We start from the raw sequence: 116,276 nt of genomic DNA on the forward strand, positions 1-116,276 counted from the left end.
CACTTAACTTCAGACGGTTTTATTACAAAGTCAATTATTTTTCACTTGTTATTTTGCATTATGTATTTAAATATTTATAACTATTTACACTCAATATTAACACGCTCGTAATGACACAAATATGATATACAAATAGCATTAATTATATATCTATATAAAATCGATATAAGTATATACTTCATGCATCGCACTCAACGCTTATAGTCAACGAACGCAAAATACATATAATTTAAAAAAAGTTTCCTATTGAAAAATTGTATAGATCCGGAAGTGATTTTGATCTATTTAAGCTTATAATTTTGTACAATCTGGAATTAATTAAACCAATTATAATTTCCATCATAAATAAAATATTATTACCAAATTCTCTAACCCATATTACAACATATGACTAAAAGACAAAGTTATTTCAAAAGTATTATTTCCTACGGTGTACCTACCTAAGATTTATTTTGATGAAGAAAATATCAATGGAGCCTTTTAAGTTTAAGAAAGAAGTACGTAAGATACACAGAAAACTACAGGCACAAAGGACATAGGTAACATCCGTTCTTAGTTCCGAAAATCGGTAATGCATTTACGATGTAAAAACCGTTTAAATATTCCTACGGCGCAAATGTGACAGTGGTCACTTACCAACGGTATAATAGAAAATAACATTGTATCCTGTGTCTTGAATAATATCGGAACCCTAGAACTGGTGCGATCTTCCGAGAAATAAGAAAAACTTAATAATTTTGCATTTAACGAAATAATTATTCCTGATACAAATTATGCGGGTAATACATATCCACTATATTAATTTCTTGTGTATTTAAATTAAAAAATATCAATTGAAAAATACTCAATGCATTTTTCTAATATAAAAGCCATTTTAATAATATAAAAAAATAACTCTTAACATTGCAATTTAAAGACTTAATTAATCAAAGATGAAATTGGAAGTAATAAAAAAGTGTATTATAATGCTCGTGTCCATTGTATTGTAATATTTTTGATAAATTTTATGAAATCAATGTATTTAAATATAAGAAAATTTTGGTGTTGCAAATAAGATTGAACAAAAAAATGCTTGTAATTCGAATAGTATAAACCTAGACTAAATTGATACGTCATCCATGTTAAAAAACGAAACTGGCATGACTCATTCAACGCTATTTATTTTCTACAAATTATCTAACTTCCTATATACTTACTTACCTAATATCAATAATGATTGCATTTTTTATCTTATTTGTAGACGGATACTGTGTCGTGCACATATAGTTTTTTATATAAAACACATGTTCGTAATTCCTTTGTTTTTGCTTGTAACAAAAATTAACAAAGTTAAATAAAATGTTGAACTTGTTTGAATATTTAATGTGTTATGGATAATTAAATTTAAATAATGTTAATAATGATATTAATATTTAAAAAAAAAAGCTATTCCTTATACTTCTAGAACTGGTAAATATTTTGAATTTGGAATAAGAAACACGCCTATGTCTTATCCGTACCAGTATACTTACACTCACAATTTAAAGATTACCTTCAATATAGAATCTCAATATAAAGTGTTGTAAGAAATGTATAGTCAAATTATAAACAGGACATATAAAATAAAATATTTATTAAACAAAAAAAATAATTAGTTGCATTTGCTTGTGTATTTATTTCACTCGATGTATAATTACAATTTTTATTTTTAGTTTAATTAATGAAATTTTTAGTCTGTGATAGTGAATTGAAGCTTTTAGAAAGCATAACAGTATTCTAAAAAATGCACTAATGTTATATTAATAAAATAAATATGTGTTTCATAAATGAGTTTTATATTTATTTTACGTCCCTATATATTATAGCGATTTAAAATATTTTAAGGTCGTCCCATTTTAACTTAAAGCATACTCTGCTAGTAAAGTAAATTACTATCATGAAGAAAGCGAATCAGAGTCAGTGACAAAAATATTTATAATATTAAATGTAGATACAAGCTATTTACATTTAATACTATTAATATTTTTGAAACATATAAGGTCGTTTCGAAGGGAACGGGTTAAATGCTCGTTTTGCATGAAATTGGTCCAAATATCACATGAGTGAAACTTCGTAATAGTGTAAGTTAGGCCGTAATTTCTGGACGCAATTGTAAGGGTTTTTCGGTTTTAACTTTTAAGTAATGTCAAGGTTTTTTAAAACTAAATCATCAGCCAATTTGTTTGTTGGACTTCAAAAATACACATCTGGATAGGAAGATGTTTTGCTATTGATAGAGATTTTGCTACTTCGGTGCTATAATATAGCCTCTAAATAAATTATTATTAAAGGAATGGTGGCAAAGGGTATCAAAACAGATAAAAAATGTTAATCATGTTTATTGTACTAATTCTAAAAGTTTTAGAGAAACATGATAATCAACAAATTCATTTGATTATTTTGACAGCAGACAAATTGACTTTTGGTAACACCTATTGATTATAGTGGGAAGAGTATATTTAACATATATTTTTTGTAAACACAGACAATTTTGAAATATTTTTAACAATTCTTTCTTAGGAGATAAAATAAAAATATAGTTATAATAAAAACAACAACAACTGTCACACGGAAATATAAAAAATTGCTAAAGTAATGAACATGTCGAGGTATCTACAAAAAAAATGAAACAATTGCGAGGTGACATCTTTAAAAGATATTTACGGATAATTCGAGATAAAAAAGAAAGTTACATCAGAGTGATCTGCACTTATAGTAAAACTTACATTATTACACCGTAAAAATGGACACAAAATTTTGCATTCCATCAAGTTTAATTAAAACACTGCCTAGAGCTAATTACATGTTACTTTACATATTATCCAAATTGAGAAGAATTAATTTACAAATACTAAGCTATTACAAAAATTCATCAGTAGTTCCATTCCTGTAAAGGATCAAGATTGTAGGCTCATATTGAGAAAATGCAAATTGGATTATTTTGGTCAATAACATGCAAGTACTTAATATATGTACAGTACAAGGTTTGACATTGATATTACAATGAAATCAGTCATATTATACCTATCATTATGGCCTCAGAAGTCCACAACCACAACCCTACATATTATTCCATCCATTACAATTATCATTTTATCCATTTGTGAATATATAAGTGACTTGATTATGATTCTTATGTTATTTATCACTTGCTCCTTTTTGCAATAACAACTGAGTTGAGACAGTAGGGATCTAAGCTTTTCAATCATGACCGTTGGTTTTCGCATGGGGGACAGTTCCATTCAGCATTGGGGGTGATTGAGGTTGTCTTATTGTTTTTTGCAAAACATGTGCATCAGCTGGCTCTATTCTTTTGTAGTAATGCTCTTTCGTCTCGACAATTTCAAAGCCAAATTTCTTGTAAAAATCTATTGCACCTTCATTGTTAACTTGTACATGCCTGTAAAATAATTATTTAGTAAATTTTCTGCAACTAGATTACCACAAGTCTCAAGTGTATCAAGAATTTACAAGAAAAGGTAAATATTTTCAATTATATAGGTTATTATTTAAGGTTTCATTAAAACAGACTATCAAATCGATCTCTCTATGGTAAACCCAACCGACAAAAGTTAGATCTAGAAGTATGGATAATCTTTGCCTTGTGCCCATAACGACACAGGACATAAGTAAGAATATTATTAAAATTTGGCCTTCTAAATATTAAATACTTTGTGTTTGCATTTTTTCAAACATATTTCACTGTTATCATAGAGATCAATGTGTCATTATCTAAATTTTTATTTTTACAATGATGGAAAAATATTCGATAAATGATAATAATGAACAGTTTCATTATTATAACTTATCAAGTGGTAAAAATCCAGCAGTTTATGTGAAATCAACAAATCATTTATCAATATAAATGAATCTATTTTGGTATTCCATTCATATAGATTTGCTCAAATTAATCTATTAAATGTTACTTCATTACATATTTTTAAATATTGATTTATACATATATAATTAACAAGGAACACTTACAAAGTAAATAGCAAATATAACAAAGCTTTTAAACATTGTTGCAAATTCTGCTTTTACTTAATAGCATTACAAATATTAATGCGTTGTATGGTGGGTCAGTATGTTACTAAAAGCAGTAACAACTAGTAATGTTGTTAGCAATATTATTGTATCGTTAGATAGTTTATTTTAGTTTCTAAAAATACCATTATTATAATGATTTCTACAAATGCAAAGCGAAACCTATAATCATCTGTTACTATAACTAACTAAACATTAAAAATATAATGCATTTATGTAGATATTACACTCCAATTCATATTTTAACTATGATTCTATAAAAATTTTAACCTTCATTAGTCCAAATAGCCTCGCAGACTAGTTTTTTTTTTTTTTGTTATTTTATATTGAGAAATGTTTTGTTGTTTATGCCATTGTTTAGTAGACAAAATTAAACAAAGCTATCTGGCATCCCACAGAAATAAAGAAATATGAAGATTAGTTGCATCTAATTGTAGACGTTAATTATAGAAGCTATAGATATCCATGAAGTGAGCTGCAGTGAAATATAAAGTGCTTAAATATTGTTGATAATTCATTCCCTGGGATCTAAATTGTATAAAGAAACCGGCACATGATACATTCTGTGACATACAAATCATCTGTCAAGGATTGCATCAGTGAGATGATAGATATGATAGACAATCAGCAGTAATATAAATGACCCATAATTACATTAAAAAGAAATTTAATTATTACAACATTGTTAATGAATGTAATTTTCGAAAACTATAAGAAAAGGCAGATGTTACTAAAGCATTTTCCTACAAGAATCTCTTGTTTAAACTGAAGTAAATTTATTTTTGAAAATATTTGTAACATTCTAATGTCCAGTACTATTTCAACGCAATTAAATTTTTGAAAAATTTAAACACATTAAATTTATGGCTTTATTATTAATAGGTTACTTTTGTTTCATCTAATGTAACAGACTTAACCTTTACATACCTATGACAATAATTGCGTAAAATTATAATAATTCAATTGAATAATATATTTCCGAGTACTCACAAGAAAATGCTGTCAAAATTGCCATCCTGTTCAACATACTTGAGCACATGTTCCACCATTAGAGTGCCTATTCCAAGTCTTCTGTAAGGGTAAAGGCAACCCAGTGTCATTATGTACAATCGTCGGGAATTATCCGACGTATCTATTCTACAACAGACCGCTCCAACCACGATATCATTGTAATAAGCAAGTTTTGCTAGTTCGCCAGCCTCTAAAACATCTTTGTAAAATTTGTCGTTGTAGGAAACTGGAAACACGACTGTGTTCAACTTCTTTAATTGTTTAATATTATGCGGTGTCACATCGCCAAGTTCTATTTTAGCTCTGAAATAGCAAAGTGTTCTTTTAACAAACGAATTTGAGTGATATTGAGCAGACGTACTTATCGCTCTCCTTAGGACTTAAACGAATATCGACGTAAACGGTAGCACACAAAACATTATATGGAACAAAGAGATGTAGATTTACCTTGTCATTTTAATAACTATTTTTTTATTTTATACTAAAATTTAAAAACTAATCTAACACAGTTATATCACACGAGATCACTCCCGCCATCTACCACATTAGCTAACTCGCTCACTCTTCACCATCACAGGGTTGACAGTTTTCTTGGAACGCACTTTTGACAAATATAATGCAGTGTTTCCGTTATAAAGGTTAATATAAGGACTCAATTCATATAAAATTTATTTATTAAACATAAATAGGAATGTCTTAATTATTCTTTTTTAGTAATTTTATTATTCAATAAAATAAATTTTGGTCATTTAATATATTTTTATTTAAATGTTGTAAAAGCATAACAGATAAATCATAAAAAAAATATAAATTATGAGGCGCGAATTTTAAAAACCGACTATAAGTACATTCTTTTGTTTTATCCTATGTCAAGCGCGAAAAAACCTACAAGAGTTTAATATCCTTTTTAAAAGTTGTTATTAAGTAAAAGATGGCATTAAATAATTTATTATACCTTAAGCCCCATCTTACCAAATATTTTAGGTATACTGGAAGAAACTTGCACATTTGTCAAATAAAAATGCAGACGGTAAAACCGTTAGAAATGGACAACGATACTGTAAAGTCTGAAACTAAAAACGAGACACTAGACGAACAAACTCCAGTAAACAGTGGATTAAGCAATGTTTCGTCTGATTTGCCTCGTATAGTGCCAATGGTATTAAATACTAAAGAACCTATAGTATTGCCCTTTGATGAAGTTCCAGGACCAAGGTCGTTGAAATATTTGTCTATATTTCGTAATTATATAACAGAAATTGGGACTCAAGTTACTGCTGGTTTATTAACTTTTGGTCTCAATGTTGGTTAGTATTATTACATTTTTTTAGATTATATCCACACAAAAGGAACACAAAATGATCTTAATATTCAATCAATTTAAATACTATAAAAGTAATGTAATTAATACAATACAAATTAATGTTTTACCCAATAAAATTGATATTATATTCTTATGTTATCAATATCTTCTCTGTAAAAATGTTCTTTATTCAGATAAGCAAGCTATTGTTTGTTTGTCGAATTTTAATTATAAGTAAGTATATTTAAAAATATGTACCTGTAATTTAAAATATAATTCCTGTAAAATAAATAACCATATATTTACATTTTGTGTCTCCAAATCTGAATATGGTAAAAAAATTTCAGCCAATTGAAAATTATACATAGTAAATGACGTAACAATTACATCACCAATTGAATATAAGCTTTTTCATCCAATGACTAAGACTATTTATCATAATATGATTTTGAAAGAGCGCGATGAGTGAGTGTATACTAATAGCTCGTATACGCTTGCACACTATACACGAAACGCAGTTTTTAGTTTGAATTGGTCTATGCGCGTTTCGGACTCCGATGGTCACATTTAATTACTATGTGCATCCCAATGTAATACTAGTAAATTACTCTGTATATAAAAAAAAAGTAGTATGGTGACAATAATGAGACTCTGTATATGCGATACACAAAATCAATATATTTGTTATAGGAACGATCCTATCTAATAGAAAGACTACACGTAGTTTTTCCAATCTTTTTGATAAATATGGGCCTGTGGTAAGATTCGTTAGCCCCGTCGGTAGCGATATCGTGCTCATCAACCACCCTGACCATATCCAGAAAGTGTTTAGCATGGAAGGCGAATATCCTGTTAGATCTACGTTGCAATCTCTGGAGAAATATCGGGTTGAACACAAAAATCACATATTCGGTGGACTTTATACTGTGTTAGTATATAATGTATTTATAACCAATTATTTTAATTTATTTAGAATTGAAATCGACTGGACAGATTCAGGCAGTTTATCTGATGAGATCATATTTCATGATCATGATGAAATATATCTAGATACCCCGAATATTGTCGAAAATAGTCCTAATAATAATATATTAAAATTATACAGAGAAATTGAGTTAATATACTTAAATATTTTGCTATTGATAATTGCGTTAAATTATAAGGAATTTTAGATAATGTGCGGTAGAATTTTTCTAATCTTGTGGCCAACAATGTTTCGTCTAATAAAGAAAAATCCCCTATAGAAGACATCCATACATATAAATATTCTTATTATTTATTATATTAGAGAATATAAAAAATATTATTTACTGATCTAATTTGTCTTAAGTATTAAATCTACTTACAAATAAAATATTATTTCAATAAAACTTTCAGACAAGGTCAGGATTGGTTACGACAAAGATCGGTTATGCACAACCCCACACACAATGCCTTCGTCCCACACGCCCAGAGCCTTAACGGTGTATGCGAAAAATTCACGGAAAAGATTTACAACATTAGAAATTATCAGGATGAATTATCTAAGGATCTACATAAGGAAATACATAAGTGGGCATTTGATTGCATGGGTGAGTACAAAAATATCTGAATTGCCATTGGCACAAATAGGTAGGTATTTCCTAATGAAAGGCTAAATAGGTATTGCAAATCCTTGCAGAACATTGCACTTTATTTTAGTCGCAGAATTGAAACTTTCAGAATTTTCTTGTTCTTCAAATTTCTCGTTCGCGAAATTGGATCATAAGGTCCACTGTAAGAAAAATATTGGGTTTATCTTTCAAGGTTTTCTAAAATCGAAGCCTGGGGTATCAGTACTAGATTTTAATTTTCGAACCACTTCAATTTTATTTCAAAGCATTCAACTGACGTTTTAAATAACTAATTGTAGGACTAATATTGTTCTCAAAGAACTTTCAACTGTTGGAAACGGAATTGGTGTATAGCCAATGTGACGAATCGTGGATGTACCACAGCCTGGAGAAGGCAACTGATGCAATCATTAAATGTGAATCGGGTATCCATTTTTGGAAGTTTTTTACCACGCCAGCTTGGTATTCCCTGGTCAAGCACTGTGACAATCTGGACAAGTAACTAAATTTATCTATGTATTATCTTTAGTTTATGTCTAACATTTTTAATTTAAGATATTTTTTCAAGATATCAAAAAGGCAGTTTAAATTTTCAAAGTTTTCCTTATTTAATAAAGCTATACCCAATGAATAGAATTTCTAATATACTTAAAATTTATTATTTTTCCTGTCAGTGGTTATTAGGAATATTAGATATTATATTATGCATCAGGAGATTTTTCCAAATCTCTCCGACGAGGGTCGGAAATTCGTGAATTTGGAGAGTCTCCCATTCAAAAAGCAAAGAACAGAGGATGATCAGAGGATAAATTGTTCATATAATACATTATATCAATAAAATATTTTAGACAGGGTCATGATTAAGTACAACAAAGATCATTAATGCACAATCAGATACAATGCTATTTTTCCACAATCTTATAATCTAAACGATGTTTGCCATTTTTATTAACTTTCCTTCGTCAATCTTGGATCATTTTACATTTAATTATTTTATCTTTTGTATTGATGTTAATCATCAACTTCTTGTGTTTGTCCCTAATGCGTCATAACATACAATGGCAAACGAGGCTTTTGTATAAATTGATAGGTGCTTTACATAACCTGTTTTTGCGACAATTATTTGAAGTGTTATTGGTATTATAAGTTAAAATCTTTATGGCTCCGCAGTTGCTTTGATGGTTTTAATAGTCATATATTTTATGTAATCTTAAATTTTTTTGCAGCCTTATTGGAAAATATGTTTTGGACATAGAGCAAGAAATGTCGAAGATCCAGGACAATCCTATTAGTATGTAATCAATTCATTCTATATCAACCAAAATAGGATTTTACCTTATATCGGCATGTTTAGTATAATCTTTGGTAAAACTTTGGTTTAAGTAGAAATTAAAACATTATATTTCTATTTCCCACATTAGGCCCTAATTCTCTAACGAGTGCAATGTTGCTAAGCGAGGATAAGTTTAATGCAGAAGATATTGCAACAATTTTGATGGATGTGATGCTCATTGGTATTAACACGGTTAATATATTTTAATGCTTTAATTACTTTAAGCTATGCATTAGTGTACCTGAGTTCCTGAGGTTAAACCAATAAAAAAGTAAACCAATAGTAGCAGTAGCATCCCTTAATTTGGGAGTTGGCATTGTCATCTGATGCACAGTTGACTGGTCATCAACGGATAAGGGTTGCAGTCGCAGTGGAATCGGTCAGATCACATCATAGGATTTACAACATTCTTGGGATGGGGTGTGCCTTTACTTCAGAGATGATATTTGCTCTCGCCGCCTCAGCAGCCTTTACGACGGGGTCTTTCCAATATTTAGCAGCACGTACGAGAGTCTACGAGCGTCTCTTATGGGTCCCACGGTGGAAATGCTGAAACCGACCGAAACTCGTTCACATCTAACTAGCTTTAACTTCCGGGCTACAGCAAATCCCATACGCAAAGATCGTGATAACGCCAACCACGCCGAATGACTTTACATATAAGACACGTAAAACCGATCAACCAATTTCAATAAATTTTGTTTTGTTTACAACTATAGTACATATTAGTCGCACTGCTCAATTAATATATCCAGTTGCGGATTTACCAATAGGCTAAGTAGGCTGGAGCATAGGGCGGCAGATTTAGAAGGGCGGCAAAATAGCCCATTTTTTTAAATTACAGAAATAAAATAAAAAAACATAAATACATGTATACACATTACGTCCGTAATCCGTATATTCGTCACTACATAGGGTTGCAAAATAATCTAGTACTAATAGAAATATCACCTAGTTCATAATCATACTAGTAACGGGAAAAAGCCGATGTAATGAGGACGATAGAACACAAATTAAAAAAGTTGCAATTTTAGAATAAATGTAATTAATATGATTGTGAACTAAACTCACGTATTGAATTTAAAAGTTAGTGGCGGCAAAAATTTAATACCCTACTAGCCTACTATAGGCAAATTTGTAAATTCGCCACTGAATATATCTATAATTGGATTTTTCTCTAATTGGGGGAAAATTTTCTATTTAGTTTGTGTATTGTTTCATGAACATTTAGGCCCAGCACACACGGCGCAACGCAACTGCAACGTAACTGCAACGAAACCCTTCTGAAATTATTAGTTTGAAACTCGTTTCAATCGATTTTCACGCAGCAACCTCACGGCTCACAATCAGTTCGGTTTTCTGAGAGAATAGAAGTCTGCAGAATGTCTAGTTCAAGTGATGAAGAAGTTGTGGTTATGTATTTATATCTTCGACAAAGGAGAAGGCGTAAAAGAAGAACTATGTGGGTACATCCCTACATTGACATTAATATCAACTGTCGTATGTTTGTGGCTGCCAAAGCATTATTATATAAACAAGGATATTTCTCTACTTCTAACACAAATTCAATGCTTTGATTATCATCGTCAGCCATTTTGTTGATGAAAAAGGCGCGAAATCCGAAGAAACGCAAACACGAGTTTCCTGCACGCCGGTTTCAATGCAACTGGTTTGAAACTCGTTTCCAACCAGTTTCATACAGGTTGCGTCGTGTGCGGTCTCTCAAAGGAGTCTATGGCTGAAACTCAAAAGTAACTAGAAGTCGCAGTTTCGTTGCAAATGCGTTGCGCCGTGTGTGCTGGGCCTTAGGGTGTATGGACTTTTTTAAACTTATTGAACGTCAACGTTTTGTGTTACAGATTTCATCTTCAATGTCTTTCTTACTATACTACATTGCGAAACACCAAATGAACCAAAGGTTACTCTACCAGGAAGTAGGGAATTTATATCAAGACGTTAACGACATCGAAAAGTTTAAAGACAACACTCCGTACTTACAAGCGTGTATTAAAGAGACAATGAGGTAATTCGCAGAAAAATAACAAACGTGCTATTCTATTAGAAATTATTGCTCTATTTCTAATTAGTTTTATTGAATATAGGACTAATCACGTTTTTGCTAGTAAATGGACACAACCACGAAGTTGAATAATTTTCATAGCGAAAAGAGATTCTATCAATTATTTAATTTGTATAATGTACTCGTATAGTGGTTGTTAGTAATACAAAAATAAAAAAAAGTCCAAGTAAAGATTTACATACAGAAGTAATTTTGTAATTCATTTTGTTATAATGAAATGTTCCATAAGTATGAAAACGTATTAGTAAAGTATCTCTAAAAGATATTTAATTTCACTTTTTTTTTTTTAACTTATATATAATTTATAACAAGTTTTCGAGATATTCCGCAATAAAGCCGCCGCATGTAAATCTAAAATGACGCCATGTGCATTATACAAATTTCGGTAAAACCCTCAATAGTTGAAGCTTAAGCGTTGAACATACAAGTTCATTTGTTATTCTCTCGTATACATTTTATTTGAAATCTTCTAGATTGGTTCCCCCAATTCCCTTGCTGACAAGAATTCTCTCTAGGAATGTAACATTGGATAATTACAAGTAAGTTTGTCATGTTATATCTTTACACCACTTTAAATTGAAAATTAATTGCAAGGCATACAACAAAAATGATATGATTCACGTAATCAACTCATATTGTGATTATAGTATACCACGAGGAACTATGATCATTATGTCCACTCAAGATACTTCGCTCAAAGAGGGAAACTTTGATGATGCTACAAGGTTCTGCCCCGAGAGATGGCTGAAACCCGAGGCTAAGAACTACCACGCATTTGCCTCAATTCCATTTGGATATGGAGCTAGGAAATGTATTGGGCAAAATGTTGCCGAGACTATGATGTCGCTTTTAACAATTAAGGTATTGTAGATAGTACACAGAAGTTTAAATAGCCACTTATTTTCATCCACCAAGAAAGATAATAAGTATATGTAAATAGTGTAACTGAGTAATTTTAAATAAGATGGATTTTATTTGTGACCTTAAATGTCTATAAAAACTTGTATTAAATAATTTAATTAACAAGAAAAATCTTCCCTTTCAGGTATTACAGAAATACAGACTTGAATATCATTATGGTGATGTGCAGCCTTCACAAGGTTTTATTGCAAGGCCAAATAAACCATTAAAAATAAGATTTATTGATAGAATGTAATTCAAAGTTTTATTCTTAGAAAAACTAGATTCAAACTAGATGTTGCATTTATGTAAGTTATGGAATAAATATACAAAATGATTACAATAATGTTTAATTGTTCAACACAATTAGTTTAAAAATAATTAGGCTAATATTTACATTAAATATTACATGTTTAATAATGTAATAAATTACAATTCATACATGACATATTCTTTATTTTAACACAATCATGTTTACAAAACAATCCTTAGTGTATGAAAGTCGTAACTAATTGAGACACCTACTTCAAAGACAATTTTATGAATGAACCCTATTGCTATTCATTAAAAGGTTCAAGTTTTGCTGCATTAAAAATAAAATATCTTTTTATTCATTTTTATTATTAATTATGTCTAATATGTAATCTATTGAACAAAGTATTTAATAGATTTAAATTCATCATTGTTGTTGAATAAAAGTAATATTTCATAAATATTTTATACATTTTTAATTATAGCTAATGACTATTTCATAATATACCAAAGCAATTTATATTTTTTTATAAATAAATCTTTAATATTCATACCCAAAATGTCACAATCATGATTTATTTGTTTGATGATGGCACTTTACTAAGATCATTGTTCAAAATAAATATTAACCATCAGTGGATAGTGTAGTATAAATAACTAAACATTGCACAGCCCTTTTACAAATGAGCAAAGATTGTGACATAGTTCAGTTATTGGTAGTAGAAAAGTGATAATGCAAAATTAAGTGCAATCCCTATGCCAATTGAAATACTCACCGACTGTAAAATATTAACATTCAAATGCACCAAAACAGCTTAAATTGAGCATTCTTAACAACAAAAATAAAATCAAGTGAACATTTAACTTTTAAAACTTCAAATTTAGTAGAAGAACCTTATGTTACTACGAAATGGAATATAAATTTTATAATGTGTAAGTATATATATTTTTAACATTACATTAATTAAAGGTATCATTATCTTTGCCGTCGAGATGAGAATATATTTAAGTACTTCCCCCTTGTCATCTCTTTGGCCTCTTCCAATCCAAGTTGATAAGCAAGATCATGAAGTTTCTTTACCTCCATGATGAGACTACTCGTTGTTAGTGACCCCAGCTCTGAAATATTAAAATGATATTGTCTGAAATATTCAGATGATTGAAATAACAATAGTGAAATCAGTAATAATATAAAACAAAGGGTAGGCAACTGTGAGCATGTTATAGTGTGTGGATGTTAGAGTATAAAAAAAATATTATAATTTATTTCACCCTATTTATCCAGAATTGACGTGGGAAAAATTAAGAGGTTTATAAATTTGATTTATATAAATTTACCATTTGATTGTCATTATTGAAAATGAGAGAAATAGAAATTTACTACATTTTTCATTCATTTCAATTCATTCAAAAAGAGTAGGATTTTTTTATGTCTACTGACAAATTTATGTAATTTGTCAGTAGACATAAAAAAATCCTACTCTTTTTCTTATCAGATTGAGGTGTTTATTTCCTGGAAATTGCTTATAAACAGAGGAAAAATGTGTTAAGCTGTTTTGTCTTTAATATCAAAGTTTATCATCCATAATATGCTAATATATCTTAACAGCACAACCCACACTATTTATTCAGATTTTCAGTACAATATCTTGTGATATCTTTAGGTAAAATATATTACTATTAATTTTTAGATTTTTATTTACAATTGAAAAAAATCTGTTTTTATCTATTTTACCATAATAAATAAATCTATTAGTGGTTATATTATGTAAAATGTATGTGTAATTTTTTTAAAGTTTTACTATTATTTAAAAAACTTCTGTGAGAGTGAGAGTATGATCAAAATAGGAGTAGATAGTAATTTTTCTTACATAATTTAAAACAACTACAATATAATGTTTATGCATGAAAAGCTAGAATCAATTACTAGCTAAATCCAAATGTATTCCTTATCACAATTTCCTTTTGAAACATTTAGTAATTTTATTACATACATATATGTAAAAAAAGTATTTACTGTGTAAATACATATAAATTCTGTAAATGATATTAATAAGCTTTGAGTCTGTATAATCTCAGTGAGCCAGTTCTATCAAATAAGTTGGCTGTTCTGGTAGTCCTGGGTAAACCATGGAACAATTTAAATATTAAAATAAAAAAATAGCATACAGTAACAAAATACATCATTCTAACAATATAAAAATGCTGAAGTAAAGATTTGAATAATGCTATATTTAAAATAAGCTTTTCATACATCATAAATATGTTATGTTATAGCATATTTAAGCAGTAATGAGTAGAAATTCCTATTTAAAACACTAACAAAACGCAACAGAAAACTGGGTCGAATACAACATATATAATTATATAAAATAGACACCGAATATTAAATTATTTATGTATAATTAAATATTTTTCCAATAAGAATAATCAATGGAATCTTGTACTCACGTTGCATATAATTGTAGTCTTCTTTGGTAAGCCCTTTATTCCATGAGGGTGGCGATTGGTTAGGGTTTTGTAAAGGTGCGAACTCTGACACGCCAGGTACTACAAAAGAATCATTAGAACACCGTGAACCCTCATCATTAGAAAAATTGCTATTCCCATCTCCCATTTCAAATTCAGTGTTTAAAAACCAGTCGTTATAACCGAAATGCCAAAAATGAACAAACGTAATGGTGGACGGAATGACAACATTAGAAAAGTAACGTAATCGCGGCACTTTTGAAAAATATTACTTTCACATTAAATATTATCAAATAGACTAAATGACATAAAGCACACACACATAATCTTACTTTGTTCTGGCCATAGTTCAGGGGAAGCTCGATCCAGCTTCTCTAAGCTTAGTAAGCTTTCTTCTAACGACGTCAAGGGAATATCTTCAGATGTAGTTTGAGCTGAAATAATGGTACTTTATCAGAGGTTAAGAAACTCAGAAACCAACGAAATACTACTGTATAAAACAAAGATGCTAAAACAGTATAGTGATCTAAAATAAGGCAAGGAAAACATGAAACTGTTTGAAACAAACAATTTTACCTTCATTTATTAAAGAATTTTGTTTCGCGGCCATTTTCTTGAATTTGACAACAAAATAACCATAAACAATAGACACATGTGATAAATTAAGCTTTTGATCATAGATAAGATGCGTTCATTACTTGACATAGTAATTAACCATCTTATGAATTTTAAGTATTAAGAAGTATATCTACTGAAAATTAAGTTAAAATGGGTTTTTAAAATAATTAAAATACAATACAATCAAACGTTAAAATATTTTAATACCAAGAAAAAGTAAATATAACTAATAGTACCAATGTTTAACTTTCATTTTGTCAAACAATGTAAAATGCTTTCATTGCTTTCTATTATTTACTTAAATTTAGTATATTTCAATATGGATTTAAATATTTCATTCAACAATAATTAGAATATTATTCAAAAGAAATATATTATTCTCGATTTTCACAATCGTAATGTTACCATACTTAATATATAATTTAGTAGAGCGACAACATTGAATTAGTTTATCTGTCTCTTTCTTTCTTTTGGATCGGCCCTAGGCAAGGTGAGTGTCGTGGTTCTACCGCATGGTTTTTAGTGAAAATTAAAAGTGAATATTTGATTAAACTAAAAAAAGTGCCACATTTTAGATTAAGGTAAAAATTTAATTATAATTAACAAAACTCTTCCGAACTCCAATGGCTTTAATGATCAATGTACATATGACATGTTGAGACCGTGAAGCCACAACACCAATGCACATTACACATTTAAACTACCGTATACCTAGAATCTGTATTTTGTACAATTTGTATCACATACCATTTTAATAACCATAATTATAAGTTTGCTGAAAAATTTGGCTAGCCGAAAGTGTTTAATTAGGTACTACATTGAACATAACCTCTTTCATGTCTCGATGACGAATATCTCTACGATGCTTATATTATTTGAATTAAGTTGATGAACTAAAGCCCTTAAAAAAATAAGTGTAATTATTGTTCTATAACTTGCGAAAATGTTATTTTTTTGCTACTAACCGTAATACTACGCTTTCATTCTGATTTGTGTTAAATCATTATATTTAAAGCTTAATAAAATATAATTTCATATCAGACAAAACTACAATAGTAATCAAATCAATGAGTTAAGACAATTGTTTTCGTAAATTTAATTGATTTAGTTTGAATTATAAAAGTTCTTGTAGGTAGTAATGACACTGCTGTGAACCCTTGAGGTTTTAATTTACACATAAAACTATAATGATTATTAATAGTTTTGTGAATTGGTAACTTGGATGATTGTTTTGTTGTTTTTGTTTGTTTACTTTACCTGACCTTACATGGATTAGATTAAAACCAATGTATCTGACTTAAAATTTTTCAATTATTTTATAGTTCTCTGTACAAAATTGTTATTTAACTATTTCCTCTTTTAACATTTGATTGCTTAATTTCAGATGCGTTCCGTCACATTAAAGGATGTTGAACAAGACAAGGTCGTCAAGACCGTAGCTGCCCACTTGAAAAAGTAAGTATATAAATAATAATACTAAAACAAATTTTCATTAACGTTAAACGAATAACAGTGTCAGTTCTGTACAATGCCTATTCAAAAGTATATATTAAAGCCAACTTTAACAAAGTATATCTTGATATTTGACTCTTAAGGACTTCCAAATGTAAGTCAGATATTGTAAATATTTATGTAATGTTTCAGGATGGGCAAGGTCAAAGTTCCAGAACATATGGATCTGGTTAAAACTGCCCGTTTTAAGGAATTGGCACCCTACGATCCTGACTGGTTTTATGTACGCTGTGCTGCAATCTTACGTCACATCTACATGCGCTCTCCAGTTGGTGTTAAGACTGTAACAAAGATCTTTGGTGGTCGCAAACGTAATGGTGTCACTCCTTCACACTTCTGCAGGTAATTTTTATCATAGTGTGATTTCAATTAAACTTAAAACAATTTTTTCTTCATCAAAGGATGAGGAAACTTTGTATCATGAGTAGTATTGTGGCCAAAGGAATATTGAAAATATAGTTATGATTAATGTGATTTAATATTTATAGATTAGATTTTTAATAGTTCTTATTCCTGTTTATTTATATAATAAACATTATTTTCAGATCATCAGGCAGTATTGCTCGTAAAGCACTTCAGGCCCTTGAGGCTTTGAAGTTAGTTGAGAAAATTCCTGATGGTGGCCGGATCCTTACTGTTCACGGAAGACGTGATTTGGACAGAATTGCTGCACAAGTTCGTCTAAAGGCTAAACAAGCGGCTAAACAGAGTGTTATTGTTCTGTAATTTTAATATAATAAAAAATACAAAATAATTGAATTATATTACTTTTAGCTTGTACTGAAACACCTATGCACCACATTTAAATTACATTTTACTCTAGAAGGGCAATAAATGAAATTGTTTTATGAAATGTAATTGTGATATAACAACACCTATGGCTTTTCAAATATTTGAAAACAAAGAGAGTTCTTATTGAAATTGTATGTATTGGATTGGGCTGAGTTGCATTATTATGGTATGGGATTACATTCCCTACTTTATATGATAAATAACACAAAGTCAACACGGTTTTGGAGTCTGAGTTCTGTGGTGCTGATTTTGTTTAATTATGTCTAACCAAACAAGGAAAAAATAATTTTATCTAATAAAGTTTGCTTTTGTGGCAACTAGAACGAATTTTAAAATTTTTAGAAATTCGAAATTTTTTATTTCAGTTAAATTAAGAAAAAGAACTTTAATTTATTTCTTAATAATATTTATTTACAAGGAAAAATAAAGGTAAATCTCTAAAAACATAAAAAAAACAGAAACTATTTTAAAAATAAAAAATTTTTTGGTTTTTTTTTCAATGTAAGTAGGAACTTTCTCGTATTAAGCTCCATGCGTAGTCACCAATCCTTCTTGAGCAAATTTCACTGTTTAAGCCGACAAACTACTATTTCTGCTTTAAGTTTATGTACAGTTCAGAAGATTCAGAAGATGATTTATCATTAAACTCTTCTGAATTAATAAGATGTGGCTCAACTGACACTGATTCGGGTAAGAACTCGCGGCATCCGCTACGACTAGACATTTGTGATAGCGGCAGCTGTCCCTTTGGTTTTAAACGAGAAGGCACAGGAATATGTTCTCTGTAGGGTACTGGAGCAGTTGTTGATGGTAGTTGTGGGTACTGAATTTTCTTGGCATATTTGCCAGCCCGACGCTGGCACAAAACTAGCAATCATTTATGTGATTAGTGGGCTCTCTCCATATTTTTGGTTCTGCGAACTTCATACATTATTTATCTCCTCAATACCAAGCTGGAAAAAATAACACACACATATATGAATATATATTTTGATACACACGTTGTTCATAACATATCGTAATTATTTTGAAATTAGTATACTTGAAAGTTATTATTAACTCTCTTACCTTCTAATGTGTTTTTGCAGTTACAACACGGGAATTTAGGTGCCCATATTTAATCTTGACTTCGAATAGGTAGATAAAAATAAGCTTTATAAGCTTCACAAAGTCTTATATTTGACGAAAAACTATTTTTTTAACCCTTACTTTAATGAATTTGCCACAAATATAACAAAAATAATTTATGTTATTTTCACACTTTTTGGAAGCAATTTTGGACTTCGCGCAAAACGAATGACGTCATTTCTCGGTAATGCTCATGCGCATACTGCTGAGACTACCCGCTGCTCCCCGTTTCATACGCGTAAACCCCTTCTAGCCCCGTTACTGGTGTGTTAAATTCGTTGTTCCTTAAGAATTCAGACAAAATATTAAAATATTTATTTTTCATTGTAAAATGTACAAAAGCAAACTTTATTTGTTATGATTTATGCCTGTGATTACTTTTACTTGTAGACAATCAGAAAATATCAATTTAATAACAAGAACAAAAAAAAAAATTTTTTGTTGACTTGTGTAATATATACATACAATATATTATATAGCATAATTATATTAAGTGTGCAACAATGGACTAAACAGAAAAATCATCAAACTATCAATACTGCTTTTACCCTGCTCAAGAAGTCCACGGTAGTAGCCATTTTTAGAACATTTTCGGCCTCGTACGACCGTTGTACGGTACCGGCTTTAAACTGCTGTTTTTCTGAATCGACTTATGAACCTTAAAAAAAACTATTTTTTACGATCGGAATAGCCCCTACAAGTCATAGCAAAGATAATCACATTCCATCCATTGAGTCTCCCGTCCATTCGCCCTCTACCTATATCATAAAAGAAAGACAATATTGACAGATCAAGAGGCTTTCGGGTGGAACATATAGAAGGGTAAAGGATGATTGTGGCTAAAGTTGACCAGGCACTGGTAGATAATTATTGCGGCATTGAGAATTACCGGCACGGTCTGTTTCCATTTGCTATATTTTGTAGCCACTCAAACCATTAACGACTACTATAACTGACTAATAACTATAACCAATTTTATGAATACTTGAAATTAAGTCTTCAATAAAACAAGACATACCCCGAGATAAATACCATATTTTAAAAGTAGTCCCACGCTGTATATCTCCTGGCTAGATAGATCTGTTCTTGATTTTGCTTTCGCAAATTATAGGATACAACTGGTCTCCTCGACAACGCAAATACCGGATGTGAAGCATCATACACCTCTTTTAAACAACAGACGAACAGCTTACAAATATAGAAACGGATACCTTGCCCCAAGAAGGATTTATTGACTTTGCGGCGTCGGAAGCTTGGCGTTATAAGCTTATCCTTACTCCTAGTGCACATACAATGATTATCACTGATTTTATTAAAGTGATCAATGTTACTGTGAATATAAATAATATTGTTGTAAATATATTGCGACGCAACAGTGAGTATTCCCATTTTGTTAAAAACATCCCGAAGAGAGTTCTCCGAGAGAGAGAGAGCTCCAAGATTATAAATAAATCAGATTGCTCTCTTTTGTAAAATAAAGACAGATTCAATATCTGCAGCGTTACCCCAAAGTAATATGCCATATGGCATAATACTGTGAAATAACCAAAATAAACTAAACGAGCGGTATCAATATCAGTTAGTTGTCTAACTTTTCTAACCGCGTATGTTGCGGAGCTGAGTCTTCCTGTTAGGGATGATAAATGAGGACTCCACTGAAGTTTGGAATCTAATTCTATTCCTAAAAACGCCGTAGTATCAGCTACTTCAAGACGGTCACCATTTAAATATATATTATAATTTTGCTTGCTAACATTGGGTAGGGTAAAAACTACACATTTTGTTTTTTGAGCATTCAAAACTAAATTATTTGCTGTAAACCAATTGTGTATCTGTGATAATGCACCGTTTACATCGTCATAGTCACTTTTTTTCCTGTCAACCTTAAAAATTGCCGATCAGGACCACTGTCTCGTCGGGACTACCGTTCCAGTTGCGCGCTCCTCATAGCCTCGTTTTGTGGGCTGCCGCCGAGTGTAGCACTACCGTTCCAGTTGCGCTCTCCTCATAGCCTCGTTTTGTGGGCTGCCACCGAGTGTAGCACTACCGGTCAGCGAATTGTGATACCATGCGTTCTTTCTTTATATCTTACCCATGTAGAAGATTTTTTTCCAACCGAATGATTCAAATGTATTTGCTAACTCCGTCACCGACGTGTTAGTTCAGGGTATAGAACTCTTCATGCTGTATTCTGCAGTGCCCATCTGTGGATAGTCCCAGCATTGGTTTGGTTGCCTCTGCAAAACTGCGTCACGCAAAGTGGGACCTACGTCACGCAGTCTACAAAGCCATAAAGAGGTAAACTGGTACGCTTTTGTACGGTTTTGTTCCGATGAAACGTTCCTTTCTCTCGCTTAGACAACCTGTCTTAGGGAATTTTTGTCAGCCTTCTTTTCATCTCTGCATAAGTCATTAGCTCACACCGCGAAGAATGAGGCTGATCTTTTACGGTCGGATAAGATAATAATATAAGATCGGCGGCGCGAACGGCGAACCGACAATTCGCGCGGCATCGTTTGCCGGCCACGGGCAGTGGCGTTCGCCGGCGCGACTAGTAGGGACTTCCGACGGCAAAATGTCTTTATTGAAATTATCTCGATATTGTAAGCGATATCGAGATAATTTCGATAAAGACATTTTGCCTTCTAAGGAAAGAAGTCGTTTTTGGTACAAGAATATATTTATAATCATATTTGGAAGAGATTGTGGAGTGCATGATTTGAATAAAAACCGGGCTATAGACGGAGAATTACTTATTCTTTCTTCCTACAATCTCTTTACTACATTCTTAAATTTATGCCCTGGTGTGTGGTCATACACTAGTATTTCAACAATAAAAGTCTGTGTTCATTTTTTGCAGCGAAAACAACTAAACTTGTTTGATCAGGCACAAATTCGCCGCGACTACCGACTTCGCCGGTCGCCGTCGCATGTTTGGTACATTGCTATACGTTTGTTTCAGTCACAGGACGCTTCGCAGTTTGCATTGCGCGAATATTCGCGTCGGCGAATGTCCCGTGGCCAGGCTGTAAGGCTCTCACTCGCGTCCAACTCAACGCTGAATGTTCGATAAAAGTTCCCAACAACAATCCTACAGTGTGCTAACGCTAAAGTACCGTACACTCCGTAAAGCAGTTTATTCCTGGAATATTCGTAAGTCAAATGGATCCCTCCGATCGTAGGGACCGACATGTGCTCCCAATTTGGGATCGGCCTTAGCGTATCTTTTCTAGCAATCATAGGCATTAGCGTCGTCCTGAATTCCTAGGTGCACTTGATCATTTAAAAAAGGTAACCGCTAGAACCCATCAAAATGTAGGCCTTTCGCCATCACCTCCTTGTCCTCCAAGATATAGGAATCTATTACTACCAGCTCCAGCGCCACCTGGAGGAGGGTGCTCTGTAGCGACTGCTAGCACGGTACCCGTCTGGTTTACTCATACATGAGCGGAATCAATCGAGTCCAAATGAAAGGTATTAACAGCTAGTTTTGACAGTACCGAAAGCATTCGATGGCGTACGGTTGAAAACTTTTCTTTTGGAGATTTCTAATGTTATTCGGAGATTTTTTATTTAATGGTATTATTATAATTAGTTCAAAATTCGAATTATTAAAACCTGAAATTATAATGGCGAGCACTCTATAATTGATACCGGCTTATTTACACTATTTTTTTTAATTATATGGTTATAAAAAACCAGAGAACTCATTCGGTCTTACACTTTTATTCCGGGAACAGCGTCGGGGGCGACGCCTCTTCTAAGGTCTTTTTCCGCGGAGCTAAGAGTAATCTTCACGCATTACTTCATCGAATAATAGAGTTAATATGACTTTAAAGTGAGGATAGACATTGATAATTTAATCTTATTGACATAACCCTTACTGCATAAATAACATACGATTCAACAGTATAGCAATTTAAAAAAAACAGATGTTTATTATGTGTGAAGTTATATTAGTTTCCAATTTTAAATCAGCTATAAGCTAATCGAAAATTAATTATTGGTTCATATTCGATCTTAATTTACTATTCTTACGGTATAGTAGTTTATACTCTGTTGTATTTTAAAATTTATTGTCAGTTTTTTGTCATTTGACTATTTGACGTTATTTCTTGTTTGACAGTAGCTTGACATTTGAACTTTTAAAAATTTTGTTGTCATTATTCAATTGTCATTTCATTGTGTTTTTGTTAATCAGTCAGTCAGTGGTCCAGCCATAGATTAAACACTTTATATTTGTGAATTGTGAGGTCCAGCGCAGTTTTGTACGATTTACAGTCGATGTCGGATGAGTTTGGATTTGCAGTGATGACAAAATGTTAGCGGCATTAGGATTTAAAATTAGTATTATTGCAGTTGTGAATATAATATCGTGTGTACTAGGTGTACAGCATTATGATCACCCGGCAGTTAATCTTTACGTGGCAGAGCCACATAATAATCATAATCAAAAAATAACTGTAATAAATAGACATATAGAAGAAAGTACTAGTGCAGCTTTGGAGAGAAAAAAACGCGATGCATCGACAACACTGCCGCCACCTTTGGAAACGCATAAAAATATAAGCTCATGGGTAACAATCATTTCCTTATTAATTCAATAACTCCCCTTTGTTTTGATTTTTTAATTGTTCGCTACCCGTATGATTCGTCAGTTATTTATAGTTATTTATATTTTGTTGCTTGTCATTTAGATACGGCGAGTACACGCACTATATATTTACATTACATACTTTCTTCTATATTTATCACGTCACAACGACGTATATTGTCGCACCAAGGGTGACTACTTTTAGTATATTTATTGAAGGGCGTTTACTGTGAAGAAATTATTTAGTAAGAATCATTACTTGCACAATTATTTCTTATAGTAAACAAACACAACAATCCTCGTATTTAATTAGTGAGCTACATTTTATGACAAGATTTATATAAGTTAATATATATTAATGAAATTATTACTGTTTTGTTTCTTTGAATATATTTTTAAATAATAAATTAAATATAATTTGTATCTGTTTCAAATATTTTTAGTACACAGTTTGTTTTCGAATTTTACCGTTCAAATTGGATTCTATTTCTTATCAAAGATAAGATTTTGGTACATTATAGTCAAGACAAAGGAAATATGTACATAATTATTTTATCAAAGGCACAGATTATCTTTTGGTTGATAGCATACTATTTTTTTGTTATGGAATAGTAAAGACCTATAATACCATTATTTTTCAATAACATTATCACTACACAGTGTAAAACAACATTGTTAGTATGAAAATATATTATTCCAATAAGAATTTAATCCATAATTTTACTTTATTGAATAATTTAATTTTTGTTTCCATGATAGTTTTCCCCATTTTATTACTTATATATATATATTTTAAATTACAAGACCTGCTGTATTAAAAATATTATTGTAACAATAAATATGTAATAAGTATATAACTTATTTTATCGACACACTATTGTATACCTATCGTATTATCCTAGCAGTTAGTCTTGATTAATATATCACACTATATATACTTACGATGGGAATCTCAATTCATGCTTTTAAGATAAATAGTTCACAATATTTTTACTATTTAGAGGTGTAGGACATAATGAATATTATCTTTGAAGAATTTAAATAATGGTCTTTAATTAGTCAATAACAAAGGAAAAATTATAAATAGAAAACAACAATTACATTTATTTATTAAAGATATAAATTGCATTCTATTGTTTCATATATTTCTTGTAGACCACACATCTCAACGATGGTCATCAGCAACTAATGGTCCATTGGGTTGGGGAAGGATCTGACGTTATCATTTGCCTGGCTAGAGATTCAACTTCAAGGAACAAAGGAGTTGCATCATCATCAGCACTGTATATATCTTATGATTATGGAAAGAACTTCACTAACAAGACAGAAGTCTTTCGACTAGGAGATGAAGCTGACAGTGGTTATGCGCAACTGGACAAGTTCTTCAATCATCCTAAATATCCGGAGTTTGTGAGTAGCATTTACAATTTTTTTTTAAATATTATGACCCTATTATATGTAAGTTATTATTAATAAATAAATGAAAATGAAATGAAATGAAAATGAAAAATGAAATGAAAAAATGTTTATTAACAAGAAACAACATTTATAATAACATATGAGTTATGAAAATAGAAGCAAAAATTTTTTTTCTAATATTAAAAATGAGTATTTTATTTTTATGAATAATATCAGTATATGAAGTTAGTGCAATTAAGCCGATATGGCAGGATAGTTAGATCTCGTCCATCTTAACTGATGACTGCGACCTTAATTATTACCACTGGATTTCATTGTGCTTGATTGCAAAAGAAAATTTTGTTTGTCTATTTTCAATTAAGTTCTGAGAAATGTAAAATCTTAGATCCTAAATAGTTTCTTTTAAAGTACATTTAAAAAAAACGAAATGCTTCATAAAAAGATCTGCAATATTTTTAGCCGCTTACATTGTGGTGAAAAATAAATTGGCAAACATCAATATCATAGCAAACTAAATGACTTTACCAAGGGCATGTATGTCTTTGTCGAAAAGAAACATAATACAAAGTAATCTGATCTTAATATTTATCTAAATGACAAATCGGCGATAGTCGCTGTCTAATAATAATCGCATTGAACTGAGCTACGCACTGACTACCACTTGTGTCAAATTACCGTATGCGGTTATATTCGATACTGTAACAAAATGTTATTGTATGCATAAGATGTAAATTGAAAATAATTATCATGTATTTTTTGGGGTTCGGTAATCAAAATAATAGTCTTTATAGTTTTTTAGTTAATAAAAATATTTTATATACTTAATTTAAATATGGATTTTTGGTGATATCAAGCTTAAAAGTTATTATAATTCAAGTCTATTCCTTTATCATTTTGAATGTAAGGGGCGAAGGTAACAAAAGAAATCCTTTACCTAGGATCAAGTCCAAACATGGTCGAATTAAAATGATTGTTTTTATCTACACATTGTCACTTTGGTAGGTAAAATACATACCTACAAAAGATTGATAAAATACATAAACAGCTTACAATAAACAATCAAAATGATAATGTTCTCATACCTTGTTATATTATCAGTTTATATTTTTTACTAATTAGTAATTGAATGAATTACTTATAAAAATTATATTCTAACATAATTTTGCTTCTGTTTCGTCCTGCTTTTTTTTCGTATTTCATTAGAACAGTATTTAAAAATTCATTTTACATATATTTTGAATTGTTTATTATTAGTATAAGTCGTTAGAAATACTTATTATTTATCAAAGCATATAATATCAATTCAACAGTTCAATGCACGAAAAATCAACACACATAAATGCTATGATTCATTTACTTATTCAACTGTCTGGAGAGATAATGACTACAATTATACGGCTAATTAATATCGGTTTTATTCCTTCGTGAATATAGACTATTACTATTATTTCATTTTTACCGGTGTCTTTATAAAGATTATCACTATAGTTACCACCCACGTGTTAGCTGTTCTATCTAAAAGCTTTACTTTTTAATGCTATGTTATGGAAGTCGGTATATAAATTAAAGGTAAACATAATTTAATTCTCGTATTTGAAGTGTATTGATGGTATAAGGAGTAGTGAATATTTCTTATAGCTCTAGCGCCTATAAGCGGTGATTAACTAATTCATTAGCTCGTCTACCTTTTCATAATAAATAAAAATCTCTCTTATTAAAGAATGACTGCGTATTTAAAATTATTGTAATTTGTTTTGTTTAAGGTATTTATCCGATAAGCAGTATTAGTCTTTATGTAAATGTAACTATTTGTATGCCAATTAATTCGTGTTCTACTTCCTGTTATCAAGAAAGTCAATAAATACTTTTAAAAGTACTTTATAACAGTTTTGTAATATAATTATTTTGCTTTTTAGTGTGTCTTCGTGGATTCTACAAATAAAAAACTATATTACACCCAAGACAATGGAAGGACTATACACAGGTCGGACCTCAGTTTTCATCCTAGTGAACTTGCTTTTGATGAGGAAATTCCAAACAGATACGTTATCTTGGATAAGGTTAATTCAACACGTAACGTAAGTATTTTAAACTTTTCATACTGAACTATTCATGATACATTAATTATTATTTTTACATTTAAAAGAAAGGCAGGCACTCAGCACGAATTAACTGTTTTTTATAATATGTATTTTCTATGTAACAACATTACTGTAGCGTGATACCGTTATTTTAAGCAACGTTAAAACAGTTTGTAGGTACTTATTTCGCGGTCAAGGTTAACACACACTAATGATTAAAAAACAAATAACGGAACTTTTATTGCACATGATAAATTAAACTTACGCAATCGTTCGCTTATCTTTCTATAGTTAAGTATATGTTTTGATTCGGTCAAGAATTTCGATTTATTTCATGATGATTCAGCATGGTATGGTAGATCACATGTGTCTTATTATCGTAATCGTCGCCGTCATTTGTGTATCTTTTATTAGACGATGTATTAATATTTTTAAATTTCCTAGATATCATGTATTCGTTTTTCTGGATTTCATCGAAAAATTGCCGAAAAATTACCTAAAATAAAGTCTTGATCGTTAATTCATAGCAAAAAATTGTTATATATATATTGAATTCTACCTAGGTAGGTTAATATTACAGAATAACCACAGTGAAATATATTTGCTTTTTGGGTAGTCAGTCGGGCGTCCGCAGAACAAATGACAAAGTTTCATTGATATGATATGAGTGACTCAGGAACACATTATGCATACTATATAACATACAATTGTTGAAATCGCTGTTCGTTTCCGTCTATGAGATCGGCTTGTGATCACTTGAATGATGTCCAGTGTTGTGTCCAGTTACTGGCACAAGGGACGTAATGGTTTAGATCCGGCATGAATGCCGGCGCATTGAGGCGGGCGGCGTAAATAACCGTTGTAAACTTCTTACAGTGCTGGTCTGCTTGTGTCTATGGACGATGGTGATCACTTACCCATTAAGTGGCCCATTTGCTCGAGTGCCCGTATCTGTTGAAAAAATGTATACATTATTTATTATTTCAGTTAATCCAGTTTTAAACTGAAATGGTTTATAATATTGAATTAATCATTTTGATAGTGAGATAGTAACGATGAATGTACTACTATTATTTGGACACGGCTTCTCTCGAATGTCTGTGTCTGACGTACCCTAAGTCCTTTTTGTAGCCGTGACAATTGTATGCTAAAGTTCATAATATCCGTTAGAGTTGTTGAGACGTAATAAACAAATAAGGGAACTATCTTTCTCAAACAAGTTCAAAATTCAGAACACAGATTGATAACAGATTAAAAACATTTGTATTCAATTGTAAATTATTATTATTTCAAAAATACGTACAGTTTTTGAAAACTAATCGAGCGATTAATTATTTTGCATATAACATAGCGTTTATTTCAACATTTTATGATACAGCGACTTTCGATTATTATAAATTGTTAAATGAGTAGAAAAAAAATGCAAATAGGTTTCGTAACAGACGACCTTGTGCGCGCTAATTCCAAAAGTCATTATGCATCGAACTTGTTTTAGCTCTACATGACCTTGGATGGAGGAAAGACTTTCAAGATGATTCAGAGCTACGTTAAGATGTTCTTCTGGCCGTCGGGACCTGGTTTCTCTAAGATATTCTACGTCGAGAGATGGAAGCCGGGCGGTAACAGTACCGTGCTCAGTGTCAACGATCCGACTAACATGGCCAACGCTCATGAGCTGTTCACAGACGCAAAGGACTTCCAGATCAAAGGGGATTTTATGTTCGCAACCAAACAATCAAAAGAGGTAAGTTTGTATATTATAATAATATAATTTCGCCTGACCTGATTAGAAAATAAATAATTGCGCAAAACTAGAGTAATTAATAAAAAATATAAAGTCATACATAATGCATAGTTCTTAGCTAGTCAATATGTGGCCTCAGGAAATTTGTCCCAGGTATCATGAAGCCTTGAAAAAGGACAAATTCAGTTCCAAGACCATTCCAACGATAGGTACTAAATTTAACATCTAAGTTTTCCTTATTCTCTTCATCGTATTATAATTTATCTGCGATCACAAATACCTACATTTATTGGTACAAAAGGTTTTTTTTTTATATTTTTTTCTCTCTTGTTAGTGAAACTAACCTTGTCTAGATAGTTGATATAAATGTCGCTTCCTTATGCTATTAAGATAGGACCTTTTGAAACTGCTTTACACAACATTGCTTTACATATAATCATATCTAGTGTATGAAAAACAATCGAATTAATATAGTATATTTTTTGAAATCACGTTAAAACTAGAATAGAACATTAAAATGTATTTATCAAAAACTTCTACTTTACTCATATGTATTTTCCAGTGCCGTTACATAATCTAGTCTATTAAAATTAATATTGGTCAAAATGTATCGTAAATGCGAAATAAATAACCTCTATAGTTTTGCTAACTGTACTTACAGCACAATCTTTAAACCGTAATGAAATGCATTTAATAAAATTATAAACATTACGTTTATTATTATAACCTCCGTGGTCGAGTAGTGTGTACACCGGTTTACATGGGTACGCCACTCCGAGGTCCCGGGTTCGATTCCCGGCCGATTCAATGTAGATTATCATTTGTTTTCTACGTTGTCTTGGGTTTGGGTGTTTGTGGTACCGTCGTTACTTCTGATTTCCATAACACAAGTGCTATAGCTACTTACATTGGGATCAGAGTAATGTATGTGATTTTGTCCCATATTTATATTTATATTTATTATTATTACCATCTAAGTAAGTAAAAAGGTTACATTATGTTTTCCTGCTTGTTGTGTGGTTCAATAACATCCTGTAACATTTCCCTACAGCATGCCATTTGTTTTTCCTTCTTAGCTTGTTAAGCGGCTAAATTATGCATAGTGCCGAAATTCTTCGTTATGTAAAAGGAGCATATATTGTTAAATCAGTTCTGAGGTTTGGCTGTGAAACCGTAGCTGACTAAATTTCTTTGGCATTTATTATATTAGTATGGATTAAATTTGTGGTCATCATCCGTATGTGTTCGTATAAGTCCAGACGCGTGGAAAAAAATTGAGAGATCAATTTTATTACAATTGAGTTATTTTTTTATTATGATATTACTTATCAAATATAAGTTATACATTTATGTGATTCGTGTAATAAAATTGGAATACCGAACAAGTGATTCTAATACAATGGCTGTCGAATAACTTACATAGTATGGACATAAAATTGTTTCCATCTGAAATTCTCCATTAAAAATATATAGACAAAAAGTTAACGATTATTTTTGTCAAATAACTATTAAAATTTTTATAATCTTTAAAATACTTTCTGGGACTTATTGTGGTGACCACAGATTAAGTAGGAAGCTTGGATACTAAAAGCCATCAGACCAAGCGCTACCAAATTTTGACGCGCTCCTACTTTAGTTTTAGTTCGTATAATTTGATCGTTATAACTGTTCAAACTCTTCTAAGGTAATTTAATCAAGGCAATGGAAGAACCTACCATTGGAAGTTGTTATGTTTGCCAAAAATTAATTAATTAATAATTAAGTTTAAGCAATGATTTTGCCCGGTTCTCATACTATCTATTGAACATACAGTATCTAATCTACTCTAAATCTGTTTTGGTAACAAATTGTTAATATGTACATCCGAGAATCGACCCGTCGTGCCATTCAGGTATTGGTCAGCGTTAGACAGTAGTTTGAACGTCCAATGACCTATATAAATATATTGAGATTTAGTACATGTATGTTCCTTGTAGGATACTCTGTCAGCGGCCGCTCTTATACCACTCATAAACCTACCTCTTATTTAGTAGTATTCTTTCCGTATAGGATTTCGTTTATTGAGTTTTTTAATCACTTAAGGATGTTTAAAAATAATTTCGATAATTATTCTGAATTTAATATAAAAAAGTGTGATATTACTTTGAGAAATATTTTTTTTTATGGTTTAGGTTGGCGGACGAGCATATGGGCCACCTCATGGAAAGTGGTCACCATCACCCATAGACAGTGACGCTGTAAGAAATATTAACTATTCCTTACATTATCAATGTGCCACCAACCTTGGGAACTAAGATGTTATGTCCCTTGTGCCAGTAGTTACACTGGCTCACTCACCCTTCAAACCGGAACACGACAATTCTGACTACTGTTGTTTGGCGGTAGAATAACTGATGAGTGGGTGGTACCTACCCAGACGGACTTGCACAAAGCCCTACCACCAAGTAAAATATCTGTAAGCAGTGAAATAATATTTTATATTACATGATTCACTATTTAAAAAATGTACGAGGAAATGTTTTTGCTACAAGTCTTTTTGTTATTGCCCATCACTCATGCCCTACGTGACTTGACTGTACAGGGGCTTAATTAAAGGTTTTATTCAGTATTTTTTCTGTTAAATCAAATACTTGTAAAAAACTATTAATATTAGTAATGGTAAAGAAAAATGTACGTGTGCAGTTGTTCATAGCAAGCCTTGCCGTCGATACCGCAGTTTCGCCAATATGGAGAATATTGGCGAAACTGCGGTATCGACGGCGGTATTAAAAGTATCAGCTGTAACGTTTTTCTTTCCGATAACGTTCTCTTAAAGTATATTTGACAAACATTATGTTACTGTTTTATATCCCTACTATAACAACTTTTGCAATTGTTTATAATAGTTTAGGTTTGGTTTAATAATATGAATTTTGAAGGGCATTAATACCTGTATACCCTTTTTTTTTTTTTTTTTTTTTTATTACGCTGGAAAAACGCTTTGCGCGCTCCCCCCACGTGATGGAAAATGGGGGGGTGTGTGGGACTCCCCGGAGCCCTGAACGCCGAGTGCGCCCAAGCACACCGGGTTTACCCACTAAAAAACCAGCGGTACCCTCTCCGTCTTTCGGCGGACGCCACGGGATCGCTTACGCATGCTACCGTGACGCCCTGACGGTCGGCCCGCTTATACGGGCCTCCAACAGCTAGGGGGGATTCCCAGGGTACTGGGACCCCCCCTGGTCCCTACGGCGCCTATTGAGGCGGAGGGAGAAGATGCGCGTAGCGCCTTTTCCTTCTCCCCGGTCGTCTTCTGCGGAGCGAGTCAGCGGCGGCATTTTTTTCCCGCTCCCGCTCCGCTGCTTCCTTCTGCGACATGACACTTTCGCAGAAGGAGCGCATCTCTGACCAGCACACCTCGCTACCGAGCATGGTGTTGATAACGCTCGGTAGCGAGAGGTCTCCGCCCATAGTCGCCGCAAGGATGTGCCTCTGGGGCCCCCACGCAGCACACTCGTACAGGGTGTGGTACGCCGTGTCCACTGGCGCACCACACTCGTGACAGGAGGGTGACTCCTCCCGCCGCGCTATCCCGTGCAGGTACTTACCGAAGCATCCGTGTCCGGTAAGTACCTGCGTCATTCTATACGACAGTGTGCCGTGCTTCCTCTCGACCCAGCGACTCAAGTGGGGACGGATCGCCTCCACTGTCGCTAGGCCCGCCGTGGGAGTCCCCAGATCCTCCTGCCATCGGGCGATCAGGGCTTGCTGGGCTAGAGCCCTGATCCGCCCGATCTCCGCCGACCCTGGACGGTCGCCGCGGTCCCTCGCCTCGACCCGGAACCGGTACACTTCCGCGAGCACCTCCGCCTGGAGCTCCCAGGGCGGATCGCCCGCGAGAAGTGTCGCCGCAGTCCACGACACCGTACGGTACCCTCTGATGCCTCTCACCGCTATGACCCTCTGGGGCTTTCGCAGCAGAGCCCGATTTTTAGCGGTGAGGGCGTCTATCCAGATCGGGGCACCGTACAGCGCCATCGACCTCACTACGCCGGAATAAAGACGCCGGCATAGCGACCCCGGCCCTCCCACATTCGGAAGGAGGCGACCAAGAGCGGCAGCGGCGTTGATGAGCCTTGGGCCGAGATAAACAAAATGCTGCCCGAAGCTCCATCGTCCGTCCAGGATCAGGCCCAGATACTTCATCTGGGCCTGCACCTTGATAACCGTCCCCTGGACGGTGATACTCGCCCCTCGTGGGGGTCCTTTTCGTGGACCGTGAAAGAGGAGGGCCTCCGTTTTGGATATGGAGACCCTCAAGCCCAGCATTCCCATGCGGTCCACGGTGAGAGCCGTTCCGACTTCGGCAAGGCGAGCCGCCTCCCGGAAGTCCCGTCCAATCGCCGTGACGAGAGTGTCGTCAGCATAACACAACACCCCCATCCCGGGAAGGACGGGAGCCCGCAGGAGCCAGTCGAAACCGACGTTCCATAGAATTGGGCCGAGGACCGACCCCTGTGGAACGCCGCAGCCCACTCGATGCCGGACGATCCTCCCATCGACCCCCGCCCAGAGGATCTCCCTGTCCTGGAGGTACGCCTCCAGCAGTCTCCTCAGATAGGTCGGCACCCCATGGTATCGGAGTGCCTCCCGTATCGTCTCGAAAGGGAGACTGTTGAAGGCGTTCGCCACGTCAAGCGACACAGCCAGGACGACCTGCCCCCGGGCCACCGCTTCCGTCGTCCGAGTCTTCAGGGCGTTCAGGGCGTCGACTGTCGATCGGCCCGCCCTGAATCCGTACTGCGCCTCCGAGAAACCCGGACCGACCTCCTCGAGGTGCTGAACGAGACGGGCTGCGAGGACCTTCTCGAAGAGTTTTCCCGTCTCGTTCAGCAGCACAATTGGCCTGTATGCCGAAGGGGAATCCAACGGCCGACCTTCCTTCGGCAACAGGACCAACTTCCCTTCTTTCCAAGGCTTCGGAAACTGCCCGCTGCACAGACACTCGTCGAATAGCTCCCGAAGCCTTGCACCTAGGTATTCCAGGGCGTCGCACAGAATACGCCCTGGAACCCCGTCCGGACCCGGCGCCGTCTTCCTGGCCCTCAAGCGACCGAGGGCCATCTCCATCTCCCGCTCCGTAATCAGTGGTGAAACCACTGGGTCTTCGGTCACGGAGCGGGGCAATACCTGTATACCCTTCAAAATTCACTGAAAATCAATTGTATGCGTAGTTTTTTTTTCGTTCGTTCGGAAAGTTTCCAAACTAGTTTTATTGTGCGAAGCAAGTTTTTAACATGTGAAAAGGTATTAACAACAATAGGTGTATAAAAAATATATGTGACCGTTTTCCTTATGCGTCCCTGGTACTTTTAATTATAAATCTTAAGTTATTATATTTTTATGACGGTCCTGTAAAGGTTAAACCGTTTAAGTGTTTTAATTACTTAATATGTAACTAAATGTTTATTTTTGTAAAACTATTCATGGATCCGGATTTCCCGATTGCTCCACCTACCTTTATATAGTGAGGTAGACGAAAAATGTTTAATTCATTAATCCGTAATCGGTGATGTGTATAGCATGCGTTATTTCTTCCTCATTTATGATACTCTGGTATTGGTACAGATTCTGTCATACTAACTTAAACACGCATTATCCTCTGTTCTTTATTTAATAGTATTATCACTGCATAGAAAGAGAGAGCGATTAGTTACGGATAGTGATGGAAATGAGATTAGTTTTGGTAATTATTTCAAAACTTTTGTATACTAAAACATGATTGTTAAAATCGTTTCATCGTACCAGACAGATTGACTAAAAGGCCTTCACATTTAAAATTTCTTCACAAGCGGTTTTGTTTAATGTTATGAATATCGTAAAATTTGCTATTATATTGAATTTCAATTTACTAATTGTTTTTCATAATATTATTCTTCCGTCTGAATCTACCATTGGCATCGGTTCGAAATGTCTTACTTATAGCCAGCGTAGTAAAGCATATTGTGAAGTAAAACTAGCATTAATCATTTAATGCTGTAAATTAAAATTACGTTACATGTAAAAGAAATACTAAATGTTATTAGTTAAATATAGTCAAGTTATCAACTTTTCTGCGAACTTCATAGCTCGCCGACATTAATCATTCGGACATCCTTTATTATTTGCATATAAAACATTACTTTTTATATATTATAAATTACAAAATCAGACTATGTAGTCGAGGTCGGGTGTAAATGAAGAACTTTCGAATAAATAAGTAACATATTATTTAATTGCTGTTGTTACTGACTCTAATGGTGTGTCTGGTCGCAAATCATGAGGATCTGGGTTTGAGTTCTAGGTGGGGTTAGTAGAAGCACTTAGGTTTTTCTATCGAGTAATTATCAGTAACGGCCTCGAGTCGTAATATTGGCACACGTTATTTTGCCGATGTCTCGTGCGATGGAGAATATACGATAGAGATCCATTAATAAAATAGAATATTATAAATATAGATCATACTCGTTTCAGAAACAATGTGATTCTTAGTAGAACACAAAATCCTATTTGCTGTGGGGAAAATTTTCTTTTTACTGGAATGCTTTCTAAAACATGTTAACGTTAAAGTCTATTTTTCCATTAGAAGACGTAGTGTCTTTAGTCATTTTATACTTACGATAATGTGTTTAATTTCGTATAATTTTGGTGACCGAATTAAGCGAGTGACTTTTTATAGAGTGAACAGATTTATCTAAAAAGCGTTCCTTAATTTACTCTGTGCTGGATTTTTTACCGCTGTCAAAGCTAGACATTTTTGAAGCGGGCAGCGGCTACCCTCTTACTCAAACCGACAGGGGACTGATGGTCACGTGGGAAAGCTAATTTAATAAAAAAAATCCTGTTGCTTTCCTACTTAAAGCGTAACAGACAAACAGTTATTGTTCCATTTATAAAAATAAAATTAGTATAGATTTTATTTTATTAAACGTAAAGTTTTTGCATTGTAGTAGTAATACGATATTGTTAAAAGTTATGTTATTCAGCATTGAATAGTTTGTAGTGTTTGTTTTTTTTGTATGAGATGTCATTGAAAATTGTCATCATCATAAATATTAGGTATAGTTTTTTCACAAATGTTTCCGTATTCAATCATGTCATCAAAGATTTTTTCTTTTATTGTATAGGTAAGTAGGTGGACGATAAATTGGACCACCTAAAGGTGTGTGGTCACCACCACCACTGGTGGTTTAATGTAGGGAAGTGGAACACAATAACTTATAATACTTTTTAGCGGTAGAATATCTGTAGATGATACCTACCAAGATGGGTTTGTCCAAAACAAAGCCCTTCCGCCATGTTTTACTTTCAATCAATAAGTGTTTAGTTTATTCGATTGTGTTCTCGAATAGCGTCCCGCCCGTGGCTCCAGTTATCACTAAATTTCCACTTGACGCGAGGAAGTCGTTAGTAAAGTGAATAATACGAAACAAATTTGTCCCCGTTGCTCTTGTAGTCCTTCGAGTCTAGAGCGTTCGCGCTAAATCACATCGATGACCTCTGTGGCCGACCTCACTTGTGTTACACAGGTTTTTTATTTTATAATATGATTTATGCTGTTTTAATAACAAACTTTTTTAATATCCGTGTTTTTAATATGCATTTAAATATCCTCAAATTAACTTTACAAAGTTTGGCTATGGATAAATTAGCGTTAAAAAGGCATATTTTATTTCGATAAAGCTGTAACACTGATTGCGTTGAATTTATGTATAAATTATTTTAGACAATCTTACTGACGGCGAATCATCACAGTGTGCAATATATTCGGTAGCTACATCAGTAGGTATAACCATTTTTAATTTTTTTGACTAAGGCTGGTATGTTGGGTATTTCGGAAACTTATGTTATAATCATAAATATTTGTACAAAATTTGCTTGAAAAATGTTATCTCCACAAACAAAACAATGAACTTAAAAAGGAAGTATTCAATTTCTATGGTTAGTCTTTAATGGTATTACAAATATTCCGTTGGTTTTCAAATTTTTTCGAAGTTAATATATTCTTAGGATATATAAAATATTATATTATATTTCGATTGCTTATGCCAGTACACGGTGCTTATGGCAACCTTTGGAACATTCGCGTAATAAAGTGTTGTTTGTTACGAAGTTTTATTATTTCACATCTCGTAGCTCAAACATGTTTATTTTTCATTTTATAGGTTTTACATAGTTAATTATTAATTATGTACATAATGTTTTCACGTTTTTAAGTCTTGATACATTTTAAAGTAAAAGGAGTAATCACTTTGTGTCAATCGCTTTCATTTTTCATAAAACGATGACTGATGATATAATCTATACTTGTATACCAATATTGTAAATGCGAAAGTAACTTTGTCTGTTACTCTGCTGCTACTGCTGGGCTAAAGCCTCCTCCACTTTGGAGGAGAAGCTTAGGAGCATGTTCCACCACGCTGCTCCAATGCGGGTTGGTTGGTGGATATGGCAGAATTTTGTCGAAATCAGACACATGCAGGTTTCCCCAACGATGTTTTCCTTCTCGAGCACGAGATGAATTATATACACATACTATTTAATCTTTTGGTTCGACCGAATCATTGAACCGATTTTAATGATTTTTGGTATGAAGAAAACTCGGATTATACAAAAGGGAATAGATTACTTTGATGCTTTATGCCTGACCATTAATAGCGACACTGTAGGTGACAACTAGTACTATATTTCTTTTGCCTCGTTTGTTTGGTTCATAAGTTCAAATAAAAGATAAAATCACCTCGAATATAAAGTGATAAACCGTAATAAGTGAATTACTTGTTAAATACAATCAACTTAATGTATTAAAATATACAACATGTATTTGTATTGATATGTGAGTGGTGATAAAGAGATATACAATAAGATCAATTCTTTTTTATGCAAATTGTATGGCATTTTGAGTTTGAAACTGGTAAACTTGAATTTTGTTTTAAAATACCTTTTTTTATTTCAATTTTATTTTAAAATACCAATAACATTAAAACGATTTATGAGTAAACATAAAAGTAATAAAAGTAAAGTAACAGCCTGTTCATTGCTCACTGCTGAGATAAGGTCTCCTCTTCCATTAAGGTGAGGGTTTGGAACAAATTCCACCACGCTCTTCCAATGCGGGTTGGTGGAATGCACATGGGGCAGAATTTCGATGAAATTAGACATATGCAGGTTTCCTCACGATGTTTTCCTTCACCGCTGAGCGCGAGATGAATTGTAAACACAAATTAAGCACATATATATAGTGTTGCTTGCCTGGGTTTGAACCCGCAATCATCGGTTAAGATGCACGCGTTGTAACCCCTGGGCCATCTCAGCTCAAATAACAATAAAACGATTTTTGAGTAAACATTTGTTTTATAATATAAATAGCGTTCTCCCAGTTTTGTGCATTTATGTAATATGTAACAATTTGGCCAATATCAAAATTACCCATTTTTTAGTAAGGTAAGCGGTCAGTTGACTGACCATCCGATGGTTACCACCATCAGCTATATGCATTGTCACCGAAATAAATATTAACCATTCCTTCGAGCAACAAGGTGCCACCAAACTCAGAAACTAAGACATTAAGTCCTGACTCACTCACCCTCAAAACCGGAACAAAACAATATAGAGAATTAGTGTTTGGAGAATGTCCCTAGGATATCTGATGACATCGGCTTGTACAAAGCTTTGCCACATAGTAAAAGATGTATAACAAAAAAGCTGCTTGTCTTTTATTTCAAGATTATTATTCGCTGATACTGATAATATTCGGTCGTTTGTCCATAATTGTATGACGCAGCGACGATTGAAACATAAGCTCTTTTTGTTTTGTTATAAGCACTTGTGGCTGCGATGTTATAATGCTGTTACGCCTATCTCATAAACTCTTCTTGTTTATCGTACGATATATGACGGCGTCCATTCAGTCGAATTATATATAGATTGTTACTCCTTCGAAACTCATCACCCATTTGTTATGTATGATAATTTAATTAAAAATCATCATCAACTACAATTTATATAGCGATTGACGAATTATATTGTAGTAGTTTTGGATCATAAAACAATTGGCATTTGGATCGTTCGTAACTTTATGGTGAAGCAATAAAAACGAATACAAATTCCCCGTTGTAATTCCGAGCACTATATGTCAATCTATACTAAGAAATGTGAAAGTAACTCTGTGTCTTTGTCGTTATTTTAATACCAAACCGTTGAACCGAATTTGATGAAATTTTGTAAAACGTAACTTTGAATTCCAACAATTGACATAGGCTACTTTGTTGCCTAACACATGAAAATCAAACTCCTAAAATACGCAACGACTAGTAATTAATAATTAAACTGATATCCCTCCTGAAGTATTTTGTTTTGCAGTATCGGTAATTTGTTGTATAATCTGAGGTACATGTCATTAAAATGATAAATACTAATATCGATATTTTCCTCTCGTAAGACAACAATGTCTCGTATATAGACAAGGTTTTATCAAGAATTCAAGTATAATTATATATTTATTGTTTCTTGAACTCAAGATTATGAGGACATTAAAGATGTTTTGAGTGTATAAATAGTGAATTATAATAATAATATAGCTTCTTAACTTCCGGTCAGGCGATGTCGATACACTGCGCCCAGCACCGTATCGTCATAGCCCATATCACATCTAATTAATAATGTGATAAACACTGAACTCTGCGTTGTAAGTCTCTATTCTGTTATCAGAAATTATAAGTCATTCTCATTGAATATTAGAGTCAAGGTTATCACATAACTGCCTGTGATATTTACCTGTAAATTTTAAACAGGAAAATTCGAATTTTGTTTCAATTACAAAGATCATTCAAATAATTTATCAGTTAATATATACTGGGTAGGTACACTGACTGAATAATTGAACGTTAGATTTTGTAATTTCTATTTTTCTGTATAATATAATTTACATTAATTTCAAGTGATCGAATTAAATACACATTATTGTTTTAAGCTTTACTGACTTCGTTTAAGTGTCGAGGAATGCTCGATATGTTTCCTGAAGATCATAATTTTATGCTATCGGAAGAAAAATGATAAAAAGTTTCCTAATGTTTGAAACAAATCCCTTGAGACGAGATTTTCCGTGTACCTTATCCCGTAATTCCCGTATTCTTATTTGGTAGTTTTGCTCAGAAATTAATTAAAATCTCATTGCTCGCTCTCAGTCATTCATTTCGATCATGTACGCATTTATCTAAAACATTCAAATATTATGTGTTGATTTTTAGTCAGCTTTCAGAAGTATGAAGTTTAATATGCTGAAAACTAATAAAAATAATATGTTGTACGGATTATCTCTGTTAGAAATGATTATTTAAATCTGAAGAAAAATGTGCCTACTAAGGTCTTATTATTATGATATCTGATAAAAAACAAAGTTTTTATTAGTCAAGCTGTTCTAACATATACACAGAAGAGTCTCAGAAATAAGACGAAAGGGATGCGGATATTATAAGCATAGACAGAAAATGTATCCATAATACTAAGTCGTATGAGAGGCAAAATAAGTTTTGCCAGCCTTAGATATTTGCACATCATATTCAACATCTTACATCGTTTAAGCTATAATTATATAATTATAATGCATTAAAATTGTTTCATATAAACATGTCAGCGATCATTCACAGTTAACAGGACACACGTTTGAATCCGGGACGGGTATGTACTTAATAACCAATTAAGTTAAATTAATAAATATTAATTGACTAGCAATCAATTATAAATAAAAAAAAACAAGTCATGTCAATCATATCTATGAAAAATTCATTAAATGTTATTAATAAATCACTCTGAAGTTTGATCTTGGCAAAACATTACGTACGAATCATATACTACGTGTAATATGGTGTATAATATTATACATTACGCAGTTACATAAATAAATCATAACTTTTTAATGTAACAGGATATAATATATTATAAATTTGATACGTTCGACTGTTTGTGGTTTGATTTTAATTGATGGCAAAGCACAAAAATAAGTCATCGTCCATCCATTTGGGAACTACAACGCCACGACAGACGTAAAGATACACATATATGTCAATCATATAGTGCCCCTATTTGGAACCCTAAAGTCACGCATACAGAGTCGCGGTCGCCAGCTTGTAAATAAACCTGCAATGATGATCGATGATATTTTTCTTGCGATTTTCTAATAACTTTATAATAAAGACTATTTCACAAAACTCCTTATATGTACTTGTACTAGTAGGTGCCTGCGGCTTCACTGGGTATAGGCTCACTGATTATAGGGTGTTGGTTGCCATGTGTTAGGCAAAAGTAAGCCTTATGTCCTTTTTTAAAGTTCATATTTGCTTCATACCTAATTTCATGAAATTCGGTTCAGTTGTTTGGTCGTGAAAAAGCGATAGACAGACAGAGATACTTTCACATTTATAGTATTATAATATAGATTTGACTATAAATGTTCCGTTGCTGTTAACGTTTACTGTTAACAGCTTAATCGACATGCAAAACACCGTTTCTTTGCGAATCCGAAACGAATATCATACATTTTTAGCTCTCGCCCAATCATATCGTCTTATTATGAATGAACGAAGTCGTATAGGTAACAAAACATTTTCTTTTATTTTGTAATATTGGAAACATGCAATTTTTTTTCTTCAAACTTCAGCCTCCTTATCGTTACTGTTAGCTTGGAGTGAAATTTTCAAACATATAAACTATTGGCTTACAATAGACCATGTGAGGCGGATACACATGTACTTGCAAAAATTTTAAAGAAGCATTTTAATTTTCAACAAATGCCATTACTAAATTAATAATCAATAAATTATGAAATAAAAACACGCCATCTATTATGTTTTTGTTTAATATTATAAATATGATAAGTTATATAATAAAATACTCTTGGTAAAGTATAAAATACATGTATGGCACACAGCTCGTGTCACCGAAGCCACGATACTTAAATAATAAGATTACATTATTTTAATACAATTACGTTAGAAAGAAATACTCTAATGTATTTGAACTAGGATTCTGTCTTAATAAAATATAGGAAGATTATTTGCATACTGTGAACGTATGTTTGCGAAGGTCAGTTCGATCATTTTATTAGGTACGATGTTTTGTATACTATAATAATAAGCTACATATGTATATAACGTTCATTTGATTTTAGTATATGTATACAGGCGAGCAGAGATGGCCCAGTGGTTAGAACGCGTGTATCTTAACCGATGATTGCGGGTTCAAACCCAGGCAAGCACCGCTGTTTCATGTGCTTAATTTGTCTTTATAATTCATCTCGTGCTCAGCGGTGAAGAAAAACATCGTGAGGAAACCTGCATGTGACAAATTTCATAGAAATTCTGCCACATGTATATTCCACCAACCCGCATTGGAACAGCGTGGTGGAATATGTTCCAAACCTTCTCCTTAAAGGGAGAGGAGGCCTTTAGCCCCGCAGTAGGAACTTACAGGCTGTTGTTGTTGTTGTTGTTGTATACAGGCGAAGATTAAAGTATTATATTTCGTAACAAGTCAAGTTCGACCACAATACTAATAGCTAATGCGTAGCGTCTTAAAAAATTTTGTGACCTATAAGAACGGTTGTCGTCGCTTACTATTTATTTTTTGAAGATAAGCTGAAGCTTCATTCATGTTAATTATAATATCATTAATCAGCAATAACATTTTAAATATATCATAGAATATATTATTTAGATGACACAAATCTTTATACTAGATATTGCTATCATCCTCAATCTATCTAGGCTTCTTTTGGAGACAGCAATGGTGGGATAACAGTAGCAGAACAAGACCAATACAAATATAAATTATCTCCGCCGGTAAAAAGGAGGTTTCCGGTCTGTGTCCTTTTGTTGATAGACGAAGGCCAGAGGCGGTTTTGCATAGAGCTATCTCGAAACCGACAACGTCTTCAGGCAAAGTGCGTTGTCGTTGGAGACATCCTTATTTTTTTTCCTTTTGCTAAATCCTCTCGTGTAATTAAACTCCCGAGAAGGGCTTTCCTGGTTGATAATAATTAGTACTCGCCTGCTATGCTGACGGTGACGCTGACAGCTCTTAGAGTAATAACAATACACAATTCAGGAAAAAATATATTGGACTCGAGTCATTTCATGCCAACGATATTCTAAGAATGTAAGGCAAGTTTAGGAAGTAACTCAATGCTTAAATTTTATTCTGGAATTCATCTTCTGTTTATTTTATTATTGGTAGTATTGTTATGGCTAAAAGATGCGACGAAAAAATATCTTATTATATAATAGTATATTCTATAAAACTTTTTCACCTAAGCAAAATAAAATTCGATAAAGAAGAGAAGGAATTTAATGGATACGTTACTACTATAGATTCAGATAAACAGTATGACGTTCAATGTTTTATGTATTCAATGGAAAAAAAAAAAAACGTCTCGAAACGGCCCCTTTAATGTAAACGGTTTATACATACGTTACTCAGAACTGCAGTTGTAGACTGTCTACATTACGTATATAATAACACAACCTATATTCTTTAAACATAAACACAATTTATAGCAATTCATTTTTCACTTAGTATGTAAGTATTTATATCAAATAACTTATATCGTGCGTCGATATCGGAGACCACAGTTTTATGTTGCACAAAGCGAGTGTCGTTTTAAGTGGCGAGCATTTCATCGAAGCTCATAAGCACCGCATACTTTATGAGAACTACAACTACAATATATGTACAGTACATACATATGAATATACCGAACCGACTTGGTACACCTCTTTTTCACTTTTATTTTCGAAATTGAATATGAAATACAATTTCTCATGTATGAATGTATAGTCCAGTCATTATGTACATTCAAAAATGAAAATGAAATTAACAAGCTAATTATTTGATATGTCGTAATACTTTGAAAAGCTTAACTTGAGTTTTTCGACCAAGATTTCTGGGGCACTAAGGCCGCCATTTTGGAAAAAGGGGTAAAATTTGTTCTCGGAAATAACTCTGCTATCCGATGAGATTCGAAAATTTCTAGGAGAACCTTTTCTTAGCTCATTTTCATTTTTTTTCCTTTTTTCCGAAGAAATGACTAGAGTAGAAGAGATTTTTTACAAATAAAAATGTAGGATTTATTTAAACTGCTGATTTTTATCTCAGTCATTTAGTTTAGGCAAACGATTTGATGACAGCATTGGTTAACTATTAAACGCTTGCTTCCTTCAACGTAGATTAAATATGTTTGTGAGACGAAATCACTTGTTATATTATTATTTTTTGTATCTTTGCTCGCATCCTTATCTACGAAATGTCCGTGTGGCAACTGAAGTTTTTTTCGTTATTACTCATTGAAAATATCAATAACTACAAAAACAGCAACATTATATCACCGCCGATGAGCTTCCTTTTTTAGTTAGTGTAACGAAAATCGAATAATTTTAATTGAAAAATTTACTTTTAGTATTTGAAACTAATTATTTCGTACTAAGATGCAATTATTCATGCTAGGTGTATTGCGTCCGATGTAACACACATAATTATTATACTTGCCGTAATAACTTTCCACGTATTTCCATTATTCGTATAATTACAATTATTGCAACGTGAAAAGCAAGAAAAAATAACCTTATTATTAAGTATATATATGAAATTTATCGTGTAATTATTACACAACGTGTATATGTATATTTTATTATTAGTGTCAAAAGATGTTTTTGCATCGATAAATTAATCGTCTATACTAAATAAATTAATTGTCTTACCAAATTGTCTAAACTTATAATATCAGATAAAGCTAGTTTCAGAGAATATACATATAAAGTTATCTAAAAGTAACTGCTCTTTCCACTTTTACTCATTTTAAAAGTCTATTGACGCCACATTGTTTTTTTATGTTCTTCTCTATTTATTACATAATCATCAAAATATCAATCCTATCGAGAATAAACGACAAGAAATTGCGTATTTATTCATTTTTATTAATTAAGGGATATGTGCTCCTATTAACGGGTCTTTCACCCCAGAATTATGTGATAAATATAAAAAAAAATCGTATATACTAATTATTCATTAATTTTTTTTTAATTAGTTAATTGGCAATTGTATAAGAGTGAGGTTATTAAATTAAAAAAAAATCATGAATATTTATCCATTTGAAATATCGCTATCAAAATGTTATCTAAAAATACTTCAAAAAATGGCGTTAAAATGACTGGACTCCCAAGATTTTTTGTCAGTCTTTAGTTTAAAATCGTTTTGAGGTCTTTTAAAAAGGTCGGTTAATGCAAAAAGAAATTACTTTTTTTAAGCTAAAAATTGGAAATTAAATTAAAAAACCGTTTATAAAATTCGAACTATGTCGTGTTCCAAATGAGATTTTTCATATAAAATATGAATACGCTTGTGAATCATACATTGCTTATTATTTAAATGAGTCATAAATTATTCCTGATTTGGAAACAGAAGTGTTTGTACTTTGGTTTAAAACTATGACAGTACTCGATTATATCTACAATATAGGCATAATAATCTGTAATGGTTCTATAAGTTATGTCTTAATACCATGTTTTTTTTTTCATTAGCGTATATCATACAATGATTACAACGGAATCAATCAATTGTTACTTAACAGTTTACTATATTATTAAAAAAATACGGTAATTTTTTTTCGTTTTATTGCTTCTTTGCTTTGCTATTGTAAATAGCATTGGAAAAAAGTTTTTATTAACACAATAGCAGAAATTGAAATTCCAATTTCAAATTTAGAACATTACGAACGATATATCAAATTCTGTTCAGGAAGGTGTAATTTTGAATTAGTTATGGTTGAATAAATAAACTCACATATGTACTAGTAGATATTTTATTGACCCTGAAAACATTACATTCCTTTTACTGACAGTTACATGACTGCTATATATTTAAATATATACTATAAATCATAGCTTAATAGCTGAAATAACATGCATTAATTATCTGTGACAGTAATTTTTTTTTAAATAATTAAAGCAATACGAAACACCATCGGCATATTCATAAAATAAACAAGGAAAAAGATTATGAAAATAGTAGGCGAGTGTAATACAATATTATTGACATATATAACAATACAATAAAATGACGCTACAGTTATAATATAAACAATACAATGACATATAGTACCCTCAACTTAATAATGTATGTATGTATAAACAAATTAAAAAATAACAAACATTCTTAAAAATACACTGCTAATAAAAATACTTTCATTAAAAGTATTGAGGTTTTGGAAAAGGCGAATCGAAATTATTATTCCTTTTGGCTTAAGCGTCTTTTGATGAAACAATATTTTTCTATTAATATATTGTATACGTTACATATATGCTATACATTCAAGAAAAAGCCAAAGATGTTTCATAATAATTGGTGTACACAGCAATTTCCGAATTAGGTTCTTAAATATAAATACTTGAGTTAAAATTGGCTTAAACTTGATAACGTTGATGCACTGAATTTATAACTGTTATAGAACGTAGTTGAATATCTGTCTCAGATTGCAGCCAACGTTATCAAATGATTACATGTTACATGTTTCAACATTCATGTTATTAAACAAATCACCTATCACGGAAAATAGATGAATACATAGTATAAACTATAATGTATAGTTGAGACTGTCTATTTGAGTCGAGATGGCCCAGTGGCTAGAACGCGTGCATCTTATCATACATCGTGAGGAAACCTGCATGTGACAAATTTCATAGAAATTCTGCCACATGTGTATTCCACCAACACGCATTGGAACAGCGTGGTGGAATATATTCCAAACCTTCTCCTAAATGGGAGAGGAGGCATTTAGCCCGGCAGTTGGAATTTACAGGCTGTTGTTTGTTTGTTTTGTTTGAGACTGTCTATTTATCTTTTTAGTACTATTTTATAAGCATAAATATAATTTTAAATTATTAGTATCAATTATATAAAACTATGATGCAAGTTTCTTATCGATATAGGTTTAATGAATCGTGACTATAGTGTTAGTTAATCTACAATATTAAATTGTAATGTGAGAGCAACACAACATTTTTTATGACAGAAGTGTGGCAGCACCATAATAACAAGCAATTCAACCATGCAAACCAAGGTGTTATGTCCCTTGTGGCTGTAATTACATCCATGGATGATGAAATGGTTAATGAAAGAATAAAACTGATACCGTAATCGTAAAACCACGGCCACCCCGCTTAGTATCTTCAGTATAACAGATTATCACAACGATTGAATATTCATTTGATAATGTACGGTTTAGACATTATTTAGGATAATCTATTGTATTACGATATGGTAGTTAAATGGATATTTTAATGTTACCGATATTCTGCCGCCAAACAGCAATACTCAGTATTGTTGTGTTCCGGTTTGAAGGGTGAGCTTCAGGGGGCACCGTAAGATAGGCGTAGCGTAGGTGACTGCTGTAAGCAATGACTAATATTTCTTTCAGCGCCATTTTCTATGGCGATGGTTACCACTTACCATCATATTACCAAGTGACCCAATTAATGGGCCGCCTATCTAGTTCTAGTTATATCATAAAAAAATATATATATTTACAGAATGTAATATTTGTATGTTTTACCTCGATGCACAGTGTTAACACATGCATTTGACTAATTATTTATTTTAGTGTTGTCTGACTTCACCTGAAAGCAATTTTTCGGCTTTTTCTTTAAATCGAATTAATTTAAATTAAATTCTTAATTTGTGTACTTATTGATTCTCCATAAATATGAGTTTTAAGACAAAAAAGTTAAACTTAGTCAATAAAATTGAATGCAGTGATAATTTGTTAACTTAATTTTTGTTAATAACATACATTACGGAAAATACTAAATATTTATGAGTAAACAATACATGTAAACTTTGTTCAAGGTGATACTCAGAAATACTTTTGAATAATTAATTAAATTTTGTTATAATTTTAATCTAAGTATTACAAATTGTATATGAATATATTGATAATAAATTTAATATTGTTTCAGAAAAACTCCCTAGATCTCTACATCTCACATCAACGTGGTCCATTCTTCAAAGCAGAATTTCAGACTGAGTTGGACCTGAGCAAATTCCACATCGCGGACGTAACTGACAAGCGTATATTTGTCTCTGTCATGCACACGGAAAACCTGGCGAATCTCTACGTGTCTGAAATAAGCAGAAATTTCACTCAGTATAACTTCGTGCTTAGCTTAGAACATGTTCTGAGCTATTTTCCCGATGGAAATTGGAAGGACAGTTGGCTGGAGTAAGTTAAATAATCTATTTAAGTTTATTATTTTTTTTTTAGTTAACTCAAGATACATAAAAATTGAATAAAATTATATGAATTCACCCACTTTACTTAAGTAAGCTCTAACAAGGTCTTTTAACCATTCAACGACTACTTAAAGTGATATATCATATTCAATTGTTTTTTAAAAAAGAAGTATTACACCTTTATTTAGCTAGTATTGCTTACCAAGGCTTTAAAATTATTATAAATTGACGATGTATATTATAAATTATACACATACTTGTCGCCCGTCGTTGTTGTTACATCAGGTGATAAGCATACAGAGTATCCTTGGAGTTCAAGCTTGTCAAACCAATTTTCATCAAATTAGAATCAGTTGTTTGATCGTGAGAGAGAAACAATCTGAAAGAAAGAGACAACTCTATAGGTAAATTCGTATTTGTATTAATGGTATATATTTGTGTATTTGGTTTGTTACTGCATCAAATTTGGAAGTCGTCCTGCCTTTCCAGATAGGCTCTTATAAAAAATGACAAACAAAACATATTTCTTGGTGGTAGGGCTTTGTGCAAGCCCGTCTGGGTAGGTACCACCCACGCATCAGTTATTCTTCCGCCAAATAACAGTACTCAGTATTGTTGTGTTCCGGTTTGAAGGGTGAATGAGCCAGTGTAACTACAGGCACAAGGGACATGACATCTTAGTTCCCAAGGTTGGTGGCTCATTGGCAATGTAAGGAATAGTTAATATTTTTTACAGCTTCATTGTCCATGGGTGATGGTGACCAATACCACCAGGTGGCCCGCTTGTCCGCCAAACTATATCATAAAAAAAAACTCAGATGTATTTAATAAATGTGGTGGATAATAGCTGCTAAATCACCGAACTCCTTGCAAACATCTACGAATTTATTTCTTGCATTTCCTAAGTTTGATAAACAATAGTTTAAGCATTAAATCTGTTTGTATAAGACATCTATTTTTATGTGTAATAAATGTCGTATGAATAAATTTCACGCCGCTAAGCGAGTATGACCGTAACACTCAAATATTCCATGAATCAGTATAGTTATAGGTTATGCGTAACGTCACGGTCTCGAGACATAATTATAAAAATATTAAATAAATATTATATATACAAATAAACATTTATAGTAATTTCGTTCGGTTTCTGAGATATACTATTCGTACCGGCTCCTGATATATGTACATATGTTAGCGAAGAATAAAATGTACTTTTCTAAATAGTGCAACATGAGACAATTATTGTTACCTTTATAAAGGTTCATTTCAGGGCTTCGCTTCCATTTTAGTTGTTAGGATAATAGAACATAGCATATTTAATAATTGGGTTTCAAACATGCTTCATATTTGGTTTAGTGGTTTTGAAAGAGCAACAGACAGATATACTTTCGCATTTATAATATTATAGATTAGCTTTTGCCCGCGACTTCGTTCGCATGGACTTCAGGTTCGTCCCGTCTAGTCTAGTAATCGCTTCGTAAATAAGCCATTATTTCTCGTACAAAGTAAAGGATAAAAAATGGTTACTGTGGGTTATTCCTAAGAGATAAACATATACCATCACGGACTTTTTTGTAGACCTTTTTAAGTTGTACAATACTGTAGTACATTGTTTTGATCTATCTTGTAGGATTCAGTCAGCGTTTGCAATGTAAGCGCAAAAAATGTGTTTTTTTACGACCTCACATTAGAAACCTCAAAAATTGTAGCCTATGTGTTATTCTGATGTATAAGCTATATTGTGGTAAAGTTTCATTCAAATCCATTCAGTAGTTTTTACGTGAAAGAGTAACAAACATCCATACATCCATACATACAAACTTTCGCCTTTATAATAGTAGTAGGATTGTTTACCCGTAAAGGAGCGCCACTCTACGTTAAATATCATATTTATATTAATTATATGATCAAATTTGTATTATTGCTGTATTTATTTACTCTTAATATTAGTCGTCTAACGCACACTAAGACATTGTATGAGCGAGCGTCACTCTTACTAATGCACACACTTAAAAATGCGCTTTGTAGTAAATAGATGTGAGTTTATCAACTTTTACGTGTTATCTGTATCGTATAAAAACTTAGTTAAAATTATTCGTTTAGGGACATCATATCATAAGATCTTCCTTCCCAAAAATCCTAGTCTGGTGGCGTAGGAATGATTATATTAATGTATTTCTTATATTAATGTATGAAATTTCTGGTGTTGACCACTTACTATCAGGTGGCTCATTAGCCTTTCCGCCTCAATATTGCATAATAAAGGATTTAATGTCTATCAACTACTAAGTCATATCGGATCTCTCTATAATTTAATATTTATAACGATTTAAAATAATAACAATAATTTGTGGCTATTAACAATTTGGTAGATAGTTCGATATTCAGAAATAATTAACTGTAGGTCTTTAAATGTCTTTATTGAATAAATAGCTAGTGATAATGTAAATGTATTTTTATAAACTCGAGAAAGGCATAGGTGAAGCGGTATAATAACATATGTAGACTACCATTTATCATATGTGATAAGGAAATAATGTTCCACTGTTATACGATAAAATATATAATATGTAACAATAGTGTTCATTGTTAGGTGTGTCGAAAAAAGTCGATTATTTATAGTCTCATTCCGAAGAGTTCCAACCGTAAATGTACAGAAAGTTAAAGAGAATACTCGATCGTAATTTACATTACGATTTAACAGATAATTAATTTTAGAACGGAAAATTTAGTTACAGTACGGCTGTATAAAAAAAAATGAGTAACGTAAACAAAATTAACATAAATTGATTTCAACAAACTTCAATTATAATTGAACTAATGTATACTATTTGTCATAAAATATTTAATTTAAATAAGGTTTCATAATTTTGGCGCAAAAAGTAAATGATTGACGTACGGTTTACAATAAAATGAAATCAAAATAAAACCTATCATAGGTTTCGAATTAAAATAGAAAAGCTTTTGATTAAACCGGAAGCTTCGTGAGAAACCCAAGAGAATTAAGTAATTACAAATTTAAACCTTATCACAAAGTTAATAACGATCATTTTTTTTCCAGAGATGTAACAGAAGATCCTTTCACTGATTTATACCGCGTTGAAGGTTTGAAGGGTATTTACATCGCGTCTAAGGTTAATTTCAAAACTCAAGCGTCGAACATAGAGCCGGAGCATTTGGTGTCGCTCATCACTTTCGACCACGGAGTCACGTGGTCACCTATCAAAGCACCGACTGAAGATGAAAATGGTAAAATAAATGTACACTTTTTTTTCAATTAAACTGACTTGTGCAGTCATGTTTCAACCCATAACGAGTAAGAAGATTCATTACTACATACATATGTATACATAAAAAGGTTTATTAACAAATAACAACATTTTTATCAACTAGTTTGATATATCTCATAGTTTTCTTACATTTACAATTCAGTAATTTTTTTACTATTTTCGCTCGTTTTACACAAACGTTGGACGATAAATTCATTGTTAATTGATAAACATAATAAAAAAGTAAGTAAAACGTATGAAAGACACAGGTTACGTTACAAAATCTTCAAATCTTCAGTCAAATCCTTTCATAATGTTATGTAATAGTTTACAGTCATTATAAAATTAAAGTATTCTTTTAAATCTTAATGTTTTTACCTATTTTAATTGTTTTTGTGGTTGGCTCATTACTGCAAAAGACTACCAAATTAGGTTAATATGAATTATAATTGTACAAGATTATATACGCGTATAAAGTAACTTACTGGGTAATTACCACCTACTCAACGTATATTCTACGGTGTGTGAGCCAGTCTAAGTACAGGCACCAGGTAGATAAGATCTTAGTGCCCAAGTGGTAACCACAATTGGGTAAAAGTTAATACCAATCGTGGTTACCACTTACCATCAAGTGGCCCATTTGCTCGCCTTCCTATATCAAAAAATGCAAACCGATTCGGAATGTATATATTAACAATAATAGTCGATAAGAAATTACATTCTTTTCCAGTAATTATATAATTTAATTATGTTAAAAACTCTATTATTATATTACCAGAAACTTTTTTGTCATCTATCTAATCTTGTATAAAACACTTTAGATATTGTTACATAGTAATCTATTCTACATTATAAATAGTTAAAATTTTGTTTGTTTGTATGTAGGGGCTATTCTCCAAAACCAATGATCTGATTTTTTTTATTTTTTATTGATAGATAGCTACATTATACTCGTTTTTCTACATATATGGTAACAATTATATTTATAGTATATCATATTATTACCTTTATTATTAAATTGTACTCGCGAAGTCAGGGGGCGGGATTTGTTAGGTTCGCTAGTTAACAGATAAAAAATGAAACATCATGTATAGAAGTATGAATATTACTCATTACAAATTCTCAGAATCTCGGTCCAGTTTTTTTGTTCAATTCGTTGTAATTTATTATTATTTATTTCACTCCTTGGTTGCGGTACTATGATCTGAGACATCGTAGGTAATTAGCAGTATTAATCATAAGAAAATGATTTTAACTATCTTAACAGGCTCTTGAATATTCAAATAAATATAACAAACACTATTTACCTCTTATGTCAATAGCTTCTGCCTACATTTATGTCGAATTAAATTATGAATGGTTCAGTGGTTTGATTAAAGTTATATGAGATAAAATACTATAGTTATAGACATAGCTATATTAAACTAGTATGATAAAGCTGTAAAGATTCTTTATCTATAATTAACAATTGGATTTGAGTTTTGAAAAAATAATCTTTAGCATTGGTTAGAATTCGTTGAAAAGGATTATAGACTAATAATTAAAAATACACAATTGAAAATAAAATGAAAGGTAAACTATGCAGTCAAGCTTTTAATAAATGTGTTTGTATATATTCTTTATTCTGATATAAAAAATCAAGTAGCAAATTGCATTAGTTATACGATTCTGAGGAAGGAAACATAACAATACTTGCTATTTATGTACTCTTTTATAAAGTAAATAATATTTTGTTTCTTAATACTTATTTATTTTATTATATTTCTATGACGTTAATGTTGTATTGTTTTTATTGTTGTAACACTACCTTTACGAGTTACTAGTATCTTAGAAGTTGACTTGTAGATATTTTCTATTGTATTATTGGCATTTGAACCGTCTTTAGTGCCTACTAGTCGAACTAATTGTAAATGTCTCAGATCTTTTAGCGGTTCATATAAATTTCGGTATGTTCTGCTACAACCAGATTTTATTCAAGACGTCCTAATCAAGATTAATGGTACTCACCTCTCGGCCACCCAGTCCTGTCCTCCATAATATTGTCATTCTAATTTTAAAATAAACGTTACATTTGAAACAGGAAAGCCGCTTAACTGCCACATAGAGAACTCCTGCCGTTTACATTTGTGCCAGAAATTCAGTCAGTTGTATCCAGTAACGAGGTAAGGATGCTATAATCAAATCTAATTTAAATATTCGCAACCTTGAGAATGGAGTGTATGCACTGTGATGTACAATTTATTTTGAACTTTATTTTAATGTAGTGGAGTCTATTATTGGCTGTTATATGTAGTGAAATATAGCCCTATATAGTGGTGTAGTTACTTTATTTGGTAGTTAGTTTGTTTAGTCTTTGCTAAGTATGTGTTTATTTTATGCTCATTAATATACGCTGTCAATTTGATCTTAAGTAATGATAGCATCCGCTGGAAGTTCTTGCATTGTGATCTATAATGGTTTATTTAAAATATTATGTGTAACGTCAAAATAGTTTTATAAAAATGAATACCCGACAAGTAGTTTTAAAAAAGTCGATAGTAATAATCACCTTGGATAACATTTTAAATAAATAATTTTGAGTCACATACATAGTTTAGTTGTATGATCCATTTCTATTAATTATGTAAAATATATGCAAACGAATTTACATATATTTACGTTCGAATCAGTGACCTATAAAATATAATTATTAAATGCCAAGCGTTATAAAACATTAGTGCTTAATCGAATGAATCGAATCGAATTATAATGACGATGAATGAATGATGGAATGTTAAAATAATATTTAAATCGAATTCCAAAATTTAAACTTCAATAACATTCATTCAAATTTTTTCATTCAATGTTCAATTACTTACTCAACAGCAGCCTGTAAATTCCCACTGTTGGGCTAAAGGCCTCCTCTCCCTTTGAGGAGAAGGTTTGGAACATATTCCACCACGCTGTTCCAATGCGGGTTGTTGGAATACACATGTGGCAGAATTTCTATGAAATTGGTCACATGCAGGTTTCCTCACGATGTTTTCCTTCACCGCTGAGCACGAGATGAATTATAAAGACAAATTAAGCACATGAGTCAGCGGTGCTTGCCTGGGTTTGAACCCGCAATCATCGGTTAAGATGCACGCGTTCTAACCACTGGGCCATCTCGACTCTAGAGAGAGAGAGATGCACTCGCCGCCCTCAAACTGCAGCTGGTGAGGCGGGCGTGTTTTGTGCGTGCATACTATGTTATTCTACTCACATATCATGATATAGTTTAAGAGGTGGAGGCTAAACATTACATTGTATTTGTATACACTATAATATCAGATATGCAAACCAGTAACGAAATACAGGATTTGTTGCCGGTATTTAATTGAAATTTTCCCATTTGAACTTTGCTAAGGCGAAACTTGAATATTATGTAAACTAGACGCTATCATCGTTATCTACATATAACAAGTTATTTTATAGCAATATATAAACTATTATATTTATAGTAAATACGATTTATAGTTGAGGTAATTTATAAAAAAAAACATGAAATACGAATAAAGAAATAAATTCTTTAATTAATCAATGTTTTTAGGAATGAAATAGAAATAAACAGATTTTAAAACTTTCCAAAATCATTCAAGAAATTAATAAATATCGCTCCTGTTTATATCTTATACATATTCATGTTTTTGTTTTTTTTTTATTATCCGCGATTACTTAGCAAATAAAACATGTGAATCTAAATCGAAGATCTTGTTCGTAATTGGACAAACAGTATTTAATTTTTTAACAGTTTTAGTCTACTTAATTTTTTGTCTTTAATTGATCGGAATTCTAATTTCTCTAGCATCATGAGGAAACTTGTGTGAGATGAAATTCAATCACATGGCTATCAACCAATAGCAACAGAGCAGTGAATGCAATAAGTATCAAACATTCTATTTAAAAGTCGATATCCGGGGACTCTCTTTTACCATCAAAGTCCTTGTAAACAAATTTGTAACTATTGTTTGTCTATTAAGAAATGCATTCAGTCAAACTTAATCAAAGGTAAAAATTAATTTAGGTTATTTATAATTAGCACCAAAGAAGCTTTATTTAGGATTGCATTCAACTCTAACTAGATAACAGTTACTGTAATTTATTTCGTTCATAAATTAAAACTTATTAAGATTAAACAGGAGATAAGATCGTATTACTTGCGTGGGATTCTGTACTGACTATACCAAGAATTTCAGTTAAATACAGTCAAGGAATGTTATCGTAATTGTTATAGCATCGTTAAATGAAAATATCTATTTGGAATTTCCAATAACGAAAAAGGATTGTTATCTACTTTGTTGCAACATATGATTAAAAAAAATCGCAATAAATTTCACATTACAAAAATTTGTGAAAATTTAAAATATCCGGTCTTAGATGAATGCTTATGTTTAATTATGGTATATAATAGAAGATAATTTTTTGCAGCCAACCAGGAAAAGTGATAAACACTGATATGAGGTAAACAATCAGCTATAGAGAATGTGGTATTTATATGTTGGTTGCAATGAGCACGGGGTGCTTTCTAGAATATAATTTAGATCTGCAAGTTATGTAACGGGATATCTTGGGTATTGATTACGATTTGGGCTTATACACGACTTCGTATCCTACGTATCACTAGACATCACTGATTGGATTTTAATGCAAAATCCATTTAATATAATGCACGTTCATTATGTATATAGTACGACACAAATTAGATGTAGCATCGGCAAAGTTCGTAAAACCGATGACTGACGATTTACACATCCAATAGAAATAGCTCCCTATCGCGCTATTCGACGCTATTCGTCGCTATTGATTCTCGCGTCAGTTCAAACCGAGAAAGCAAATCGACATATCAAATTAACGAATATATTAGATCGTATGATATGATACGTTGTTACGTTTGCGTAAAGATCATATTCATATAAGAAATAAATATTGATAATTTGGGATGGCGTACTTAATTTGGATGTGATCGTTTTTACGGATTTTGCCGATGCTACATCTAAGTTGTGTCATACTATACTTGATTATAGATTTTATAGATAGTAAAATTTGAACGCTGTTTATATACTCGTGTGTGAATAACGATATATAAGTAAACATATTTGTACAGGTTTAACACTCTTGTCACTAATATACCAGTGATTTTGATAATGGAATGTCTTTATCGTATCATTGTTTTTATTTATTATTAAGTTACGTTAATTAATCATATTAAGTTTACTACATGTCATTTGATGGAAATGGTCTTATAAAATGTTGCTTGTAATTAATTTTCTAATTACAGATCAGCGAGTATAATGAGTTCTAAATCAGTGCCTGGCGTTATAATGGCAACTGGGGTGTTGGGCAAGTCTCTTAAAGGTATTCCCGGAGTGTATCTCAGTAGGGATGCAGGGCTTACCTGGAAGAGAATATTGAAGGACTATTATTTCTTCAATTACGGCGATCACGGTGGAGTACTTGTAGCTGTCAAGTACTTCAAGTCGAGAGGGGAGACGAGGAGAATCTTGTATTCGACAAACGAGGGCCTTGAGTGGAATTCTTATGAGTATGTATTGATTTATTGGTTATTTTTTATTATAAATGAGAAATAACGTACTATTGTTATTTTCCGAGCAATGGCGATGACGATTTATTTTGTCGGTTTTGTTCCAAATTTGAATTTTAGAAAATTAAAAGAATATATACAATTTTATGTATGTATATGTACATTATGATTTAAAGGACTCAACGATTTAAATAATTTTAGATATAATTTTTGGTATAGATTAAATCCGAACTATGGAGAGTAACATTTTTTCTTTCTGTAGGTTTAACAGTGACGACCTACGCATATACGGACTTATGACGGAACCAGGCGAGAATACAACGACGTTTACAATGTTCGGATCCGAGAATGCGCAACATCAATGGATAATTATTACTATCGACTTGTTAAACACTTTCCCGCGTAACTGTACGCAGGATGATTACAAATTTTGGTCCCTATCCTCACCTAATTCCACGGTGTCCTGCGTGCTCGGTACTAGAGACACATATCAACGACGCCTCGCTCATACGAACTGTTACAATGGTGTGGGATATGAAAGACCGGTTAAAAAGGAAATATGCGAATGCAGTAGACGCGATTACGAATGTGATTTTGGATTCGTACTCTCTAATAACGTCTGCATCCGTAATCAGAGTCTCAATTATGATCCATACGCAGTTTCACCAGATTGCCGACCGGGTACTTCATACTATCGAACCAAGGGCTACCGAAAGATCGATGGAGATATGTGCAGAATATCGTACTACATGCCTTACGAGCCCGAAATGGTACCTTGCCCATTAGAAGAGCCCACAGAGTTCATATTGGTCGCTTTAAGGGACAAAATAGCGAGAATCGATTTATCGGATAATTCGACCGTGATACCAGTACAGGGACAGAGAAATATAGTTGCAATTGAATTCGATATGAAAAACAACTGTATTTACTGGGCTGATATTGAAGTTGATAAAATTAGCCGACAATGCTTCGGCAATGGCAATGCGCAGGAAGTAGTCGTCGATACCGACTTAGCTAGTATAGAAGGTATGGCTTTAGACTGGATCTCGAATGTTTTATTCTTCGTAGACGGTATGCGCAAAAAAATCGAAGCTGTACGAACTGATCTCACAAGTCAAGGTAGGATGAGGGCAACTATTTTGAACTCGACGATACTTTCCAAGCCGCGTGGTATCGCTGTCCATCCTCGAGCGGGCTATCTATTTTGGACAGATTGGGATCGTTACAGTCCGTCCGTATCCAGATCGAATCTCGATGGTACGGATGTCAAGAAGCTGTTCACGAGGCCCATTGTGCAATGGCCGAATGGTATTACTATCGACCAAATGGCAGACAGAATATATTATGTAGATGCGATGGAGGATTACATTGCAAGTGCAGACTTAAATGGACAATATTTTAGAAGGATACTGTGGAACGACGAAAAGGTTTCCCATCCGTTCGCTGTCGCTGTTTTGAAGAATAAAATGTATTGGGATGACTGGAAAGCGAAGTCCATTTTCATAGCCGACAAAGACACTGGAGCTAATATTGTTACGATAAACGATAATTTGTCCGGCTTGATGGATCTTAAGGTCTTCGCTTATTTCATGCAGCATGGAACTAATGCCTGTTCATATAAAAATACGAGCTGTGACACGCTGTGTCTCGGTGGGCCCGGTAACAGCTTCAGCTGTCTCTGTCCCGATGGATTTAAGAGAGTCAATGGTAAATGTATGTGTCCGAATGGAATGGAACCAGCACCGAACATGACCTGTCCGAAACAAGCCGGCACTTGTGCTACGGTATGTATACGAAATACATTGTAATTGAATTCACCTTTATATAATGTAGATTTGATTTTAGAGCAGGACAAAACTAAAGAGTAGTTTGATTGTGAATTTAATTTCCAAATAATTATTTATATTAAACATAAATCATAATATTTATATAGTACGACACGAATTAGATGTAGCATCGGAAAATGCAATGGAATGAAAATAAAACAGATTACTGCCGATTTACACAATCAATATAAATAGCTCTCTATTGCGCCATTTAACGCTATTCGTTACTATAGATTCTGGCGTCAGAGAGAGCAAGTGTACATCAACGTGTCAAATTGACGAATATATTCGGTCATACGATATTACAAGTTATTATGTTTGTGCGAAGATCATATGAGCATGAGAAAAAAATATTGATAATTTGGGATAGCGTACTCAATTCGGATGTGATCGGTTTTACGAATTTTGCCGATGCTACATCTAAGTTGTGTCGTACTATACTTCGTTCTTCATTACGGGAGATACGAGTCCAGTCATGTTATTAAATTTCACTTTAAAAAGGAATATCTAAAAAAAATTTGTAAACAATTTGTGTAAATAGTACATTTGTCTTTATGATTATTTATATGTGTGTGTGTATTATTGTCTCCAGCACGAGTTCACGTGTAAAAACGGCATGTGCATAGCGAGCACGTGGCGCTGCGACGGCAACGACGACTGCGGCGACCTGTCGGACGAGGCGGGCTGTCTGTGCGCGCCGCCGCTCGTGGCGTGCGACGACGACGCGCACTGCTACCTGCCGCCCTGGCGCTGCGACGGCGACGTCGACTGCGTCGACATGAGCGACGAGAAGGGTAGCTATCTCTGTCTCTCTCACTCACACGTATACTCTGTTCGCGTTAAGAATGCAGTGAGTTGTCATTGTTTACCGGCCTGACTCCGCCCCCTTTGACCAATCAAATCTTTTCAAATAACAAAGTCAAGTTCACATTTAATTAATTATTAATTGATATTTTTATTTTTATAATTTAAATTTTGTTTATTTATATATTTATATTTAATTTTTTCAAGCTGTTCACGTAATAATTAATGTAACCTATAGCTACAAGATGGCGTTATCTCAAAATATGTAAATTTCTACGTCGCGATGGCAAGATTCGCAAACGATTGTATATACCTAGTTTTAAGAATTTTGTCGATTAAACACCCCGATTCGATTTTTTACTTTAATGTGTATTTTTTAAATTCATTATACTTAGTCTTTAAAACAAATATAATTTGTTGGTATTTTAACACAAATATGCATACACCTTCACCCTGCTGTTAAAAAAGATTTGATTGGTCAGGGGGCGGAGTAAAGCCGGTAAACAATGACAACTCACTGCATTCTTAACGCGAATAGACTATAGAAATCCTTGCTCGTTCTATCCTTAAATATCGATAATCAATCAATAAATAGGATTTAGGTTTCATATAATGTCAATAAACTAAAAATATGCTAATGAAAATGTTACGATTGTGTTTATTTATTTTAAGATTGCAACAAAAAGAACTGTACGGAAACTCAATACCAATGTGCGAATGGAAATTGTATCGAGAAGAGGTGGGTCTGTGACGGAGACAACGACTGCAAGGACGGATCGGACGAACGCAATTGCACGGTAGGAGACATTTCAAGGGTTTTATTTTAATATAATTCCATATGTTTATAAATTATTAGACAATTAACTTTTTAACTTTTATTAATTTGCTGAATGAAATAATACAGGAAAGACTTCCTGTTTTAATTGCACTATTGTAATATGTATATACACATAAATTATATTATGAATATAATCTTATAATATTGGGTGACCGCTTCATCGGTTTAGTAATTTTATTGTATGCAGGTTATAGATCTCAAGGGTTCGAATTCTCAGTCAGATCGATAAAGGATATGTTCGTTTTTGTAATGACATTCTCATTAGCAATTTGGAAATTGGCAGTGACTTTGATAACACGTTCTGAACTCACTCCAGTTGAATTAGTGAAGTGAGGAAATGGATCGTGTTGTTTTGGAGTATACCTTGCACGTGCACTATTATTATTACTATATTGTGCATGTATTATATATAAAAATCTTGCTCTCTTATCACTCTATCTATAAAAAGGTGCATCAAAATCTATTGCCTTATTTTAAAGATCTAAGCATATATTGGAACAGAGCGGCCTTGATGGAAGTTTAGGACGAAATGTGTCTGAAAGACTTGTAAATTGTCAATTTTCATTTGTGTTGTAGCAAAATTTACCAAAGCGTCCCGAGTCAATGAGTTGCGACTCCCATGCATTCCGGTGTCACGACGACACCAATCCATTGTGTATACCCGATTCGTGGGTGTGCGACGGAGAGAGGGACTGTCCCGGCGGTGATGACGAAACTGAAGACAGATGCAGGAATTCGTCGTGCGCACCCTACATGTTCAGATGTCCCAGTGGAAAATGTATTTTTATGTCTTGGGTGAGTGATAATCAATTTCTGAGAATCATCTTCAAATGTAATTATGTTAGATTAAATGAGAGTTTTGTTGTTATTGGTTTATTAAAAGACTAATTAGTTAACTGTTTTGTAGGTATGCGACGGCGAAAACGATTGCAGCGACGTACAAATGTCTGACGAAATTAATTGCGCTTCAATCGGCCATACCAAATTATTACCTCGACCCAGCGTCGAGCCGCCGAATTTCTCCAACAATGGCTCATGCTTAGACTGGATGTTCAAGTGTGAAAATGGCAATTGTTTGCCATATTGGTGGAGATGCGACGGTATCGATGACTGTGGGGACAACTCGGACGAATTAGCTTGCGGCTTAGTGGTTCCAGAGAAGCCGGTTGTCAGTCCGGAACACGACGCCACTAAACATAAATGCTCTAAGAATCAGTTCACTTGTGCTCCTGGTGCGTATAAAATGACAACCCTTATATTTTTATTGTGGTTACAGAATAGTAGAATAATTAGTATGTTCTGAATGTTGTCTTTACAAATGATGTATTTTTATATCGCAACGAAAACATTTAATATTTGTAGCAATTAATTATTGCAATGACTCATCGTCAGAGCTGACATTGAATAGTGAGTCGATAATAAAGAATAATACGATTGATAGCTGTAGCCAGACTTATCCTGTAGTTTTCTCTTAACTTTGTTTTTTGACGTGACAACGTCTTATAAATTGGTTTGCCGGGTGACACTTCAAGAAACTGCGTTACGCTCCGCTCACGTTATGCGCTCACAATGAGAGCGAGTGAGAGGCACGCGTGCCTTCCACTCGGGCATGGTTAGCCCGCCTAAGAGCGAGAGAGACAGACATAAAACTTTGTATAAATTATAGAGATTTTGTACAAATTAATGTTATAATATAATTCTTTGTATAAATAAATGTTTTAAATTGTTACTTTTATTTCATCCTTCTTCCTACTATACGAATGAATATTTACATTAAAATTATCTTACCACTCAAAGTCGTTGTCACGTAAAACTTTCGCCCGTATACCGACTTTACAGGCAACCAATTTTTTTTTTCATCGTTGTTATATTTTACATCAATTTTACTAATGTTGAATGATTAGATAAAAGTAAATAAAGAAGTAAAAACAATACCGTGTCAATTTGCAGGCGTGTGCATCCCGCTGTCGTGGGTGTGCGACAAGATGGCGGACTGCGCGGACGGCGCGGACGAGCGCGGCTGCCCCGCGGCGCCGGGCGGCGCGGCGCGCTGCCCCGCCGACAGCACGCCGTGCGCGGACGGGCGCGCCTGCGTGCGCGACGACCAGCTGTGCGACGGCGTGCCGCAGTGCGCCGACCGCAGCGACGAGGCCTACTGCGGCTCCGTGAGTCATTCTTAACAATGACAAAACACTTTAAATACACATACGAATTATAGTCTGTTCGCGTTAAGAATACAGTAAGTTGTCATTGTTTACCGGCCCAACTCCGCCCCCTGACTAAGTGTAATGAATTTAAAAAATACACATTAACGTAAAAAATCGAAATTAAGTCATTAATATTTTAATCACTATTACTAGTGTCGTCGTTAGTGTATATAAAAATATCGGTTTATAATAAATTAAATCCACAACCATCACGTTCGAACTTATGTCTTTACCTGTTTAACCCGCTGAGTTTCTTTCGCCGGTTCTTCTCAGGTCAGGGTATTTTCTTTCCGAACCGGTGGTAGTGTTTCAATTGACCATCAATAAGAAAGTGTAATGCTTCTATATTGAATAAAGATATTTGAGTTTGAGTTTGAGTTCAATGTGAACTTGACTTTGTAATTTGAAAAGATTTGATTGGTCAAAGGGGCCGGTGAACAATGACAACTCACTGCATTCTTAACGCGAACAGACTACAGTAATTGCTGAGTACAGCATTCAATTTGCCTTAGTGCTATTCTTATGATTATTAAGAGATATTGTAAACGTACTCTGACTTCGACAAATAAAATAAGTACTACGTAAGCTAATCAATCTATCAAAGAAGTAAAAAATGTATGTGTATATACGTTATTAGTATTTTAACTAGAATTTATAAATTCCTTGTAGTGCTTCGTAATAAAATAATTATTAAAGTTTTTTCATAAATAATAAATAATCCATCTTGAATTTATTTTTAATTAGAAACATAAGAGTGGTGGGAACTGCCCGTCGCGGTACTTCCAGTGCGACGACGGTCGCAAGTGTCTTTGGCAAGTGAAGGTGTGCAACGGCGTCCAGGACTGTTACGATGGCAGCGACGAAGCGAATTGCACAAACGAGGCCAAACAAACACAATTCTATCAGGTTAGTCAGTGAATTAGTCACATCAAGAATATTACCAGTAGTAGAGAATCGTAGGCGCATTTTTTGTGAGTACCATAAATTATTTGTTTGACAGGGAACTATGTATCGGTACATACTACATATTGGATTGAAGTTTGAATAAGCAAGAGCAATTGTATGCATAATGAGCAATGTATTGGATTCATTCCATTTCATTCAGTTATAGACACGAAAGGAAGAAAAATCTCATTCATATAACATTTTATTTTTCAAATTTATGAATTTCATATTTTGTTCTTAATTCTATAATACTTAGCCTTATTAGTGCTTGTTGATTTGGAATGGGATTCGTTTTAAGCAAAAAATTCAATTTTCAAAGTATGAACACCCTTAACATTAAATTAAGAATTCAAAAATATTAAATATAATCATTAAATACATTTTACTTTTTGTTAGTTTCTGAGCATCGGAGTGGATCAGACTTCCATCAACTCTTCGAGTTTCCTAATTTCCTGCTGGTTAGCCCAACAGAAGTCGGTCCTCTACAGCTTCTTGCCCTCCATAGCTAAAGTAACCGAAGGTGTTTGGAAGAATATGACCTGGACCAACGACAGCGTTTACAGGTAAGGATGTATGAATATGTATGGTGGTTTGCGGGAAATAATTTACTTTCATTTTATTCTCGTTTTAATTGCTCTATTCATTTGTTACAGGTTTATAGATCTGGAACCGTACACGGAATACAACGTAACTGTATATGTCAAGGATAGTAAATCGAATAAGGTCTACCCATCCATGAAATACGTCAGCACCAAGACTGGGGAAGGAAGTACGTTTTATTAATACTGTTACCTATAGTCTGTTCGCGTTAAGAATGCAGTGAGTTGTCATTGTTTGACCAATCAAATATTTTTAAAAGAAGGGTAAAGGTGTATGTATATTTGTGTTAAAATTCCAACAAATTATATTTGTTTCAAAGACGTAAGTGTAATGAATTTAAAAAGTACACATTAACGTAAAAAATCGAAATTAAGTCATTAATATTTTAATCACTATTACTTACACTATTACTGTCGTCGTTAGTGTTTATAATAAAATAATTTTCAAATTATTTGAAAATTATTTATATAACATTATCTAAATCCCACATGGCAATTTCTTCTTGTAAGACGTGGTCGCAGCATTTCTCGCACTTTTATTTTTACAATGTGGTGTGGTATTCATTTTTTTTAATATCAGTTAATAATAATAAAAATTTAATTTAAATTATAAATATATCGGTTAATAATTAATTAAATCCACAACCGTCACGTTCGAACTTATGTCTTTACCTGTTCAATGTGAACTTGACTTTGTAATTTGAAAAGATTTGATTGGTCAAAGGGGCCGGTAAATAATGACAACTCACTGCATTCTTAACGCGAACAGACTATAATGCTCATCAAATGTCACGCTACTCGGTGAGCTAACGCGTGTTTGTCAGTGCCGTCGGCGCCGCGGCGCGTGACGGTCCGTCAGCAGGTGGGACGGCGCTTGCGCGTGCTGTGGGACGCGCCCGCACGCCCGGCCGGCGAGCTGCAGCACTACACCGTGTACTACGTGCCGCCGCTGCCGCCCGTCGAGACCTCGGTCCCGGCGCCCGACAACTACCAGGCCGTCTCCGTCGTGCTCGAGGGCTACTTCAAGCCCAACACCAACTACTCCATCTGGGTGCGTCTCTGACGGGCCTCCTCATCTCTGGTATAGTACGACACAACATAGATGTCGCATCGGCAAAATTCGTAAAACCGATTACATCCGAATTAAGTACGCTATCCCAAATTATCAATATTTATTTCTCACGCGAATATGATCTTTGCACAAACGTAATAACTTGTAATATCATATGACCTAATATGTTCGTCAATTTGACGCGTCGATTTACATGAACTTGCTTTCTCTAACGCGTGAATCTATAGCGACGAATAGCGTCGAATGGCGCGATATGGAGCTATTTCTATTGGTTGTGTAAATCGGCAGTAATCGGTTTTATTTTCATTCCATTGCATTTTCCGATGCTACATCTAATTTGTGTCTTACTATACGCTGATCGCTAACGAGATACTTCGTTCAGGTGACGGCTACCAACAATGCGCTGACGTCTGCGTCGACGGAGATCTGCAACATTACGTTCGATGACGCCGGCGACGTGGACGACGTCGTGAACGCGAGCGTGTCGCGCCCCACCCCCACATCCGTGTTCCTGCAGTGGCACAAGCTGAGGGGAGTGGAGGGCTACATAGTGGAAACGAGACTGCCTTTCCAGTATCCGAAATTAGAAGCGATAAGAACTAAGGATAATAAAGTGAACAGTAAGTATTTTGATTTTTTTTTATGTTATAGGTTGGCGGACGAGCATATGGGCCACCTGATGGTAAGTGGTCACCATCACCCATAGACAATGACGCTGTAAGAAATATTAACTATTCCTTACATCGTCAATGCGCCACCAACCTTGGGAACTAAGATGTTATGTCCCTTGTGCCTGTAGTTACACTGGCTCACTCACCCTTCAAACCGGAACACAACAATACTGCGTACTGTTGTTTGGCGGTAGAATAACTGATGAGTGGGTGGTACCTACTCAGACGGACTTGCACAAAGCCCTACCACCAAGTAATTTTGATATATTTTTTACTCTAAATTCGCCCAGAGAAGTTTGATAATCTCAAAATCAAAAGGCATTTTTACCCAATAAATAGGATCATATCTGAAGTGAAAACAATAAACCGAATTTATTTTCAGTCACAAATCTGCCGCCTGGCGTGAAACTGTACATCGACATAAAAGCTTTCAAAAACACGACGGTAGGCGACCCCTTCACCATTCCACTCGTGATAGAGGGGACTCCGGACGAGACCCTGAACGTGACGGCGGTACTGTTGAAGGAAAAACGTACATCAGTACAACTCACGTGGTCCCCGCCTATCGGCGCGCGGTACAAGAATAAGGACCTCGAGTACGAAGTGCACTACGCGAACGTAATGAAGTGGAGGACTAATCGTGAGTACTTATAAATGATATCCTTCTGATCGAATCTTTTAGACTGACTATGATTGCTGAAATAGATTAGATAGGACTAGATTCTGAACGAGATAGAATGGCCTAGGTGCAGTTTGCAGTATTACATAAAACACACCCCTGTATATATTTTCCATTCTTTTACTTTTATAGTTCCGGATTCCAACATGACCGGACGCTGGTATCTGCAAAGTTCGTAACAGAAAAATCTAATTAAACCGAACCAATGGTAGCTTTACTTAATGTATTTATTAAATGCGGTAGTAAATAGTAGTATAGTAATAATAATAATATAGCTACGAATTCTTAGTGATGATTCGTCTCTAAATGCTTTTATTATCCAATCAAAATCAAAATAAACTTTATTCAAGTATACTTTTACAAGCACTTTTGAATCATTATTTTACAATTAAGTGAACAGTGAACAAAATTTAAAAAATACAAAGTCATGTTAACTAATACAATTAATTAAATTAATCCTGCTCGGAAGTCAACAGGTATTAACTCCACGCTTTTTTATCATCTATAAAATCTTGTATCGAATAGTATGCTTCTTTCTACCAATGTATTTTTTTATCCTTACTCCTCGCACATACAATGATTATCACTGATTTTGTCAAAGTGATCAATGTTACTGTGAATATACGTAATAATGTTGTAAATATGTTGTGACGCAACAGAGAGTTCCTACTTTGTTAAAAATATCCCGAAGAAAGTCTTTAGCTCCAAGATTATAAATAGACCGAATTGCTCTCTTTTTTAAAATAAAAACAGATTCAATATCAGCAGCGTTACCTCAAAGTAATATGCTATATGACATAATACTGTTAAAATAACCAAAATATACTAGACGAGCGGTATCAACTTCAGTTAGTTGTCTAACTTTTCTAACCGCGTATGCTGCGGAACCGAGTCTTCCTGTTAGGGATGATAAATGAGGATTTTGTTTTTTGAACTTTCAAAATTAAATTATTTACTGTAAACCAATTGTTTATCTGTGATAATGCACCGTTCACATCGTCATAGTCAGTTTTCTTCCTGTCAACCTTAAAAATCAATCAGCAAATTACACTATATCATTAGTATTAAGCAATGATATAAAAAATACCTTTAACACCGTAATATTTGAGCTCATAAAGAAGCGTTTCGTGTTCTACACAATCGAATGCTTTAGATGAATCACAGAATACTCCAATAGCATTCTGTCATTTTTCCCAAGCATCGTATATATGTTTGAGAAGTGCTATTCCCGCATCAGTTGTCGAGCAACCTCTTCTAAAACCGAATTGCTCACCATGAAAAATAGCATTTCTACCGAAATGGATGACAAGTTGATTTAATATATTTTTTTCAAAAATTTTACTTATTATACAATATTAATACGAAACTTTTTTGGATTATTTTCTGGCACGAAAAATACTAAGTAGCAATAAGATTACAAAATCATGAAATGGAAAGAAAAAGTTAATCACGGACAAAATACAAATTATTTCTGAATTGTTAACTTAGTCACTACTGTTGTAAGTGGGCTTACTACATCTGTCTACTAATAAAATCAAACACTAGTATGGTTGTTTAAAGTACAAATGTTAGTCTTTGATAAAAAAAAATTGTGCGTTTAGGTGGATACTAGTCAAGTAAAAAATTACTTATTAACATTATAAATAGAGAGGTAGGAAGTTAGGTTAGTTAACATTAAAAAAGCTTTCATTGTCAACAGTTTAATGTCAATTATGAGGATTTTTTATGTTAGATTCTAAGGCGTTCACAAAGCCATCATCAACACATAGAAATTTATAGGTGAAGATATAAATGAATTTGCGATGTGTAAGATGCATAATACACTTATAACCTGCATCGCGTAGGTATATCAAAATGGCATTTAAATTAAATTATCATCATTTTTTTTATTCATTTTTTTTTAGACGATCTCCATGGTCGAGTGGTGTGTACACCGGTTTTCATGGGTACGCCACTCTGAGGTCGGGGGTTCGATTCCCGGCCGAGTCGATATAGATTACCATTATTTTTCTATGTTGCCTTGGGTCTGGGTGTATGTGGTACCGTCGTTACTTCTGATTTCCATAACCCAAGTGCTTCAGCTACTTACATTGGGATCAGAGTAATGTTGGTGATGTTGTTGTCTCAACAGTTTAATGTCAATTATGAGGATTTTTTATGTTAGATTCTAAGGCGTTCACAAAGCCATCATCAATACATAGAAATTTATAGGTGAAGATATAAATTAATTTGCAATGTTTAAGATGTCTTATAACCTGCGCCGCATAGGTATATCAAAATGGCATTTAAATTAAATTATCATCATTTTTTTTATTCATTTTTTTTAGACGACCTCCATGGTCGAGTTGTGTGTACACCGGTTTTTATGGGTACGCCACTCTGAGGTCCCGGGTTCGATTACCGGCCGAGTCGATATAGATTACCATTAGTTTTCTATGTTGTCTTGTTTCTGGGTGTATGTGGTACCGTCGTTACTTCTGATTTCCATAACACAAGTGCTTCAGCTACTTACATTGGGATCAGAGTAATGTATGTGATGTTGTCTCATATTTATTTATTATTATTATTATCATTATCAGACACTCGTATCGTGACGAAGAACACGAGCGTGCTGGTAGAGGGTCTGCACGCGTGCGAGACCTACGTGTTCTCAGCCGCGCTGCGTGGGGGTCCGCTGGCCGGCCTCAAGGAAATCGTCACGAGGGAAAACCCCAAGTGAGTGCAATACACGCATATTGAAGACATACTTTTTTATGGTATAGGTTGGTGGACGAGCAGATGGGCCACCTGATGGTAATTGGTCACCATCACCCATAGACAATGACGCTGTAAGAAATATTAACTATTCCTTACATCGTCAATGTGCCATCAACCTTGGGAACTAAGTTGTTATGTCCCTTGTGCCTGCAGTTACACTGGCTCACTCACCCTTCAAACCGGAACACAACAACACTGAGTACTGTTATTTGGCGGTAGAATAACTGATGAGTGGGTGGTACCTACCCAGACGGGCTTGCACAAAGCCCTACCACCAAGTAAACTTTATTTGACAGCTCTCAACTACGGAACAGATGCAAATCGCATCCTATTTCTTATACATCGGTTGATTTATTTTAGCTTAAAGTAATACAGCGTATTCATTGTTTAGCATAATGAGTGGATGGTACCTATCCAGACAGCTTGCATATAGCCCTACCACCAATTTAATATACTTTTTTGTGTCAATTGTCATGGTGATCGGAAAAGTGCCGTGCCTTATTCAATTTATACAGATATACCAATACTTTTACATCTTTTAATCTATTTTTAAGTATACGAAGCTGGAAACTTCAAGAATGATTTTTTTTTTGGTTTTGTACGTAAAGCGTACACGACATAATATATTGGTGTTATAAGTTTTATGGTCCCATTTGTAGAGTATATATTAGTAATTTTCTAATCTCATTATAATTCGACAGGGCTCCTATTAAGAACTTAAACTTTGCCTATAACGCAAAGAAAGAACTTCATATCTTCTGGAACGCGAATTGCGACGTCATTAGAGAACCGATTGCTTACAGGGTAAGTTATTGATATTATCTTAATAGAATATTTTACTCTCAATGGTACGCTATTAAGAGTCGAGGTGGCCCAGTGGTTAGAACGCGTGCATCTTAACCGATGATTGCGGGTTCAAACCCAGGCAAGCACCGCTGTTTCATGTGCTTAATTTGTCTTTATAATTCATCTCGTGCTCAGCGGTGAAGAAAAACATCGTGAGGAAACCTGCACATAACAATAAATTTCATAGAAATTCTGCCACATGTGTATTCCACCAACCCACATTGGAACAGCGTGGTGGAATATGTTCCAAACCTTCTCCTCAAAGGGAGAGGAGGCCTTTAGCCCAGCAGTGGGAATTTACAGGCTGCTGTTGTAATAGAATATTTTACTCTCAATGGTATGCTATTAAATGTTCAATCTGGACTTAATCCGTACTTTGGTATGACTTATAACAGTTAGTTCGTGTAATCTGTAGTATTTAGTATAAGTCGCATAATTTGACGTGAACGTGTAATATCGATCTGGACATTTTGCAATATAGTTCCTGACGCTAGCTTGCTTCCTTGTTATTCTTTTTGTTAAAATAACTTTCATTGACTTAATGCCCGATTAAAAGGTTTTTATCTATGCTGACCTTATTATATCATCAAACTGTGGTAAAAATGTTTGAATAATATTATATTAAAGGTCCCCGGAGAATAATAGTTTTTCCTTACATGACGATTCAGTCAGTTCACTCTAATGCAAATTGCATAGAAGAACATTGAAACAATAAATAATACAATTCTATTGAAATTTTAATACTCTCTGGAAAACCTTACACAGCAAACAATATTATTTTAAATTTAACATTCAAGCCAAATTAATGTGAAATATTGCAGATGTTACGACCATTTGTAAAATCATAATTTTATTAAATGTAACTTTTACAGTTGGACATAACGGAGTTGACGCGGAACCGAGTGAGTCGCTACGAACTGCGCGCGAGCGAGAACGTGTCGCTCGCGCACGTCGTGCATGACGTGCCGCTCGGCGCTCGGTTCAACATCTGTGTTTATGTGAGTCTATAATCACTACTTTCACTGAGGAAATCGGTATTCACTATTTCAACATATACATATATTGAATCTTCGCTAATCCGGAATACTTTTTAGTCAATTTGTATTTAAAAATCGTGTCTATTACTTTAAGAAAACAATTTTGTTTATATGTGAAAAGTCTATGACTATGTCGAGATCGTTAGCAATTTATTAATTGTATATAGTTAGGGGTATTTTTTTTAAATTCAAGATATATATAATATATCTCGTTGCCTCGATAATATAGATTTAAGTAACATAATAAGTGTTTATATTTATGATAAATATATATATTTAGCAAGTCTCGAAATGTTGATAAAGTGACGTGTGTCCGTAGGCGTCCGAGAAGGGCGCGGCGCAGACGTGCGCGCCCGTGCGCGCGGGCGAGGTGGAGCCGCCCCGCGCCGTCATGGCGTGGCTGTCGCCCAACGGACACATCATGGTCAGCTGGCAGCACCCCGACGACAACAGTTCCGTGCGCAAGTCAGTGGCGACTCGATGATACATACCATTCAATGCCGACTTATCAATCCCTATTTTCTTTTATCAGTACTAATATCACCATGAACCTACATTTGTCTGGCTTATTTTTCTACATTCTTACATTTTTGGTTTTGTAATGTAAAATATATATCGATAGCTAAAAATTGTTTTCCAGGCACAAGTATCAAATACTGGTATCACAAAAGGAGATACCGGAGGACATCCTTCACCCGACCGAGGACATAAGGACGGCGGAAGCGGAGTTCTCCCCGCTCATAATGTCGGCCGACAGCACGACGACGGGCCCGCTGTTCGTGAGCGTGCGCGCGGTGACGCAGGACGGCTACTACAGCGACCTGAGCGAGGTGCTCAGCATGGAGGGCTCGGAGGTCGCGGAGGCGAGCCCGTGGCGCGCGGGCGCGGCGTGGTGGGGCGCGGGGGTCGCCTGCGTGTGCGCGCTCGCGCTGGGCGCGGCTCTGCTCCACGCCGCTCTGCGTCACCGTCGCCTGTCGCACTCGCTGCTGCGCCTCGCCGCCACGCCGCGCTACGACAGCCGCCGCGGACAGGCCACCATCGACCACGGTCAGTGACCTTGCCCTTTGTCATTCGATTTGTATTCACCATCTAAATGAATTAAGAAAAAATAATTTACGATACTGTACAACATTGCTTGTATTTTTAATCTACATCTACACTAATATTATAAAGAGGAAAACTTTGTTTGTTTGGTTAAGTAATGAATAGGCTCAAAAACTACTGGACCGTTTTTAGAAATTCTTTCACGATTCGAAAGCTAAATTAATCCCGAATAACATAGGCTAAATTTTATTTTGAAAAAAAAAAAAATAGGGTTCCGTAAGATATTTTGGGTTTTTCGGACAAAAAAGGAAAAAATCTACCAAAAAAGTTGATTTTTTTGCGTATGATGCCTAAACTATAAAAGATAGAACTATAAAATGTTCTAACTCCGGTCATCAGAGGGCATAATGGCCTCCGACCCTAAGAATCTCATCAGATTCGTGGCTGATGTTGGTCTGGCTGAGGTATTGTGATCACGAATTTGAGGTTTATCACAATAAATCCAAGCGCCGGTTGCAGTAATTCTTCAAAAGTGACCGTGCCTCAGCAGTAGGGATATTAGAAGACTGATTATGAACCGTTATCTACGCGGGCGAAGCCGCGGGCGACCGCTAGTTAGTTAATATTTTTCAAAATTCTAACGAGGTTGCAAATCATTTCCAGATGACGACGACGTGCCTCCGATCCACGGATTCTCGGACGACGAGCCGCTCGTGATAGCCTGAGCCGAATGTGATAGACGATCTTGTCGTTACCGGGTATCATGGCTAGAATTTATTAAGCGCTGCTACAAAACGTTACTGTTATGAGAAGTTTGTTGAAACAAACCGAGAGTCTTTTTAGCTTTAAACTTGATTGGTAACTGACCAATAACAATATAAGGTTTCATGACATACATTAATATGTTAAGTTAACTCTCTTAGCGGCCAGTGACCTAGCTATGATACCAGATCTTTAGTATTGCATACATATTTATTATCTGTATTAAATGTTATAAACGAAGTAATTTTGTGCATTTGTCAGTTATTGTTTTTAATATTATGTGGTTGTCTTTATCTAGATATAATTGTAGCCACAGTTCATAAATATTTTGTCGTACTTTTACTCTAACAAAAATTACGCATAGTCATATGTAACAGCTAATGGAAGTGTTGTAAATTCGACCGTGATTTATGTAAGTACTAAAAATGCTCAGAGTATTAATATATTTTTTTTAAGATATAAATAGTTCATAAAATTCATGTTTGTTATTTTGTACATTTATTTCAGTTTGAAAAACAGATAAAAAAAAACATAAATAAAAAAAGGTTTGAACAAATAACAGCTGAAATCGTCTTATGAAAATAAAACATGTTTATTTATTTTTAGTTGTAAATGGCTGTTATTGATATTGAATAAAACGATTCTCTAGTAATAATAATATTAAGGAAAGGCTTATAATTTCGATCATTCGTTTTTGTTTCGACGTACTTGCCACATTTCAAGTTCGACACCAAAGATCTCTGTATAAAGATAAAAATGTACAAGTTATTGTATATAATGCTTAGTTCAGACATAGCGAACGTCTAAGCATGGATTTTATTAATTACACAATGTAATTATATTGCGGATAAGTCTCTGTGTTTGAATCTGTCCGCCAATGATATTCTAATAAACAGATATGTTGTACCCATACTAAACAACAGAAAAAAGTGTGCCGCGCCGGGGACCGTTTATTTTACATTTCGTTACAAGTAAAAAGGATAGCTTGAATAAAACAAGAAGTAAAAGTGATATCTAGATGTTTTAATTACGCAAAACGTATTACTACATAATTATGATGTATTATAACGTATTACTGGCATAATTATGATGAAAACGACTAAAGGCAAACGTCCCAATTAGGACGTTTTCTAGGCTTCACTTTTTGCGCGTTAATGACATATCTGTTTACTAAAACATCATTGCTGTCCGCTATGTCTATACCAAGCGTAATTATTATTGTAAATCGCATTGTGTTGAACAACGTTACTATGTAGGGTAGATCTCGACATTCCTCATGAATAGTTTTAATTCCTAGTTCTTTTAGTAGAAATGTTTAATATCCCCGCGTTTTCTTATGTCTACAAAGCATTCTGTGAAAATTAATATTGTCATAAAATTATAATTAGGTAATTAGGATCAATACTTTTTACGGATATTAAATTTCATGCGGATGCTTGCAATGAGTATTTAATGTTTTCGAGCGATAAAATTAAATATACTATAAAGGAAAATGAATTGAGTTTTATTTTTTAATAATTACTACGTTTTTTTAATTTTACACGATGGAGTTCTTTTATCAGGGATATTATAAAAGCGGTAGGGTTTTGATTTGATATAAGCGGACCGCAATCCCGTGAAGTACCGCTGGTTTTTGTGGGATTTTTACTGACGATCCCAATGAGTCTTACATTGATACGTAAATGTTTTTATACTACATGCATATATATACATAGTGAACAGTTTTTTGTTTGAATGACGACTGACTAAAGAGTGCATTAAATTAGATAATATTTTCGAATAATTTACTGTGAAGCGTTATCGGGAGTGGATAGCATATATCTATCTAATTGAGTAACGACACAAAAACATCTGTCGCTGTTAGTATAATCCAAAACGGGCAAGGAAAAAATAAACATCAGGGACATTTCGTATACTTTAGCAATATGTAACAAATTCATTCAAAAACTGTCTATTTTAAAGTTGTGGTGAAGACATTATATTCATATTCGTATCGTGACGGTGGACATTAAACAATATTTTTAATTTATACTTTATTTTATAGAAGCATAGCTACTAAATATGTACAATATTTAGTGACTGTGCTTTTCAAACTATAAACACATTTTTAAAAATTACCCAAATGAAAATTATCACTTTTTCAAAATAACAATATTTATTTATAAAATTTATAAAACATTCTAGAAAATAAAATAACACACATTAATTTAATTTATACGGAGCTCCTGTAGAGCTTTAATTATCCAATCAAATGTGGGTAGAAGTACGACGATGTCTTCTCGGTAAACTGCTACACCCACTATGGATATTCGATCATTATTCTTGCATAAAAGTGGACCACCAATACCCGTCTAAAAACAGAAAAAAGACATCAAATGTAACCTCAAAAATTATCATATCTTTAGTAGCCACATCTTATAGGTATTGTCTTCAAATAATACTCAAACAATCTTTTTGAATGCTAATTATTATTAATGGTATATAGCCATAATAATTTTAGACGAGTTGGGTTTAGTGTCTAGGGATATTGAATGACATCTGCACTTTCTATTCTTTTACTCTAAAGATCTAAAGTAAGACGACTTGCTGTTTCGCATTCGAAAGAAAAACTAACGATTATTGCATGTGCTTTCTTACACGGGAGTTTGGGAGGAGACGAATTTTACAACAGAAAATTCAATAGCATATTAAATAGCTCGACCCTGGGATAAAGTCCTGGAATTCAGGGTTTTTGGCTTTATAAGTTAGTTAATAGATCAATGAGGCACTTAGTCAATGTTAATAATTCCTTGAATCTGAGTTAAGTAAGTAGCGGAGCGTCACTTTACATCACATCGTTTGCATGTTTGCTTGCATCTGCAAGCAAACATGCAAACGATCTAACAATCTTGTTAGACAATAGAAAACCTTTTCTTTCGTCACGTTTTCTCCTCTTTAGCAACGACCATAGCGAACATAAAAATGTGTATGTAATAAAAGAGGTATTAAAACTGTTACTTTACCACAGTTCCACGAGTTTTAACAGAAGCACAAAAAGCACCGGTGGGTATATCAACGTCAGGCGCAGATAGTTTTTGGTTACAATTCTGTGGAGTGAGTGTGGTCGCATGCTGTCGTCTTGGTTGCGGTTGTAATGCTAAAACGATTTAAAAAATAATTATTAATAGTAATCTAGCATCTTGATATATTATTTGTATAAATAAAATAAGAGTACAACAACAGCCTGTAAATTTCCCACTAATGGGCTAAGGCTTGCTCTTCCTTTGAGAAAAGTGTTTGAAAAATCTACCACGCTGTTCCAATGCGGAATATACATAAGGCAGAATTTCAACCAAGTGATCTTTTACGATTATTGCCCAGGTTTTGTTAGGATTTCGTTCAAGGTTTTTATATCGTGTCAAAAATGTTTTTCATATTTATTTAAAACGTTATAGATTGTGTTTGGATAAACAGTGAATGGTTGAATAAAGAGTATAATAGAAAATATACTGTACACAATGGGGCTATCATTAGAACATTCTATTGTAGGTACATACTAAACATGCGGTCATATATTCAATAAAATTATGTCAGCTGTTATTACATATTATATTTTGTAATGCCTTCTATTTTATTCACACTAGTGCCTATAAAATCTGTGGTTTAAAGTCAGGCCATTTTTTACAGAAATGATTTATTATTTTTATGTACCTGTAAGCAGATTATATAACAAAAGACAGGTGAAGCTCGTGAAACATAATAGAGAAACATATAACCAAAGTGAACAATAATCAAAAACGTATACAATTCCCTGGTAGAGCGAATAATACCACAATAATAATTAATTAATTAATTAATTAATTAAAGTGATGTCTCTTTTACAAATGCGTTATCGGGAATTTGTATTTGCTTTTGTTGGTTCACTGTGATGTTCAGCGTGCTCCTTCTGTATATACGCATTATCGATTAATATAATCTTCTGCATGGCATATATAATAATCCTGGCTCTCATCAATAAGCCCTATGTCATCACCATATATCATTAACCATGGGGGAGGTCCTTGTGGTATGTCGCGAAAACATCTAGTAGGTACTATATCTTGAATAAGTAGATACGGATCAAGAACGGAGCCGTTGTGGATTCCAATAGTTATCGGCAAAGATTCAGATTCGCAAATAACGGTTCTAGTTACGGAAACGTAACTGGGGTTCAAGCACGAATATAAAATTCCATCTTTTCAACAAAAAATATTGCGATAATTTTCGATGGGTAACTTGCCATATAAATGTTATTTATACATACCATATCTAATAACTCTTTGAAACAATTCTGAAATAAGACAACTCATAAATGAATATACCTTGATCGTAACCGCCCCAGCCGACAAAGTAACAATCGTCTCCTACGTGTGGATCTGAGAGGCACGCGGGTTGGACATTTGGCTCTATCTTCAAAGGCCGTTTCCAGTGCTGTTAAATGATTTAAAAATACACTTACAGTATATATATGCTACTTATATATATATACTTATATATATATATATACATGTTGTATTACTTATATGCCTACTACGGATAATCTATAAATAAAAAAGAAGGAATGATTTTACTAAATCTGAATTAATTTGTTATTTCTAATTTAATTTGAATGTTACATAATCTTTAATGTTCAAACATTAAATAATTCCCTTAAGTAAGTGAAGTAAGTAATATTTAAAAATATACAATATTTTATAATAACTTACCAAAAGAGCGATATTATTATCGAGTTCGCCAGGCTTAAACAGATGAGTATAAACTGTCGACATTCTGGTTTGAGAAGCTTCTCTATTCGCCTTCAAGTCCCAAACACCGCTGATAGTTGTAATTTCACCCGGTGATTTACTGTACAAATAAATTATAAATATAGTATTCTATTGCAGATATTTTAATTTTATTATATCATACAGTTAATCCTGTGCAACTTTAATTACAGGTATAATCAATTCGTAGTTTGATTTATTTGTAATTATATTACGCTACTTTAAGGAGTATGTCACACACGTATTGTCTGTCTATTTAGTAAAAACAATGATTTCTCTCTTTCTGTCCTAAATAATTTGAATTAAGTAGGACCGGTAAAGTTTTTTTTTCAATATATATTAACTGTAATATTTAAACCACAACATCGACAGCATTTCCCACAACTGGGCTAGGGCCTCCTATCCCTTTGAGGAGAAAGTTTGGAACATATTCCACCACGATATACCAATGTAGGTTGATGGAGTAGACTCCTCACGAGGTCCTTCACAGCCGAGCACGAGATGAATTATTAACACATATTAAGCACATGAATATTCAGTGGTGCTTGCCTGGGTTTGAACCCGCAATCATCGGTTAAGATGCACGCGTACTGGGCTATAAAGCGGCTGGATACTGGGCACAACCATTATAAATTTTATACACAATGCTTTACGAACCCATGAACGCAATCCGCAGCAGTGATGGCTGCCCGCTGATGTATAATCGTTGCGTAACACAGGATACTTTGCGTTCTCTTGGTTAACACGACAAACGCTAGCCAAGGATCGCATCCACCTTCTGCGATATATTTATCTGTTCATATGCAAAAATATATAAATAAAAATGTATAGCCTATTCTAACAATGAGAGGTCAAAAGCCAAATAAATAACATAAGCTCGAGAGCTTAGCTTTGACCGGATATTTTTGTTTGTGGTTGGTATTAGCAGATATTTCTTTATGGATTTGCACAAAACGGCTTTTTAAAGGTTGATGAAGCTGTTATCGGAAGTTGGCAAGTAATATTAAAGTGAATATAAGCAGTTACGTGGAATGTTATCAATAAGTGTGTGTGAACATTATTGTTAAGGAATGTTATATCATTCATAAAGATACACTAAATAAATAACGGAATACATAAATATATAGTTTGTATATCTTTATTGTTTCTTTGATTGAAATAGGATTTAAAGCTAGCTAGTACTATTATTCTAGCTTAATTATTTTTAGGAATATGTCTAAGCAGTTTATGCGATGATCTTATAGAGAGATAATACATGTTGTATTATTTATAGGTTCATCTTAAAATATTTGTAAATCATTTAGAGACAAATTAGGAACTGTAAAATAAAAAATACATTAACATTATTTTAGTAATTAATGTTTTGCTAAGTGGTAGAGAGTAGATAAAAAATATTATAATTACCGAAGTTCATGTCGAAGACAGGTTTTTTTATGGCTTTCCCACATTTTTTATAAATCTGTTGACTTAGATCAATTCCATCAATATAATCTTCATTAGAATCAGCGGTCATTGAGGTTGTTAACTCAAATGACGATGTTGTATCATCGTCCTTATCATACAATTGTTCTGTTGTTTTTCTTACGTATCTGTTTGTGTTTTTGCCTAAATTAATGAGCTTAAACCCATGTAGTACATGGAAATCTGGAGTTGCATGGAAATTAATTGTTTGACTTTCGGAATCATTGTCATCTTCAGTTGATAAAATTACTCGTTGTGGCTTACGATTCACACGTCTAGGATTATCCGTTGATACACGATCACCTAAAATGAATAACATGAATGATGAGTTATTTTTTTTATTGAGTTTCACAAATTAATTTTTGTACAATGTTACCTAGTCTTGGATCGAAAGTTGAGTATCCAAATGGAAGATCACCCTCACCATCGTCTTCTTCGCTGACACTATCTGTGGCGCCATAGTAAATTCCTTTATTCATATTTTTTATTTTCCAACTAGTTTGTCCTCGTGAGTCTTCGCGGTCAGAATAAAGGCCGACTAGACCTGGCTTAGGTAATTCTACAGCATAATCATCTACATATTCGGAGTTACCGTAGTCGTACTTAGTATTTTGGTAATCAGTGTACATGTTACTTTGAAGTCCTGGATTTCTAAATTTAGAGTTTTTTACATTCCAATATGGATCCACATATTCTGGCGTAACTATTTTATTAATAGGTTTAGAGCGCATAGTTGTGACTGTTAATTTTGGTGTTTGAGCCTTTAAAGTATTTTGTCGTCTTTCCAGCAAGGCATTTCTTTGCTTTAAAGCTGCATTAAAGTTTTCGATGGCATTTGAACGTCTATATCGTTTTAACTTGTTGTAATTATTAGATTGTCGAGTTTTCGTTGATATGTTTGAAGTCAGCGGGAGTATACAACAAAGTTTATGAGTGTTGAATATGCTGTTCCTATGGAATGACCTGCAATTGCTTAAATTTGAATAAAAATTACACACTCACATATGTATATTTTTTTAATTATGACCATGGTTACAAACCCCGGTGTATGAATCGTTCCATTATTTCGAATGCATTCTTGTTTAGTAATAAAAGTACATATGCTCTCTGATTCAGATAACTTCGTTTCTTCTTCAAACCATACTTTGTTATTTACAATTATGTTAGGTTTCTTCAGTATGTTATTAGGTTTAGTCATATCAGAATCAATTGGAGATGAAGAGCTAAAATTTTTTTTGCCGTCCTCCCATAAAATCTCATTACTTATTGGAAAAATAAATACAAATTCGTCTCCATCGTTTTGCGACTTATTAGTCAATTCATAACTTTTTTTTGTAGAAAGCGATTTAAAAATATTCTCACCGTTTTCTTGAAGGAATGTGATATTATTTTTGGTTTTACTATTAAAAGTATTTTCTTCTATGAAGGCAGGTTTAGATAGTTCACTTCTGTCTTGAAAATAAATAATAGATTGGCTCTTACCCTGATTCATAGACATTTCTTTATTTTTTTCATGTTTGCTTATTTCTTTGGAGTTCAGATCATTATCCTTAAAAACAACTTTAGCACTTTCATCAGTATCAAATTCTTTAATATCATCAAATTTCGGCGGAGGTGCTTCAAGTTGACGTAATTCCGAAGCCTTGTCATGCAACCACCAAAATTCACCATTTATTTGTGACGAAACAGATTCTAACAACAATATAACAATAAAAATATACGAGAACATTATAAATGTGTTCACGGCGCAGTGAATGCAAATGAAAACTGCGGATAAAAGGTGATAGGTTAAATTTAAAAGGGCAGGATGTTGCATCGAGTGCACGTATTAGCGAGTCATTTACGATAATAACAGGTGCTGTTAGGTCACTTGTTAGTCCGCGACAATTATGATTGATCAGTGCGTAGAGTCCGCACGCAGTACGATGGTCAATTTGCGGTCAATTATCGAAACGTTCTGAAGTTTGAAATCGGTACAGTTAATAGAGTAACGTCGCACGAGAAGTTTTATTTGTTATGTGATCCTAATCACAAGTATTTTAAAACCTAATTTTGTTATTAAGTCTATTGGAATAATGTTTAGAATAACATTTTCAAGTTAATAAAACATATACCTGGTACAATGTTAAATTGTTTATAACTAGCTGTTCCCAAAACTTCCTTCACGTTTTAATTTAAAAAAAATGTTATTGTTCAGTACGTAGATTTTACTATAACTTATGAATTTTATATTAGGAAGATTTTGTGATATATCACAAATTATAAATCTTAAATGAAAATCATCTAACTCCATATTACATAAGTTATCTGTTAATGAAAGTTCTCTTCAAAATCGTTCTAACTGTTGCAATGATTAACCGGAGCCAACAAACAGACAGAAAAATAAAAAAATCTGATTTCCGGTCTATGACAAAAAACATTTATATGTATACAGTGTATATATATATAAATGTATTTTGTCATTAAATGTAGTCAAGCGGTTATTTAATTATATGTATCGGTTTAATATTACAAACAGACACTCCATGTTATATGTACTCTTAATTATGACTATAAATATACAAAATAAAGTTATATACTTTTATTTTACATTAAAATATATTAAGCTTTACTACAATTTATTAAATTTGCATGTTGTTTATGCTTTATTTGTCCCATTGTACCAATTGTAGTATTAAGCAATTAGGAAAAAAGATAAATAAAGTCGTGGCCTAATAATGATGCACTGAAACATAATGTTTGCTATCATTATAGTATTATAACTCACTGTAGCGAACATAATTAAAAGGAAAAATTATTCATGCCCTACTAACCCCATTAATTAATCTATCAATAATTATTATAGAATCATATTTATTATACATATATAATGTGTGAATTAAATTGAATTTATATTACTTCGTAGAAATATACTTAATATTTCTATGTAATACGTCATACATTTTTAATTTATACGTTACAAAATACAATAACGTTAATAAATCCCTACCATGTTTAGCACATGTTTAATTTATTTTATTTTGAATCTTACTTATATTGAATAATATTTTTTTTGGATTCAGTAATACAAATTATAATCAAGCAATTATTTGCATTAGTATTTATCCATATAAAATGATAATGTTTAAGTGATTTTTAGTTTTCCTTATTCAATTTCAATAATTATATTCATTAAAAGTTCACTAGATTTATTGCTTGATTCGAATATATGATCGTATTTATTATCTCGTGATATCAAGGAGCGGGGTAAAAACGTTACTTAACTTGTGTATTTATACAGGATCTTTAAACTCAGTTTTCATCTCAGAGTTGATGGAAGTTAGGCACTTGAAAACTTACCGTGCCGTCCAAATTGATTTCGTTTGAAACTTTAAACTGGAAAAGCTAAGAACTGATAACTTCATTTTGAGTTCGCTTTGCTAAAAATACATCGCTTTTAATTATGCAAAGAGGAACTAAGTATACTTTATCGTAACTAAAGTATTTTCGTTTGCTTTTATCCGCGGCGTAAAACAAGAATGACGATTTATTTTAATGACTTGTTTATAAACGCAAGTCTGCTTACTTTCATTTGATTTACAGTTTTGAATCTGAAAATATCCTAGAAACATATTTATGTAATTTACCCGGCTAGGGTTTCCGCGTAAATTAGCGTAAATTATCCAAGTAACACAGACGTTAAAGACGTTTATTTATTTTTAAGTCTGTCTATATATATTTTTTGAGCTAAGGTTTTTAAAATATTATTCGTCATTATGGTGCTTGCTTTGGTGACAAGTGATACAGGCATAATATATAATGTACAATCCAAAAAGTCGTATGAACTCTTCGAGAGTTCCCTTATATCGATGATGACGGGAATCTCTGTGACGTGTCTTAGCCTTCGTTTATGGAAGCATCATGGTCGGGGACACTTTTTAATTATAAAATTGTAATTAGAAAAAATAGCTTAATCAATAATGTATTATATAGTAGCAATTATGTCTGAGGAATCGACATCTAATTATGTCTGATGACGATGTCGAAGGGAAAATAATGACTTCTCGGCTGGAAGCTATCGTTGCATGAGCAATGCTAGAAATGTTAAATATATTTTGTATATTTGTATTTATTTGAATAATATTACATATTTTTTAATTCATAAATTTAAATATGTTAATGGTTTTTTTTTTAAATAAGTTTTAATTCGAAGCAAAAAGGTTGTATTGATTTATAGAACCTTGTAAAATCGAGTCGGTATATTTCAGCCCTTTATCGTAATCATAGACCTCATTACATCACTATAATTAAGACTGTCTTGATCAAGTATAGGACCCTAGGGAACATAGAGAATAGGGGCTAGAAAGGGCATGATATTTGGGAACCCTCGCGAGGACGGGAACTGTAAGAGCGCGAACAAAGTTACTTTCGGTTTCTGTCTGTATCTCCGAGTACTGTTTTTAAACCACCTAACAAATTTTAATAAAGTTGATGCTTATAGAAAGAGATGCCCCAGTGGTTAGAATGCGTGCATCTTAACCGATGATTGCGGGTTCAAACCCAGGCAAGCACCGCTGATTCATGTGCTTAATTTGTCTTTATAATTCATCTCGTGCTCAGCGGTGAAGGAAAACATCGTAAGGAAACCTGCATGTGACAAATTTCATAGAAATTCTGCCACATGTGTATTCCACCAACCCGCATTGGAACAGCGTGGTAGAATGTGTTCCAAATTTTCTCCTCAAAGGAAGAGGAGGCCTTTCGCCCAGCAGTGGGAATTTACAGGCTGTTGTTGTTCTTGTTATAGAAATAGCGATAAACGGTTGTAAAGTACTTATTTTTTAATATAATGTTAAAAATGTGTGAACTATAATGGTGTTATATATAACAAAACACTGTTTTAATATTAGAAGAGCAGCAGTGCCTAAAACCTCTATGGTTTAGACGCTGGCACACGTAGCAAAAGGCTCGAAAAATCGATATTAAGTAGCAGATTAGTAAAAAACTGTAGATATTTTTCAAAACATTTTCTTCAATTCCTTATAACCTTTATTCATAAAGATATGTAGGGAATTCTTTAGAGATTAAAATTGTCTTGTATACTATATCATTCGTTGGAAACTTTTGAAGATATAGCCAATTTCAAGCTACTAATGATTTTGATTTGAGTTTAAATTGATCTTAACTTCAGTTATAAAATAAGTAACTATATATTCTTGCTAAAATAAACGAGTTCATAGTTGTCAAATGTTAGTAAGTAAATGAGAAAAAAATCTTGTGGAGTCCCTTAGAGGCGCATTTTTGGCCTCTGTTATTATTGATATATATAAATTAGATGTGTAAGTTGTGTGACGTGACGTGTGTTTGTTGTGTTTGTTCAAGATGTTTCTCTTATTTTTTAGATTTTATTCTTGAACTTTGATTGTACGTGACGAACTCATGTCAAATGCTTATAGTAAAACAATTCATTGGTTTTCCTGTCGAGAAAAACTCAGTAGCTGCTTTGAGCCAGGAATCTGGCAATATTTAAGCAGCTGTGCTTTGTACAGTACCTACGAAAAGCCGTTGATCCTGAGTCTAATTTATTTCTGGTTACGTCGGATTTCCCTACATACATTTAAGAGTAAGCGTGAATTGTGTATGGCCGAAATCGATCAGCGCAACTTATTTGCTTATGCAAATTAAACGTAAATAAATAAAATAAATAACTGCTAGCACTTTTGTAACTCTTAACGGATTAAACTGATCGTTAAAATATTAACATATCAACTTCAATACACGAACAGCAAACAAAACCGGTTGAAGTTTTCAAGCGAAACAAATAATGCTTGCAAAATGATGTGGAAACAATTTCTGTTATATTGATTGGAGTTCAATAATGCGGTGCAATCAGTAAACTACGATTGTAACCTGTTCAATGATGCTTTAAAAGGTAATTTACAGTAAATTGTGATAGTATGCATATTTCCTATTCACTTTTATATAGAAAAACCTATTGTTTACCCTCAAGATCATGGATCATGTTGAATACTGAAACAGATTAAATTGATCTAAAGATTTTAGTTTGTTTTTCTTTTTTATTAAATAATAGTTTACCTCTAGGAGTTTAGGCAGCATAATAGGTACCCTATGTACTTTTCTGATACCACGACGAATATGTAAAAGTTCATGATGATTTGAAGTTATGGAGTTAAAGAGTGAACACATCTAGAAATTCACTATTCTTTTTAATATTGGTAAGAATGAATCATTTAAATTTTATTACATTTTCCTTTAATATTTGCATTTTCCTCGAAATTATTTTCAACTTTTTATTGGAGATACATTCGGCAATATGTATGATATCATTGAAAATGCATGGTCAATGCAATATGCATGTTCAGTAAGCCTGCGTAATACCGATCACATGTCGGAAATGCAATTCATCTTCTAATTATAACGTAAATATACTATATAATTATAATTGTAATTTTAAGATGCAAATAAATAAAAATATTTTGGGTTCAAATATATTTGAAAACAAGGGCATAGATAGCAACGTGAATAATTTTGTACGTAAGTAGGTGTATGAAGTTGAACGTATATTATTAGCCGAGCGGTGTTCAGCTATGCTCAAATCTGGATCTCCTAATACCTATTCATCTATACGTTTACATGTGTTTACACATCAACACAGACACAGCACAATACATTAACATTATTATTATTAAAACATGTATGTATGTTTAAATATATTTTAATTTACAAAGACCAAAAATTAATTTAAATGCATTCAGTTTTCGGTTTATCGATATTCATGAATTCATGAACTGAACAACTAAAAAGTACGATATTATTCCATTTAGTTTTTAAAAATTCTCGGGAAATAAATTTTAACATTTTGTAATGACCATTTATTTAAATTTTTTTGTTTTTATAAATACAAGTTTTCTACATTATAGAAAGTAGTATTACAAATAATATGGATTTTTTTTAAAAAAAACATCAAGACCTGGCTATGGCATATTAATTAAAAATAATAAATTCATTAATTTAATTTGTTATTTTTAATGGATATACTAGTATAGGTGAGGTTTTAGTGGTTATAAGTAAACACCTATAAAATTATTTAGTGAAAGATTAACTATGTTTTCTACAATGGAGTTAATAATTCTTTATACATACACTCACCATGGTGACTATGAAATCATTCAATTTTGTAATGAAATTTGTAGAGAGAGGTAGGAACAAAGGTCACACGTTGCTCCACAGTCAAGTGACAGCGTAAGAAATATTTAACATTTTTTTTATGGTATAGGTTGGCGGTCGAGCTTATGGGCCACCTGATGGTAAGTGGTCACCCATAGACAATGACGCTGTAAGAAATATTAACTATTCCTAACATCGTCAATGTGCCACCAACTTTGGGAACTGAGATGTTATGTCCCTTGTGCCTGTAGTTACACTGGCTCACTCACCCTTCAGACCGGAACACAACAATACTGAGTACTGTTATTTGGCGGTAGAATAACTGGTGAGTGGGTGGTACCTACCCAGACGGGCCTGCACAAAGCCCTACCACCAAGAAAATTCATCAGACACACACATCGACATTCCTTGAAACAACAAAGCATCATATACCTAGGGAAATGATGTTATAGTCTTGTGCTTGTAGGCATATTGGCTCAATCATTCTTCAACTCGGAACACAACAATACTGAATATTTCTGTTTGCCGGTAAAATATTTCATAACTAGGTTGTGCATACCAAAAATCTCTACCAACTAGACATGATATGAGATGGAATTTTTGTTCTCACTTACATTTGTAACATTACAATTTCCGTTTCAACAGTAGCAATCAGTATATCATATTAATATCAAACCACTTTGAAATGTTTACGGCGATGCGAAACGAATTTCAAATTTTGATGGATGGGCATACATTCTACATATGATATCTACAGCAAATATTTAGCTTCGATTCGAACGCAAATTACTGTTCAGTGCTTTGTGATATTTGAGCTAGCTGGAATTACATTATTGCTTATTTCGGATACTGGCTATCTTTCAAATATATAACCTAATTAGTCAAATTTAGAAGCGAACGTGTATTGTTGTTCTACAGAATCATTTAACAGAATTGCTTTATATTTCAAATGTAATTAATTAGTTAAAATTGTAATGAGAATAAACAAAAATGGGCACGCAAAAGTTAGTAGGGGGAGATGATACTTATTTAATTTCTGTCATGATTAATAACGTCATGTAAAAATGGATTCTGATATAATGGTTGTGTTTTAATAGAAGTTTTTTTAAATTGTTTATTTATTTACATTTTATTAGTCTTGATATAAATAAAATGCTGAACAGATTTTAATCACAGCTCAATCAAAGGATCATTATGTTAAAACGCCTTGGAGGCAATTATTTTACCGTCATTCAAGATTCGGGACAGGAGAAATATACATGTTCTTCCGCATAATCATACATAGATTAAATATATCAAACCAAAATATCAATCGATCAAAAATACAGAATTGAAGTCTGGTTATCGAAGTATACAATATATTATATATATAATATGTATACACAACTCTAATTACTCGTAATATTTAATGAGATAATATTATTATGAAGAGCGTGTATCCGATTAGCCATTGTCATATGTTTCTCAAACGGTTCTGAAAGCCAAATGTTTACTAGTTCCAAAAACAAAACTTAGTATACAAAGTCTGTTGAAAAAATCCTAAATAAATGTTACTCATATTGGTTAAATTACTTGTTAAAAATGCATGTTTGCAAAAATTTTAAAATTCATTGAGATAACGCTTTTGCAATAAAAATGAGTCTGCCTTTAGTTGGGCTATTTACGTGATTCAATTTCATAACGACATTAAATTTAGTATTTTATTATATTGTTTCATAAAATTAACTAAACAATATTATGACTGTATTATGCTTATCAAACGAATATAAATTATATTTTACAATTGTAATTATTTTGATTTCGGAAATACACTTTCCAATCTGTTGCTTATTAGCCTCGATTACTCATTCCTTACTCGATGCTTCATTGGTCGACTGGCTATCCAGTTATGGGATTGAAAATTTTGAGGTCCTGAATTCAAACTTCGAGTTTGATTAATAACTTTTTTTTGGGTTTTCGGCTAAGATATTCTAAGTTTGTAGGTCCATGCACGAAGTTTAGGAGTTGGTAGTTCAGCATCTGAAATCACCTCTATCATATGTATTGCAACCCCATCAGCTAAGAGCGAAGGAATGCATGGAACATCTGGATTTATAAATGTACTAACTCTAGTGCACAGAAATATGTATTGGCCTGTTAGTTAGTCTCCGTCGAGAATAGCACCTAAAACATTATAATTACAAATTGACGCTCTTATATAATGTTTACCATGTAAATTATTTTCGGTACAGTAATTCTTTTCAACCGCAATGCTTTTTCGACGATTTGGCAAAGTATATATTTTTGAGTACACTTGTAGACCGCTCAACTGAATTCTAAATGGATAGCATGTTGGCGGTAAACCGCAGTTGGTACAACGTAGTCCTTTACATGCTCTCATGTGAAAAGGGTTTTGGGAAGGATACAAACGACACGTGATCAAAAAAAATTGAACTCAATAATCAAGAGTATAGAATTTAAAATCGCTTGCGATCTATATGTTTCTTGATGTTCAGATCAAAGTAAGCGATGTATAAGAATATTTTTCTGTTTGTTTTCGGGTCAGATGCGCCTGCAGTGAATTTAAATAGCGGACTCCGTAAAATATGCAAGAGATATCGGTCTCATATAGTTTTATTTTAACCAGTTGCCGGAGTATGGTACAGCAATAACTTTTTTAATCATATTTTTATGGCGCTTCGTGTCAAATGAATTTTTAAATTCTGCTTCGTATGCATGTTAGTAGTTTGAGTTTGAATTTCAAATGAACTTTATCAACTTCATACGAATGTTATTTTTATACTGATTTAATTGTGCAGTTCACTTGTAGTTCTAGTTGGTTTCAGTAATAATTATGTACATATATTGTGAAGCTGCCGGAAATAAAAATATGCAGTCATATAAAAAATACTCAATCAAAATAGTAGAAACGGAATAGCATATTAATGTTTATTTTAATTAGGAGCGTTGTATCTTATTATAAAAATAAATTTGTACAGTATTACTTAAATACTTTTCAAAAGTAAGTAAGCCAGTGATTTACGGTTATTCGTACAGTGACTACTATTCAGTCACGGGATTACGAACAAAGCCCTCGAGGGAGCTGTGTCGGTGAAATATCGCTTTTGTAAGGCAACCTTACCGGAACTTTAACAATAATTATACTATATCCTGACTCTATATTATTACATATAACTTTGAGATCCAGGTAAATTATTGACTTTTGTTAATGTTATTAGCAAATCAAGGAACTTAGTTGTTATATGTATCGACTATGCTGACACAGTTCATTAGAAATTAAACTATTCATTACATAAGGATTTTACTTCACGAATACTCGTACATTTTAGGGCCTCTTCAAACTGTATCGCATTACATGTGTTCTGTTAAAGAGGACGAGGGTTTTTTAAGTACTGTATACCATGTACCCAAATCATAATCAACGGAAACTTTATTTTAAAATAATTGTTTCTTAACCTTTACTTAATCACACATATACATTTACATAAATCTAGGATTAAGTTTATTAATGTATCTCACAAAACTTTGAAGAACGTAGACTGAAATATTTTTATATAAACATAAATTTAGACTATATATGTATAATGATAACATACATAATTGGAAACAAATCGTATTTATTTTTGTTGCGTTTAAAATTATCTTTCCAAAAAAACATTTAATGTACACAGTCTATAATGATTTAATAAACAGTAATAATTCTATAATACCGTATATTTAGGAAATGTTAATTAAAAACAGACAATACTGTTAAGATTCTGTTTGAATATGCAAGATGGCTTTGACACGTTTTACGAGAATTAGTAGGTACGCTTTGTTATACAAATTGACACTAGGTCGCCGGACGTCGGGCCGCCTTCCTCCATATATTGCAAGGTGTCTTGTTTGCTTGATTGAACCTTACTAGATTCCCCAAACACCGTAGTTGCAATATATTGTACACATATGTATATGTATGAGATTCCTATAGTTGTAATTTTGTTTATATGTTTGTTTGTTCAGTGTTCAGTGATTCATATGGAATGTTAAGAAGTCGATGTAGAAAAAGTCTATTAATTTTTATGTTGTTTTGGGTCTGCGTGTTCGTGGTACCGTCGTTACTTCTGATTTCCCATAACACAAGTTCCTTAGCTACGTTATTCAAAGTAACGTAAGTGATGTTTTTAATATTTATTTTATTATTCACTGTGGTATAATTTAAAAAATATATCCTTGAAATAGGATGGTGATTGATATGAATGTAAATGTTTTGTAAAAATTGTATCACAGCTTTGTTGACTGGAGGCACGTAAGCGTATCTGTTACATATATGTGGTCATGATTTTTTAAATAATTATTAATAGTTCCTTTTGTTGATGTATACATTTCATATTTATTGATATCTAACAACTATAAATATGCGTTTAGGGAATGATCATATTTACACAACATTGCATGCAAATTGTATAACGAAGTAAATTATAATGATCACTGGACTACTAATATTAATAATTTCGCTCTATATTGACTACTAATATTAATAATTTCGCTCTATGACGTTGTAAGTCACAAACTCGTTCCATAACAATTAAATAATAATATGTTTGAAATAAAAGTATGTATATTTATTTCATTACACGATTCTTAGGTCTACAAAATTAGGCTTTTCCAGTATAGAAAAAGTGAGAACAATATTTTTTGTTCTCACTATAATTTGATAAAATATTAATTGTATGCAAAATTTTTCAGTTTAATTTACTTGATTATTTTGCTTCTGTAATGGAGTGATTAAAATTTATTGATGCAAATGTTATGTTTCAATCGGTACTTCATTTTATTATTGTTAAATTTCGTTTATTATTTTAATGGTCATTTACGAACATATTTAATTTATATATCTGAATTTATTTTCAAATTAACAGATACCTTTGTTTTAAAATAAATAACTATTTATTTATTTATATTTAAATAAAGTTTGCAGAGTTTGGTCCTTTATGTTAACAAAGGTTTATTTATGTCGCAGGCAACTAGCTTATTAAGCCATGCAATGAAACGCCTAGCCAATTTATTAAACGTCGCTGTTCAACCATCGGCCTGAAAGATACTCAGTCAATTTATCCTCCGGTGATAGAACAGAAGATACCCATCTTACTTTTTTTAAAAAAATGTTAAAAATCCCGCCGACTTGACGTTTTCTCAATCTGATTCCTGAATTTAAATGATCCGTTCCTTAGATATACGAAAAATACATTTTGTAATTCTTACCTTAAAATTAGGTTTTTATCAACAGTTTCGAAACTAAGTGGTCTTAGGCTTTATGGGCACAAAGCACTCGCACGATGTTTGCGAGGCCCCTTGGAACCTTCAATTTTTTTTTAATATTCTAGGGGTAAGCCGTATTAGAAGAATCGGTTTTGTGACAATTTGGCGCAACTTAAGCCTTTTAGTATAATTATCAAAATGAACGAAAACAAAAATAATATTCTTGTTTGTGAAAATGGGATTTATTATATAAGAGTATCTATTCTATTAACGGAAGATGTATTGGTCGATGTCAATCAGGCTGTTTAAACAGCGCTCTTTGTTAGTAAAGTGAGTAGGCTATTAATTAAAATACTAATTTAACAATTTCGCTCCGACATTTACACGAATAAAATCTCAAATATTTAATCTCGTATTAGTTCGTACAAAAAATTCTAAATTAGATTTCATGGTGACCTAATGGTGAATGATCAACATAGCCCATAGAAATCATTGCTATGAAAAATATTAATTATTCCTTCATAAATGAATTTTAGCGAGTAAGAAGTTTTGTTTCCTTGACATAACGCTTTCTCACTGATTGTTTAAACAGGAACACCATTTTTGTGGTAAAATAGGTGAAGATTTGGTGGTACCTACTCAAACGGGTTAACACAAATAAAGTCAAATTATCTATTAAATATAAAACCATTACTTCCTTCTTTATTATAATACAAAAGTCCAAATAAATACATCAGAGCTAAGAAGAACTGGTAAATGAATGAAATAAAACTCAGCAATAAAGCATAATCATGGAAACTTTACTAACATACTCACGTAAAATTATATACAGTGTTAAGAAATACGTAAAATGAAAGCCGCACGATAAACGCGGCCGGTATTTAGGAGTCGGGTTGGACTTCAACCACTGAATATTCCAAACAAAGCTTGCCTGCGTGGGCTTCATGTGGCTGTCTGTTTTGTTTTTCCGTTTCAATACGGATTTGCCAAGGCTATGATTGTTAAATGCGAAACGCTGGCACGCTGTACGCTTTCACAGTTTTATTCATACATCCCACATCATAACATCCCAAAAATAGAGCGTTAATTAAAAATGGTAAACATCGTACATCATCATTATTTAGTAAATATAAAATAAGTAGTTAAGAGTCCATATATCTTTATATTATTTTAGATACATCTACTGTCTATTTTGATTGAGAAATTTAATTATTTATGTAAGTGCTTGATGATGCAAGATTAAAGTGATCGTTGAATTTTAATGTAACTTATAATTATTTATTATTTTATTTGATGTTGTTAAGGAAACAAACAGCATAATGCAACACATTTAAACAAAATACAACGACAATACTGTCCAGTACACTCTTCAAACGTAAACAATACATCGTAATGATGTATGATGAAATTAAAGTATAAATTACAATTTCATAAAACAAAATGAGTGACAATTAAACTATAATATCGATAGCGACCAGGATAAACATAAAAAAAAATATTACAGATATGATATGATAGGATACGTACACAAAACTACAAATAAATAATTGTTATAGTTATCAGTTGACTGTATGAAAGACTAGCTGTTACATGCACGCTTCGCTGGGCACTGAATTACCTGGAAAAATTGTTTGGTCAACGTCTCATATCGACACTTTGAGTAATTTTGTATATTGACTCACAAGGAAAAAAATATTAAATGTAAATTATATTTTATTTCTTAAGTTATTGATCACTAAAAAACCATATTCATTTGAATTATTTAAAAAAAGGAAAGTTATATCTTGCTGAAGCCTACTTTACTTTTTTTACAAAGATTGTAGGTTATTTTAACCACTATGTGTTGGAGGCAACACATAGAGTAGTAGATTATCAAGCCATAAGTTGCTAAACCTTAAGATGTTTTGTTCCACTGCCAAGCAAGATAGTTAATTAAAAACAAAAAATAGGCAAACAATTCAGTGGTTCTTGATTTTGAACTCACAATCGTGAAGTAAGATTTGCTTGTTCTAACCACTAGGCCATGTCAACTTATATGGAATGTTTTAAACTTAGATATGGTGACTGGTTTTACTACTAGGGAAATGCCTAGTGAAATTTCTGCCTACAGATCAGAACGAAACGACAGACGTGACTCGGGTGTTAAATTATGAGACCTCATGGAATGCCCCTAAGTAAATTCATAACTTTAAGTAGAAACTTTGCTTGCCAGTTTATGTTGGGTTATATGGAATGCGTGATATTACTTAAGTCTTGTGGTTTTGCCCTTGCATGAACCGTAAAAATACCTACTTCTCTCTATTAAGGCAACAAGTTTATGGGGGACTAGCATTATCAGGGTATTGTGTTGAATATCCTGTGCTCTTGGATCCTCAGCATACTTAGGAGCACATCAGTCATTTGTTTAATCATGTATCAAAACAAAACATTTTAATAAATATTATTTGTCATGTTTATCAATATTGATTGGCTGTTAGAAAAACGCAAACATGTTTTTTTCTTGAAAAGCAATTACTTCATCATATGTAATACTATATATTTGACTATTTGATGTGTAATGATTCCAATGTTTTTTTCCCCAAAAATTTTAATGTCTAATATTTTAAAAACACCAGTGGGAAATATAGACGATTTGTTAGACATTTTATTTGATAATATTCCGCAGTAATAAACCGATTTATATGTAAAAAATTTGGCTGTTCTTTGATTTTAATATGCAAAGTGAGAAGCTATGCAAATTATTTTGTATTTTATGTATGCCGTTTTGCATTTTTTACAAATATGAATTGTTTAGGATGGCAATATTTACATGAAGCAGTTATGTGAATTTCATTTTGTTTTTCATTATCTTGTAATGAAGTTTAAATTTTTATTTGAATTACATTTAAAACTTTAACTTTTTTGTGATTATGTGTCTTTTTGAAGGATGGTGCATTGGTGTATTTTGGAAACGTTTCACTGAATTAATATTATTAACGTCATAAGCGTTTCAAAAGCATACATAATAGTTACATAGGCATTTTTCTAATAATGTTTAAGAGAAAAACATTCTGCCAATATATTTTCCAAAGGTACTAATGTCAGCTAATAATGTGATAATAAAACTTTATTATTTATATAAAACCTCTTACCTTAAAAACTACTTCAATTTCTGTCAACTTACATTTGACAGAATACAATGTACATACATATTATATAAACTGTTTCAGATCAATAGATGCATGCACACCACATCAGCTAATAATTTACGAATAAAAACTATATGAAATAGAAAATAAATTTTACTTTTATGTGTTTGAAAAGATTTTCAAAATGCAAATGTTGCGAAGTGGAGTCCGTATTCGGACACAGTCTCAAGGAAGGGGTGATATTTGTGGGAATAACATCTTTGGTAAATATTATTATTATAAATAAATAGAACTTTTGTTAACTTATGGTTATATGTATACTCGTCCTTATGTAGTTTTACATTGTCAATGAATTTACCCACACTTACTCGGTAGCATGGCTTTTTGCAATTCGTTTGGGTAGCTATCCACCCACGCATCTTATATTTTAACGGCAAACTTACTTACTAACTATTTTTGTGATCCGGTAAGAAGGATAAGTGAGTCAGTACACAGGCACAAAGGCTATAACTTAATTCCGTGGTGATAAAGTAATGATGTAACCGCTTACTATCAGAACGATTTTCCAGTCTTACTTTAAAATACCAAATATTATAAGAAAATACAGGTAATATATTAAAACTATAAATTCTACAGGTTATATCTCTGGTAATGTTGTTTACGGCGACGACAGGTCTCCTTATCATATCGTGTATGAAGAAACAGTACAACAACAATCCGATCGTCGCTACCAACTTGATATTCGGACTTGTAGCGGCTTGCTTGTCTACTTACCAGATAATCATCACGCTGTTGTTGCTTTGGCAGGCGGTTAAGGTAATAAGTACAACATTTAACCCTTAATTGCTAATGGGGTCATTGTCGTCCGACTAAAAAATAATTAAGAAATAAGTTTTGAATTATTTTTGAATTGTATATATAATATTTGTAATTGAGAGTAATATCAGCAAAATCGAGATGAGCCGAGATGGATGGAGACGATGGAACCGTACATCTTAACCGATGAGTGCAGTTTCAAACTCAGGCAAGCATCACTAAATTTTCATGTGCTTTTCATTATAACTTATCTCGAGTTTGGCGATGACAGAAAACATCGTGAGGAAACCCGCATGTGTCTAATTCCGCTACATGTAAATTCACCAACCCGCATTAGAGCAGCGTGGTAGAATATGCTCCTAACCTTTTTCTCAAAGTGAAAGCCAAGCGGTGGGTAATTTACAGGTTGTTACTATTACTTACTATCAGCAAAACAACTCAATAGTCACTAGGCATTAAGGTCCCCACCGCACATAGATACTGGTACACAGTATAAGAATATAATCATTCCATTCACGCATGTTCTTTGGCGATCCCTCAAATCAATGCCCGCCGTTGATGTTGTAAGGTTTAGAAATATTTTAATTAAAATTTCTGAAATTATCCTTGTATTACTTATGTGATAGATATAGAATTACATTATTCATTAGGCAGAATAGGCAACTGACTAGGACATTGACTAGTAGACCCAAATCACGCTAAATATTAATTATACTTAAATCTTAAGGTGATACTTCCGTCATATTGTAAAATCTTTCGTCATTATGTATAAAATAGAGTTGCCATAGGACAAAATATATTAGGAAGTAAGAAAAGGGTACAAGTGTCCGAGGAATGAATTGCCCAGGGGTCACGACAGGGTTATTCTGATCCCTGTTTGTCTGTATACAATTTTATATTAACATACTTCTTCTATTAATATTTTACTATTTATATAGATTAGATACAACAGTATATGTCGGTATTTATTTACATGAAGTTATGTAATAGACAATAGTACATTACTCAATCCCTGGACACAGCAGTATTCGAGATCGGAAATCCTTCCATTACGATTTAGTTCCGTTTTCGGTGTACATAATTGTTCTGGTATTGAGGATTGAGCGATTGAGATTTAGGCAGTGGAGAGATTTTAGATAAGTGCCTAATAGACTATTTGCTTTTAACTAATAATAATAATTATTTTATATGACCTTCGAAATTATTTCATATCATTGATTACGATTACAAAAAAATTATCCTTAATAGGATCAAAATTCTTAATACAAATATTTTAAGGTAGTTTCTATAAAATCAGAAATTATATATTAAGTGGTTTCATATCCATTCTTCATTATTGTAAAAAGCGTTTTAACAAAAATTTTAATTTTTATACAAAGTCAGTCAGAATATTTTAATTTGACTTTGAAAGGTTGACAAGCAAATAGGCGACCTGTTGGGTAAAACAGCATCTGGACCCATAGATATTACAGGTTATTTTCATCGATCACAAATGATGACTATTTAATGGCAAAAAAAAACGGAAGATGTTTTGATATATGAATACAAATTATTTATTAAATTTTATGCGCGCTTACGCGATCGAGTTCTTGAACACGTAAATTTTCATCGAAGATAACCCGGTACGTTGTTTTTCTTTGTGTTTATAATTCAACTCGTGCTCGACGATGTAGGAAAATATAGCGAGGAAGCCTTCATGAAAATCTAACACATGTGTATCAAGCAACTAGAATTTGAGAATGGAAATGGAATACTCTTCATACCTATTATACAACTGAGAGGTCCCGGCATATATATAATGCTTGATTTTTAATACTCAATGATATATTATCAAAATCAAATCAAAATATACTTTATTTAAGTATTTTGAATCGTCACTTTTTTATATTAAGTGAAGCTACAACCGGTGCGGAAAGTAGATTCTATCGAGAAGAACCGACAAGAAACTCAGTAGTTACTCTTTTTCAACATTTAATAAAAACAGCCATGTTAGTTAATAGCAATTATATATGCATGTAATACATATATCCTGCCTGGAAGTCAACTATTATTATTTCCACGCTTTTTTATCATCTGTATAATCTTTTATTGAAATTGTTTATTTTTACTATGACAACATTGTAAATGGCAGTGATTTTTCAGACAAAGGGCAACATATTCCTGTGTTCATTGTGGTTCGTATCCCACATATCATTGCTGACGATGTACTTTCTGCTGTTCAGCGCGGAGGTTGTGGTCTGCTTTGTGAAGAAGCGATTCATTACTGCTGTCGTTACAATGTTTATAGGAATTCTATACGAAGGTTTTTATTTAGTTTTATTTTTTATTTTAAGTATATATATATATAGGTGATATTATGTAACCTCTTTTCAATATCCACTTAAGTGTACAATATAGAATATAAGTAATGCCTTTACCTTGCCAGCTAAGTAAACGTGAATAATCCAATTTACTGAGTCGAAAATCTTGGGTTTAGATTTTGGATTTATCAGTGGTTTGTTTTTTTTTTATATAAGAAATGTTACCGGTGAAAACAGTCACTTATAAATTGAATTAATAACAAGTTGCTCTATTAGATAGGACATCTCGGCAACATTTTATTAAACATATACACGAAAATTGTTAGACACAAAAAACCTTTTCTGCTGATGTTTTTAACATATTTAAAACATAACTTCCGGCGTTATAAGGGATTAATTAAGGGGTACTCGTATGGCATTTTTAAAAAATGAGGATTTTTAAAAACGATAACAGAAACCGCTTTTAATGAAATATATATAAGAAATATACGAAATATGTATTTTTTGATAGGTAAACAGACGGGCAAATTATAGTTGTCAACTAATGTTAAGTGGTCATCACCGTCCAAAGAAATTTAAACTATAAGAAACATTTACCATTCCTTACAGTACCAATGTGTTATCAACCTTGGTAAATAAGAACGTAATTCCCTTGCTATGGTTTCACATTTAAAAATTATAGTTATTTTAACAATTTGGTTAGATTAAAACTATAATTCTTTGTAAATAACACGAAATTAATAAATGTAAAAACTAAACGACAGAAAATTATCTAAATTTTGCAAAAAAAAACAAGATAGATTTAAAAAAAAATATAGCAAACGACAGACCCGAAACGTTTTAATTTGTAGTACGAATACTTATACAGAAAACATAAATACTATTGTCGATATCTTGCGGTAAATTAATAAATTTATTACTAAGCATAAATGATATTCTATGAGAAAATATTGTTCGTTTGGGTTTTTCTTTTTTTTATGGAATAGCTTGACGGACGAGCGTATGGGCCACCTGATGGTAAGTGGTCACCATCACCCATAGACAATGACGCTGTAAGAAATATTAACTATTCCTTACATCGTCAATGCGCCACCAACCTTGGGAACTAAGATGCTATGTCCCTTGTGCCTGTAGTTACACTGGCTCACTCACCCTTAAAATCGGAACACAACAATACTGCGTACTGTTGTTTAGCGGTAGGATATCTGATGAGTGGGTGGTACCTACCCAGGCGGGCTTGCACGAAGCCCTACCGCCAAGTAAAAGGTTTGTTTCATCAAAGTAAACGATAAGATATTTATAAAGTGTTTCTTTGATATAATTAACTTATTGTATTGTTGTTTCAGCTACTTTTATATACTTTGCCATTATAGTCAACAGTTATTTACATTCATTAGATCAAACTAGATACTTATAAAAGTATCATGTTATATTTTATACCCTTTTTGTAATTAATATTGTAATTTTATTTTATTTATTATGTTTTTTGGAATAAATTATTTATGAAATTTTTAAATGTACCTTTATTGATACTGCTTGATTGCGAAGGATGTTAATTAAAGGTAGTTGAAACGTTAGGGCGTTGTTTTTATTTACGGAGGCTTCGTTAAGAAAATTTAGATGATCACCCTAATTTACTTTTCTTATAAGAAAAATATTTGAACTTAAGTCCTGATGTGAATTAATGTTTTAGAGATACGTTTTATGATTTACATTACGTAAATGTTACTTAATATGTTATGTGCTTATATCTGCCTTTTTGGTCTAGTAGCTACAGCTAGTTGCTACAGATCTTTGCTTTTTAAATTATTCTTATTTGATCTTTGCGCCTAAATTATTTACGATCGTGTGCATTTGCCGTCCCTAATTAATTAGTGTTGAAGTAATGTGCCTGTACAGACACTTGAGCAATGTAATATTTCATGTGCCGATATCTATTTTCTTTTCAGAATGGCAACCCCTACTGCAATAAGTGAGCAAAATACAAAGAGCGATTTTTAAAGATATTTTACTATTTATGCCATAATATTAACGCAAATAATATGTCCACTGTGTACAACACGTCGTACATAAGCTTACATCAGGAATAACGCAGTAAAACTCTTCACTTTTTACACTGATACTATTCTTCACGGTTACATTATTGATTTCGAACTGCATATACAAACATTTCTCGAACATTAGTATTTACAACAATACCAAACGTTAGCGCGATTTAACTTCGGTACATTGACATCTATTATATAAATAAAAAAAGGTATTTGAAACGACTTTAAACTAAATATTTTTGCACAGCTTTGATCAGACGTTATATTTAAAAACTTACTCCTAATTACATAGATCAAACTGCAGTGATTATACGTACTGAGTTTCCTGACGGTTCGTCTCAGTAGAATACTTGGTTTTATAGAATTACGAAGTAAATATTGTCATAAAACATCTGAAACCTCGATATACTCTAATTCTTATCTTAGTATAGCTTATAGATAATCTATAAGTGATAATGTGACAGTAACTATGTTTGTCGGTCTGTCTGTTTGTCTGTCCGTCGTTCTTTCACAATCAAACCAATGAACCGAATTTGATAAAATAAGGGCCTGTGTATCTTCTTACTATATTTTTCTAATGTAAAGATAGAAAATATGCAAACGCAAATTCATATTTGTAATATGACATACTAATGTAAAAAATGTTAGTTCGTCAATAAAACTATGAAAATGTTTCATTGAATGTTAAATATCCTCAATTTATTACCAAAATATCGTGCGATTTGCTATATCAATAAATGTATGTGTATAGCGATAATATACAATTTAATTTCCCAAAGGATAAGTTATATTTATAGAAAAGATAAAAAATCCTAAATAACCATGTCCAAGTGAAAATGATAAAGTTATATGGCCGTTATAAAATGTTCGCGCTAAAACTCATGGATTTTCCACAAACATCTTAAGGTTTATTCTCTATTGGTTAAATCTTAAGAGTTAAAATATCGTGACCTATTTTGTTGACAAATTTATATAAAATACATTTTTTATATCCAGAAAATAAGTTTAAAGATGCAAGTTATAATCGTACAACAAAGCATTGCAAGCAAAGTGTATTTGCTGTACGATTTTCATCATGTCCACTGCTGGATATAGGCCTCCTCTAGAGCGCGCCACGTTGCTCGTTTGTTTGCTTCCCTCATCCAGTTTCTACCGTCGATACTGAGAAGTTTACCCTACACTACACGCATACCAAGACGAGGTCTCCACTCTAGAAGTCATCACTATTATAACCAGAAAATTAAGTTTATTATATATAATTATAAAAAGTATTTAGCACGGAAATACGTTTGTGGAGATGCAATTATCTGAAATAAAATTTAATTAAACCAGAATGCACTTTTATAGGTCTTATAAAGTTATTTATAGCAAAAAGATTCGACGTTTTGTTATTTTTTATTTTAAATGCAGAGTATTCTTTTTTTTACGAGTGTTGCGAAAAAACGCTCTTCATCCAATCTATCCACTGAATATTTAGCCTTACTCCCAATGGACTGGTGTTTTATGACGTCATTTAAACTACGTAAAGCCTTGTCGCTTTAACATCAAATGATATAACATAAGTATGGCTTTTATGATTCTTATTATATTTTCAACGTATTTTTCAAATGTTTTTCCTGAAAAATTTATCAAAGCGTCTATATATTACAAGCATACAGCTGTTTTAATACGCTGTCATATTTCATTTATTTGATTATTTCATATTTAAAGTACATACCAGGGGACTGTTTTTAAATTTTTAACATAATTTTACCAAAAAGAAGCTAGCGAGTTTTCGCACGTAGCGTCGTAACTAACAATGTACGAGTCTTTTATTCTTTTGTAATGAATTAATAAATTAAAAAAATATGAAATTGTATTTTCGAATTTCGAATCGAATTGAATGTCGAATCAATTTATTGGAGTAGAAATTGACCGTACTGTACTTACGACTTAATCGAGCTTAAATATTCATTACGTTTCGGTACGGAGAGAAACTTCTCTTTACGCTGAGAGGGCCAATAATTGTAAATTACTTTAGTATATCCAAAAAAAGGAGAGAACTTGGTGGTAGGTCTTTATGCAAGCCCGTCTGGGTAGGTACCACCCACTCATCAGTTATTCTACCGCCAAACAACAGTACTCAGTAATTTGTGTTCCAGTGAGTGAGCTAGTGTAACTACAGGCACAAGGGACATAATATCTTAGTTCCCATGGTTAGTGGCACATTGACGATTTAAGGAATAGTTAATATTTCTTACAGCATCATTGTCTATGGGTAATGGTGATCACTTACCATAAGAGCCGAGATGGCCCAGTGGTTAGAACACGTGCACCTTAACCGATGATTTCGGGTTCAAACCCAGGCAAGCAATATATACATATGTGCTTAATTTGTGTTTATAATTCATCTCATGCTCGGCGGTGAAGGAAAACATCGTGAGGAAACCTGCATGTGTCTAATTTCATCAAAATTCTGCCACATGCGCATTCCACCAATCCGCATTGGAACAGCGTGGTGGAATATGTTCCAAACCCTCTCCTTAATGGGAGAGGAGGCCATTAGCCTAGAAGTGGGAAACTTACAGGCTGTTACTTTACTTTTTTTTTACCATCAGGTGGCCCATATGCTCGTCCGAAAACCTATACCATAAAAAAAGAAAGGAGAAATAAAATATCGAACGCGAATCTTACATTTTACATAGAACCGGATTTCATAGAATTTCTAAGATATAGTTCTGAGTATTTTCATGTGCAAATACGGATTCTAGAAACTCCTTTTACTAAGACACGACGAACACATTTTCATGGTTGAGATCGTTTATCCTAACGAATGCTTAGCTTTGAGATTTATAGGTCTAAGCTGTGAATACTTAAAATTTAGTTTGATATCATCGCTTCGATAACCATTACGACATTAAAATAAAACTAGTTTTAACGGATTTAAATCGGGTAGACAGTCTACCCGTGACCACGAACGCTGTAAAGTGCTCGAAACGTCGGGATAATAAAAATAATTAATAAGTATACGCGATTTAAATCCGTTAAAACTAGTTTTATTTCAATGTGTAATAATCGCGAAAATCTAAGACAACATTAACCATTACGACAATTTCTGATACATGTTATTCCCCACAAATCCGATAGCAGATCGCAAAACTATTAATAAAGAAAAGTCTAGATTTCCAATTAACATGCGAAAAGCCATACACAGCTATTCTGGTTTATAAAAAATTCTTTTGTATAATTCCAAAGCATGACACGCTTGTAATTACACGGTTATCCAACAAAATATAATAACAGCGTTACTATGAGAATTATGTTATAACCAATATCACTATAGTTTTACGAATTTGTTGTTTCAATCAATTATTATAGAGTTACAAAAGAATAGACATGACATATTGAAGAAATTCAAAAGTCTTATAATTATGAATTGTATAATCCAATATTGATAATCTTTTGTTTAATAATACAATATCTTGTGTATAAATAAAGTTTATATGTTATCTATAAATGAAATAGTGAATCACTGCAGTAGACAATAGGGGTTGTTCCCTATTCATATCAGATTTGGTTACCCTTCATTGAGGATGACATTACTAAAGAAAACATTTATTGTTAGGGTTTCGTACACCCAATGGTAAAATTAAACTCGTATAGGAATATTCTCGTGTCTGTTTCCAACCTATATTTCTGAAAAAGCTAATTAGAAACGGAAAATTGCAATATATGATTTCTTTTTCTTGCTTAAGATCAAATCGCACATTAGCACGGAGAGTAAAATTTTCTTTCTCATATATTATCTTCCTATTATAGTTTAGAATTATAAAGTTTTTACTTTATTATGAACATTTTTTCAATTATAGTATTTATAGGCTATTTAAAGTCTATGATAACTTTTCTTATTTTCAATCTAGATGCTACGAAACTCTTCCCATAAGAATGCGACTCGCTCTTGTACGGTTTCATTTCTTATTACCCATTATTCCGTTTAAATAAATGTGCTTCATAAATATTTGCAAGTTGAAATAAAACTGATACTATTAAAGCTCTTAGAATTTAATTTTCATGTTTGTGGAAACACCTGCCACAAGTACTATTTTCTATATTTAATTTATTATTTACATCACTACCTTTAACGTACGTGTTACATCTTAAAGATATTTTTTGTAGGAATTAATAAATTTATGTTATCAATGAAATTTGTTTATTTTCTTTTAAACGTAGCTAATATTTTTTATCCTTTATATTACAAATGAATTGTAAATATAGAAAATTTGTGATCGCAGTATCAACGTGAATAGGTGGAAATAGATGAATAACATCTATCGTCAAACTAAAACTACAATTCTGTTTATTAATTATTCGTTTTGTATTTTCTCGTAAAGTAAAACATTGTAAACAACTCACATTTGTGGCAACACATTCTAAGGCATTAATGTACAGAAATCCCCAAGAGAGAAGTTTGGTCCATTAAGCAACTACTGAATCCTTTTTGAGGCCTGAGCTCAGCTGGCATACATTGACGGACATAGCATATAATTCAAAATGTTACGAGTTTTGTTTATACTTGGTATTCCAGATACAAGTAATATTAAAATGAATTATTTACAATAGGTATACTAAGCTATTAGCGGAATTCGAATTCGTATTAATCTTTTTGTTGTAGTATTAATAAAGCTAAAGATTTTCAAGGAATCTTAATATTCACCGCCACGGTAGCCGGGATAAAAGGAAATGATCTAGCCTACTTAACGCTGCGGTGAACGAAAGGCGAAGAAAGGAGCCTTTTGTGCCAGCCACATTGCCGTTTGAGAGCCATTTCAAAAACGCTTGTAGGCTATTTGAAATGCCCTATCCTTCTTATCTTAGTGATTTAGTCGGTGACTAATAATCTACTATCTTAAACTTAGTTAATGATGTTCATGACCTAAATTTTATCTTCGTTCGTTAATTAGTAGCGCTCTGGAACTAAGTTATCACTAATTGCAGGGAAAAGTAATTGATAACAATTTATTATCTTCGACTTTACAGAAATATTAGAAATCTCAATAGGTGTGTAATTTTTATTCTCGTTATTTACACATTGAAAATTCATGTGGTACACATGAATTTTTAAAAATAGATAATTTATTGTTGAATATGTGATTGGAAATATTTTTATGAGTAAAACAATATTTTCCAATCAAATACAGATATGTTTTACGTGGATTAAATATATAAATAATAAAAACAAATTAACAACGCTATATGAGCTGAAAATCTTCGAGATGGAAGTTACAAAATTTTCTACAACTTTAAACATATTGTTATTTAAAACCCTAAGCGTCGCGCAACATGAAAGACAATTTGTTTGATTTTTTTTCCGTTTAATCTTTTACTTGATAATGTCGAGCGGATGCGCCGTTGCCAAGTCAGGTAAAAGAGGAACGCAGTCTATTAAGTCTGGAGTCTTAGAGAATAATTTGCGGCTTTAAAGTATTTTTTATTTTTATAAAAAAATAAAATTGCAAATATAAGAACTCTTTTTTTTCAAAGAGTTTTCACGCAGAATTCAAAAAAAGAATTACTTCTTCGACGGTTATTTATACGTATCATAAAAGGATTTTATCTCTTATTACGTTAAAAATGCGAAATTATACAAAATGCAATAAACCTTTTGCTATTCAATAGTATCCCACAAACACTTCAAGTTGTTCAGCGATGCTTTTAAAGACGCTTCTGAGGATAAACTCAATTTGACGAAGTGCCTTAGTTACAAACAAGAGAGCTTTGAAAAACAAACCTTCTGGATAACTAAAAAACTAGTTTATACACGAGTAAAGAATTCATTTCAAACTTTCTTAAAGATTCATTCCGGGCTATTCTTCAGGGATTTAAGTATTCAACACCCTTTGTTTTAAATGAAACACTAACTTTATATATTCACTTAGCAAATGTAGAAGTTAATTCCTTGATAGTGGAGGTATTCCGTATACATAAACTTGAAACTCAGAAATGTCAGAATGTTATAATATGGGATATTGACTGTAATATTTATGTAATATTATGTAGATTTTGCTGTCGAAACGCTTGGCTCTTGGAGTAGTGGTGCAAAAAGCTTCATCAAAAGTATAACACCTCGCCTCATTTTCTCCGCTGGTGACAGGAGGGCTGGTTCGTTTTTTGCCCAGAGGAACGGAATTGCGATTCAACGGGGAAATGCTGCTAGCATTCTTGTCACCATTCCACGCGGTCAAGATTTATACAGTAACTAGTTAATATTTGTATTAATTATGTCTTATATATTAATTGTACGATATAGCATGTACAGTGCGAATGGAAAGTTCGGTTTGAAGAACACGAAGATCACTTTTTTAAATTTAAACTCTACTAAACGATAAAAGTATTTCAATTAAACACATAATTATTTTTTTAATAGAAATATAATTACTTTTTAACGGCGGCATTATCTCCGTGTTCTGCATTATATTATATTATACCGCCATGTTGCTTTAATTTCACTTAATTTCGGAGACGGTAACTTCATCATGGCATCACGTTTTTAAAGACCATTAAACCACCCCTACAATTTAAATATGAGCTATCTTTACAGAAGCGATTTAAGGAACAGGGGAAGTACGGAAAAATATATATTAATATAGATAGAGCATTTTTCTTTTTCGTTGTCATTTTATTTGTGAAACGGTCGTATAGTAAAGAGGTTTTCAAAAGGAGGTCTGTCTATAATGCGAGACTGTGGTTAATAGGTGACATCATCTCGGGTATTTAACTCTTTTGTTTGTGGAAAATGGTGATGAGTTTAAGAGCTGCATCGTTATAATGTTGGATTAAATTTATATGTGTAAAAGACCAATATTTTGTTTCTATATATAGTCTATAATCAAATATGTTTTCAATAATAAATTCGTGTAGAGTATACATTAAGTTATGGATCTGAGATGGTTTCATGGATATTTAATCGTTGGTTCGTAGCAGGATAGTGTGGGTTCAAATACAGACAAATATGTTTATAATAATCTATCGCGTACTCGAAAATGTTGGAAAGTGTCGGTATGAACATAGCACATTTGTGGTAAATGAAATTTTGCTAGATGCTTATCCAACACCCCTTACTAAAGAAGCGTCTCAATTGAATCGAATCTCAAAACAACGTTTAACTTATAAGTAGAGGACTTTGTCTTATTATTCATATGTATTTTTCTTGTTATAATGTAATAACCAAAAATTAATCAATAATATATGTATTTTATGTTAGTAAAAACTAATACGTATTATTTTTAAATGATAGATTTTATATTTAAGTATATATAGGTTATATATCGTAATTGAATAATTTAATAAAAATATGATTGTACAACGAAAACACGTAAAACGCAATTAAATTTAATAAACAATAAGATTTATCGGCTTTTTCGATTTCAAACGTGAAAATGCTCTAAATCTGTTTATATACGAGCAGAGAAAATATATCGTTAACGACTACAATCTACACCTTGAAACTTGCGGCGTCGGATGCAATTTATAGGTTTTGAAAATTGTTAAAAAAAGATGTTCTAAAGTCGATGTTCTTCTGAAAAGAGCTCTAAAAGTGCTTCTAAATAGGGAAATTAAAAATACAGGGGACGTTATATCGTATATACGCGAAATACGAATAAAAAATGGCCACCAAAAAACACAAAGACATCGTCGCTTCCGAGGATTTTCCTCAGCGTAAGCATGGTTGGCGGTTTTCATAATATTACAAAGACGAAATCTTATGGAAAAAAATTAAGATGCTCATATTATTTATTATATAATCAATTTTAGTGATTTTATTAATTCATATATAAATAAAATAAAGAACATTAATAATAAGAATATAATAAAGGTGTTAAAAATCAACGTTTATTATGCAAATGAAAAACTCAAAAAGGCAAGGAGGCGAAGAACGGTTTGAAATTGAATTAAAATATATTTAAAAATAAATTCAATGTATACAGTGTAGGTAGCAAGGGATTCATCTCAGTATAAGCTGTGCTAATGCACAATACTGATATTCAGATGGCCCCTGACTATTGAGTAAACATAAACACATAAACACATGCGCGCAAACGAAAATTAAAATAAATAAATGAAATTATAAGAACAAAAAACTAAAATGCCGTTATCCTTGAGAGAAAAAAAAAATACATTACACAAGAAGAAAAACAACAAGAGTATCGTATAGATTCAGGGGATTCGTGTTTTATTGATGATTTATTTCAAGCACTACAAGCTTTTACTTCGAATATTTAATTTTACCCAAGAGGATGCAATTTTAAACCAGTCCCCATCCCGACCAATACACACACACATAGATAATATTTTGCTCAAATATATTTGGTTTACACACACGTTTGCTGGTCCATATATAATTAATTAATTGATTGATTGAATGATATGTTTATTTGTTTTAATAGGCGTGCTTTGGAATGACTGTATAAAGTGGAAGAATAGTAGTAATTAACGTCAGAATGGCGGGTCGGTTTAAAATTTCTTTTTTCTTTTGTTTTCAATATACAATATTTAAACAAAGATATATCTAAGCCTGTACTAAATGCTGACATTACTTCAAACCTCATTTTCTATTTTGTATATTCATTCCAATGTATGCCTTAATAGTTAAGAAATAAAAGCACAATTTGATCGTAGAATGTTTTAAACATTAATTGTTATACTTGTATATTTCTTAACGTCGCAATATTAACTCGAGACCAATGTTCACTTTGACGTTTTGCTCTCTCGAAATAATTAGGAGAAAAACTAGACTACTGTTTTAGTTTCGGTAAGTGTAGCGAGTAATATAATTATCACTCTTAACGAATAAATCTCCCGGGGTTGCTGAAAATTGCCGCATCGGATGTCTCAGAAGAAAGCTTTGTGTATAGTTATTTATAGCAGCAAAAGAAATATTATACACAAGATACAAGATATATTGTATCTTGTGTATAATATTTCTTTTTACTCTATTCTTCATTATTTGGTTAGCTAAAGGCTAACCTTAAAGCTTAAGATCTCGAGGACTTAGGCTTAAAAAAACTTATCATAAAATAATAAAAATTTTAACAAAAAGAATAACCGACTTCAAACAAAACACTATTTTAAAACAAATGAATATGCACGAAAAAGTAATAAAAATAATTGCGTATTCAACATATTTTTTAGAGTCTTCCTAAGTTAAATGAAATAAAAAATATTAGACTACTTAAAAGTCGATTAACGATTATATCATGTAGTTATAATTATTGTTATATTTGGAGCCGGTGTCAGCCACGGTGCCCTTGCCCCAACAATCAAAAGAAAGAACCGATACGAGCCCCTTGATTGATCCAGTATATTATTGTGTAAAAGGTAATTTGTAAAAAACGTATTTGTTAAAGTATTCTCGTATTGTTTTTGATAGATATACTGTAGGGTTTTATTGGCTTTTAAAATAGTGTTTTGTTTGAAGTCGGTTTTTCTTTTTGTTAAAATTTTTATTTATTTTTTGATTTTAAGTGAAGCTGATGTTGACTAACTATTTTTTTTTTAATATGGATAGATTAAGCGTTCCGTTTATATGAGTCAGAAACTACTTCGAGGACAATTTCAAAGGAAACTTGCGAATAAAGCAAAAATAGACTTTCGAAAATGCGGATTTAATACGTCACGCGGCGTAAACTACAAGGATCCCTCGAAAGAGCTGTAATCGAACTCAGCAAAAAAACTTTGAAAAAGACCAACTATATTTCGTACATCATATGACATCACATCACATACACAAAATTTGATTAAAGATAGTAAGAAATTCTGCCCCATATCGCACCCTAACTGCGAGCCGTATAGGAGGTCCATCACTACATAGTATAAAACAAAGTCGCTTTCTCTGTCCCTATATCTTTAAATTTACGCAACGGATTTTGATGCGGTTTTTTAAAAGATAGTTTGATTCAAGGGGAAGGTTTGTGTATATAATACATGAACAATTTAGTAAAGAAACACTGATAATTTTTGAAGTTTGCGATGTGATGTCGTAAATACACAAATTCTGTAGTATATTTAGTATCAGTATTGCACCCGTGCGAAGCCGGGATGGGTAGCTAGTTGATTATAATATTCGACTATGATAATTACATAAACATAACCACATTACGGAAGGTGACTCAAATATCCAAATAACCTATAACTAAAAGATTCGACTGAGTATCGCTAACGTGCTCCTCAGAATTGTTCCGTTCCCTTCCGTTCCGTTACTTTGTCATGGATCCAGTGCTCAGAACCTTACCAAAGTTTCACCAAATTACCCTTGAAGTATATATTTTATAATAAAAAAAGAATTATCAAAATTGGTTAACGTGATTTTCAGTTATTCACCTATTTGTCGCGCATATACATAATGCAAATTTAAGACTTATGTCGTTTTCATATGGATACCATCATCGGAAAAAAATAAAAAAAAAATGGGACCCCACGGGAAGCACTACCTTTCAAACAAAAAAAAAATTATCAAAATCGGTCCACCCAGTGAAAAGTTATGAGGTAACAAATATAAAAAAAAAAAAAAAAAAAATACAGATGAATGAGTTCCTAATTCTAAAGAATAGACTATAGAATCATTATCCACGAATGCGTAACCGAAACGCGTCTTTTTGGTTAAACGTCAAAAAATATTTTTAAATTAATGGATTATTGGAGTTAGCATATTAAAAATTATACACTAAAGGGATTTTGCATTTGCTTTTTTTTTGTATTTCCCTTCTTTAATAATGTTCTGCATACAATATAGCACCAGAGTTGCGTGTGTGTTGTGTTAAGGATGTTGAATCTTAGGTGAACTTTGTGACAACATTTAAATGGTTTCAATATCACTAGTCGGCTTACTGATGAGAAAAAACACAGTAATTTTAAATATCCCGTCTCTTGTCGTTGTACATCGCTATAAATTTTTGCGGTTGATTCACATTGAAGGAAAATATTTTAAATAAATTCTGTTCATAGCTATTTTGTCCTAAGTTATAATATATAAGGACAAATAAAAGGCTCGGTTTTTAAAGATTTAAATTTATTTCACCAAAGAAATATGACACTACAGCATATATACCAAACTGACAATCAACTTACATAAATAAGTTGTACTGGCCAGAAGCATTTTTAAAGTAAAAGACAATTAACAAATCTTTATTTATTTCATAGATTTTTCAATGGATATATTGATAATTCTTGTATTTCTTTGCATTTAATACCAAGTCCTTATCAGATACGAGAACTTATTTTCAAAGACCAACAACTATAAAAAACATTTTGTAAGAGGTACTTGGGGGACTTTTCAATTTCCACGTATCTCCATACTGCTCCTTCATATAAGAAGTTATGTAACCTGTGGAAAACGGTTCTCATCAACATTATACGGCGAAGACACTTTGTGAGATGGAAAGTGGAAACAAATATTGACAAACATGTACTAATGACAGTTACCTTATGTCTTACATGTTTGTAATGTCTTTAATAAATTATTATTAAACTTTCCTTATCTCAACATTACGAACATTATTAATTTCTTGTGGAAATAAGCTGTCTTTGTGATACCGTTTGAATCAATGTTAATGCCATAGAGGAGTAAAATGTATGTTGGTGGTATATTCAGGAACTTACATGACTTAAATATATTAATTTTACTATTTAGGAGTTATACTGTTAGGGTATATATTAAATTTATATAATATTATTTTCTTAAGTAGTGAATTGTACCGGATGAAATCAAGGCATGCAATACATTTTTTTTTTAATTTTATTTCTACGCAAATGATAAAACCAATAATTCTTCGTATATTGTTTTTCATTAGGAAGAGTTAGCAATTGAAATAACATACGCAATATTGTTCTAAGTAGTCCATTCAAAGCTTATTGAATTAGTATAGGTGTACTCAAAAATAATTTCATATATTCTTTGTTTCGGTTTCATATATGTGTGTATTTTTTTTATTCAAAGTGGCTAGAACGATTGGTGTATGACAGATACATACGTTACCTGGTAGTTAGTGGCCATCACCCCTCATTGGCATTGCTACATTGCCTCACTCAAACTTCAAACTGGAATACAAATATTATTGTAATTAATTGATCAATAATATGTAAAACTGTAATTAATATTATTTTATATGGCATAGCATTTAATACTGGCATGTAACACTATTTATTATTTTAAATATGATTGGGCTGTCATTAGAAAACAATTGGACGATAGCTGGGCATTCTAACAAAAGATAGAGACATTGAAGCATCATTGTAAAACGATAATATTATTTTGGCCATCCCGAACTACTGACACTACACAATATTTCTGTTTGGCGTTTGTATAAGTGAGGGTAGTACCCACTGATGGCATTTCGCGAAGCTTAATAATCAAGTAAAGCTATAAAGTTTGGTTATAGAATTATGATAATAGTATAGTCGTATAAAGAAACAATATTTTCTAATTCGTATTTTACATATACTATTTTTAATAATCTTAGCAGTTTCTCAAGTTAAAATATGAATAAATAACTTTATATGCTAATAATTATCATCTGGTGTAATTAGAAGTTCATATTTAGGGCAAACATGTTATTAAATAGGACACCACGGGGCGTTCACTCTTCGCACTGGCTCGTGGAACAGCGGCGCCGATGCGTCGCTATACGATAACTGCGGCTTAATGATCATGGTTTATAAGCGATTTGTTTTATTGTCCTATATTCGCTCCTTATGTGTAATTACAATTTGATGATGGACTATTTGTGTACTGATTAATCCAAATATCTAATGGTTTTTATATAGCGAGGGTTACTGTTTTTGGTGAGGTGTTTTTTATCTACTTTCCTTAAATGCGAGAGCTACCAACTATTTTTGTAATGTAACAGCATGTTTGCAATTGCATTTCTAGGCAAAATCCACTGCCGCTTCAAGCGAAGACTTGACTCTCACTCCAGCACGCGAGTCCAATGCGGGTTGGTGAATATACCGCAGATTTACATTCACCACGTGGTTTCCTCATGATATTATTATGCGTTTGTATTTATTAAATAGAGTATGAATTGCTATATTTTATCTTATATATACCGGTTGGTATATATAAGATAAAATAAAGCGATACGAGTAATCTTCAAACCACATTTGTAAAGCGTGAGGCAAAAAAACTTCTCCTTACTAGGAATAAGGCTTTTACCATTAGTAGTTTATAGTCCGATTGTTTTCAGCTTTCGCTATATATTTCGTGAACGCGACGGAAGTATGTAAGAGGAAGTAGGGGGAAAGCTCCGGTGTTCGATTTACTACCATACGAATTAGGTTTAATGTTATTATCATTGGCGACTACTGTAATTTATGCTCGGGATGTAAAAGAGTTATTTTTTTGGTATATTTCTTTTACTTCTGATTCTTTCTAAGTATATAACAGATTTATGCAGGTTGAATGATTGTTGTGTAATCACAGGCACAAGGGACATACTGTCTTAGTTCCCAAGGATGGTTTGGTTGGAATTGGTGATGTAAGTAATGGTTAATATTTCTAACAGCGCCAAAGTGTTGGTGAGCACATACCTTTAGCATAAAATAATAAATAAAAAATAGTATTTATACAATCAGGTGACGTTGTGTGTTCGAAAAAAAAAATAATTCGTTTTCGTCAAAATAACAGTCTCAATAGAATCATTTTGATAAATTGGCAGAGTCAAATGTTGAGCTGTGTTTTTGGTATTAATATTTTTTGTAGCAACAGAAATTAAAGCAGCAACGCAATTTAAATACGAAATATAATTGAGATTTCATGCCTTTTTATTTACATACAAAGACGATAACGCTTTGATACCTTTTTTCGTTTGTGTTCTCTCTTTACAATTCGTCGAAACGGAATCCTCTTAGCGCGGATTATTTTTGATATTTTCTCGAAGCAAAAACGCGTTTTGTCAATAAGGGGCATGTCTTCCCTTGAAGATTACTTTTCTTAGCTCAATACCTAATGTAAACTGAGGAGAACGTGACATTTGTTGTTGATTCAAAAGATTTTTCACTTTCTTTTTTTTCATGTTTCTTATTCAACAGTGATTTTGAGGATGACATTAAAAATTATTTCGAATATTATGATATATTTATCTCACATTAAGAACTTCATTTATATATGTAGGTATATATATAATAGACGACCTCAGTGGTCGAGTGGTGTGTACACCGGTTTTCATGAGTATGCCACTCCGAGGGGTCGATTCCCGGCTGAGTCGATGTAGATTATCATTAGTTTTCTATGATGTCTTGGGTCTGGGTTTTGTGGTGCTGTGTCGTTACGTCTGATTTTTCATAACACAAGTGCTTTAGCTTACTCTGATCCCAATGTAAGTAACATTGGGATCAGAGTAATGTATGTGATGTTGTCCAAAACTTTTTTTTATTTATTTATATAAATTAAGTTAACGAATACCACGGTACGATTCTTTGGACAAAAATAAACCAAGGCTCTTGTCACCAGCGCATGCCATAAGATAAGGTGTTATAGGTTTAGAAATACTTTTGCAACTTTCTACTCAAAGGTTTAAACACAAATGTAACAGAGCTATAATTTGGAATTAGAGACGATTGTTTGCACTGTTCGTTCGTTTCAGAATTTTTCTTTTCACTAGACGAACAACGGCTCAAATCGTAGCGCTGTTCGTAGTGTATTGTTATTGTCAGGTAAAATAATAACAATAAAAAATAATACACTAAAACATATTTCTATACTAAGTTTTTTTGCCTTTATTTTGTATGATACGTACAGAATAAAGAAATATACAATAAACTATTATTCGATGATATTGAATCTAAAAATTTAACGTATGTTTGTATGTTATATATAAATGAAAACCAAAAGTATTGAGATCATCATTTACATACACTTCAACTTAGAGAACTGTGTATTTTTCATTAAAATTAAAATTTTAGTTCAATAGCTGTTTCTAATTTTGAAGCCAGTTTATTTTTTTTATAAATTATGATATAATTAAAACAATATCAATGAACAAAATGAAAACACTATTCCATTTCATTATTCTACTTTTAATACTCAGGCTTTACGTTGAAATGATATAATAAAATTATAAGGACAGTTTCCTTGTTATGAAACTGACACGGAGATATATGATGCTATTTGTTATAATTTAAAGCCACTAGGTACTCTACTGTCCGACAGGGATTATTTTTCACGGAATTTATTATCCTAGTACATATATATAAATATATTAAAATATCGAAGATATTTATTTTGTAATAAATGACTTTTGTACAATTTTATTTGTTTTATATGAAATATAGAAATTTGGAAAGAGCTAATTTACTATTTATAATTAATATCGGTTATCGGAGGACCTTGGTTTCCTCCGTGTTTTATGTGGATTAAATTCATTCCATAATCACATATAACTAGCAACCTCTTCGAAATTAGTTATCCTGCATATAAATAGAAAAATTCTACATTTGTACTGTATTTTTTGGTGCTTATTCATATATCAATTTAGACATTTAAAAGGGGTCTCTGTTTAATTTAATTTAATAAATATTTAATATTTATCGCAGCTTTCCGCGGGTAATGTAACTACTCTATCTACTCTGGTCTACCAATAATAAGATTAGTTTTTTTTAGAATTGCATAATTAGTTCTAGAGCTAACTCTGCAAATATATATATAAAAGGGGAGCTGCACACATGCAAATATATTTTACTTCTTGAAACCATTAGTGTAGATGAGTTACACACATTTAAATAAAACTAATTATAACGGATGAATCGCGTATATTAATTATTTTTAAACATCCCGACGTTTCGAGCACTTTGCAGTGTTCGTGGTCACGGGTAGACTAAGATGACATTTGTCTATTTGAAGAACAAAGGAAATATTATTAACAACTACCGCCAACGATTTCTCAATTGATGTCTTGAGTAACGTTCCGGTTGCACGCAGAAGGCACTAACTGTATCTTTAGGTCTTGCAGTCTGTTGGATTTGGGATTTTAAATTTTTAATAAGTGGATCCCAGGTGTTAGAAAGTCTCCAACCATCTTCTCTATTGAAGTTCGGATGTTTTTGAATTTCAATAGCCTCGCGTATCATTCTAGGAATGAATCTGTGTTCTCTAGCGAGGATCTGTGGTTTATCAAATCGGATAAAATGGTTAGGTTTATCCAGAGCATGTTCACAGACTGCAGACTTTGAAGAACGCCTATTTTTGACATCTCCTATAT

At 32.7% G+C, this 116,276-nt stretch overlaps 8 protein-coding genes across 10 annotated transcripts; 5 read left to right on the top strand and 3 right to left on the bottom strand.

The window, feature by feature from the left end:
• Positions 1 to 2,341: 2,341 nt before the first annotated feature.
• Positions 2,342 to 5,669, bottom strand: LOC124535515 (probable N-acetyltransferase san). The gene is made up of 3 exons (XM_047111727.1): positions 5,521 to 5,669; positions 5,053 to 5,376; positions 2,342 to 3,418 (listed from the first exon to the last, which is right to left on the bottom strand). Exons 1-3 carry the CDS (start codon positions 5,526 to 5,528, stop codon positions 3,220 to 3,222), a joined length of 531 nt encoding a protein of 176 aa, XP_046967683.1. The 5' UTR covers positions 5,529 to 5,669; the 3' UTR covers positions 2,342 to 3,219.
• A 278-nt stretch (positions 5,670 to 5,947) lies between these two features.
• On the top strand, positions 5,948 to 12,640 carry LOC124535770 (probable cytochrome P450 301a1, mitochondrial). The gene is made up of 10 exons (XM_047112099.1): positions 5,948 to 6,380; positions 7,067 to 7,304; positions 7,754 to 7,947; positions 8,268 to 8,466; positions 9,195 to 9,259; positions 9,390 to 9,493; positions 11,161 to 11,324; positions 11,855 to 11,920; positions 12,029 to 12,242; positions 12,427 to 12,640. Exons 1-10 carry the CDS (start codon positions 6,005 to 6,007, stop codon positions 12,535 to 12,537), a joined length of 1,731 nt encoding a protein of 576 aa, XP_046968055.1. The 5' UTR covers positions 5,948 to 6,004; the 3' UTR covers positions 12,538 to 12,640.
• Positions 12,641 to 12,683: 43 nt separating this feature from the next.
• On the bottom strand, positions 12,684 to 15,653 carry LOC124535771 (protein lin-52 homolog). Its single transcript, XM_047112100.1, has 4 exons — positions 15,579 to 15,653; positions 15,335 to 15,436; positions 14,985 to 15,083; positions 12,684 to 13,652 (listed from the first exon to the last, which is right to left on the bottom strand). The coding sequence occupies exons 1-4, from the start codon at positions 15,610 to 15,612 to the stop codon at positions 13,510 to 13,512; spliced, it is 378 nt and encodes a 125-aa protein (XP_046968056.1). The 5' UTR covers positions 15,613 to 15,653; the 3' UTR covers positions 12,684 to 13,509.
• A 387-nt stretch (positions 15,654 to 16,040) lies between these two features.
• LOC124535647 (40S ribosomal protein S19a) lies at positions 16,041 to 17,891 on the top strand. Of its 2 annotated transcripts, none has more exons than XM_047111930.1 (4): positions 16,041 to 16,110; positions 17,005 to 17,075; positions 17,265 to 17,474; positions 17,678 to 17,891. In XM_047111930.1, exons 2-4 carry the CDS (start codon positions 17,005 to 17,007, stop codon positions 17,856 to 17,858), a joined length of 462 nt encoding a protein of 153 aa, XP_046967886.1. In that variant the 5' UTR covers positions 16,041 to 16,110; the 3' UTR covers positions 17,859 to 17,891. The 2 variants fall into 2 exon arrangements, with proteins under 2 accessions (XP_046967886.1, XP_046967885.1); XM_047111929.1 differs by having other exon boundaries at positions 16,092 to 16,201.
• Positions 17,892 to 23,221: 5,330 nt separating this feature from the next.
• LOC124535646 (sortilin-related receptor-like) lies at positions 23,222 to 69,394 on the top strand. Of its 2 annotated transcripts, XM_047111926.1 has the most exons (22): positions 23,222 to 23,629; positions 24,802 to 25,056; positions 26,982 to 27,143; positions 28,642 to 28,890; positions 47,913 to 48,175; positions 51,248 to 51,435; positions 53,536 to 53,617; positions 55,905 to 55,937; positions 56,755 to 57,018; positions 57,281 to 58,802; positions 59,437 to 59,638; positions 60,321 to 60,445; positions 61,063 to 61,281; positions 61,394 to 61,718; positions 62,437 to 62,651; positions 63,438 to 63,599; positions 64,035 to 64,201; positions 64,292 to 64,407; positions 65,062 to 65,288; positions 65,692 to 65,929; positions 66,363 to 66,620; positions 69,239 to 69,394. In XM_047111926.1, exons 1-22 carry the CDS (start codon positions 23,372 to 23,374, stop codon positions 69,376 to 69,378), a joined length of 5,670 nt encoding a protein of 1,889 aa, XP_046967882.1. In that variant the 5' UTR covers positions 23,222 to 23,371; the 3' UTR covers positions 69,379 to 69,394. The 2 variants fall into 2 exon arrangements, with proteins under 2 accessions (XP_046967882.1, XP_046967883.1); XM_047111927.1 differs by lacking the exon at positions 55,905 to 55,937.
• A 715-nt stretch (positions 69,395 to 70,109) lies between these two features.
• Positions 70,110 to 74,602, top strand: LOC124535887 (sortilin-related receptor-like; the record flags this gene model as incomplete). The annotated part of the gene is made up of 5 exons (XM_047112287.1): positions 70,110 to 70,220; positions 71,135 to 71,260; positions 71,619 to 71,764; positions 71,940 to 72,346; positions 73,007 to 74,602. Coding segments are annotated over 5 exons (852 nt in total), but the record flags the coding sequence as incomplete, so codon positions are not given.
• A 685-nt stretch (positions 74,603 to 75,287) lies between these two features.
• Positions 75,288 to 81,283, bottom strand: LOC124535939. The gene is made up of 8 exons (XM_047112352.1): positions 80,388 to 81,283; positions 79,724 to 80,310; positions 79,291 to 79,650; positions 78,544 to 78,679; positions 77,830 to 77,968; positions 77,446 to 77,554; positions 76,108 to 76,241; positions 75,288 to 75,456 (listed from the first exon to the last, which is right to left on the bottom strand). The coding sequence occupies exons 1-8, from the start codon at positions 81,161 to 81,163 to the stop codon at positions 75,313 to 75,315; spliced, it is 2,385 nt and encodes a 794-aa protein (XP_046968308.1). The 5' UTR covers positions 81,164 to 81,283; the 3' UTR covers positions 75,288 to 75,312.
• Positions 81,284 to 94,969: 13,686 nt separating this feature from the next.
• LOC124535858 lies at positions 94,970 to 99,416 on the top strand. The gene is made up of 4 exons (XM_047112248.1): positions 94,970 to 95,146; positions 95,520 to 95,693; positions 97,842 to 98,001; positions 99,346 to 99,416. Exons 1-4 carry the CDS (start codon positions 95,045 to 95,047, stop codon positions 99,414 to 99,416), a joined length of 507 nt encoding a protein of 168 aa, XP_046968204.1. The 5' UTR covers positions 94,970 to 95,044.
• The last annotated feature ends 16,860 nt before the right edge of the window (positions 99,417 to 116,276 follow it).

Source organism: Vanessa cardui, chromosome 15 (assembly GCF_905220365.1).
Source record: "Vanessa cardui chromosome 15, ilVanCard2.1, whole genome shotgun sequence".
Lineage (NCBI taxonomy): Eukaryota > Metazoa > Arthropoda > Insecta > Lepidoptera > Nymphalidae > Vanessa > Vanessa cardui.

Coding starts and splice junctions, on each gene's coding strand:
- LOC124535939 (XM_047112352.1), bottom strand. CDS start 81,163: ATGCAACATCCTGCCCTTTTAAATTTAACCTATCACCTTTTATCCGCA. Junction 79,651..79,723: donor AACTTTCGATCCAAGACTAG/GTAACATTGTAC, acceptor TATTCATTTTAG/GTGATCGTGTATCAACGGAT. Junction 75,457..76,107: donor TTAAAACTCGTGGAACTGTG/GTAAAGTAACAG, acceptor TTCTGTTTTTAG/ACGGGTATTGGTGGTCCACT.
- LOC124535646 (XM_047111926.1), top strand. CDS start 23,372: ATGTTAGCGGCATTAGGATTTAAAATTAGTATTATTGCAGTTGTGAAT. Junction 28,891..47,912: donor CAACCAAACAATCAAAAGAG/GTAAGTTTGTAT, acceptor ATATTGTTTCAG/AAAAACTCCCTAGATCTCTA. Junction 58,803..59,436: donor AAGCCGGCACTTGTGCTACG/GTATGTATACGA, acceptor TATTGTCTCCAG/CACGAGTTCACGTGTAAAAA.
- LOC124535647 (XM_047111930.1), top strand. CDS start 17,005: ATGCGTTCCGTCACATTAAAGGATGTTGAACAAGACAAGGTCGTCAAG. Junction 17,076..17,264: donor GTAGCTGCCCACTTGAAAAA/GTAAGTATATAA, acceptor GTAATGTTTCAG/GATGGGCAAGGTCAAAGTTC. Junction 17,475..17,677: donor ACTCCTTCACACTTCTGCAG/GTAATTTTTATC, acceptor CATTATTTTCAG/ATCATCAGGCAGTATTGCTC.
- LOC124535770 (XM_047112099.1), top strand. CDS start 6,005: ATGGCATTAAATAATTTATTATACCTTAAGCCCCATCTTACCAAATAT. Junction 8,467..9,194: donor CACTGTGACAATCTGGACAA/GTAACTAAATTT, acceptor ATTTTTTTGCAG/CCTTATTGGAAAATATGTTT. Junction 11,325..11,854: donor TGTATTAAAGAGACAATGAG/GTAATTCGCAGA, acceptor GAAATCTTCTAG/ATTGGTTCCCCCAATTCCCT.
- LOC124535771 (XM_047112100.1), bottom strand. CDS start 15,612: ATGGCCGCGAAACAAAATTCTTTAATAAATGAAG. Junction 15,437..15,578: donor AAATTCTTTAATAAATGAAG/GTAAAATTGTTT, acceptor CCATTATTTCAG/CTCAAACTACATCTGAAGAT. Junction 13,653..14,984: donor AGACTACAATTATATGCAAC/GTGAGTACAAGA, acceptor TTAATATTTCAG/AGCTGGGGTCACTAACAACG.
- LOC124535858 (XM_047112248.1), top strand. CDS start 95,045: ATGTGTTTGAAAAGATTTTCAAAATGCAAATGTTGCGAAGTGGAGTCC. Junction 95,694..97,841: donor TGTTGTTGCTTTGGCAGGCG/GTTAAGGTAATA, acceptor GTGATTTTTCAG/ACAAAGGGCAACATATTCCT. Junction 98,002..99,345: donor TATAGGAATTCTATACGAAG/GTTTTTATTTAG, acceptor TTGTTGTTTCAG/CTACTTTTATATACTTTGCC.
- LOC124535515 (XM_047111727.1), bottom strand. Junction 3,419..5,052: donor AATTTTGACAGCATTTTCTT/GTGAGTACTCGG, acceptor ATTATTTTACAG/GCATGTACAAGTTAACAATG.